We start from the raw sequence: 144,179 nt of genomic DNA, 5'->3' as shown, positions 1-144,179 counted from the left end.
CAATTGTGAGGGATGATGGGAACTGTAGTCCAGCAACATCTGGAGGACGCCGTGTTGGAGAATGCTACTCTAATTGCCTATGTTATGCTGGCTTTCACTAGTCTTATACAAAGTCAAAGAGGCTGGTGGGTTCCAGCGCTAAAGCTTATATTGCTTAACTTTTCTCCACTTCATCTTTTAAAAAATATTATTAAGTGAAGTCCGCATAATACTCAGCACCACTAGATCAATTCATCAGGAGCAGAGCCAAATCGGTTATTTGCAGCAAGTAATTTGCTTAACAAATTGAGTACTTCTTTTCCCCATTTCTAATGGAAGCATTCCATTTCATATAATTTATTCAACAAATTAACTTTTTCTGCAAGCTTCCAGCTTGATTAGTGTTTGCTATCTGCACTTGGCCACTAATCTTGAAATAGTACTTCCACCCTTCTCCCACACCATGCTTTTTTGTTGGAAATACAAATCTCATTGAGATGCCAATTGATTTAATAAAAGGGGGATTTAGTCTGACTAAGACATTAAGCAGCATTGCTATCAACCAGTTTGAGGGGCTGGGGGTCGAACAGATGCATTATCTAAATGCAGGGATGGGAAACCTCCATCCCATGAGACAATCATACCCCCAGCATGGTTCCAGATCAGAACCATGAGGCCATTTCCCCCAACCCCAGGAACACCTGCTGCACACCTGGTGCCATATGTGATTTTAGGTTAAGCTCCACCCTGTCCATCTTAGCTCCACCCTGTGCATGTAGCACCATTTCCACCCTGCTGCAGTTCATCTTCCACCAAAAGTGATGTTACTTGTCTTGCTGTCTTCTTGGACAAAATTACATAAGTTATGGTAAGTTGGGTTGTTAGTATGTTTTTCCACCCTTTGCATTTCTGTGCAAAGGAAACACAATGCAAACTGGTAGGGGATTTAATTAATTACATATCGTTTGTGGACCGACAACAGCAGCAGCAGCAGCAGCAATAACAAAGATGACAACAACAACGAAGAATACCTGTTGGTACTCCCACAACTGATTTCCCTCCAGACATGGGATAAACAAGCAAACATCAGCAACTTCTTCTCCTATTTTTGTTTTCATCAGAATTCTCTGACACATCTCCATCAGGTATGGGGCTGGCAGAGGCACAGCTGGACAGTCTGAGTGACTGAGTTGCCCTTGGGTGACTCAAATCATGCAACTGATCACCACAGAAAGTTCCCTGCTGGGAATGGGATTGTGGAGTCAATACCTTTGGTACCGAATGCAGCTTTGCCAGCCCTAGGCTTGGTGTGGGGGAAGTTTCATAAAAGCCTCCCCCTCACATACACACATCTCTTGCTTGCTCCTCTGCTGCATGTTTGTGGCCCTGGCACCAATAAGAAAAAACATTGTCCTCACTCTGGTTGGGCTTTGTGGTTTTGTGGCATTGAGAGCTGGAAAGCAAAGCTCACTCCATCAGCCCTGGTGTGAGAGTCTAGCTCTATCAAGCACCTCCTGCCTCTTAACTGGTCATTATAGGGACGAATGTTTAGAAACAAATGTCTGAGTTTTGCTTTTGCTTTTCCCTCCCCATCTATTTTTGCTTGTGTGTCATGTTTTCTTAGATTGTCAGCCTGAAGGTAGGGCCTATCTTGTTTTGATTGTATGTGAGCTGCCCTGGGAGCTTTTGGGGCTGAAGAGAGAGTTACAAATGCTCTAAATAACAATAATAAGTAATAATAAATGATTTCACCACATAATTTTACCTACCTAACTGCTTATGAGATTCAACATGCTTATCATATAAAATGTGCTCACTCAAGCATTTAAAGAGAGACAGAAAATGTTTTGGGCAGTGTTAGAAACCACCGTTGTTGCTGGGAATGCTGGGGAAATGGTTGGTCATTTCACAAGTGCACGCACACACACCTCATATAAAATAATCAATAATAAACCCTCTCCAGAGGGGGCTGGAGGGATTTAGGGTGTTTCAACTCAGCCTCAGTTAAATATTCTGGTTTTTGGAGGAAGTAGAGCAGGGCTTAGCAATGCCCTGACCCTTTAGCCACCCCGAAATAGCAGCTGTAGAAACATAGTTCTGCTTGAGGGCCATTTGCACAAAAACCAACAATAAGAATCCAAAATGTATTTGGAAAAGCTGGGGCAATATTTCCACCTGCTGGAGACATGGGATAATTAGCCAGCTAGTACAAATCAGCATACGTTTTCCTTTAAACAGAATCTAGGTATAACAAACAAACTCCTTGGCCCTGTCTCAACTCAGGATGGCCTCATTACCTCCCCCCCAAAAAACCCCTTTCCCAATAATTCTACCTGTTTACCTGCAATTTCCAGGTGTGTGAGAGAAGAACAGTTTTAATTTTAACTGGGAATGTATGTGTGAAAGGGGAGAGGGGAGTACCCAAACCACCAGAAAACACAGTAGCTCTGAACTGATAAAAGCTTCTGAGACAAAATAGACCTAGTCACTGTTGGAGACAAATTACTTGATTGAGGCAGACCACCCACTCAGCTGTAGCACAGCAGCTCTTGCAGTTTCATAGGAAACTGTGCAAAACTCTTTCCATCACTTTGGTACGTTGTTAAGGAAGTGAGAAATATCAAGGCCAGCACAGAGAAGGAAGGAGCAAAGCAACAAACAAACAGCAAGAGGCTCCTTTTGTACCCAGGAGAATGCTCAATATTTTCTCTTCCAAAATGAGCAATCAGGAACCTCAGTGCAAAACTGAAGGTAGCCTACAGGGCTCAGGTCACCCTTGATGCAATTTGGATTTCCAAGGTCACCTTTTGAAGTAATGAATTTGGATTGCAGCCAAACCATCTTCTCCAAAGACTGTAACTGGAAAAACTTGAGCATCTGTTCTCAACACATTCATTCATTCGTTCATTTGTTCATTCATTGCATACATAGCCCATTTTTTTCCTCCAAAGTTCTCCACCTCCTTTAATCCTCACAACAACCCTGTGTGGTAGGTTAGGCCGAGAGCGAGTGACCGGCCCATTGTCACCCAGTGAGCTTCATGGCCAAGTGTGGATTTGAACTCTGGTCTCCCAGGTCATAGTCCTAGTTACGCTGGGACGGGAAAGGAGGGAGGGATATTTCTCATAACATCCCTATGAGGAAGGTTGCAATATTTTTAGTTTTTGATTTTGTTTTTAAAGGCATGTAAGTGAGGGACATGACAGAGGTGCCTAGGATTATGCATGGTATGGAGAAAATGAATAGATCTCTCTCTCATACTACTAGAACTCAGAACCATCCAATGAAGTTGAATGATAGAAGATTCAGAGCAGACAGAGAAGAGTGTTTATTCCCACAAGAAGTGGTGATGGCTACCAACTTGAATGACTTGAAGATTAGACGAAGTCAATGGCTAGGAGCCATGATCGCTATGCTGTGCCTCCAGTCAAAGGCAGTGTGTTTCTGAATACCAGTTACCGTACTAGGAATCTCAAGCACTCACATCCTGCTTGCAAACTTCTCATTGGGACATCTGATTGACCAATGAGAGAACAGGAACAGGAAGATGGACTAGATGGGCCTTTGACCTGATACAGCAGACCTCTTCTTAAATTGTTAATAATTGCCTTCTTAACTTGTTATTTTGTTTGGTTCGACTAGCTCCCTGCACTGTTGCAGGTAGCGCTTACCCAGGGCACCAGCATAGGTCAGCCTAGGGTGAACACCTGGATAAGTGGAAAGCTGGGAATGAGCTATCTCTGCCACCCAAATGCCCCCCCCCGGACTCAGGCATGGGCACAACCCCCTCTCAGAGGTTGACCAAACCATCGAGTCCCTGGATTCCTTTAACGGAATACCCTTCACATAGAGATAGTGACAGCGTTCTCCCATCCCTATCACCTGAACCAGTGCCTATCCGCAACCTTACAAGTTGTGATGATTTGCTATGTGGCAGGCGAAACCCAAATGGCAACAGCCAATCAGCCAAGTGGGGGAAATTCCTGCCATGCCCCTGTCCCAACAACAGACGACACACAACGGCATAGCAAGGTCAAGCACACAAGCCCTAAAAGTAGGGAGAGGTGGGCGGGTGTTCCGAATGCATGCGCCGAAAGAGGAAGCTCTGGGTCACGTTAATGGGCATAAATAAATCGATCCATTTAGACTGCATCCCATTGGCCAGATTAAACCCAGCATCAAGAGACCTACCAATTGGGTGTTGTGGCTAACCAATAATCCCCACCCATAACACAGGGTTTGGTTGCCAGGTCTCACTGCAACACGTGCCCTCTTTAAGGGAGGACCCGATTTGCCAACATTTTCTTTTTTAAAAAATGCTACAGAGTAATGAACCTGCTCCCACACTGATATCTTACTGAACTACCTTGCTGTTGATAACTCCAAATCTGGAAGTTAATGAGCTCACGTATTGGAGGGGCTTTGGAGAAGGGGGTTTACTTCTGTGAGAGTAATTTAAATTGTGTAGATTTACAGTCTGATCTAATGCTCCACTGAACAGATGCAAATGGAAGTGTTATGCTGGAGATCCATAGCCTCTCCCACTTTTTTCCTAGGGTGACCAGACCCAATAGAGGACAGGGCTTCTTTGACTTCGCTCTCTTTTCAGAAGTGGGGACTTTGGCAGGGTTGGTCATATGTTACTGGAAGCCTCATGGAAACAACTATGGTACAGCAGCAAGCACTTCGCCATAGGTAATATACTCAGTCCAGCTAGGATTTGGCTACTAATAATAAATTTCTAACTGGTAGCCATGTGCATGTTGGAAATATGTATAGTTGGCCCAGTCCTGGTGAATCTGATTAGCCTGCTCTGATCTATCGTATTTTTATGCTGTTAGTTGTGGATTTTTCTAATGTTACCAGAGTTTTATTGCTTTATATCTTGTATGATTTTCTGCTGCTCTAATTTCTTTCCTTCTTTGCGGTAGGGGGAGATGAAAAAGCAGTCTCTAAATACGTAAAATAAATAAATATTTAAAATAAGCAGGTTTTTTAAATAAAAAACCCCTCAATGTGACACAACAAATAGTCCTAAAAACATACCCTCCAACATTCCTCAGATGAAAATAAGGACATTTCTCACTCCCTCAACTGAACCTTCTCGAGCCCCCATTTTTTGTTGTCCCTCCAGAGAGCCAAAGAGCATTTCCTATCAGAAAAAGGCAAGTGCTACCACTATGAAACCAACAGAACACAGCATACACACCCTCCGCCGTCCTGAGATAACAGCTTAATCCTGATTTCATTTTATTCTTTGGTAGATTCACAAAAAGAAAAACACACATCAATAAATAAATTTTAGAAAGGCGCAATATAAGATGTGGACGCAAATATCTAAATTTAAAAAAAGAAAATCAAGACCCCTTGTGCTTCACTTCCTCTTTCTTCCTGCCCAGAGTTGTCCTGCCCTCTGCCTGCACCTCAGAGCCTGCACATCATGCAGGGCTTGTCCTTGGTAGCATGCTCTTCCTTCCTCACATGCTCTCCAGAAGCTGCTATGGGCTACTCAATAGAAGCCAGCAGTGGCCGCCATGGAGAGGCCATGGAGAGGCAACAGGATGCTTTCTCACAGCCACTATTGCCTTTCTCTCAGGACAAGCACCAGCTCATTCTCCTCCCCAAGCTTGGTGGTGCTGGCAATGGTGGGGGAAATAGACACATTCCAGAATCAAATCAGAAGCTGGGACGGCTTTCATAATTCCTGGAAAATAGAGACACTTGGAGTGTATGTAAACATAGCCTCTGTCTGGTAGGAAGTCTCTGGCTATCTAGTTTGGCAAATGCTATTGCTGTCTGCAAAGAGGCTCCCTTCTAATCCTTTGGCAGCACAGACCCCTGCCTGCCTACCTGCTCTCTCATCTTCCACTACCACCTCACTTCTTCCCAGCAACAATGGCAGATATGGAAGTTGCTGCACTTGCATGTTTTAAAAATCTATTTGGAGGTGGTGCAGCCCAGGTGATGAGGTGGAGTGACTTCTTTAGCAGCAGCCATAGAAGCTGACTGAACCAATAGCTGCAACAATCACCCAGAGGCTTCTTACCATGGAGAGGCCCTGTTTACGATGCCAGTGTGAGCCAGGCCTAATAGTAGTATATATAAAACCAAACTTTCTCACAACACATAAAAATGTAAGGTAAAGGTGCCATCCAATACTTTCCATTGTTATTGAAGGAGAATCACATCAAGGACTTGATGGGTGATTGGAATGGCAGCAAGTCAGTGATAGTCACTGGATACTGCTTGGGACCGTGGAAAGGATTTGGCATGTGAATTCAAGGGGAACGTGAGGATGATGATAGCTCATTCTGCATCAAGTGTCATGTCATCTGCTGCATGGAATGGTGACTGTTGAATAAAGCAGAGGGGACCTTTCAAGTTATATGTGGCAATCACTCCACAGCTACCATTTTAGAAGCATGATCACATTTAAAAAAATGATTTGTGCTGTTTCTCAAATCAGATTCATGGACTGACTTCATGGTAACTAACTGAGAAGGTGGCTGAAGGTTGAAGGTTATACATGTGAAATTCATAGTGCTCTACAATCAAATGATCACGAGGATGGAGTGAGCCTCCATAATGAAAAGTTGCAGCATTGGTGTCTTTTTAATTTAGAGAAAATGTGAGTAAGAGGTGGCAGAATAGAAATTTATGAAATTATGCCTGGCGTGGAGAAAGTGGATAGAGAGAAGTCTTCCTTCCTCTGTTATTATAGTAGAACTTGTGGACATCCAAGGAAGCGGAATGTTGGAAGATTCAGAACAGATAAGATACTCATGTGTTGTTAGTGTAGATAGTCCACCTAGCGCAGCATCGCTTAGATAAGGATTGGAGACCCTGTGGTCCTCCAAGTGTTGGTGAACTACAACTCCCATCATTCCTGGAGGGAGGAAGCAAAAGAGGAAGTGAGAAAGAGTGTTACTCTTCCAACTTCCTCCTTCAGCCCTATGTACTTTGCGAGGAAGGAAAAGGTAACGTTCTTATGACCAAGAGGGAAATGAGTGTTGTGGGGGCTCAAAGCTTCATGGGTGCTAGAGAAAGACCTCATTGCTGCCATTGAATGCATGGGCACCATTCTGGCAACCCAGTGATGTGCAAGGTATTGCTTGTGGAAAGAAAAGCAGCCTACCATCATTACACTTAGCTGTTATTTATTACACTTACACAGCAACCTTCGTTTAGAGAGCTCACAGCAACTTATATATGATTTACTCAGAGAAATCTTTCATCTGGGCCGCTTAGAGGGCCAGAACCTGCTTAGTTTCATCATTAGAACTTCATTTTGTGCCTTCAGAGCATTTACTGGGCATTTGCTACTACTGACATTGTGTGAAATATAGCAGTCACCAACAGCAAGGCTTTTGCGCCATGCTAGGCATTACTGGAGGAGACTCTTGAGAGTCCCATGGACTGCAAGAAGATCAAACCTATCCATTCTGAAGGAAATCAGCCCTGAGTGCTCACTGGAAGGACAGATTGTGAAGCTGAGGCTCCAATACTTTGGCCACCTCATGAGAAGAGAAGACTCCCTGGAAAAGACCCTGATGTTGGGAAAGATGGAGGGCACAAGGAGGAGGGGACGACAGAGGACAAGATGGCTGGACAGTGTTCTCAAAGCTACCAGCATGAGTTTGACCAAACTGCGGGAGGCAGTGGAAGACAGGAGTGCCTGGCGTGCTCTGGTCCATGGGGTCACAAAGAGTCGGACACGACTAAACGACTAAACAACAACAACAAGGCATTCCTGTGCAACTCTAGCACCAGTGCATCAAAAGTCCCTTTCAGAGTGGGCAGAATTGAAATGTGTGTGTCATGTGCATTATCCCCCAGTCAATAGGGAGTTCTTCACATTCACCCAAAGGATCCTCCATTAAGCTAAGTGCACTGTACCTAGCAATCTTCACTCTCTTTTTTCCTGCACGTAATCTCATGAAAGGACCAAAGTGTGTGTATATGTGTGTGTGTGTGTGTCTTTCTCATCTTGCCTGAGTCACGGTGTGTGACTTTGATTTCAGTTCCGCTTGAAACAGAATGTACATAAGCTCTTGGCGGGGGCGGGAGGAGAAAGGAAGAATAATGTTGAAGGAACAACAACCAACAGTGGCAGCTCCAGTGACCCAAAGGACAGAAGTCAGAAATGTCATTTCTGAGGTTGAACTCAGCAAACGTTAGCTATTTCTCACCAGGAGCAGTGAAGCCAAATCTGGGAGCTATTTCTCCTACATAAAGACCTTACAGCAGGCCAGTTCACACATGTGTGTTCATCACTTAAGAATTGTAGTGAGGATCTGCATGTGTGAATATGAAATTGCTGGTTAAATCATTACGGTGAAGGATCAACTAGCTCCGCATGTTGTTTTGGGGGTGGATGGGATAGGACACAATGTCTTCAATGTGTTCTTCTGGACCCAATTCCCAGATTCACCCAAAGGGAGAGTACAAGGTAAGCAGAAGATACTGCTATAATCTCTTCCCTCCTGTCACTGCTAGCATGTTCAGAGAGAGACAATGGCACCAAGGAGGAGGAGAGCCAGGAGGCTCTAGGCCATTGGTCTTGGTGTCTGGGGCTGATTGGGACTTCTCCTTCTGGTCATAAAGTATGTATTGGTGCCACTATAGAAAAGACTCTGCTTTTTGTTTCTCTCAGCTAGAGGTAGTTTTCTTTGAGCCTCTACAATGCACACAGAGGCCAAATAAATTGCCTTAACTCTGATAACTAGCTGTGGGTCCCAATTATCCAATGATCTTTCCTGGTCCTGGACTAGAAAGGGTGAAAGATTGCCTGGCTATCAGTTTGGATCTTGACAGGTTCTTATGTTGTCCAGTGGTCTTTAGAAGTACACTGTCTCTGAACATGGAAATTCTATTCACCCACCATGATTAATGAGTGAAGCACAAATTTGTATATACTGGGATGCGGGCAGCAGAACCCAGTAGTAAAGCATGACTAGGCAGCCTGTAGCCTTCCAAATGCTGCTATGCTACAACTCAAACAATCCCTAACAATTGTGTAATGCTGACTGCAGCTGATGGGAATTGCAGTGCAACAGTACATGGGCTCCCCATCACTTCTCTAGGGATTGGCAGTGGGACCCCTGCTAGTGTGTGGGCCTCAACAGGTGCCCAATGAAACCAATCCTGGTAGCCAGGACCATTCCATATTACATTACATGCAAAGGGTTTGGTTACTTTTGTTACTTTTGGTGGACTTACTTTGGTTGCTTTGGGAGCAAGTGTGGTGTAGTGGTTAAGAGCGATAGACTCGTAATCTGGTGAACCGGGTTCGATTCCCTGCTCCTCCACATGCAGCTGCTGGGTGACCTTGGGCTAGTCACACTTCTCTGAAGTCTCTCAGCCCCACTCACCTCACAGAGTGTTTGTTGTGGGGGAGGAAGGGAAAGGAGATTGTTAACCACTTTGAGACTCCTTAGGGTAGAGATAAAGCGGGATATCAAATCCAAACTCTTCTTCTTCTTCATACATGGACATATACAGTATCTGTGATGACAGACAACCAAAAATTAGAGACAGCCTTTTGATACAACAGCAACATTATCCCCAAGCAGGAATGCAAGAAGGCATCATCTTCCCCTTCATCCTGTATTCATCTCATGCAGTACTGTTTCTATTTCACTGCATCTCGATGCCCATTGTGGCATGATTATGTAACTCAATTAATTAATTAATTGTGGAAATTACCTTGACAGCATGTTATCCCACTCCATTCATTTCAATGCAAAGGAAATGCAATGCAAATGAAAGGAAACACAATCAATTATGCATCATTTGTGGCCTGAGGCAGGGGGATGACAACAGTGAATACTGATCATCTTCAATAGATTGATTTTCATCCTGGACATGGTGCAAATAAGGAAACATTGGCAATTGCTGTTACCATTTCTGTTTTCATCTGAATTCTCCCAACATCCCTACCTGCAAGTGTTATCATTTTTACTTTTACACTTTTCTGTGTCCTTTCACCCTTAAGCCCTCGGTAAAAAGATTTCCTAAGATCTTTGTCTAGTGGCCTGGCCACGAATGGAAACTGTGGAATGATCAGCAGGAAGGAAATAGATTACAAAAGCTGATCTGGCTCTCCTTGGCAAAAGGCAAACATAACACATTCATGAATAGATGCCTCATTCACCCACCCACCCCCCCAAAAAAACCACTTCCACAGTAAGTACTCAAATGTCCTTTCCATATCAGAAGCCATTAATGCTGCTATTTTATTTTGAAAATGTAATACTTTGCTGACATTTGGGAGGAACGGCACCTGCATATTTGGAAGAATGGGTTCATCCATGGCTAACTCTGATTTTTTTTTTTCATCTTCATCCCAGTTGGCAAAGGGCTGCTCTCATGACTAAACCAGTTTCAGGGACCAGCCATCCCACTGCACTGCAATTAGTCACACGAGACCTTGCTCCAATAACAGGGCAATGAATACCTAGAGGTTTTGATGGGGAAAGGCATGTGGTTGTTGTTGTTTTATTATACCATTCAGAGCTTAAGTGATAAAATGCTACAGAGTGCTAAATTGCTAGATCTCATAAACGTGCGTCAGCACACCTGGGCAAATAATAATAATAATTTACACCCAGCATTGAAATTCCCACTTATATTTAATGGCACTCAGCAAAATAACGTTTTCAAGTGCTACCCATATTTCTGCACTTGGGGTGGGGGCAAATTGTTTATCCTTTCTTATTTCATGAAAATCATCACTACAAATACATTTCCTTTTGCATAGGAATTCCTGTCTTGAACCCCACAAGGGAAGATGTCAAGGGTGGGCTACACTGGGGGGCATCTCCTGTGCATTGTCTAAAATGGGGTGGCGAAACATTTTCCAGCCTAAGGGAAAACTTCTTAACCTCTCCAGTTGCATGAAATGTTGTTCGGCTGCATTAAAGTGTAATGAGTTAAATGAGCTTTAAGGCCAGAAAGTGGGAGGGGCTCCAAAGCCTTGAGGACTAGAATATCATGTAATACAGGGTAATAAGGGGGGGGGGAGGGATAAGTTCAAAGTTTCCCACAGATGCTGCATGGGTCAACCTGCCAAACCCAAATCTCTTCCGTCTTATCCAGGTGATTACAGTGGCTAGAAGAAGAAGCCAGCCCCCAATCTACTACAAATATGGAATTTATAGACCAAGACTAAACAAATTACACCTGCCCACAGACATTAATCAGACTCGTGTTTTTTGAGCTTGATCATTATTCAAAACTATTCCAAATATCCACTGCAAACATAACTCAACCTATGGTTCATTATAACTCTATCTAACTATTGACTGCTCAAGCTGCTCAGATTGTTCACCTAAAATATATTGCTTTCCCTCTCTTTTTTCCTGATGAGTTGACAAGTTTATTAAGAAGCACAAAGCTTTATAAATCAGCCCCACTTCCTGTGTTCGTCTAAATCTGGGTCTATATGAGGAATGATGAGGTTTTATTTCCATAACCAGAGTTGAGAACAGAGATGCATGGTGTGGCAGAAAACAGAGTTTATATCTAGTGCTGAAGTGACTTCACCCACCCACATGGTCTGTGCTCAACAGGATGGTACTGTATATAAAAGTATTCTTGCTTAGTCTGAGACTTTGGCTGCATACATACCACATATTAAAAGCATATTGCTTCCCTCAAAGAATGTCAGGAACCCCTCACAGAGCTACAATTCCCAGTGCCCTTAACAAACTACACTTCCCAGTAATCTTTTGGGATGTCATGTGAACTAAATGTCCTTTGAATTTGTATGCAGCCTTTGCCTAGGGAGATTTTTTGTCACTTAATAATAATAATAATAATAATTTATTATTTATACCCCACCCATCTGGCTGAGATTCACCAGCTACTCTGGGCGGCTTCCAATCGAGTGTTAAAAACAATACAGCATTAAATATTTAAAACTTCCCTAAACAGGGCTGCCTTCAGATGTCTTTTAAAGAGAAGATAGCTGCTTATTTACTCAATAATTTTCCTTCACTCTGGCTCTGTCCAGCAGCAAGAGGCTCCCAGTAGAAGAGTCGCTACCACTAACTGGAGTGGCGAAGGGATGTTCCATATTAAGAACATTAGAAAGGTCTGCCGGATCAGGCCAGGGGCCCTTTGCAGTCTGACATCTCATTCTCACAGCATCCAGCCAGATGCCTGTGGGAAGCCCACAAGAAGATGCTAAGAAACCTCGTTGCTATATCCTTGGCCTTCCTGTCCCTCTGCTGCACTCTACAGTCCCTGGCTGCACTCTGCTTAAGGACTGTGCAAAAGCTTAAAACCAAACCTTTAAAGTAGGGCTCCACAGAGTCCAGTGCCAGCATTTTTTCCAGATGGTCCTCGCAGGGTTCGCCTAAAGGTAATGGGACATGCCACCAGGCTGCACCCCCCATTTCACAAATGGGGCAAGAAAATTGTGTATGTGTGTGGGGGAAGGATTTGGGCTTAGATCTGAAGGATATTAATAATAAATCAATAATACATAGCAGCCAGAGCTAGCTCTGTTCTGCAGGTAGCATTCATAAATTCTACAGTATGCATTCTTTTATGAAAGCAAGCCTGGGGTTTTCTCCTTTACAATTTATATTTCCTAAGCTTTAGCACCCCGTAGGGTAAATTGAGTTGTTTGGAGGAGCTGCTTTTGCAAGTGTGAAATGTTTTCCAGCACCAGGGCAATGACATTTATTGGATGGGGCATTTTTTTCCCTTTTACAAAATGATCCAGGTGGGTAGACCTGACTGTGGGCAGCTCTCCTGGTCCCTCTGTCTGCTTTTCATTTTGCAACGAAGGTCATTTATTGATAGCTCTCCAAGAAACAAAAAGAAAAAAGGAATTGATTGGTAGCAGAGAAAGCTAGAAATCACCTCTGGGGTCATTTAGCTCAGCTTTTTCTGTTAGGGAAGGATTTTCTTTTTTTCTTTTTCTGATGTACAGCAATTCTACAAGGAGTCTTACAGAGCCTTTCCCCCCTGCACACACTTGGCAACGATGCTTCCCTCACTCCCTGCAGTGATTGATGACTGCATTGCTTTCTCAAACACTTAGCAGGAAGTACAACGGTTTGGGGAGGACCCTAATAAGTGCAAGATAAGAACAAAAATGCAACAAGAGGAACAGAGAGGGCTAAAGAAGCATTTTATCCTTCAATGAAGCACCATGCTGATGTTATCACGACACAGAATGCTTCAGTCCAAACTCTTACATGCACAGCTTTAGCCAATCAGAAGCTCATGGCAATCAACTCTTGAGTAGGGAGGTGACTTAGATGTGATAGGGATGCATCTAGACATGTACCACATGAAAGTGCAAAGAGAACCTAAGATAAAGGTAAAGGACCCCTGACAGTTAAGTCCAGTCACGACTAAGATACAGTCATACCTTGGGTTACAGACACTTCAGGTTGCATTTTTTCAGGTTACAGATGTGCCAAAACCCAGAAGTACCAGAACAGGTTACTTCTGGGTTTCAGCGGCCACACATGTGCAGAAGCACTATATTGCGCTTTGCGCATGCACAGAAGGGCCAAATTGCAATCCGCGCATGTGCAGACGCAGCTCTGCGGGTTGCGAACGCTGCGGGTTGTGAGCATGCCTCCCACACAGATCATGTTCTCAACCCAAGCGTCCACTGTACTTGAATGCAAATAAAAGCTAAAGAAACTGCTTTATACTGTGTCTGAATATTTGCCCACTCAATCCAGTCTTGTCAACTCTGTTATGGCAGCAGCACTTTAGTAACCCTATGGCCCTCTGGACTACAACCCTGAACACTGGCCAGGCTGGTTGGCCAGGCTGAACATCTGGAGGGCCACAGATTCCATATCGCTGCTTCAGGGGCTCAGACAAAGACTTCAATCATTTGGCATGTCTACTGTTCATCTGAAGTTGTTTCATGCTGCAACGTGCACAGAGGAGAGCATTCAAGATGCTAAAGGAAACTAAGCCCCGTGAGAAACAGTTGAAGAAGTTGGGTATGTTTAGTCTGGGAAAGCAGAGACTGAGAGGAGATATGATAGCCATCTTCAAATATCTAAGGGGTTGTCACATGGAAGAAATTAAATTTTGCTTCTTATGGTCATATTTTGTAATCAGGGCTGGCCCAAGCCTTGTTTTCTCTAGCACTGGAGACTAGGACCCAAAGCAATGGATCCAAGTTACAAGAAAGGAATTCTGACTAAACATCAGGAAGAACTTTCCAACAGTAAGAGCTGTTTGATGGTAGAAGGTCTAGGTTGTAGACTCTCCTTCACTGGAGGTTTTAAAGCAGAGGCTGAATTGAATCTGTCTTGGTTACTTTTGTTGAGACTCCAGCATTGCAGGGGGTTAGACTACATGACCCTCAGGGTCTCCGCCAACTCCACAATTCTATGGTTCTATTATTCCCACCTAGTGCGCGCCCTCTGCCCTCAGACTGGTGAGGTATTGTGAGAGGCCCTCAGTTCCTCAGCCCAAAGGCTATGGGCCCTGCTGCTATGAGATCTGGCTCAGAGGTTTTCCCCGACCACCAGGCTCAGAGCCAGGAATGCAGCTTGGCTTCTTAGTCAGTGAGACACTGTCTTGGTGTCTTGGTCACTGCTGGACTCTGGTGCTAACATGAGAGTACTGTGCCCATCCAAGGAAACTCAGAATTTTACTTTTACATAATGACATTTGTGTCTATATATGTTTTACTTCCTTTGTCTTTTGTTACATGTCTGTGGAAATTCCTCTTGACAATTTCTTGCTCTATAGTGGTCTGATAACCAGGAGACAAATCAATCTGCTCTGAGCTGAATACATACGGGATGGATCAATAAAATCAAAGTTATACAAATGTGATAAATGTGAGAAAACAGCAACTTAAAATGCAGTTGCAAGACAACTCTGTGCCTCACTTTTGAACTATCTTCTTCAGTGTAAGTATTGGAAACCAACATAGTTATACCAATCTTCCTAGAATCAGTTCCAATCTCCCCTCACCACCCCCCTTATCCTGAGTCACAACATTAGTCCATCTAGCTCAATACTGTCTGCACAGACTGGCAGTGGCTCCCAAGGATTTCAGACAGGGGTCTTTCCCGGCCTTACCTGGAAATGGTAGGGATTGAACCTGTGACCTTCTGTATGCAAGACAAATGCTGTACCACTGAGCTATGGCCCTGCTCTATATCTGTTAGCAGCTCTGCAGATAGAAATGAGGACTCCTTGGCCCACTGTCCTCCCTGCTTTAAACATTTATATCGACTTTTGAAATATTTATACATTTGTCATTTGGAATATTTATGTAACTATACAATTCATGCATTTTTAGAGATGACTGAAGGAGTTTTTGTAATGCAAAATAAATTATATATAGTGTATTTACCATAGACTGTAAATATTTTATTAAATTGTTACAGTTCATTCAGTGTGGATAGAGAACAGAGAGCGCAAAAACCTCAGCCTCAAAGAGGTTTAAAGTCTTATTCTCCAAAGCAAAGCAAAGCAAAGCTTTTTTTAAAAGGTCTTGTTGACCAGGTGGAACAACCTTCTGAATGATATTCTTGGATTGCTGAGTGAAACCAGCAAAAAACAAAGCCAGGTATGCTTGAGCATGGGGGAAGTAGGAAACTCACGTGGCTTGTGTTCCCTATTGCACAGCACACTTTAGAAGCTAGATAGCTCAGTGGTCTGACTCAAGACTCAGCTAGACAGCTGCAAATAAAACATTTTAAGTGCATTATATAAATGTGGCACTAGATGGCAATGGTGAGCTAATGGCAAATTCAATATATTATTTTTTAAAAAAAGATTAAGCATTTTCACAGCGTTTTTTTAAATGTGTGCAGATTTCACCTCAGTATAATGAGGCTACTTCCCATATTCCTATGAGATACTATTTCCAAGGAAACTCATCCCTACTCAACTTCCCCATCTGCAATGTGTATGTAAGCCACTCAACATTGTTGTTGTTTAGTCGTTTAGTCGTGTCTGACTCTTCATGACCACATTTGTTGTTGTTGTTTAGTCGTTTAGTCATGTCTGACTCTTCGTGACCCCATGGACCAGAGAACGCCAGGCACCTCTGTCCTCCACTGCCTCCCGCAGTTTGGTCAAACTCATGCTGGTAACCTCGAAAACACTATCCAACCATCTTGTCCTCTGTCGCCTCCTTCTCCTTGTGCCCTCCATCTTTCCCAACATAAGGGTCTTCTCCAGGGAGTCTTCTCTTCTCATGAGGTGGCCAAAGTACTGGAGCCTCAGCTTCACAATCTGTCCTTCCAGTGAGCACTCAGGGCTGATTTCCTTCAGAATGGAGAGGTTTGATCTTCTTGCAGTCCATGGGACTCTCAAGAGTCTCCTCCAGCACCATAATTCAAAAGCAATGACCACATTAGGGTTGCTATATTTCAAAAAGTAAAAACCAGAACAGCTTTTTTTAGGAAACCCAAAAAATTGTTGAGCTTCCCCCTGGACAGCAATTCCAGTAATTTTGGTAGTGCCTGGACATATGGTCAATATTACCTCCTTCTTTGAACAGACACATGTTCATCGGTAGTGTCCTGTCATTATTCATGATAGATTCTCACAATAATGAGAATGATGAACACATTGCTGTCTCTCTCGTGTACATTCTAGAAAATAAAAAAAATTAATAGATATTTTATTAGAAATAGATATTTTATTAGAAGAATTTCATTTATTAAAAAGTGGTGAAGGGGGGGGACATGAATGAAAAGGAAAAGAAAAATACTCAGTTACACTGCCAGACATTATTATACAAATGTGTATCGTCTTATTATCCAAATGCATTTTTTTTATCAATAACCTCATGTATTCTGTATAAGGTCATTCCAAATATCATTATATTATCGAAAGAAAGTCTGCATCTATACATGATCCATTTGTATGTTGCTAATATCGTCATGCTGTCAAGCCATTGATTAAGGGGAATCATATTTCTATTCTTCCAGTTCATCAGCATCAGTCTCTTAGCCACCATTATACTGGAAAATTAAATTGTGCTTCCTATGGTCATATTTTGCAGCCAAGTCCAGCCCAAGCGTTTTTTGCATGAATTAGCTTTGTGTGTGTAGACCTACACACGCACACACAAACATTGTTATAAGTTGCGGGTGACAGGGTTTATCAGTGCCAGGTTCCCCTAAATTTCTGGGTCTGATGGGTGTTAGAATTTAATCAATGCTTGAAGTGTTAAAATTGTCTGCCAGACACTGGATTTGTCAAAGTGTTAAAAGACAGGCCAAGCCAGTTTCTCACATCAGCAGATCACTTGAGAGACGGGCCATTAACAGAGAACAAAGACAGGGAGATGGGCTATCAGCAAAGCAAAGAATCTGTGCCAGCTGGTAAATGGATGGAGCCCCAACCCTGAGTTCTGAGATAGTTAGCAGAGACAAAAACAAAGTGTAAAGTTTAGAATTGCAGTTGTAGATGATGTGGACTAGAGGGAAATAGACCCCTTCATGGATCACTGCCTTGCCGTGGTGAAGGGGCTTGAATAACTCAGAGAAGCTATGAGCTATGCCATGCAGGGCCACCCAAGATGGACAGGTCATAGTGGAGAGTTTTGACCAAACGTGATCCACCTGGAGCAGGAACCGTCAAGCCACTCCAGTATCCCTGCCAAGAAAACTCCATGGACAAATGGTTGGACAGTGGTCTCGAAGCTACAAACATGAGTCTGACCAAACTGCGGGAGGCAGTGGAAGACAGGAATGCCTGGCGTGCTCTGGTCCATGGGGTCACGAAGAGTCGGACACGACTAAACGACTAAACAACAAAGAGGGAAATAGCTGCAGTCTGTTAAACAAAGCAAGTTGCAGAGTGTCGGAGGTATGGCTGGAGTCTGCTTGAACCTTTTGTCACGTTAATGCTTTGAACCCTTCCATCATAGCCTGGGTTGTATGTATGTGTAAATAAACTATATATATCATAAAGATACCACAGTCTCTGCTGTGCCTCATTTCCAAAGGAAATGCAAACCCTGAGTAACTCCTGGAATCTCACACCATTCAGAGATTGGACTGGCGTGCAACAATAGAAAGAGTGGAAGGTGCCAGATGGACAATGGGCCTTTTTCATGGCAGTTTTAATGAAGCTTAGATAATTGTGAAAGCCTTCCAGGTCTGAAGTCAGAGGTCTCTAAATTAGACAGCAAATTAATGACATGTCGTGAGCAATTATGCTGATAGCCCAAGGGTATACAAACTATGTATACAACCATTGCTGTAAACATGTTAATGACAAGTTAAGACTCTGATCCATATGGTTCTGCTGAAAGGACCCGAGTAACTAAAAGTCCTTGCAGCCTTGAACTTTACCCAGAGCATGACTGGATAACCTTTTCTTGATGCTGATTAGCAGTCAAAGTATATTCCAAATTTAGTTACACGCTCCCAGCATTCAAACGTATTAAAGCTACATAACATGTCAATTAGGCTTATGGGCTTAAAAGCTCTTCTGTTCTGAAAAACTCTCTTAAGCCTGCGGACAGATGCAAAAGTGAAACTCCTTAAGGAGCATCTCCACCCATATTTGGAAACAATAATCTTCATTTGCCTTACGGTAAAAGGAGCTGTCAGTCGGGTGCAGTGGGGAAAGTTAACGCACATCGCTTTTGAAAATGAAAACGGGCCTCAAGATACAATTCTAAATTTCCACCCAGCAAAACTGTCGGAAAAGTTTGTGTTCAACTTATTAAAGAATGTTCGTCACTGCACACTATTACTGGCTAGAAAGAGAGAAAAGATTAAAAAGTGTTAAGAAAATATTTACATCCTGATAATCATATCTTATATTCTATTTCCTATCTTTGGGAGCTGGGTATACACCAAGCCACCTGTAGAACAAAAATGTAGTTTTTCTCACTCTGGAATCATTCATGCTCACCCTCAACATGTTGTTTGCAATATAGATTGAATCTAGATTCTGCCATCCCCAAGAGTGGGTGTGGTTACTTGTTAAGCATTTTAAAACCTTCCCATTGATCCACAACTATTCCTCCCTGCACATACCCTAGATTAGGGTTTCCCAAACTTGGGTCTCCAGCTGTTGTTGGACTACGAATTCCATCACCCCTGACCACTGGCCCTGCTAGCTAGGGATGATGGGAATTGTAGTCCAAAAACAACTGGAGACCCAGTTTTGTGAAACCCTGCCCTAGATGAAGGAAGTGCTATAATATACAGTTCCTAAATCACACTTGCATGCATGAAAGGGTTAACCTGAGCCCTGAGTTCAAGTTCCCAGTGGGTGTAGCTTAACAGACTCCCAGCAGCCTTTGCTTCTTCACTCTCTTTCTCTCTGCTGCTGCTTTGTGGAACAAGGAGCCCTGTGGCTTTGGCTCCCAGCTCAGGAAATGCTACCTGTGATTGAGAAGACTCTTTAAATTGAATTTTTTACAGCCTGCATCTTGCCTCATGTAAAGATTGTGTGATTCTTTTGTTAGGGAATAATGTTATTATATTTTTAAGTCATTTGGAACCCTTTTTCATCTCAATTTTGCTGCCAATGGATGGAGACATATTTGCTATAATTTCTGGAACTCTGAGTAAAATATTAACTTATTTGCAAAGCTAAGTGTCTGTGATTTATTCTAATCTATGTATTTCCATGGGTCACATTTGTTTAAAGGTGAATGAGGGCAGAGGTAAATCTAACCAAGTTTTAATGTGGTTGAAGCGATTGCTATTGTGCTAACTCAGCTGCGAGAGAGTAAGGATCTTTCTTCCAAACATCTCTCCAACAAGAAGGACGTGGTGGTTGTGATCTTGGAATATACCCATCCACAAAGTCATTGGACAGGTAGGGATGCACACATACAACTGTTGCCAGGACTGCTTACATCTGCTTTCATGCTTTCAAATGGACACACTGCAAGCTAATGCAGAATCAATCTGAGATGTTCTTATTTTGGGAATGAAACCAATTTCTAAAAAAACACTTTTCAGCAGCAAAAAATAAATAAATAAAAAGAGCATGTAGAAAAAAACAAGTACTTAGTTTCTATTGATTCTAGAATAAAACGTGTGTACACAGCCAGGGGAAGTATGCTGATATAGTCAAACAGCAGCAACTGCACAAGAGAAAGTTATCAGCAGACTCAGGTGAACCCCACTGTCTGTAGAAGTACAAACCCCATGATTTACAGCACTCCCCATAACAGCTTACTGAAGACTGAATATGCTTAGTGCCCATGAGGCGGTTGGGGAGGCAAGACTGAAAACTGAGTGGGAAACAGAATGCAATGGAATGCTTGGGAAGAGAGGATGGAGGAACTGACACAGTTGTAGATTGTCTAAACTAGAGCAAATTCTCATTGTCTTGATAGGTCATTTCCTGATTTAACAGCTTGGCCCAATTGGCGCAGGACAGGTGAAATGTTAAATTTCCTATAATGCAATGCTGGAAACATCTGTAACAGGGGTTGCTACTGGCAGTGAATACGAAATCTAACATGGTGTTTGCCCTGCACCAATCAGAACTGAACAGATCCTTGGCTCTAGGGATGAGGTTCGCTATTCTGTACCTGTTTGTTTCTTTGTTTGTTTTTTACCCATGTACTTATGCAAACTTGGTCCATTGTGGCTCACATTTCATAAAGCCCATGTCACTTCACCCCAAGCTTTGAGTTTGCGATGATACTGACATTGTTTCTGATTCTCCTAATAGCATTGTGAATGCTGCTTGCATAATGTATGCAGTATTGCTATTTGCAGTACTGCTGCTGCTAATCATTGCCCACCATCAAATATTGATTTGCATGCCCCCGGAGATATTATAATTTGTGTCTTGCCTTGCAGTTTTTATCTTTCTTTGATCTCCATGAAAAGAGACTCTACATTTATATGATAAACTGTGATTGTCATGAATCTGATGATTCACTCACGTGTTCTTGAAAAAAGCCCAAAGAAAGTGGGATAGGAGGTGTGACAGAGTACTTTGCCCCTCCTCCTTTCTTGTTTGACTTCTTTTAAAGTTTACTCATTCAACAACCCACATTGCTTTTTATAATTTTTATTGGTTTTTTGAGCATGTTTTCCAAGCATAACATCTCATTTTAAACAACATAACAGACCTTTGGCTATCACAGCCTAGGATTTCCATCAACCTCGACTGATGGTTTTCTATCTTCCTTTCTAATTTTGCATTTTATTTTAATAGTTATTGCTGTAAAATCCAAATCCTAAATAAACTCCTTCTCAGTTCTCTTTTGCAATAATTCATATAGTTCTCCTTACAAAACTTCTTGTAACCCTACAAGTGATGTCAATTGATTACAATTATCTTTCAAATATATAGTTAATTTCTTCCAGTCCTTCAGGAAAGCCTGGTCTTGCTGGTTCAGAATTTATAATTCTGAATTTATAATGGACGGCATAATCCATCAATTTCATCTGCCACTCTTCTTTTGATAAAAACCCGCATTGTTGGTGTTATGTACTGAAGTTCTCACCCTGGGCCAGCAGGGGGATACTGTAGATAGTTTTCACTCAGGTCCACGTCAGTTATTTTAGGCGGGAAACCCTGGGTTGTTGTTGCTACAATGTTGATAGTTGGCTGCCTATAAAAGCAGGCCGGCTGAGCTGTTTGCTGTTCAGTTTCTATTCCAGCTTACAAAATAAAGAGCTGCTTTGGAGAAATCGCTGTGTCGTCTGCCATGTCTACCCACTATTTAACAGTTGGCCCCCACTAGGTTTTGTTTATTGTCTTGGTTTATGCTAACAAGTGTCACATGCCTGTATAGTTTGTATACTTCACTTTTCTGTATAATTTGCTTTAAGTCTTGGAGCTTGACCTCCAAGGAAAAGGTGTCAGCATTGCTTCATCTTCTGTATCTTCTGATTGAGAATGCCTGCCGGAAGGAGAAAACGAGGTGCAAAGAGCCAGAAGACCATTATTGAGACTCACAATTCCTCTAAAACAAAGAATCGGCAGAGAGCCAACGCCATCTGCCCTGACTCAGAAATAGAGCGGGTTGAGGAAACCGAGAAAACGGAGCAAATAGAACAAACAGTGAGTAACAACGTTGGGGGAACCTCACCCCCCCCTTAAGGAGGATGTCAATGACCCGACCCCCCTCCTCCCAGAAAAAGCTAATCCGTTCCAAGAGGGCAAGAGCAGGAGCAGGAGGGATTCCTCCCACTCCTAACGCTGACCCACCCATGCCTCTAGAACAAGATATCAGAGGAGCCTCTTTTCAACCAATTCAGGATACGCACCCCTACCAAGAGATTTGCATGTTGTCTGCAGAAACTATGGTTCTGGTTCTCCAAAGACTGGATGAAATCCTCACTAAAATAGTTAACATTGAGAAACAATTGGATACTAGTTCCTCCCCTTTAAATGCCCAAGGGCTTAAAAGGATGATAAGAAATGACTCTGTTAATAACTCACCAACTCAAACTATGGATGAAGTGAGGTCCTGTCAAGTCTTGCAAACGAACCAGATAATGCTTGAGATTCACCGATACACTCATAGGTGGATGAACCGCAGACAAATTACTATGTCCTTGTCTCAGCTCCTGAATTACCATTACCGAAATGTAGATCTAGAAAATTTCCACTTCCTGCCTACCTTGAGAAACACCATGCGCCTATTTATGACCTTTAGGTCATCAACCCTCCCATCTCGACTCATGGAGATAAAGGATACCCTATGGTGGTTCCATTCTCTCCGCCCAGCGAGGGTATTTAAGGACGAAACTAGGAGGCAATTGGTCCCTTGCATAGAGTCAAAGCTAATGCGGATAAAGGAAACCAAGCTCAACACTAGAAATACTAATTGCCCGAAGGAAGAAAAGAACTTTGTAAGCCTAGAATTACAAGACCTGAAGAAGAGGCTAATGAGTATAAAGACTGAGATTTCTACCCAAAATATAAGGACAGTAGAGCCTAGAGCACAATATTTAAAGACGCCCAACAGCTCTTTATCCCATAGAAAGACATCAGTGCAACTCTCTGTTCCCTTTTCAAACGACACCGAATTAGATGAGGAATTTGGCGCCTCCGACATTTCTATGGCAACAACACCTAAAGAACTCTATGTTGCTGACAATCTGGAGATATCCAGCACCAAATCTACATCTGGACCTTTGCCTAACGTTCCAAAAACTTATCAGAATGATCAGCCTTCTCTACTGTACTCCTGGCGAGACAGGATGGACAGATCTTTCGAATTTGAATCTGGCTCTTTGTTGGCCAGTGATCCACATTTTATAACACATACCTCATTAATACTTCCACAGCCACAGATAGAACCAACAATCCTCCAATTAACCCAGGAGGGAGAGGGGGATTGACAGTTAATGAAACACCATGGGACTGTCCCCCCTGCTTGGGGTGCGGTTGGTTGGGTTTTATCTTCTAGGGATACTTACCCTATCAGATCTCCACCTCTTTCTCATACCATTTTGACCCAGGAGTCCTGGCCCAAGGATGACTTGTTATTGAGGGGATGTTACCCATCTATTGGGGAGGCTAGTATGGGATCTGGGATTTCCACAATTGAAGGGCTAGGGAGGAATGGCGGTGGGGCTAGATATCTCTATCGGCAAAGGGTCTCGAGATACAGTGATCCTCGAACCCCTTCCAATCTACGCCCCATCCCAAGGGATGAGGGTAGGGAGAGCAAGGATTACACACCTCCGTCATTGGTGCTGTGCAATGCCAGGTCCATAGGCAACAAAACCGCCACCATGCGTGACTTTTTTGTCTCGCAGGGGATTGACCTGGCTTGCGTGACGGAGACCTGGGTACGGGAAGGTGAAGTAGTCTCCCTACATGAGATAACACCCCCAGGTTTCTCTGTCCTCCATCAATCGCGGACTGTGGGTCGGGGGGGAGGAGTAGCGTTGTTAATCCAGGAGGATTGCTCTTTCAGAGCTCTGCCAGCACCAGCAATCTCCGGCATTGAATGTGTTGGTCTTGTGTGGGGCACCAAGGAGAGCTTGGCTGTCTGGCTGGTGTAGCGACCACCCAGCACACCGGCAGCCACCCTGTCAGACCTGCTGGAGGTGGTGGTGGGCTGGGCCTTGGAGTTCCCAAACCTACTGGTTTTGGGAGACTTCAACGTCCATGCCGATGCCGCTCCCTCCTCACAGGCTCTGGACCTAGTGACTTCCATGGCAACACTAGGGCTCTCCCAGTTTGTTTTGCGCCCCACTCATCAAGCAAGCCACACGCTGGATCTGATCTTTGGGGCTGGCATAGATGTGATCATGCTCCCTGCTGTGGAGGTGCCATGGTCTGATCACTACTCTCTGAAAGCCAAGATTGACTTCCCGCTCCTCCCCGGCTCGGGTGGCGAACCTATTTGGGCTCGTCCGCGAAAACTGATGGATCCTGATAGATTCCGACAAGCCTTGAGGAAACCTGCTCCTCCGGGCAACTCATTAGATGACCTTGTTGAGGACTGGAATAACCGGCTCTTGGCAGCCATTGATGAGATCGCGCCTAAGCGCCCTCTGCGACCCCGTCGAAACCGGGCCCCTTGGTTTACTGAGGAGCTCCGGAAAATGAAGCGGGATCTCAGACGGCTAGAGCGAGTATGGCGACGGACTCGTGACGGAGCCTCAAGAACATCTTATAGGACGCTTATGAAAGCCTATGAGATGGCTATGAAAGCTGCTAAGAAATCTTACTTCACAGCTTCCATTGCATCCGCTAGCTCTCGCCCGGCACAACTTTTTAGAATAATTAGGTCAATAACATCCTTAGGAGGACAACCAAATTTAAGCACAAATTTGACCCACAGCTGTGAGGCATTCGCGAGCTTTTTTGCGGAGAAAGTCCTGTTGCTCCGCCTTGACCTCCCTGCCAATTTAGATACAGTGACTGAACTGGAGGCCCCTCGACTGACTTCAGGTCCAGTGTTGGACCATTTCGATCGGATACTCCCTACTGATGTGGATAGATTCCTCCAAGTTGGTAGACCCACCACCTGCCTCCTTGATCCGTGCCCGTCTTGGCTGATTAGGGAGTGTCCAGATGTTGTGCGGACCGCCCTGGTTGAAATTATCAATTTGTCCCTTGACACAGGGACATTCCCAGGGGAACTGAAGGAAGCAGTGGTGTGTTCGCTCTTAAAGAAAACTTCATTAGATCCCTTAGACCTATCCAATTACCGCCCAGTTTCAAATCTTCCATACGTAAGGTGATTGAGAGAGCGGTTGCTGAACAGCTTGGTAGGTTTCTGGAGGAAACATTGGCATTAGATCCATTTCAGTCCGGTTTCCGTCCTGATTTTGGGACGGAGACGGCTCTGGTTGCCCTAACAGATAATCTCCGTAGACAACTGGATCGAGGCGGGTCAGGACTGCTGATCCTTTTAGATTTGTCAGCAGCCTTTGACATGGTCGATCATGATCTTCTGGACCACCGCCTCGCAGACGTGGGGATACAGGGCATAGCCCGTAACTGGCTGTGCTCTTTTATCTCTGGTCGGGGACAGAGGGTGGCACTAGGGAGGAAAATGTCATCGCGCCACTCCTTGGTGTGTGGAGTGCCGCAGGGCGCAATTCTCTCCCCGATGCTTTTTAACATCTTTATGCGCCCCCTTGCCCAGATTATCCGGAGCTTTGGGCTGGGCTGTCACCAATATGCTGATGACACTCAGCTCTATCTGCTGATGAATGGCCACACCGACTCGGCCCCGAACACACTGACCAGATGCTTGGAAGCTGTGGCTGGATGGTTTCGTGGGAGCCGATTGAAACTAAATCCTTCGAAGACAGAGGTCCTATGGCTAGGTCGGGATGGCATGGGGATGAGGGACCAACTCCCTTCTCTTGTGGGGGCCCAATTAGTGCCATTGCCTTCCGTTAAGAGTTTGGGTGTAATCCTTGACGCCTCCCTTTCCATGGAGGCGCAAGTTACAGCAACAGCCAAGGCGACATTTTTCCACCTTCGCCGCATCAAGCAGTTGGTCCCTTACCTTTCTCGCCCCGACCTGGCCACAGTGATCCATGCGACGGTCATCTCCAGGCTTGACTACTGTAATTCGCTCTACGCGGGGCTGCCCTTGAAGCTGTCCCAGAAACTCCAGCGGGTACAGAATGCTGCAGCGAGGCTCCTCACAGGGTCTCTGCCATGGGAGCATATTCACCCAGTGCTTTTCAAGCTGCACTGGCTCCCGGTGGAGTACAGGGTCAGATTTAAGGTGCTGCTTTTGACCTTTAAAGCCCTTCACGGCCTAGGACCCTCGTACCTACGGGACCGCCTCTCCTGGTATGCCCCACGGAGAGCCTCAAGGTCCATAAATAACAACACCCTAGTGGTCCCAGGCCCTAAGGAAGTTAGATTGGCCTCAACCAGAGCCAGGGCCTTTTCAACTCTGGCTCCGGCTTGATGGAACGCTCTGCCTCATGAGACCAGGGCTCTGCAGGATCTGATTTCTTTCCTCAGGGCCTGTAAGACAGAGTTGTTCCGCCTGGCCTTTGGCTTGGAGCCAATTTGATTCCCTCCCTCTCTTTCTTTTTTCTTTTCCTTCTCCTCCTGCGATGAGGCTACATTTTAATATTTTAATGTTCCATTATTTTAATGTTGTATTTTATTTTTGTTTTTAAGTTGTAATCATTCATCTTGTTTTTATTATTGCTTGTAAGCCACTCTGAGCCCGGCCTTGGCTGGGGAGGGCGGGGTATAAATAAAAAATTATTATTATTATTATTATTATTATTATTATGACAAACAAATGAAAACTTGGTGTTAATGTATGAGGAATTGAGGATGAGAGATAAGACTAAATAAAACTTGTGCAGTTCAGAATGACCTCCATTTTCTTTGTACATCTCATAGTACTATTTAGCACCACACAAACAATCAGTTCAGGCAGTAGGGAAGAGAGCTATATAAATAGGCATGCATATTTCAGCAGCATAACAGATCTCACAATGAGCAAAGTAGCATATTATAATGGCCTGATTCAAAAATAAGGCATTAGGTTCTTTTTTTCCCCCCTGCTACAAAAATCTATACTGCTAAATATTGCTAGCAGTCGCACAAAACCTGATCAGCTTACGCAGCTTGTGAATGCTTTAAGGTTCAATTGTTGCAAGATTGGCTCTCTTTCAAGGAATATCAGCCTCATCCCGTAAACTCACTGGAGGGTGATAGGCAGGTCTGGCAGATGCAGCAGCACTAGCAGTGCCATGGGAGGCGGGAGGCGGGAATGTTGGGAGGACTGATATCCATTCTGGGATGCATTGGCTCCAGAAGGTGCCCAAGTATTGCGTGCCCAGCTGCAGAGTCCCCTGCCCAGCGTGCCAGACTGCTAGAGATGAATGAATGGACACGACAACCGTCGGGGATTTGAAATGGCCACAACTTTATTGATTTCAGATAGAGGAAGTATTGGGCATGTATCTCTCTCTCTCTCTCACACACACACACACAACTGGAGGGGGTCTGAGATACAACAGGGTCTATTTGGGGGTGGATCCATCACAAAACACAGGCTTATGCAGAGGGAAGCTCTGTGGCCCTCTATCCCTACACAACAGGCTCTTTGGTCAGAGACTTCCCTCCAAAGCCCTCTAATGGTACTGTTACCGCCACTTTGAAGAACAGGGGGTGGGTGAATCACCACTTCACTGCCACCCCAATGGGGTGGAAGATTATAGGATTCCGCCCAGGGCCTAAACCTCCAAAGTTGTGACTAGTGCTATGCGGAAGGAGAAACCTGCAGAGCCGGGGAGATTCCTTCCTGGCTCTGAATGCGGCAACCATCAAAAGACCACAGCAAAGCCTGGCTAGCTGAAAAGAAACGGTTAGAGCAGTAATTAGCTATTAATGAAGGGGTGGGAAGGGTGGGTGACGCCCACGGCTGACTGGGTGCTGCACTCGGGGGGGGGGTGGCCTGGTTAAATTGATGGTGGGCAGATCTGAGGGAAGACTGTCTCCCCCAGGTCTGCTTGCCATGCCCCGCGCCCCCCCCCACCGCACGGTTGCCATAGATTGGCCCATTTGAATTAACGGGTTTTGGCAGGAACCCATGGGCCTCCGTGGCAGCCAAAGGAGGCTGTCGGCAAACAAAGGTGGCACATTGTGTCCAAGAGGGGACGAAGTGCCACATCGGGACACAACTGCCACTCACCCTCAAAGACGGTAGGTGGCCTTTATGGGTGCCAACACCACACCTGGTGATATTTCTTGCACACCCAGCTCCATCTCCCATCAGCTGACATCAATGCTCTTGAGCAAGTGAACAACTACCCCAAGATCTGCTTTTATAACAACCAACCTGGCTGTATCATGAGTTATCCTCAGTGTCTCTGGCGATGGCAGGAAGTTTGAGGTGCTCTTTAAAGGAACTTCATCTTGCAAGCTGAAAAGTGTATGAATATTACTGACAGGTTCCCTACTCTTCAATGACAGCTTTATTCATCTCCTCATGCACCTCTGTTTTAAAATGAAAGGAAGATTAAGCAACCAGTGCAAGCATTGAGCGCAAAGTCACTCTCTCTGTGGATCAAGCACATCCTCCAACACAATAGCTGTCTAACAAAGCCGCTCCATTTTTCTGCTTAAAAATAGGGCAGGTGAGTGATGACCACATAAAGGGGGGGGGGGGGCTCAGCAAGAAGAAAGTCACCACTAAAGCCTTGCAAATATATATATATATTTCTTTAATTAACTTATGATGGCAGATGAAATAATGTTTCATGAAAACATTTGGTGCCATCATTTTTCAAGTAAATCTTCCACTCACTCAGAAATCCATTGTAAAATCAATCATGTTTTGAAACTATTATTTCCAGCTTAAGAGTATTATTCATCAGGCGATAGATTTGTGGAGAGACCATAGCGTGCAAGAAGTCTGAAGTCTCCAAAGTTCCAGGACACCAACTTTCAATTTTTGGGCATTCATGCGGAAGCAGCCAAATCAAGTGTGCAAAGAATACCAACAAGGGTTTAATGTCAGCCTAAAGGCCATTAACATCCAGAATGGGTTTACAGAGACAGAGTGACTATGCCCAGCTTTTTTTTTCACTGGAAAAGTAGAGTTACTATCAAATTGTGCCTAAAATGAATCTTTTGGATGCACTTTTGAAGGAATGTCTTTAAACAAAATATGCATGGGAACTAAGAGTATTAAACATGTTTCTAATGGGTTTTATATACGAAACATAAAAGTCAGATTATTGGCCTATCTAGATCCATATTGTCTCCACTGACTGGCAGTAGGTCTCTAGCCTTTCCTAGCCCCATCCACAGATGTGGGGATTCAACCTGGGATGCAAAGCAGGTCTCCTGAGCTGCAGTCCTACCCCAGTGCTTTTGGGGGGGGAGTACTTAAGGGGATGCAGCTCCAGCACCCTTTTTCTAGAAGAAAAGCACTGGTGTGGCACTTACTGTAACAACTTCATGGTGAGTACCAATACCCATTTTTTCTAGGATAAAAGCACTGTCCTACCCTATATATCTAAGCTGTCTCCAAATTTAATCTGCAAAGAAAGTTGGGAAATGTCTATTCAATAAAAAAAGGTTAGCAAAAATGCACCTGAGAACTTTCACACCTCTTACAGCAAAACTTTTGCAAGATATAGGGAGATGCACAGAAAGATTTTTATTGGTGGCCCATCCCCGAAAGGAAGCTGGTCAGTATATTGATGGCACAAGAGTTTGCAATGATTGTTCAACATTCCAGACAGTGGTTGCTTAACATTTGACAAAGTGAGTTGGCATTTTTCCACACCAAAAGCAAAGGCTCTTGGAAGTTTGCCAGCTGCAGAATTGACTTAGGAGTAACTCTAACATTTCTTAAATGATATTTTATTCTTTTCATTAAGCATTACAAACATTTGGTGTGGAAGATCGGAATGTATTTATGGGGGAGGGGGATTTGATAATGTGGAGGTGTGAATGACAACAAAGCCGTGGCAAGCCATGCTAACCTTGTGTTGGTGTACTCAACTAGAGCCTAACGACGCCCAGAGTAATCCAGGTAGTTCAGATTATGGAATAATTATTCATCGGCTGTGCTGTGTTACAAAAGGAGAACATTACTTTGACCTTCCACCCCTTGGGGCTTAATAAATCGCAATTCACAGCACACCACTTCCTGATTGAAATAGTTGGTAGACAAGATTCAGCTTTCTGCAGTTAATGAAAAAGGTTTATATGACATAAACCCAAACATTTTCCAGGGGGCAGGGTGTATTCAATCTATGAGTGGTTTTTTAAACACTCACAGGGCAGGAGATGACCTTGCTGTCCTACTCCCCAAGTGCCAAATTTGGGGTGTTTATCATAAAGGCCTCTCCAGTCATCTATAACTGGCAGTCCCCCTTCCCACTTGTCTAATTTTATTGCCAACTTGCAGCAAAGTGATTGCAATGAATGATATACGAGAGCAAAATCAATATGCCCGAAAGGAGAAGGGTACATGTTAATCTTTGGTCATGCAGGATGTGCATCTACCTTGTCATAGCGTTCTTGCGACCAACACCATTGCAGCTCCCACTGGGTGGTTGGAATCATCACTAATGTGGTTGCTTCAGTACAAAAGCCTCCTTTTTCTTGTACATATTCCTAAAAGCCAAATGACTCTTGTTCCAAGGTGTTCATGACCACTTAGGCTTTGGGCAAAAGGAAGGTTTTTATTTCCCTTGTTGTTGCTTCACAAAAAAACACTGAACAGGTTCGTTTTGCTCTCCCAGACAACGCTGAACTGGACAACTGGACATAGGAAGCTGGCTTATATTGAGTCAGACCATTGGTCCATCTACTTTTGTACTGCCTGCTGGCAGTGGCCCTCCAGGGTTTTTCGGAAACGAACATTCCCAGCCCTACCTGGAGATGTGGCAGATTGAATCTGGGACCTTCTGCCTACAATGTAGAGGCTTTACCACTGAGCTCTAGCCATTCTCTATCACAGTTAAGTGGTGTGAAATTCCCCTCACAGAGCTTCAATACTCAAGAGTTCCCTGGGAAAAGGGATTGATTGTTAAACCATGCTGGGGATTCTCATTGTGGACATCCTTCTGATTTGAGAGACAATGGAGTGTGCCTCCAGGGGTGAAGTCAAATGATTGCATTAGCAGAACTGAAGAGACCTTCCTGGGGCACAAGCCTGAGCAGTGTAAATGGAGGTCCTGGGCTGTCCAGACGACAAGACCTTGCCGTCTCAACATTTCTGATGTGAAGTTGCCAGAATGAGGTGTACAAGGTGCCATCCAACCATCTTAGGGATTCGAGTCTGGATTTTTGTTGGGTATGCTCCTTAGATTTTCTTTCTGGGAACTGTAGCTCTGTGAATAGGGGTCTTAACCATTTTCAACCCACAAGGCCATTTTGTCCAAGCCACTCTCACCTTCTGATCATCCCTTAAGTGAGAGACATGGAGAAGGATCTCTGCTGGACATGGTAAGGTCTGGGCTGCTTTGTGTGGAGAGAGCTAGTCCTTGAGGTACTGGGGTCTCGAGCCATATATGGCTGTATAAGTCGAAACCAACTGAATTGAGCCTGCGAACTAAAAGGTAGCCAGTGTAGTGAAGTCAGAATTGGTGCAATATGATTAGATCTTCTGGAAATCAATGCAGCAGTAAAAGAATCAGAATGAGATTAGATAGAGCCGTGTTCAGATCCCCACACACCTAGAAAAGCCACTGTGTGACCTTGGGTTACCTCACAGGGTTGTTGTTTTTTACAAGGATAAGGGAGACCAATATATGCTGGTCTGAACACTTTGGAGGAAAGGTGGAATGAAACGTAAGAAACAAAGCTTATAGTCCTCCTTTCACCAAAACTGGTGTCAGCTCTGCTAGGCTAAAAGTGTGGAAGGGACATGAGGGCTGCATCCAGGAGAGAATACAGGTGACAGTCCTCTTCCAACCCATGCACAGGAGAGCGCTTATCTGTGCCCCACGTATCATCTGGGCAGACTTAGTTCCAGCTGGCTGTTCTGTTACAGGAGTTCATGGACACAGCTGACAAAGCCAATGCCCCCTCCGGGCTTTCCCCTGGAAGAACCTGCCTACATCTGAACTGCTCCTGTCAGCCTGCCACACCACTTCTGCCAGTGGCCTGATGCTGCCTGGCATCTGGGCAAGGGCCTTGCCATATACACTCAACTTCTGTGTCACTTAGGAGACTTTGCTTCCAGTCATTCATGCATCTCTCTCTCTCCCGTCACCCCCCCCCCTTCTCTCTTGCTCTCTCCGTTTCCCACAGGCAAGTAGGGGGACACATAATCTCCATTCTTGTACTTGCATATTGACTGACTGAACACTGGGCCTCATCTCTTCTACGTTTTGCAGAGATTTGTTATCCTCAACTTCTTTTGCAACATTCCCACCCACCACCTCAATGCATTCAGGCTCCACAGTAGCCACTGTTTTCGACATGTCTCTCTGCTGGGCCTAGTCGGCTTTTAATTTTAAGATCCCCCATAGGAAGAATTAAACTGTGGTGGTTATTATTACTCACAAAATCTTCATCTTTAGAAACCAGGCTGTCCTGAGCCATGAAAGTCCAAGTTATGGGGCAGGGGAAGAGATGCATTGCCATGCATTGGTTAGGAAAGATGTTGCTGTGCCTTGGGCAGACTTTTTTAAAAGGAAGTAAAACAAAGGCCCTTCTCATCAACCAAACTGAAAAATATTGGGTTATATGAAATGAAGTTGTACCCAGAGTAGACCTATTGAAATTAATGGGTCCGATGTAGCCATGTCCATTGATTTCTACAATAGTCTACTCTGAGAAGGGTCACATTTACACAATACATTTAAAGCTACAATTCCCAGAGCAGTTTAACTACTACTATTTATTAAATTTGTAAACTGCCCTATACCTGCAGATCTCAGGGTGGTTCACAGGATAACTAACACTACTACTGCTATTAATTTATTTATACCCCACCTTTTTCCTCAAGAGGACTCAAGGTGGCTTATAAAAATGAGAACCATGAAAACATAGAGGGGGGAATCATTAAAAATCAATTAAAGATTGATAGAACAAAATGATACGCATATATAGATATATATTAAACCATACAAATAATTGCCATAAAAAGCATGGTATTAAAAGCCCTTTCATTAAAAGCAGTGAGTTCCCCCAAAGCCTGTTGGAAGAAGAAAGTCTTCATCTGCTGGATGAAGGATAAGATGGGAGCCAGTCTAGCTTCTCTAGGGAGGGAGTTCCAGAGTTGTCTGTGAGCAGCCTACTCCAAAGATCTCAAAACCTAGGCAGGTTTGTATGAGGGAATATATCATTTCAGAAAACTTGGACCTAAGCCGTGTATGGCTTTATAGGTGATAACTTGGAATTGTGCCCAGAAACAGACCAGTACCGAGAAGACCAGTGGAGCTGTTGAAACAAGGGAGTTGTCTACTCCCTATGACCAGACCTAGTCAGCAGTCTTGCTGCCGCTCTTTGAGTTGAATGAAGTTTCTGAGCACATTCCAAAGACAGCCCCACATAGAGCATGTTACAGTAATCCAAACAGGGCATAATTAAGTTGGTGTCACTGTGGCCAAATCAGGCATCTCAAGGAATGGCTGCAGCTAGCGCACTAGCTTTAACTCTGCAAATGCCACTACAGAAACTTGGACATCCATATGCCTTTATGGGAAGTATTACCCCATACAGCACATTGTGGAATCCCTGTTTTCCTGCTCTGCCTTCTGACTGACCAAGATCACCTATGTCTTGTCTAGATTAAGTTTCAATTTATTCACCCTCATCCAGTCCATTACTGATGACAAACCACAGTTTAAAACCAAGACAGCTTCCTTGGATTTCGGTGGAAAGGAGAAACAGAGCTGGGTGTCATCAGCATGTCAGTGACCCCAAAACTCAAGATAAACTCTCCCAGCTGTTTCATGTAAAAGTTGAATGCCATGAGAGCAGAATCCACAAGCCAATAACCATGGCATTGAACAGGAGTTCCCCAGCATCACCTTCTAGGCTTGCCCCTCGAGGAAGTAACAGAGCCACTGTAAAACAGTGTCTCCAAGTCCCATCCTATCAAGGCGGTCCAGAAAGATACCACATGATCAATGGTACTGAAAGCCTCCAAGAGGTTTAGCAGAATCAGCAGGGACGCACTCCCCCTGTCCAGTTCCTGGTGTAAGTCATCCACTAAGACAACCAAAGCTTTCTCTGTTCCATAACCAGGCCTGACCAGATTGAAATGGACCTAGATAAACCATCTCCTCCAAGAACCCTTGGAGCTGAGATGCCACCAAGTGCTCCAGTACCTTGCCCAGACATGGGATATTGGATTCCTCTTCACAGCGGTGGATCACTACGTGGAATAGGAAAGTTCCTCCTAAGAACTTTCAGCACCCTTAACAAACTACATCTCCCATAGTTCCTTGGGGGGAAGTCATGACTGTTTAATGGTGGTTTAATAGTGCTTCAAAAATATGCTGTGGATGTGGCTAGGAGTAGGGTTTTGCAGGGATAACTGAATAATTCTAATAGATTTGGAAAGATGAACCAATGACTTCCTCTCAGGAGGCAAAGTGAAGTTTTCCTTTCCAGCACCATTTAGCTGTCATGGTATCCATGTTGAGCCATAGGAATTTGAGGCTTAAAAAAAAAATTCCAGGAGCTCAGAACCAAGAGCTGAGGCAGAGCCAATAAATGAAGTGGAACCAGTAACATCTTTCTCACCAAGTCAAAGGCCCAGTTCCAATAGAAAACCCAAATGGCTAGCCTGAATGAGTGGGCCAAGTTCAGAGCCTGAGAATATTTCACTGTCATGGAGCTACAGTTCCAATAGCTCACCACAGGGGGCAGCCACATGAACAAAACTGACAGCCTCCATATTCAATTTACCCTGCACATTAGGTCAATATTCCGTAGACATTCAGCATACCTTTAATCAATATTTTGAGAGCTTCCCCCACCCCACTTCAGTGAGCATTTATTTTCAGGTGGCAGTTTCTATGTCTCTGCTGAGATGCAGAGCTGTGCAAGGCTAGGAAACTTGTTAATGAAATCCATCGGGATTTGCAGTTCTAAGGTTGACAAAAGCATTAATTTGGGGAATGCAAATGTGATGTTCTTCGAAGCAGAAGAGGGACAGTGTACCACAGTGTTGAAGTGATCTGTCTGCAGGTCATGTTTCAATAATCAAAGTCACTTTTCTCCAAAACGCTTTTCATAAATGAAAATATCTAGGAAATAAATCAACTCTTGCGGCATAATAAGAGTTGCTGACCTACTTCCTAAATAGGACACCAATGATTGCAAACACTTCTGGGAGAAGTATTTGCATATAAAGTTCTGCAATTAATGACAATTAAGGAGGAGGGTTTTCAAATATCATGCACTAACCTCGTTGCATTAATGAAGTTGGCTGCATTGTTAAAAGGAGACAGCAAAATGTAGGAGACAAAGCAGTCTGTGGTCATATCCTGAAGAACAGAGCTAATGGCTTTTAGAAGAAGATTTCAAAAGGCATTCCAATTAGGACTATAACATTTACAGAGCCATCCTCTGCCCAGATTATGACCAGGGGGGGACACCACGGCTAGACAGGCAGAATGTCTGCCTTTTCCTATTCATAAGAACATAAGAGGAGCCTGCTGTATCAGTATAATAACCCATCTTGTCCAGCATCCTGTTCTCACAGTGGCCAAGCAGATGTCTGTAGGAAACTAGCAAACAAGAACCAAAACACACTCCCTTCCTGTGGTTTCTAGCAACTGATTTTCAGCAGCATTACTGCCTCTAACTTTGGAGCTGAACATAGCTATCATGATAGTGTCCTCCATGAATTTATCCAATCCTCTTTTAAAGCCTTGCAGGTTGGTAGCAATTACAATGGAACCTCGGGTTGCGAACATGATCCGTGCAGGAGGCATGTTCACAACCCCCAGCGTTCGCAGCCCGCAGTGTCACGTGTGCACACGCGTGGGTCATGATTCGGCATTTCTGTGCATGCACAAAGCACGATTTAGTGCTTCTGCGCATGTGCGAGCGCCGAAACCCAGAAGCAACCCATTCCAGTACTTCCGGGTTCAGCAGGTGCACAACCCGAAAAATCGTAACCTGAAGCGTCTGTAACCCGAGGTACCACTGTACTGCCTCCTGGGGGCATGAATTCCATAATGTAACTATGCACTGTGTCAAGAAGTCATTTCTTCCCACATTCAGCTTCATTGGATGTCCATGATACATTTGGGGTAGCCTCCATATTTTGTGGACTACAACTTCCACCAGCCTATCCAGCATGGATGAGAGACAGTTTGCTTCAGGATGTCAGCTGCTGGAAGACAGCAATGGGAGAAGGATATTGTGCTCATGACCTGCTTGTGGGCTTCACAGAGAAACAGTGCTGGCCACTGTGTGAAACAGGATGCTGAACTTGCTTTGTTGACTGCACTGAGTGGAAATATGAACCTCAACTTGCCCAGTTGTCAGAAGTGATGGGAATTGTTGGCCAAAGCTCAGGTTGTGGGAGGGTGCTTTTACAGCACAAGTCTACACAGGTTTACTTGGAAGTAAATCCATCAGAATTTAATGGGTCATAGGCTGCCTTCACACTGCAGTTAATTTCAATTCCCTGTTTTTTCCTAACTGTTCGTTTCCACATTATATTTGTGCTTTCACACAATGTAAAAGCTACTTCTGGAAAACAAATGGAATATAGTGCATGCTTAATGCTTTAATTCCATTTTTTTTAAAAAAATATCAATTCATAGCCTCCTTAACCTAGAAAATCGCCAGAGTAAAATGATGAAATTTGGGGTGCCATACAGTTGTTTCCTGCTGTTTTCATGGCAGAATCATGAGGTAACAGAAGCACACATGTGGAAAGGGTGGCAGAGTAGTGACATTGTCCAACGATGCTTGTTGTTGTTGTGTCACATCACACACACTGGTGTGAATGAAATTTAGGGCAACACACTGGTATATCAGTAAAAATGCTGGAGTTCCAAAACAGGTACTGTAACGTGGAAGGAACATTGGAAAATGATACCGAAGTAGTAGCATTTCAATCAGGAAAACTAGTGCAACATTCTCCATTCTCTAGTAAGCGTGGTAAGGACAGCAGTCCTAGAAACACAGTGGCAACAAAAAGTATTCTTTGGCTTCGAAAACCGTCTCACAAACACAAGGGTGAAAATGCATTCAATAACAAGACACCCAGCATCTGGAAAACACTGCACATGGGCTGATGCGTTATGCGGCAATGCCACAATTCCTTCCCTTAACAAGGAACACTTGACATTTAGGACTTTGTACTGTCATGAAGCAAAATAGTTACCTTGAAAAAGCCTTTGCTATGGCAACAAATTGTCCCTTTCCTCTCTTGAAAGAAAGTTCCATTGATTTCCCCCCCACAACTTAGAGATATAGCTGTTTTAGAAATGATAAAGCTGCAAAGGGGAAAATGAACTACTTAAAATCTTTTAAGTCCTGCACTCTTGTTGTTGTTGTTATTTTAAAGAGCAGATTCCTAATTTACTTTTTCAATGTTTTCAATCTGTCACAGAGGTCTTCCACCCATGTCATTCCACCCTCTCATTCTAGCAACAGTCACTGAGAAGGTACCTGGGGCCCCCAAATCCTTGCCTCATGAGTAGAGAAGCAAGTTCCACTGAGGTCTCCTTAATTTTCTGGAAGACTTTTGGTATGTCAGGCCTGATACAAACATACCTCCTTTTATTTGGATGGTGCCTTTCCATAGTTAAAACTATGCTCAAGGTAGCTCACAATATGAAAACAATTTCCATGATTACAAACATAATGAAATAATCATAAACAATAAATAAAACACATCAAAAAGTACACAACCAAAGTGAATGATTTCCCCATTAAATCATTGTAAGATCTAAAAAGAAATATACAAAAAATAATATCAGTAACAGCAATAATAACCCCCAACCACAAACCCCTAAACAATTCCCCAACCCAAGAGTCTGTTCAGCAGCCTCAGCTTTTGTAGCTGAAGTCAGTCAGGGCCCAAGCCAGGTGGAAAAGTCCTGCCAGGGAGGGAACAGGTCTTCCAGGGCTCAAAGCCAAGATAGTCCCCTTCAGAGCAGCATAGGCCTTCTGAGTCTCAGCAGAGTCTAGCCTCCAGTTGTTAACTCCAGATCTCAGTAAGAAAAACAAACTCTTCTGGATTGACATTACAACAAGGGAAACACAAAGTAACTGATCCACAGAAACCAGCTTATAGAGGATTGGACAAATTCGTGGAGGATAAGCTATCAATGGCTGCTAGCCATGATGGCTACGCTCTGCCTCCATTGTTAGGGGGCAGTAATGCTTGGGCATGTCAGGTGCTAGGGAGCACATGGGTGCAGACGGATGCTGTTGCACTCAGGTCCTGCTTTTGGGCTTCCCACTTGGGCATTTGGCTGGCCACTGTGAGAACAGAGTGCTGGACTAGATGGGCCGCTGGCCTGATCTACCAGCTTTCCCCACAATCTTCAAACTGCAGCTGCTTCACACTGCAGCATGGTGTTAGATTGCTGGCAACCAAGGCAGCAGTCTCAGCGCAGCCCAGCAGGGACAGTAGGCCCATTTGGAACTGCTGTGGTGCCACTCAGAAGGCGGCTCTCATGGGGGTATGGCATAACACAAAATGACTCCTACATGATAGGATGAGTGAAGACAGACCAGAGATAGGTTTGCTTCCTAAAGTAGAGCCCAATAGCTACTCTCCACTGTTAGGGTTGATGCTGTAAAACATGGTTCTCCATTCTTCATCCCCAACATTACACTTTCCTTGCCCACTCCCTCAAAACTACAAAATTCCCTCTTCTACACGCACGCACATGCGCACTATAAAACAAATTATGCAACTATGCAAATAGCTAAAAGTTCCAATTAAGCTCCAATTTGCATAATTCATTTTAAAGCTCGGCAGTAGCAGAACAAAGACTGCAAAAGAAAATGTGAAGAAACCTCAAAATGCACAACAGCCGATAAACAGCAGGAGGAGGCCGTCATGCCCTCATCTTCCCTTTGCCATGGAGCTCTTCCTGACAGGAAGTGGGAAGGACAATGTGCCTATAACTGTTGGACCTCTGACCAAACATCCTTCTCCTTGACACTGCAGTCACCACACAACTTGAACTGACAGCTGGAGCAGTGTTCTTGCTAGGAGGGAAGGAGAAAATAGACTTTCTGCTGCTGCTTGTTCTGTAGCTGATGGTTTGGGCCATGCTGATCTTCCTCATCCTCCCTCTCTCTTGCTGACCCTCCCAAGTGTCCCTATTTTCCAGGGATAGTCCCGGATTTACAGAATCCATCCCAGTTTCTGAATGGATCCTGGAATGCCCCACTTTTCCTTAGGACACCCACATTTTCATCTAAGAAGTGTTGGAGGGTATGGAGTTGTGCAGCCCTCGAGCTAAGGAGTTAAGTACATATACAGCCTTTAGAAAACATCTGAAGCCCTGTATAGGAAAGGTTTTTTATATTTAATGTTTTATTATGTTTTTTATATATGATGGAAGCCATCCAGAGTAGCTGGGGCTACCCAGCCAGATAGGCAGGTTATAAATGAAACAACAATAACAATAGCAACAACTATTATTATTGAATAGGGTGTCCCTGTTTTCATCAGAGAAATGTTGGAGGGCATGCTCTTGGTATAATTTTTCTTGCAAGTGGTGGGGCGGGAGGTGTGGAGAGAGAGAGAGAGATATCACATAACAACTTTTGACAATATTGCAGTAAACCAGCTGGGGGGAAACTTTGGCCATCCAGGTGTTACTGAACTTCAGATCCCATCATCCCTTGCCATTGGCCCTGTTTGCAAAGTTTGGTGGGAGTTCTGGTTCAGCAACATTGATCAAGCACGCTTTAGTTTTAGGATTTGGTACAATATGGAATAAGATTCCATAAATAAGACCCACAATAAGACCCACAAATATGTTTGTAAAGTACTAAAAAAAGAAACATTAAAAAGTAAAATGCACAATTATACAGAAAGGGAAATGGACAATAATACTCTGGAACAACTACTTATAGAGCTGTTTCAACCACTAAGTGTTTTTCAAATATGTCCCAATTAGTCCTCAGTCCAGTCATTCAAAACTCTTAATTTTGATGCTTTCAAAAAGATGGTGTTAAAAGACATCTCTGAAGCAGGGGAAAAACACAAAAGGGTTTATTATAATTGCACTTTGAGAAAAAGATTGGTGCTGGAACAGTTAGGCGTAATTACAATATTGTTTTAAAACCTGCTGCTAAAGATAGAGCTATAGTTATTTTGAATAAAGGTGACTACTTATAATAAGTTTAGAGACAACCCAATGATTCTTCCTATTATGTATGCATTGATCATGATCCTACCAGAGATTTCAGATTTGTTAGTGGTTGTCTAGGTTCAAATCAGGTTTGAAACTGGCTTGAGTATTGGCTAAGGGGAAATCCAGCTTGTCCCCAGTTCTAACCAAAGGGAGAAACTGCTTATGTGTAAGATTCGTCAAGAGATTTTCATGGCCCCAGCTGGAGACAGAATGGGTGCACCCTTATCCTGATCCAGCAGGGCAATTCTTACCCTGCATATGTAATGATCTGCACTACAATCTCTGAGCAGTGAGAAGTTTCCAGATTTCCTGCATATACTCTGGGTTGGCTTCCTTGAAATGAGGACACTGGAGACTTCTTGTGTTTTTGCAATATATGAGTTTCTTTGCAAATATAGACAGACTGAGTGTAGGATTAATGCCAACAAATATCACTCCCAGTCAGAGTTCTAGGGGGGATCCCCCCCCCAATGTCATTGCACTGTGTCTTTTTTCAGACTTGGTTCTGGCTGTCCATCATTTTTCCCCACACGGCAGGCACCTCAGTGACATCACTTCCAGTTGGGGGTGGGGAGGAAAACTCTCTTCCAGAAGGACCTCCAAGCATTTGCTCTAACAACAACAACAACCTGTACAACAAAAGGGAATTTGCCAAGCTAAGCATCTCATAAATGCTTGACCTCTTTAGCCATCTATTTCACTGGGTGAAAACCTATCTCTTCCACTCTCTCTTTAGCCATCTCAGTCACAGGGCTTGAAGGTAGAGGAATTCTTGAAAGGTCATTCAGACCAACTTCCACACATATACCCAATCCACGTACCACCCCCCTAACTATTTTCTTTCAAGGGCCATTATGAAAATCACACACTTCATCTCTTGCCATGTAGCTCGATAGATGCCTTTTCTGTGCCCCTACTCCCAGTTTGCATCTCACAAGAACAATATTTTCTTCTTCCATTGCCTCTGAGCAAAGGGCAGAGTCCTAATCCTTAGTGACACATGCAGTGATCGCAACTGACTGCTTAGTCCCTTTCCAGCTCTTCATTTCTAGAGATGCTGCATTTAATTAGCTCGACAGGATTTAAAGCAGCCAACCGGGCACCTTTATGTCAGATCTCCAGTAGTCATCTTTTCTTTCTTTTTTCACATATTCCTTCAGTTTCCCCACCCATCCCTTCTCAACTTCTGTCCTGCCTTCTGCAAATAAGGTCATTAGGGTCAACTCTCTCTTGCGGGGCACACAGGCAGAGAACTGCTCTCTGGCACAGGCACAGAGAGAGAGAGAGAGAGAGAGAGAGAGAAATGAAGATAAGCGAAAAGCACACACAAGTAGGAAACAACAAACTTAGCTAAGATGTTCATAGTGCAGAAATGGGAGACTTTGCAGAGCCTGCAAGTATCTTTGTGGTGTATGGTGCATGGCTCACAGAAAAGATATCTCACAATATAAAGATTTCCGAAGACTTAGAAGATCTGGGACATTTTTGTACTATGTGATGGGAATTTTATCATTTATTCCAGGCATGTCCAACAACAGGTAGATCGCGATCTACTGGTAGATCGCAGGGTGTTCCTGGTAGATCCTGGCTGAACTCTGGTCCTGCAGTGATCTCCTTACAAAAAAGCAAAAGCAAAAAAGCACACAAAACCAACCAACAACCAACAAACAAACCAACTTTGGCTTCCTAAAAAAAAATCAGCAACTTTGGGTAGATCACTGCCAGACTTTTTATGACAATGGGTAGATCACTGCCAGTTTTTTTTATACTGTGAGTAGATCGCAGTCTATTGGGAGTTGGACGTCCCTGATTTATTCCAATACAATTAACCTTCAGGACTCTTTGGTGCTACCAGTGTGGGAGCTATGGACATCTTCATGTTTCTGCTGACAGATGTCTCCTCACATCTTCTGATTTTGATACAAGGTTGTCTCTACACATGTGAAACTGTTTCTGTGAAATAATGTACACCTGTCAGTTTGCCTATGTAGCAGCCAAAAATGGAAACCTACAAATAATCTTTATTTAATGCAATGGTTACAAAACGTATTTTCTGCAGCTTTAATTTAAAACAAAAACAAATGCAGAAACAAATTACAGAAAGAAAAACTTTGACAAGTTTGTAAACAACTGGTATTGCTTTGTTCAATACATAAAAAACAAATAACATTCAAAGAATCTTCCTCCCACTCACAGACACTTATGGAATGACCTTCTGAGAGAACCTGCAGAGTGAAAAATGAAATATGATGGTCAAGATAACTTCTTCAAGACAAGAGGAATGACTGTACTGTGTTAATAGAGCTATATGGGTTGCCTGAGATTTGTCATGGCAGGCTGGGAACAAGTTACTTGTTTAAAGGCCTTTTTAAAAAATATAATGACTGTAATTTCATTATGCAACGACTTTTATATGTGTTTTGTAACAATGCAAAACAATTATTTTACAAGAAATGTCAATGCAATGATAGCAAGCTCTTTAAACAAGAGAACATGGAGGGGTAGCTGGGAGTGCCCCCAAAAGGAGTGGGATTAGGAAAGAATCCCTGCCCATCTGACTGGGTTGCCCCTGCCACCAGTGAAATTCCTACCAATGATCTCAGTGATTGCCCTGGGACATAAGGGTTCAGGTGGTCCCTAACATATCCCGGGACTAAGTTGTTCAGAGCCTTGTACATTAATACAAAGACCTTGGACCCGGCTAAGTAGCAGATGGGCAGCCAATGCAGATGTTTTAACAATGGCGTCATATACGAGTTTACTACCGGTAGTTACTTATCTGGTGTTAATTTCTTCCAGTTTGTGCTTATCCCCTTTAGTTCTTATTAAAGAGGCAGAGGAGAATTTCTGCATAGTGTTGTGAGCTTTGAGGTGCCAGACCCCTCTAATCCCTGGATCCAGCAAGTGATAAAATCTAATCAAGCCAAGTTAGTTTCCTGTGTGGTGATGGCCTGGGTGATGAGCCATTAAGGGGGATTAAGGGGGATTCTGGGAGATGGCAAATGGGTGAGGGCCTTCCCACTCTCCCTCAACTAATAGCTGCGGCTGTGGGAGAAACAAGACCCTTTATGGTGTTAATGCTGTGAATCCCCCCATAGGTAGTATACAGTATATGTATAAAGAATCCACAGTCACCACTGTGCCTCATTCCCAAAAGAAAACATGAACCCTGGGTAAGCACCTGGAACCCCTGAAATCTCACGCCACTTGGAGCCTGGGGTGGCATATTAACTCTCTGGCCTTGGGACTGTCAATTTACTGTGAATGAGACAATTAAAAGTTGATAGTACAATGGAGCACTATATGCATTTCTGACACCATGGTTCCATTTTTCAGTGATTTTTCTCCTTCCAGTGATGTGTGTTGGTTATTAAGCAAGCAAACACGCCTGAGAGGAGGCTGGGGATGGGTGGAACCAAAAGGCTCTGTCCCTAATGATTGGTCTCTTCTAAAACTGAACCATTGCTCAGAGTATGAAGCTCTCCCTATCCACCACTTTAAAAGTGACATTTTGGATTGTATGTGAGCATGTCTGTGCTAATGAACCTAAGCGTTAGTTAACAAAAGCCTCTAAGCTGCCTTAACACTTTAGCTAGCAAGAGGGGGAATGGAGCAATGCAGTTATAATTTTCAAAAGGGACAGAAGGAACAATCTCTTACGTCATCCTCTTGCAAGTGGAAGGCAACCAGCCAAGCTTTGATGCGAGCATATTAAAGCAGATTGCAGGTTTTTTATTACCTATAAATCTGTGATTGTTATGGCCAAAAGAACCTTGCTGTCGAATGAGAATATTAAGTACAGCATCGCCTCAAGAAACTAATCCTGAATAGCTGGCTTCTCCACTCACTTTATACTCTAAAAATATAACGGGATAACTTGCCAGCAGCAATCAAGGGAGAGGCACTGATTCACAACAACTAGGAGCCTGGCTGGCATGCATTTGAGTCCAGAAACTGTAACAAGTAACAGTTTGGCTCAGATACACATTGAAAATGTCATGCAAATAGGTCTTTAATGGTAGAAAATCATAAATATATATATGTCAGGGCACTCCTGGCACTCCTGGGAAAGGCACAGTCTAGTTCATGGAGTACAAGGGTTACATCCAGAGACCATTAGAGCAGGGTGGGGGTCTTCTTCAATCTGAGGGCTTTGCCTCATTGCTTCATGTGCAACCTTCCAGCAGTGGGCATGGCCAGAGGCAAAACTGGACCAAGCAACAGGTATGAATCTTTCCTTTGTACAGTGAGCTACAAATGAGCCATGCCAGTATTAGAAGTTTCTATGCACATGGAAGGCACACCTTCACCCTCCATCCAGGCAAGCAAGAGGTGTTAGCACAGTGCACGGAAGCATTCCTGCCAGGCAAAAGCCCTTAAGGAAGGCACAGAGCAAAGCCGGTGAGAGGAGAGTCCTGATGGCCAGTTAACAGAGGCCCAGAGCTCAGCATTTGGTGCCCTAAACCAGAGTTTCAGCACCTCTGCTCTAGAGCTTTGTATTGTTACATGCATTGTGGAGCACCGTGCATTGTTGGGTAACAAGAAGGGAGTGCCAAAGGACTCTGTGGACTACATAACATCAGTTCTAAGATGCTACAACTGCAGTTACAATTATAACCGGCCTTGACCTCACTGGGTAAATTCTGCTAGTACTCCCCCCCCCAACTCTAGTTTCAAAATTGTGATATAAAAAACCCAAAAAACATAGCAGTTATACCATGTAGTTTCTGTTGTACCTTAATTCATTCTGGAGGTCCGTTCTTAACCTGAGGTACCTCTTTAGCTAAAGGGGCCTCGCGCTGCTGCTGCGCCGCCACCGCACAATTTCTGTTCTCATCCTGAAGCAAAGTTCTTAACCCGAGGTACTATTTCTGGGTTAGCGGAGTCTGTAACCTGAAGTGTTTGTAACCTGAGGAGACAGTAGAGCAGATGTTATTCAGATTGGCTGGGGGCAACCCAGCCAGATGGGCAGGATATACGGTAAATAATAAATGCTGCTGCTGCTTCTTCTTCTTCTTCTTCTTCTTCTTCTTCTTCTTCTTCTTCTTCTTCTTCTTCGTTGTTGTCATTTTATTGGCCATGCTGCTTTGGGCAGCCAGGGTGAAGCTGTGGTTAGAGTGTTGGACTAGGACCAGGGAGACCAAGACTCAAATCCTCATGCATCCATGCAGAAATCTCAATTAAAGCATCCATGACAGATGGCCTTCCAACCTCTGCTTAAAAACCTCCAATGATGGAGAGTCCACCACAGCCCCAAGGACTCTGTTCTACTGTTGAACTCTTCTACTATTGAACAACACTTACTGTCAGAAAGGTTTTCCTGTTCATCGGAATCTCCTTTCCTGTAACTTAAATCCGTTGGTTCGAGTCCTATCCTCTAGAGCAGGAGAAAACAAGCTTGCTCCATATTCCAGGACTGGACACAGGAAATTAGGATATTGCTGAACATTTTTCAGGAGGACTTCTTTATAAAAATCAAAGTGATGTGGACATGTGGAGAACTGAACTTAAGACTGGAAAAATGAGAAACTGTCAGAAACTGAAACTTGACAGGTTCACTTGTCCCTACCTTTGCCCCAGTGACATTCAGCCTCTCCAATCCTGTTTAAGCATCCTCTAAGATGATCTAGATATTTCTGAATTCCAGATGCATTGTGCTGGGAATCCTCCTACCAGTACTCTACATGCTTCTGATTTCCCCTGCTCCAGTAGTGAACCCACAGAACAATATCTGGAGGTGGGGGGGGGGAGGCGGCAGAATATTTTTGGAGCAGCATTTGAAGAGCCCTGTGTATTTGTCAGCTACAAGGTGAACTCTTAACTGTAAAGACAGGTGAGCAGCTCTTGCAAGAGGAAGAAGAAAAGGAACTTTTTTACACAAGGAAATGTAAAAAATAAACTGTTGTAAACAAAATCTGCCCTTTTTACCTAATAGGGTCTCCAAGAACCTGTATGGAGTCCTTAAGTGGGTTCCCTATTGGTAGGAGAAAATAACAGAGGCCAACCAGAGAATACTGAGAAGCAAAGCAGCTAGTAAGCCTGATCTTTATTAAAGTGTTGCAACAGGGTTCTCACTCACCACATGCAGGAGGGAGGAACCCAGAACAAAGGTGTGCAAGCCCTTATACAGTCATACCTTGGGTTAAATATGCTTCGAGTTGAGCACGTTCGAGTTGCACTCCTCAGCAACCTGGATGTAACGGAGCGCGTTACTTCCAGGTTTCGCCACTTGCGCATGCGGAGACGCTCAAATTGACGTCATGCGCATGCGCAGAAGCGGCAAAAAGTGACACGCGCATGCGCAGACGCGCCATCGCTAGTTAGGTTTACCTCTAGATGCGAACGGGGCTCCAGAATGAATCCTGTTCGTATCTAGAGGTACCACTGTATATACTTTTGAAATTCCCACTCTGTAGCTCAAGACAACTCCCCAATAAATCATACATACATCAAAGAAGGGGCAGTCTACAGCAGAATCCTGTCTGGCAGGAAACCTGTTAATGGTCACTGACTGGATTACCTGGGCAGCCTGACCATTCTTTTGTGATGGTTAATACTTTAGTTTCTGAGTCCAGGTCACAGGCTTACCCTATTCAGACTCAAATGTGCCCTTAAGGCAGGATTTGTGAGCACAGAGACAATTGGGAGGCTTTTCCCATTTCCTTCCTCCTTGCAGAGAAGCATTTGAGGTCAATTTGGGAGAGTCAAAATGGTTTCAGGACTGCTCTCCTGTGGCCTATATATCCATGTATGTGTTTATGTGTTTATGTGTTTATGTGTTTATGTGTTTATGTGTTTATTTATGTATGTGTTTATTTATGAACATTTATTTTATAACTTAGACCTTATAATTCTTATAACAAAACTATGAACAAATGTTTAGAAGAGCCTAAAGAAACAGCTTTCCTGGCAGAGATGTATAGTTAAAAGACTTCTGACAAAGTGAGAGGTTCTAGGCAAATAGGAAAATAATCGGATGCACTCTGCGTGTGAGTAAATCTGTATCATGCTGGCTTCAGATCACATCTATCTAACACTATCTATCTATGTTTCTTTCTATTAGTTGGCACTGATACTGAAATTGGTCTGAATATGTGCAGGGGCAGTAGGAATGAACGACTCAATTGCCCCTGGAAAGCAGAGGGAAATGTTGGGTTCTGTTAGTGTACCTGGAGCATTGATGGAATTCATTGCTGCTCCAATCGGCAGCAGTGGGTTCATTGGGGTGAGGTCACCACCAACACACGCACACTGTTAACATTAATAAAAAAATATACTAGAGTGGCAAATAGCATAAAAGCAGCAATAAAATTGTGTTCATAAAACATGTACAAAAAAGGTCACAAATCAGTAGATCATATTTAATATGCCAGCAGCCCCACTTTCCAAAACAATACGTGAACCAAAGCACAGCCAGACTTCAAAATTCACACTTCCCCGAATCTTAAAATGCAGTTGCCCTGAATCTTAAAATGCAGTTGCCCAGCCAAGAAATAGGTACAATAAATGGATACATTAGGATAAAGTGTGGATAGACATGCATATATTAGTGAAAACAACATGGGGAGAAATGCATTATATCATGGGCAATTGATATGGAAAAATTTGTTTGTTAGCCAAAATTTTCTATGAACATGCGTGTATTAGGAGATATTTGCACTAAAAGCTTATGAATTTTGGTGAGTGCTTTTTAAAATTAATTAATAAATAAATGCAAACCTATGTGAAGAATTTAAGATTGGAAAAACATAAAAATGAGAGCAACAGAAATTGAAAATTACCCCATGGGCATGTGCTTATTTATAGGAAACATTTAAAACTCCCTTTCTCCAGTGGAGTCAGTCTTCCTCTGCTCAATGGACTCCTGTTGGAGGAAGGAAAACTTCTGACCCAATTTTGTACATTTCCAAGCACATGTGTTGCTTTAGATGGGGGCAGGAGGAACTAGGGCACACGGTCGCCCAAATAAAGCACCTTTAAGTCTCATCCATCTCACCAAGAGAACGAAGCATGAATTTAACTCTCATTAAAATCTGCTAGACTAAACTACAAGAAGCTAGCATGATTTCCATTGTGCTGGTATAATGCATTAAGTATAATTGTGTAATGTACATTGACATGGAAAATAAATATATAATATGACTATATTGTGATGCATGGCTGGAAATTTCCATTGAAGCTGAAGAAGAGCCTAGCAGGTTAATCATTAGTGGGGCTGTATCATGGGACAAGAAGCTACAGTTAGAACTGGATATGGAACAACTGATTGGTTCAAAATTGGAAAAGGAGTACGACAAGGCTGTATATTGTCTCCCTGCTTATTTAACTTATATGCAGAATTCATCATGCGAAAGGCTGGGCTGGATGAATCCCTAGCCGGAATTAAGATTGCCGGAAGAAATATCAACAACCTCAGATATGCAGATAATACAACCTTGATGGCAGAAAGTGAGGAGGAATTAAAGAACCTTTTAATGAGGGTGAAAGAGGAGAGCGCAAAATATGGTCTGAAGCTCAACATCAAAAAAACGAAGATCATGGCCACTGGTCCCATCACCTCCTGGCAAATAGAAGGGGAAGAAATGGAGGCAGTGAGAGATTTTACTTTCTTAGGCTCCATGATCACTGCAGATGGTGACAGCAGCCACGAAATTAAAAGACGCCTGCTTCTTGGGAGAAGGGCAATGACAGGCCTAGGCAGCATCTTGAGAAGTAGAGACATCACCTTGCCAACAAAGGTTCGTATAGTTAAATCTATGGTTTTCCCAGTAGTGATGTACGGAAGTGAGAGCTGGACCATAAAGAAGGCTGATCGCCGAAGAATTGATGCTTTTGAATTATGGTGCTGGAGGAGACTCTTGAGAGTCCCATGGACTGCAAGAAGATCAAACGTATCCATTCTTAAGGAAATCAGCCCTGAGTGCTCACTGGAAGGACAGATCGTGAAGCTGAGGCTCCAATACTTTGGCCACCTCATGAGAAGAGAAGACTCCCTGGAAAAGACCCTGATGTTGGGAAAGATTGAGGGCACAAGGAGAAGGGGACGACAGAGGATGAGATGGTTGGATGGTGTTCTTGAAGCTACCAGCATGAGTTTGATCAAACTGCGGGAGGCAGTGGAGGACAGAGGTGCCTGGCGTTCTCTGGTCCATGGGGTCACGAAGAGTCGGACACGACTAAACGACTAAACAACAACAACATCATGGGACTGTATCTCTGGTGGTTCGGTCACATGAAAGAGATAGTATTACAGGTCTATATAGATGCTAATCTGTAGGCATCTACCTTGGGTAGGGTGCTCTTTTTGTTGCAAGCTATTGAAGAGAATGGACTGCGAATCTCTGTCTCCAGCAAACAGCCTGAGGCTATTGGAGGCTGCAATGGAGAAGAGGTGGAGGCTTGATTTTTAGCTGCAATATATTTGTAATCTAAGTTATTAAGCCTTATGCTGGTGTATGTTCCACTGGGTTGCTAGGCTGGGTGACTGAGCTGAACAGAATTTGGAGTAGGGTTATTCTCCCCATACCCCATTCCACCCATACCACAAATCTGGAACACCCCTTTTTCATGACTTATCCCAATCTCAGCTAAAATGGCCTTGTCTGAGGCCATTGTCTAAGGTTGAGGGACTTTAGCTGGTGTTCCAAACTTTCTCATCCCAGTGGCTGTTGAGTTTGGATTGCACTGTAATTCTGCCTCGATTGTGTGGCCTGGACCCAATGTTGAATCTGCCTTCACTTTTCAATTATTTAAAACTTTAAACACAAGGACGTCATTTAACTATTTCTCCTAATTGCTGAGTGTTTAAAATAATTGTTAACAGTACTTCATACATACTCCTGGGACAAGATGAGGGTTTTGTTGCCATTTTCTCAATGACATTCCAAAAGCAATTAAGAATTTATGCTGTCACTGTTTAAAATGATGTGGTTTTCATTAAAGATTCATGTCACAGGCAGAAAAGGGCAGAAAGACCAGTTCCCCAGTTCCTTCCCCAATACTGCATACTGCCTTTATTACTGCTGACAACTTTTGAAGTGTTGGGATTAAATCTTACCCCGGCATACGACTTTCACAAACGCACTTTAATACAAAGAGTTGTCAAAACTGTGTGCTTCCACTTGCAATTTGCTATTGAAGAAAACATTAGGTGAACTGGGCCTTCAGATATTTTGGGTGACTATATCTTTGAACTGTTCTCATAGCATGAAAGTTAGGTCCTTGGTGAATCTCCTGGCTATAATATATACAGTTTCTTTCTGATACTTTCTCTGCGTTTGTGTGTGTTTTGTGAGAGGCAGTATGCCGCTGAATTCCATTTGCTGAGAATCGCAAGTTGGGAGAGTTCTGTTGCACTCAGGTCCTACTTTTGGCCTTCACATAGGCTTCTGGCTGACCACTGTAAGAACATCAGAACATAAGAAGAGCCTGCTGGATCAGAACAATGGCCTATGTGGTCTGGCATCCTGTTCTCATAGTGGCCAACCAGATGCCCCAGTGGAAAACCTGCAAGCAGGATCTGAGCACAACAACACCCTCCCCACTTTCTGTAGTTTCCAAGCAACTGATATTCCTAATAAACACATTTTATGTCCAGTTTTGCAAATGTCCACATTTTTTAAAGCCGTTTCTCCTCATACAATGACTTTTTGTATGCTGTTTTCAATAATATCTTCATTTTTAAGCGGACTTTCCCCTGAAATGTGCATTTTTTTTGTAAACATTGTTTGGATGGAGAACTGCATCACAAAATTCGGATAAGTGTGAATTTCGAAGGCTGTGCTTCAGTTTGTTTCTGAGGTTCAGAAAGTGCAAATTTGATCATTTGGCTTTAAGTCCATACTGAATATAATTTCTCCTCCATCCCTAACAACTTAGTATTCTATCCAAGCAGTAAACTGAGATTGGTCTTAATTGTGGTTTGCTGAAAACACACCAACTTTGTAAACTGTGGCTTGAAGGTGACTTCTTGTTGTTTTCTTTAAAAAAACCCAAACTTAAATTCAATCACCATTTTGTCAGTTTTGGACAGCACAGAAGCTATGATTAATCAAAAACAGAGCTGAGAGCCTCCAAACTTCGCTCACACCTGCCCTGAAGCGGGAGGAACAGTACATGAAGCTAGGTTCAATAGGTTCATTTTCACAATTCCATGACATCTGAATGTAGCTATGGAATAAAGAATTGGAGGGTCCTATTTTACCTAAACAGTGGGGCTAGGTTTTAGCTTCTGTAACAAATGTGTCATTAGATTATAAACTATGTTTTATACAACAAAAATATTATTTAGAATTTTTTTGACTCCATTACGTTTGTATAGAAAGGGGCTATCTATGACAACATGCTCCTGGAGATTTAATAAAGAAAATTCTTCTTTGAAACATGTTTATGCAATATCCTACACTTAATTTTTTTTGGAGGAAAGTCCTAGGATGCGTAAATACCAATATGGCTGGAAAAATTAAAATTGTCGGATGATATTATTATTTTAATCTATATACCAACTATAATGGGTTTGACAACGTGTCAACATAGATGGAATCTCCACACCATTCTTTCAAAAGACTTATATTGATTAAGATAATACCATGGCCCCCTTCGAATAATGGACAGAATGTTAGTATTTTCATTCTCCATTGCTGTCAGATCTCGTGATCCACTGTTTACATTCCTTTGTGACAGGAGTGTGGGAATGAAACTAGACCCTGTACTTCCGTCCTATGTGCTTTTGATTTTTTTTTCTCTTTGTTCATTGCTTTTGGACAGAGCAGACGTGTGAAGCAGCTGCTCACACTAGCCATGTTTGTTGTTTTGATTTGTAAATAAAGGAAGCTTTCGCGATGCCAATGCCTCCACAACCTCGCTTCTTGCTGTTACTCTGCTGATGCATAGCGTGCGCACAGCTCCACCGGAGGTGGGTTGCTGGACACCTGTGTGCGCTCCCGGACCGGGCCGTGGCCAAGAGGGCTGTCACGTACACAGAAGACATGACCACTCTTGCAGCATACAAACAAATATGTAATGATATTTGGAATCCATTTATAAAAAGTATGATGACCTGCTAATAATATTACATTTGTTGGAATATATATACTCATATATCGTTTCACAATTTCAAGTATTTTATGTTTGTTTTTGTTTTCTTTCACATTGTTTCCTCACTGAAAACTTTTGATAAAATATACTTTTTTTAAAAAAAAGACATCTGAAGGCAGCCAAAGTGGTCCTTTGTTGTTTTGTTTTTTTAAAAGAAGAATCTGCAATGAGTTCCAAATATTTTGTTGATATCTTGTGAAATTGCATTGTTGTGAATAAATCTTTGCTGACTGCTCCTTCAAAATAAAACAAAAACAGGGCAGATACTTTCTTCTGTCAAATAACATTATAGTAAAGCAAGCACATTTTTCCACTCCATATTTAAACTATCATTCTCTGTGAAGATGAAGCACTGGAGTTGGGCCATTCTCAGCTCTGGGCCAGGCACTACATTTTGTGAAAGGGTCATTTACAGACACCTCAAAAAAGAATAAATCAGAGGCTGGAGTAAAATGAGACATTAAAGAACCCAATACAGCATCTTAAAATAATGTAATATTCAAAAATATTTCTTTTTCTGCAATCTCTACTTGTGATCAATAATCCAGAAAAGCCAATATAAAAAGAAACAAATGAAAGGCAATTTTAAAGTTAATTGTGCCAGGTACATCCAGCCCTTTGTCACCAGTATCTCCTAATTCTATATTTAACACGTAAAAGGTCTGGTGGTATTAAAAATGAACAATTTGACATCAACATTTCCTCCCCATTTTTAACTTGGTTCTGCACGGAATAGCAGTTCCCAGAAAGCATTTATGGTTGAATTATGTCTCAGAACATTGGCAAAGAAAACCAGCTGGTGCCCCTGTAATCCAAAGATGGAGGGGGGAAGATATCTAGAGCAGTAATGGAGCTGAGTAAGCTTTTTGAACTAAGATGGCAATCCTATGGCAAATTCCACCAGGGTGAACACTTTAGGATACGGTGGCTCCAGTGGCTAGTGTGGGGGGTGGGTGGGGATCCTAGCCCCAGGGGCACAATTTTCAGGGGGCACAAATGAGGCGCCCCTATGCAGGGATCCCCTTCGTGCCCTGCCTGCCCCGCTCACTGAATGGCTGCATGGTCAGCGCCAGGGAGGTTCACCCACCAAGGGCTGCATTAGCTGGCCAGGCTCCCCTCTGCACAGGCAGGCAAGCAGCACAACATGGCCCTATGAACCCTCCATGCCCCATGCCTGCCCGGCATCAATGGAGATGCTGTGCTGGCATGGCAGGTTTCATCCTCCACGCCCTGCCCCCACCTCCACCCTGGATGCATGTGCCCTGGGTGCTAACAGACAACACAAGCATGCCATAGGAACATAACATGAAGTTGATAGGTTAGGCCAACTTCCCATCTAGTCCAGCTCCCTGTTCTCACAGTGGCTAACCAGATGCCTGCAGAAAACTTGCCAGCAGGATTCAAGCACAAGAGTGCTTTGCCCTCCCATGATTTCCAGCAACTGGTGTTCAAAGCATTGCTGCCTCCCACTGTGGAGGCAGAGAATAGCCAGCACAGCTAGAAGCCATTGACAGCCCTTTCCTCCAAGAATTTGTCTAATCCTCTTCTAAAGCCATTTAGCTTGGTGGCCATCACTGTAGGAAAGAGTTCCATAGTTTATCTATGCGCTGCATGAATAATTTTTTTTATTATCTGTCCTGAATTTTCCAGCATTCAGCTTCACTGGATGTCTATGTGTTCTATCCACTTTTTGCAGTGCACCAGCCAAGCAGTGCATTCAAATTCATGCAGCATACCGTATTTTTTGCTCTATTGGACGCACCAGACCACAGGACGCACCTAGTTTTTAGAGGGGGAAATCAAGGAAAAAAATATTAACCCCCCCAGCCCCAAAGAGCAACGGACAGGCTGCGCGCAGCCTGTCCGCTTCTCCCAGAGCTTCTCGGGGCTGCGGGGGAAGCCCGGGTTCCCCCCCCCAGCCCCAAGGAGCAAAGAAGCCAAGACAGCGAGTGGGATCCATAGCCGCACAACCTCTCCAGCCAGGAGCTAAACCTCTCCAGCGCGGCTAAAGAAGACAAGGCAGTGAGCGCAATCCATCCCACTTGCTGCCTTGGATTCCTCTTTAGCCTTGTGCAGCATCTTTAGCCTTGCACAACGGGATGGATTGCGCCCACTGTCCACCGGGGCTGGACTAGATGACTCCTGGGGTTCCCTTCCAACCCTGCAATTCTATGACCTCAGAAGGTGTTGGGGGTCTCCACCACTGGAGGCTTTTAAGCAACGGTTGGGGGACCATCTGCCTGGCATTCTTTAGCTGTGATTCCTACATTGTGAGGGGGCTGGGCTAGATGACCCTCGGGTGGTCCTCCCAACTCTATACAGTCCTACAGTTCTGCGGCAGGAGATCCAAGCCACTTCACACAATGCCCACTCCCAATTTTCATCGGAGAGACATGTGGCTTCAGTGTCTAGGTAGGTACCCCCCTACCTGCCACACTTCCCCCACCCCACTTAAGCTGAGGGAATTCCTGCCCAGAGAAGCTCCCAGGTGAGGCAAGGGTTAAGATCTACATCTGGTGGATCGTGCTGGCTGCCCTGGCTTCCTCTTTAGCCTTGTGCAGCCTCCCGCAGCTGGAGAGGAGCGCAAGGCTAAAGAGGAAGCCAGGGCAGTGAACGGAACGGATCGCGCTCACTGCCCTGGCTTCCTCTTTAGCCTTGCGCAGCCTCCCCCCCCCCCCGCTGGAGAGGCGCACAAGGCTAAAGAGGAAGCCAAGGCAGCGAACGGGATGGATCGCGCTCGCTTCCCTGGCTTCCTCTTTATCCTTGCGCAGCCTCCCCCCCCCCCCGGCTGGAGAGGTTGCGCAAGGTTTTTCTAGAGGAGGGAGAAGGGACTGACTGGCGGTGTCAGTCCCTTCTCCCTCCTGGGGAAAAGCCCGCAAGAGCCATGCGAAGCTTGTGTGGGGCTCTTGGGGGCTTTTCATGCCTGCCTCCCCCCTGCATTCACTCCATAGGACGCACCGACTTTCCCCCCTAGTTTTTAAGACAGAAAAAGTGCGTCCTATGGTCCGAAAAGTACGGTATATTAGGGGAAAATGTGCATGAAACTACATATATGAGAGAAAATAATATATTAAAATGCATTATATTTGGGAAATTTTCTTTGGAAAAAAGGGAGCATACAAAAATATGAATATTAAGAGAAATATGCATTTAAAAATGCTCGTGAATATTCATGAGTGCTTTAAGAAAGAAATCTGCAAACTGGCGTGGGAAGGCATTAAGACTTCAAAAGAGAGAGAGAGAGAAACAGGAAGAAATGAAATTATCAAGTGGACCTGTCCCAATGCAATACCCATAATTACCAGTATTGTTCTTTCTTATTAGATCCAGATTTTATCACAACCTCCTGACATTCTGCACATGTAGGGATGATCGCGGAGTGGGGAGTGGGGTCCAGAGGGAGCACACTCCCCACCCGCAGGCAGCCACAGTTGCCTGCACATGTGGCCTTGGGGTGCGGGGCACACACCCTCACAGACAAAGCCACAGCTGTCTGAACATCGTACTCTCTGTCTAACCTTTTGCGGTCTCAGTAGTCTGCGGTGCCCTGTCTGTAACCTTTGTCTCTGAGACCTTTTGTCTCCTTCGTCATACACTGTGCAAGGGGAAAATGACACGGTGGAAACAGGTGCCAAAATAACTTTGTACCACCCCACTATCTCAGGACCGGAAGATGTGTAAAGGTCACAGCCCAAAATGTATCTGCCTGGTTTGCATATTTGTGTCAATAAAAGGAGGCTCCACAGGGCTGGCCGGCAGCTTGCATGCAGCTCACCTGTGCACAGCTCGCCTGCATTATCAACTCCTGCCTCATGTCCATCACTTCATGCACACTCAGTAAAATAAACATAAAATCCCAGAGCAGATCCAGAGCACCCCTGAAGTTGGTTTGCAACTTTTGTTTTACAGGAGGACACAGAGGAAAAGAATACTGGAGTGCTCTCTCTCTCTCTCTATATATATATATATACACCGTATCTCAACAGCTGATTAATAATTCAAATAGATGCTGACCTATTCTGCCCCCACATCCCATCATTTATTTGTTTTCTTTGGGTTTATCAAAAGTGCCCATCAAGCTTCTCTTGATGCACCTGTAAAAAAGATATGACTGCATGGCAACGTAAATCCACCTGACATAATGTCAAACCTGAAAAGTCCCCTTTGGGAAAATCCACCTTTTGAACTTGCTCCAGAAATAGAGCAGGTGTGCCTTCTAGCAAGTGCAACACAAAAAGAAACCTAAAAAACCACAGGCATTCATTATATTCTGGAATGGTCACTGCATTACAGCAAGCAAGCCAGGCCTGAAGAATCCCCCTCACCAAGTTAAAATGCCCACCAGTGGCTACATTATAGATTGTCACTTCAGTCACTGAAAGAGCCATAGCTCAGTGGTGGAGCAACTGCCCTGCATGCAGAAGATTCCCAGAGGTGGAATCAACACACATACAGTGGTACCTCGGGTTACATACGCTTCAGGTTACATGTTACAGACTCCGCTAACCCAGAAATATTACCTCGGGTTAAGAACTTTGCTTCAGGATGAGACCAGAAATCGTGCTCCGACGGTGCGGCGGCAGCAGGAGGCCCCATTAGCTAAAGTGGTGCTTCAGGTTAAGAACAGTTTCAGGTTAAGAACAGACCTCCAGAACGAATTAAGTTCTTAATCTGAGGTACCACTGTATTTAAAAAAACACTATGAAAATGCTTTTTAAAAAAAAGTTTTGAAAATTACAGTGGTACCTTGGGTTATGAACTTAATTCATTCCGGAGGTCCATTCTTAACCCAAAACCGCTCTTAACCTGAGGCGTGCTTTCACTAATGGGGCCTCCTGCTGCCTCTGTGCCACCAGTGCACGATTTCCATTCTCATCCTGTGGCAAAGTTCTCAGCCTGAGGTACTACTTCCAGGTTAGCGTAGTCTATAACCTGAAGTGTTTGTTACCTGAGGTACCACTGAATTTGGCATAGCTTACTGTCGCCATCCAGTGTCACATTTACATATTGCACTTTACAACGCATTTAAAAAGTTTTATTCGCAGCTGCATAGCTGAGTCCTGAGTTAGGCAGACCAATGGTCTGACTCAGTATAGCGCAGCTTTCTACGTTCCTGGCACCCTGAATTCAAGAGCTGAGGCAAAGCTCCATAGATGGAAGCAACTGTAGTCTGTCTTTTTGCAGCACCTCTAGAGGGTGCTGGAATGCAGCTAAGACTTCTTTCCTTTAAAAAACAACACGCCTTACCTACCTCATCAAAATGTAAGTCCACCCCCTACCTGAACATGCTGCGATCTTCACTGCAATCCTGTTGGTATTATTTATGTATTTATTTATTATTTAATTGCAGCATTTATTTGCTGCTTTTCAAGCTGACCTTGCAAAGCAGTTTACTTAAGATGGTTACAGCCATAAAAAAAATTTTTTTAAAAAATATATATGTTACAATAGAATGGAAGAGACAACTTGTTTGTTTAAGAAACACTTGCTACTGTCTCTTCTCCCTTCCCCTCTTGGGGCTAGATGGTTCTGCAGAACCCCCTGTAGTGGCTACTGGATGAGAGAAGAGCCACTTGTGTGTGTGTGTGTGTGTGTGTGTGTGTGTGTGTGTGTGTGCACGTGCGTGCGTGCGTGCACGTATGCGTGCATATGCACGCATGTATGCTATTTTCCACTAGCTTGGTGATGGATGAATCATCCTCCCCATAATCACGTGTTTATGGAGATTTCCCTCACTCCTTATGGAGACCTTCTCTAAGGCAGACTAGAGGTATACAACTGTGTTCCAAAACCCTCTGTAAGGTAATACCTTTATTAGGAACAAAGCATATGCCACAAAATAGTGGCCAAGCTTTTAAATGCTCCAGAACATTTCAACAGGCTGGATGTTAAGCGAAGTGTGTGAGAGAGAAACTCCCCACCCCACCCCCGTCTCTCCTATCAGACCCACCCAATTTCAGCATTGTCAACAACAATAAGTGCAGGATCTTACAGTTCCTAAGAAGCCTCTGAAGACTACCCAAGTGGACAGGTTCCTTACCCTCCAGGATTGTTCAGATCTTCCAAAGCTGCCTTGAATTTCACTCCAGGCAAAACCTGGTGGAAGCTCTAGCCCACTACCATCCACAGCTATTCTAAATTATGTATCTCTCTCTTCCTGGCCAGCTGTCTCAATACACTGCAAGAGTGCTTCATTTTTGGCTTGCTCATCTAACTGGTGATCTGCAAACAGATGTTCCGAGTGAAATGGGAAACCCGCTGCCTTTGACATGTATTATTCCCATGCCAGATGGCGGGCAAAGAATGACACTATCTGCTGAGAGAAGGGAATTGTGTTTGACATGTCCTTCATTTCGATGAGCAACATGGCACTGCTGGTCAAACTTATCATCCAGTCCATCAAATGCTACTTGACAGGCCTAGGCATCTGCTAGGATGGCGAGTGCCTGGGTATGTTTACATGTCATAATAAGAAGTATGGCTATGTGGAGCAAGCATTATTTCAATTATTTGCCAGGTTACTGAAGAACTGAAGAAGGTCCCGCTGGACCAGGCCAATGCCCTGTCTGGTACAGCATCCTGTCTCTGGGAATCCTGCAAGCAAGACCTTAGGGCAACAGTACACTCTCCACCTGCATTTTCCAGCAACTAGCATCCAGACATGATGGTGGAGGTGGAACATTGCCTCCATGGTCTGTGGAAGCAGAACATAGCCTCCATCATGATTAGCGGCCATTGATAGATTTATCTCCATGAATTTGTCAAACCCTCTTTTACAGCTGTCCTAGCTGGTGGTCATCATTGCCTCCTGTGGAAGAGAGTTCCCTGGTTTAAGGAGTACTTCTCTCTGTCCTGAATCTTTCAACATCAGGTTCGTTGGGTGTCCTACTGTTCTAAGAGATGGAGAAAATCTTTGCTCTATCCACGCTGTTCATAATTTTATAAACCACTATCTTACTTGCCTTTTCTCTAAACTAAAAGGGGGGGGACTGCACTTTGACTTCAAAAGGTCTAACAACCTTTTGAACAAAACAACAAAAGATTGGGCCAAGAGTTTATTTCATCGGATAAGGTAAAAAAAAAGAGGAGTAGTGATTTATGCAAAAGAGAGCCTATCACCGAAATTTATCTTTAAAGATGATCAAGGAAGATTTGTGGCAATTTAAATTCAAACACAAGGAGAGAAGTTTTTGATAGTAGGAGTTTACGCACCAAATGAGGGGAAATCTGAATTTTTTAAAAAGTTGCATGAGACATTGCTGGACTATTTGGACTACAATATCATCATGATGGGAGATATGAATGGAGTGGTATCTACAAATATGGACAAGGCACAGAGACAGGTAGTCACTAAGGACGGCAGACTACCAAAAACCTTTTTTGAAATGACTGACATTATGGACTTAATTGACATTTGGAGAACAAAGAATCCCTTGGGTAGAGAGGGAACTTTCTTCTCTGAAGCCAAAATGACATGGACAAGAATTGACCAAATTTGGATAACTAGAGGACTGGCTCCTAAGACTAGAAAAGTGGAAATTTGCCCTAAAACTTGTTCCGACCATAATGCTGTGAAAATGGAGATGAAGCTAACACCAATTGGCTCCTTCAGATGGAGGATGAATGACACCTTGTTTAGAGACAAAGAGGTTACCAAGAAGGCCCAAAAAACTTTGAGAGACTACTTTGAGATAAATATGAATACTACCATTGAAAAAAGAGTAAACTGGGACGCAAGCAAAGCGGTTATGAGGGGGTTTCTGATTCAACAGAATGCAATAAAGAAGAGAACTCAAAATGAGAAAAAAGACAAAATTCTGGAGAAAATAAAAGAGGGTGAGAAGAAATTGAGAGCAAAACCAAAGTCACAAGAGATTCTGAGAGAAATAAAGTTATATCAAGTCCAATATATGAAAATGATGAATCAGGAAATAGAATGGAAAATTAAACAGATGAGACAAAGGACATTTGAATCGGCTAATAAATGTGGGAAATTGTTAGCCTGGCAAATGAAAAAAAGACAAAAACTTAACACCATTACAAATTTGAAAGTGGAAAGAAAGAATATACAGAATCCAGTGGAAATGAGAAAATGTTTCCAGAGGTACTTTAAACAGTTATATACACAAGGGCCACAGAAAGAGATTGATATAGATCAATTTTTAAAAACAAATGGATTACAAAAAATCTCTCAAGAAAACAAGTTAACGTTGAACTACAAAATAATGGAACAGGAGGTAGAAGGTGCCATCCAGAATATGCAGCTGGGCAAATCTCCAGGGCCGGATGGATTAACTTCAAAATACTATAGATCTTTGAAAGACTGGATAATTCAACCACTAAAGGAAGTTTGTAATGAAATTTTGGAGTGGGGAAAAGCACCAGAGTCGTGGAAGGAAGCCTACATTACACTTATACCGAAAACTGAGTCTGAAAAGACACAACTTAAGAACTACCACCCCATATCCCTGCTTAACGTGGATTACAAAATTTTTGCAGATATTTTGGCCAAAAGGTTAAAAAAAGTATTAGTGGAAGAGATACATAAAGACCAAGCTGGCTTTCTCCCGGGTAGACACTTGTCTGACAATACGAGAAATATAATTAACATTTTGGAAAAACTGCAAGTGAACATTAATACTAAAGCAGTTTTAATATTCGTAGATGCAGAGAAAGCTTTTGACAATATTTCTTGGAGTTTTATGAAGAAAAACCTTCAGGGGATGGGGGTTGGTCAAGGTTTTGAAAATGGTATAGGTGCAATTTATTCAGAACAAAAAGCTAAACTAATTGTTAACAATGTGGTGACAGAGGAATTTAAGATAGAGAAAGGGACATGACAAGGTTGCCCAATTTCTCCATTACTTTTTATTTCGGTCCTGGAGGTTTTGCTAAATATGATCAGAAGGGACCAACTGGTTAAAGGTATACAGGTCGGAGCCAAACAGTACAAATTGAAAGCTTTTGCAGATGACTTAGTACTGACATTGCAGGAGCCAGAATCTAGTACTAAAAGAGTATTGGAACTGATTCAAGAATTTGGTCAAGTGGCAGGATTTAAGCTGAACAAGTTAAAAACTAAGGTTCTTGAGAAAAATCTAACACCAATTGAGAAAAAGAGGTTTCAGAAGGAGACAGGCTTAACATTGGTTAAGAAAGTAAAATACCTGGGGGTTAATATGACCGCTAATAACTTAAATTTATTTAAAGATAATTATGAAAAATGTTGGTCAGAAGTGAAAAAGGATCTAGATATATGGTAAAATTTGAAGCTTTCCTTGCTAGGCCGTATTGCTGCTATAAAGATGAATGTATTGCCAAGAATGTTGTTTTTGTTTCAATCATTGCAAATTTTGGACAAAATGGACTGCTTCAAGAAGTGGCAGAGAGATATTTCTAGATTTGTCTGGCAGGGCAAGAAGCCTAGAATAAAATTTAAAATATTAACCGATGCAAAGGAAAGAGGTGGATTTGCCCTGCCAGACCTTAAACTTTATTATGAATCAGCAGCATTTTGCTGGCTGAAAGAATGGCTGCTTCTTGAGAACACAGACATTTTGGATTTAGAAGGTTTCAATAATGTTTTTGGGTGGCATGCATATCTGTGGTATGACAAGGCACATAAAGCATTTAAAACCATATTGTCAGGAAAGCATTGTTTAATGTCTGGATAAGATATAAAGACTTACTTGAAAATAAAAACCCAAGGTGGTTATCACCGATGGAAGCGAAGGCTCAGAAAAAGCTCAATATGGAGGCCAAATGGCCAAAATATTGGGAGATTTTGGAACAGGAGGGTGACAAACTGAAATTGCAGAGTTTTGAGAAACTAAAAGATAAAGTGTGAGATCGGCTTCACTATTATCAAATAAGGGAGGCTTACAATCTGGACAAGAAAATTGGCTTCCAGGTGGAAAAATCAAAATTGGAAACAGAACTGTTAGATCCCAAAACTAAGATACTATCAAGAATGTATAACTTGCTGTTGAAATGGAATACTCAGGATGAAACGGTAAAATCTGCTATGATAAAATGGGCACAAGATGTTGGACATAACATTATGCTTGCTGACTGGAAACAGTTGTGGACCACAGGTATGAAATTTACGGCATGTAATGCCTTAAGAGAGAATATTATGAAAATGATATACAGGTGGTACATGACACCAGTCAAGCTTGCAAAAATTTATCATTTGCCCGATAATAAATGTTGGAAATGTAAAGAAAATGAAGGTACATTCTTTCACCTTTGGTGGACGTGCCCAAGGATTAAGACTTTCTGGGAGATGATCTATAATGAAATGAAGAAGGTATTTAAATATACCTTCCTGAAGAAACCAGAGGCCTTTCTCCTGGGCATGGTCGGCCAATTGGTGTTAAAGAAGGATAGAACTTTCTTTATGTATGCTACAACGGCAGCAAAAATACTCATTGCAAAGTATTGGAAGACACAAGATCTACCCACCCTGGAAGAATGGCAGATGAAGGTGATAGACTATATGGAATTGGCGGAAATGACTGGCAGAATCCGAGACCAGGGAGAAGAGTCGGTGGAAGAAGATTGGAAGAAATTTAAAGATTATCTACAGAAACATTGTAAAATTAAGGAATGCTAAAATGATGTCAGAATGAAATGAAGTGGTTTTAGCAACAATGTTAAAAAGGAGTATGTAAAAATGGATTGTTAATAGATGAAAATATAAAGTTATAATCTGTTAAGATAAAGAATTAGGATAAAAACAAAAAGGGAAAGGATTTGCTGAATTAACTATTTGAACTGGAATACAAAAAAGGGAGGTGTGAGGAGGTCAGGGAAATAAGTAAATGAAAGGCAAGACATGGAAAGATGGATTTATTTTTAATTGTTTCTATTTTTTCTGTATTTTGTATTTTCTGTTTCTTTTTTCTATTTCTTTTTTACTTTTGTAACTCTTTCTGAAATTGTAATAAATATCATTTTAAAAATAATAATAATAATGTAGTGTTTTGGGGGCAGAGGGTGAACTGCAGCGGAAGGGAGACATGCTGCATGTGATGAACACAGGGAGGAAAGGAAAGCGATGTCTTCTTATACCCCTACATAATACGGCTGAAATGTGCCCCTGGAACCCGAAAACTTGCATTTGTTGCTACACCCACTTTTGCCCTGATCTCCTTTTTGGAGGAAGAGTGATTAATAAATATTCTAAAAAAATTCCCCAGCAATTCCTGCCCCCCCATGGTTAATTCCTCTGTTCCCCTCTCATCCTAGAAGAAACCTGGTGCTGTCAGTTAGCTAGCAAGTCAGAAAGCAGTCGCTGCAGGGCTGTAGTATTGTGAGAGACAGGCTGCAAGTCACCAGAGAGATTCTGGGCACATTGCAGCTGGTTCACAGGTTGCTTTGTGAACAAACCACAGAAGTTTGCCTTTTTGTGAAAGAGAAGAGCCGGGGAAGGGAAGAGAAATAAGTTTTTCAACCAGAGTCCCCCCCCCTGTTTGTTTGGGTTTTTTTTGCTGGCATCACCTCTTAGGTGCTGACCAAGGGCAGTTGCTATAGGCTGGGCAGAAGCAAGCACAGTTTCAGAAATAACTCCAGGAACTGGAGATTTGATTCACAATGTGCATTCGCTATTCCCCAAACTGCAAACTCTGGCACCTTCTGTTATTGTCCCAGAGCTATTGCCATCTCTCACAGGAGAGCTCCACAAAAAGTTGGAGCGTTGGCATTTCTTAGCTTTGGGTCCTTACGTAAAAGAGTTTACGGGGATGCTCCAAGCATTTGGGGAGATGAAAGGTGGAGCTGCAATCTGAGTATCTAGACAGAGGAATGTAGGAGTTTGCCCTAAGAACTTAAGAAGAGCCCTGCTGGAGCAACCAATGGACCCTGTATTCCAGAATCCTGTTCTCAAAGTGGCCACCCAGATACCTCTGGGAAACCCACAAGCAGGACTTGAGCACAAAGGCACTGTTCTTTCTACAGTTTCCAGCAACTCGTATTCAAAAGCACTGCTGCCTCCAGCCATGGCTAGTAGCTTTTTCCGGTTCAGCATTGTATACCGTTGTCATAGCAATCTTCAGGTGTCTGTCTCAAACACAGTTTCCATGTGTGGGCAGTATAAGGTTTGCTTGCTTGAAATTAAACACAAAGAGAATGTTTTGTTTCAGAAAAAGAAGTGTGTGAGAAGGAAAGCGGAATGGACACAGCAGCTCCTATAGGAAATAAGGGGAAGGAGATTATCTGTCCTTGTTGTAAGCCTCTTTGATGAAGAAAATAATCACAAGGCTTAATATAAAGTGAGACAGCACCCCCTTATGGCTCAGTGAAGAAATGATAACAGATATTGCTGGGGGGGGGGAGCGGGTGGACCCAGTAGCAAGATATTGGATACGAGGATAATTATTTAGGTCTGGTAATTTTAACATTTGATCTCTTTATGCACTTTCTTTTTGCAACAGCTAGAACTCTGAAAGTGCCTGAGTGAAATTGAATTGTTAGTGGTGAGAGGGTATTTTATAATTTTAATTGATTTTTAAACATATTTGCAATTGTTCTTAAATGTTTAAAATTTTGGTTTTGATGCCCTAGGTTCCTTAGAGAGGAAGGGCAGGGTATAAATTTAATAAATGATGCAATAAATGAATGACTGAATAATGAAATAAACAATATGTAACAAAACAACAACAACAACAACACTCATTGTTTATACCGTGCCCATCTAACTGTGTTGCCCCACCCACTCAGGGCAGCTTATTAGATTTATTGTGCAAGCAAAGTTGTTTTGGGAACGGTGCTGTACTAAACTATTAAAAACACAGAACATTAATTTAGGCAAAGTTCAGATACCCAGCTAGTTCTCCACCTTATTGATTCCCTTATTGCAAATGTTAGTGCTGCAGTGAAAACATTGTGAAGTTTCAGTGCTGATTCATTCAAAATAGTTGTATATAAATGGCCTTGCATAGCCATTTTCAAACCCAGTGTTAAGCACCTAAGCTATGAATGAAGCAGACATATGTGAGTTCACAGTGTATGTGTTTCTTGATTATTGGAGGATGATGGGAAGAGCCATAATTCATAGCTAGAGATGCATCATGGGCCAGGAATCAGCTTCGCCTGCTGACCTTGCTGTTTCTTGCTTCTTGTGATCTTGGACCCTTGGTTTTCTTGACCCCTGGGCCGTCTGACTACGTGACCTGAGATACTCCTGACCTTAGGACTAAACCTTGTGTACGGACTCTGCTCCAGGCAGGTATCCCTTTGAGACTTGGTTGGTTGGCTGGCCTCTCCTGCTACTGAACTCTGCTGTGGCTGGGCAGCAAGAGACTATGGCAGGATGGGGGAGAAATTATTTTTAGTTTGTATTTAAAGGTGAGCCTGTTTAATTCAAATTTTCCAAAACAGCACCAAAACCATAGCACAACCATACTTCAAAGTCTGCATGTCTCCAAATTTCACAAAGCATTTCTCCAACCAAGTAACAGCTACAAAAATGCATGTATTAAAGTGTGCCTAAAGATGGTTATTTCTGTGAAAACATACAAAACTGTATTGCATTGTGGTAAAATTACTTGCAATGACATGTACATTATACAAAGTTGCATGCCATTTTCGGCTTCTGCATGCAATATTTGTGTTCTACAAACAGGAATGGGTTATTCTTTGGATATCTCTGTTTCTTATTTCTCTGGTCTTAAGTTCATTAATCCACATTTCCACATCAGCTTGGGATTTGGTTTTTGTTTGTTTGTTTAAACTCCTTGTGAAAATTCATCAGCATTTTAGTGTTTACTAAAATATACACATTTTTGTATTTGACATTGCTCATACAAAATAGGAACATTGTATTCTATTATTATTATTATTAGTTATATTTTTATCCCACCCATCTGACTGGGTTGCCCACTCTGGGCAGCTTCTAACATATATAAAAACATAATTAAACATTAAGCTTCCCTATACAGGGCTGCCTTCAGATGTCTTTTAAAGGTTGTATAGTTACTTATCTCCTTGGCTCGGGGTTGCCTAACTCCATCCCCTCCAACATTTCTCTGATGAAAATAGGGATGTCCTAAGGAATAGCAGGGCATTCTGGAATCAAATCAGAAACTGGGATGGCTTCTGTAGATCCAGGACTGTCCCTGTAAAAGACACTTGGAGAGTCTGATATGAGCCATGCATGCGATCCATAAGTGACCACTAACAGAGACTCCCCCAAAGACCCTAGTGATCTGGGAGGCCTATAAGGGATTAGATGGTTCTTGGGGTATCCTGGCACCATGTTATGGAGAGCCTTGTGAATTAATACAAGAACCTTGAACCTGGCCGAGTAGCCTATGGCAGCCAGTGCCGGTTTTCGAGCACTGGAGTTATGAGCTGGCAATGCATGGATAACTCAGTTGGTTACAGCATAGTGCTGATAATGTCAAGGTTGCAGGTTTGATCCTCTTATGGGGCAGCTGCATATTCCTGCCTTGCAGAGGGTTGGACTAGAATCCTCTACAGTTCCATTATTCTAATTGTCTGTCCCTATCAGCAGTCTAGCTGCAGCATTTTGCACAAAGCTGTAGCCTCTGGACCAGATCCAAGCGTAGCCCCACACACACGTCTGGCATACACTGCTTCAAGCCAAGCCAATAATCCAATAAATATCAGTTCAGTAAAGTACGGGGGGTGGGGGGCATTGGAACTGAGACTCTTATTGAGAAAAATGAGCATGAGCTTAAGCTCTAAAGAGAAATTCATGCTGATTTTGTTTCTTTTTACAAGTTTCTACCTTGGCAATAAAGACAGATGTCTACCATAATACCATTAATGTTACTGCCATCTTTATTAGTATATTTTTACCACGGGAGACAAGATGTTATTCTTTCTAATCTCAAATATGATGTTTAATACGATCATTCCAGACACATCTCCTCTGGTAGTTATTTTATTACATTTGCTGCAGATGATGCAATACTCAATTATCTGCCTTGTTATTGCTACTACAGCCTTTGGTTTAGAAGCCAAAACCACCATTTACTGGAATAAGCTGGTTTTATGAGTCATATAATCTGCAGCATGGCTTAAGAGATATTCATGACCATATCCCTTACCACCACAGCTCACTGGTGTAGCATGGAAAAAAGAGTCTTCCGGCCCTTTAAAAAAACGTGGCAGCATGGCATGTAAATAGTTCAGAAATGCATGAGCACCTTCCATGATTCAAAACCTACACATCTGTTTGCAGGCATGGTTGTTGTAGGTGGTGATCGGCATTCTAAATCACCATAATTCGCTTATCAGCTGCAGGTAACCTATATAGATCAGTATGTGATGCACAGCTACTGCTATGCTAAAAACAGCAATGGTAGCTTACAAATCTTGAACTGGTAAATGCATTAAAGTACTTCCTGTTGTTCTTGAACTAGACCACTATTATTGCTTACATAGAAATCTGGAGGTTTGCACTGGATTTTCCAGTGTCCATAATGATTGGGGCTCTGTGGAGAGATTGAGCAACAGCAGGATGATGGCAGGTCAGGCGATCTCCAGGAAGTTTCAGAATGCAAATCAACATTGGTAGAATCATGTCAACCACGATGTCAGGGATGGCCAGCAACACCAGTTTACAAATGTATGCTTGCATCAATGGTTTGTTGTTGTTTATTTACTGCTTTGTGTTCCAAATGGAAGCTTTGGAATAATCAGGCTCTATGGACGCGGGTGGCGCTGTGGTCTAAACCACAGAGCCTAGGGCTTGCCAATCAGAAGGTCAGCGGTTCAAATCCCTGCGACGGGGTGAGCTCCCGTTGCTTGGTCCCAGCTCCTGCACACCTAGCAGTTCGAAAGCACATCAAAGTGCAAGTAGATAAATAGGTACCGCTCCAGCGGGAAGGTAAACGGCATTTCCGTGCACTGCTCTGGTTCATGCTTAGTCATGCTGGCCACATGACCCGGAAGCTGTACGCTGGCTCCCTCGGCCAGTAAAGCGAGATGAGAGCCGCAACCCCAGAGTCGGCCACGACTGGACCTAAAGGTCAGGGATCCCTTTACCTTTACCTTTACTATGGACCACCTGGGATGCGGGTGGCGCTGTGGGTTAAACCACAGAGCCTAGGACTTGCCGATCAGAAGGTCAGCGGTTCGAATCCCCGCGACAGGGGGAGCTCCTGTTGCTCGGTCACTGCTCCTGCCAACCTAGCAGTTCGAAAGCACATCAAAGTGCAAGTAGATAAATAGGTACCGCTCCAGCGGGAAGGTAAATGGCATTTCCGTGCGGTGCTCTGGTTCGCCAGAAGCGGCTTTGTCATGCTGGCCACATGACCCGGAAGCTGTCTGCCGACAAACGCTGGCTCCCTCGGCCTATAGAGTGAGAAGAGCGCACAACCCCAGAGTCGGTCACGACTGGACCTAATGGTCAGGGGTACCTTTACCTTTACCTATGGACCACCTAGCCCTTGACTTTTTATGTACACAGCTTAGAAACCACTTTGCTTTCAAGCCATGCTCAGTACATGTGCACTGCCTAGAGAACATAGGCTATGGGCCAATTTTTAAAGTACACTAAATAAATAGATGTAAGTTAGGGGGTGTCAAGGGACTGGAAGGGCTCTGACAGAGGCAAAGGGGCTGGAGACTGGCCCAAGAGAGGGGGGTAGCAATTTATGGGGTTTTGCGCCACCCGAGAAGCAGGAGCAAAGGCAGGGGGGAAAGGAAAGCTCAGAGCAGTCAGAGATGGAGGTGGGGGCACAGGACCTATTGGAAGCAAAGGAAGAGGCTTTCAGGCAAGGCGTGAGGCAGTCAAATACATGCCATCCCTGCCCACTGTCTCCTAAAACCAGGAGGGGTTTGAAGAGGGAAAGGTAGTGGTAACTTCCATGCAGGAGAAGTCTCAGGTTGTGTTTGTGATTAGTCTGCTGGCAGGGGAGGCAAGCCACTGGGTGGTCCCTGTTCTCATTGCTCAGCATGCCCTCCTGCTAAATTATTATGCTTTCATCACAGACATAAACAAGATGTTCCAAGAATCCCAGAGTCCAGCATACACTGGCTGCAGAGACTGAGACAAGGGAGAGATCCAGTAGTGATCTACCATACCAATTTCTGTTTGTTGGCCCAAGACATGGGGTGGAATGATGTAGCGCTGATGGCTCAGTACCACTCAGACTGAAAAAGGAGATAATGGATGAGCTGATCTGGACCAGGCTGCCCAGCACCTTAGCATTTGATTCAATTGTGTGTGCAAATCGATGGGTGACGGGAGAGTTGCTGCCTGACTTGAAGGTCAGTTCCTAACAAGCCTGGTCCTCTGCACCTGACCTCCCAACTATAAGCCCAAGCCAGCTGGTGGTTTCGCATTTCCTAGAGAGTGGCACTCCAGGAACTCATCAAGGAACTCCCTGGACTTCATTGACAAGGCCCAAATTCAGCGCTTCCTTTGCAGTATTAGATATATATGCAAGTTGCCCTGACAGTACTTTACATTTAGTCTCCAACGGCTGCAATGCTGCTGACAAGTCTGGTGCCAAAGCTGTTTGGATTTTATCCATGTATTCATCAGATTCCCCCATCTCATCAGCTAGAGTACTAGAACCTCCTTGCACCATGTCAGTGTCAGAGGCCTCTTCTGATAGCTCAGAGCAGCCCATGTCAATTTCAGCCCTCAGATCGTACTTTCCAATTTTACTATAAGGTCCCCTCAAACCTCACAGCATTATCCTTCTGAAGACAGCTTTAAGCACTGGAGAGCATTTATTAGCAGGAGACTTAATTTCAAGATTTCAAGATTTCCAGCAAGCCACACCCCACCTTCTAATGAATTTTCATTAGCAAATCTGTGGAGGGCATGTGATTTGGACCCAGGGCTTCCAGCCTCATGCTATGTCACTATTGTTGACATGGCAGTTAAATTGAGCTGTCTCTTTACTAGAAGTCTTACACCACAGTTTCTTGCCTTTAGTGGTAAGTGATTTCATTTCCCTTAAGTGCTTCTTGTTCACTCTTCTGTTTTCCTCACTCACACTCTGTCAATACCTTTCACCACGTTTGATGTCAGCAAGACCTCCTGACCTTGCTAATGCTCTTCCTACTTCCAGGTGATGTGGTTCCTAATCAAGTGATCCTCTGCGATTGATTCTCAAGCCATTCCAACTCTGCCTGTGTGCTACAGATTCAATAAAGGATGGCTGCCTACAATCTTCCTGCTGCAGGAAGGGCCCTCTTAAGTTTAAATGAAAAACTGTGTAAGGACTTCCTTTTTGATCCCTTAGACAGAGGAGAGCACCTGAAGATGCAGCTATGCTGAGTACAGCCAAAGATGACATGCAGTCACACTCTGGGACAGAGCTCTGGTAGCAACAGCTGCGCTCAGGTGGGAGCCCTTAAAGAGATGCTTTGGAGGACTGTAGATGGAGTATATGGAGTGTTAGAGGATAGGTAGTACCTCTGTTGGGGAGCATGTTGCATGATAGGTTGTCCACCTTTGGTCCCCACCCTTCACTCAGCTCTCCCCTGTGGCTCCTAGAAGCTGTCAGCATGTGACAGCTGCCACATGCCGGGAATGGCTTTGACTGACTGGCTAAAGCAGGTGAGGATAGTTGATGAGTCTCAAACCCTTGGTGAGTTAGGGACTTCCCCTGTATGGAAAGACAGGCTATGGAGGATTGGTGTATTGTCAAACCAAATAAATGGCAGCCAACATTCCCACAAAGCTATCTGGAAGCTGTAGTTTGTTACAGGTGCAGAGAATTATTAGGAGACCATTATTTCCGTAATGAGTTACAATTCCTAGAGTGGTTAAGGAATTGATCTGTCTTTGAAGAAAATTCTAGGAATCATACCCATGGGGAAAACAGGGGTCTCATGACCACTCGAAAAGCCCTTAACAGACAACAGCTCCCATAATTACTTGGGAAAAGCTATGAATGTTGGAAGTGGTATCGTAGTGCTCTAATGATGTGAATGTGGTCTGTGACTGAGAGCCATGGAACACTGACGGTGTTGGCTTGGGAGGTGGGAATGGAAGATCTGGTGAGAGGGAATGTATTATAGTACACTGAAGGTTAGCATTAGTGTTGAGGGATGTGTACCATGAGTTTAAGGCACTCCTCTCCACATAGTCACTTCTTCCACATCCCAGCTCTTAACAATAAAAAACTCAGCTTTAGAGGTTTGCAGACAACCTCAAACTTGTGCCCTTTAGCACCGTAAGAGGTCAGAAGGAAGTTGTCAGTTGGGAAGGGAAGGACCTTCCCCACCCCACCCAATTTCCTCTCCCTGAAACCTTCCTTTCCATCTGCAAATGCCAAATACCACATGGATAGGCTCAACTGGTTAGAGCATGGTGCTGACAATACCAAGGTCACAGGTTTGATCCCGATCTGAGACAGCAGCATATTCCTGTATTGCAGGGGGTTGGACTAGATGATCCTCAGGGTCCCTTCCAACTCTACAGTTCTATGATTCTAAATACACCTGCTCTAGGCTGGCTGCAGCTCAGAACAGGTGTATTCAGTTCTCCTTCTCAGGCTCTGGGTTCCACTTTTGTTATTAGGAGCTGATGTGTAGCTTATAAAAGCCCTGAGACACAGTTGATTTGCATGCGTTACTCAGGGAGAACCCCAGAGATGTTATGGGGTGGGGGGTAGAATTAGAGATCCATTCAATTATTTTCTCTCAACTATAATCAGCAGCTATTCGTTATGGAGATCATTCTAAATTACTGAAAATTGTGTTAGCTATTTTAGACTATAATAAAAGGATGTGGAGAAATATTAGCATTCTGAAGCCAAATTTATATTGACTCATCTTTCCATTTTTCATTTTAATAATGTTCGTACCAACGAGAAAGTGTTAAAGAGACAGCTTGTCATGTGGTGCCATCTTGTGGCCAATCTCAGCTAATGCTGTAGCATGGCACAGAGGTGGTCCCATTTTTTATGTTCAAGCATGAGTGCTGGTGGTTTTGCAGACCAAATGGCACTACCCGTGCACAAGAGGTGTTGCAGAAGTACCAAAAAATCTAGTTAAAACATACTGAGCTCCCAGCCCCTCCCAAATAGCCCAATGATGGAAGTTCATGCTCAGTGGCAACAGAGTGCTGGGTGGAAGAAGAAGAACAGAAAACTAGGTGTGGGAGGAATATTCTGTACTTCATGCCTGCCAGCACAATAGGTGTGCACCACATGGAGAAGATTTGTTGCTGACCCCACTTGCCTTTATGATTCCTGTTAGAAAGAGGGAAAATCCACCAGTGTGTGAGGCAAGAGCATAACATCGACATGGAAGGATGTCACTCTACAGCCTGCACTGTACAGAAGGGTTACAAACATGATGCCCTCTACATGTTCTTGGACTACAACTCCCATCAGCTCCAACCAGCATGTTTAAGCATAATAATAATAATAATAATAATAATAATAATAATAATAATAATTTCTTAGAATCATAGAATCATAGAATCATAGAGTTGGAAGAGACCACAAGGGCCATCGAGTCCAACCCCCTGCCAAGCAGGAAACACCATCAGAGCACTCCTGACATATGGTTGTCAAGCCTCTGCTTAAAGACCTCCAAAGAAGGAGACTCCACCACACTCCTTGGCAGCAAATTCCACTGTCAAACAGCTCTTACTGTCAGGAAGTTCTTCCTAATGTTTAGGTGGAATCTTCTTTCCTGCAGTTTGGATCCATTGCTCCGTGTCCGCTTCTCTGGAGCAGCAGAAAACAACCTTTCTCCCTCCTCTATGTGACATCCTTTTATATATTTGAACATGGCTATCATATCACCCCTTAACCTCCTCTTCTCCAGGCTAAACATGCCCAGCTCCCTTAGCCGTTCCTCATAAGGCATCGTTTCCAGGCCTTTGACCATTTTGGTTGCCCTCCTCTGGACACGTTCCAGTTTGTCAGTGTCCTTCTTGAACTGTGGCGCCCAGAACTGGACACAGTACTCCAGGTGAGGTCTGACCAGAGCAGAATACAGTGGCACTATTACTTCCCTTGATCTAGATGCTATACTCCTATTGATGCAGCCCAGAATTGCATTGGCTTTTTTAGCTGCCGCGTCACACTGTTGACTCATGTCAAGTTTGTGGTCAACCAAGACTCCTAGATCCTTTTCACATGTACTGCTCTCAAGCCAGGTGTCACCCATCTTGTATTTGTGCCTCTCATTTTTTTTGCCCAAGTGCAATACTTTACATTTCTTCCTGTTAAAATTCATCTTGTTTGTTTTGGCCCAGTTCTCCAATCTGTCAAGGTTGTTTTGAAGTGTGATCCTGTCCTCTGGGGTGTTAGCCACCCCTCCCAGTTTGGTGTCATCTGCAAATTTGATCAGGATGCCCTTGAGTCCATCATCCAAGTCGTTGATAAAGATGTTGAATAAGACCGGGCCCAAGACAGAACCCTGTGGCACCCCACTAGTCACTCTTCTCCAGGATAAAGAGGAACCATTGATGAGCACCCTTTGGGTTCGGTCAGTCAGCCAGTTACAAATCCACTGAGTGGTAGCATAGTCAAGACCGCATTTTACCAGCTTCTTTACAAGAATATCATGGGGCACCTTGTCAAATGCCTTGCTGAAATCAAGGTAGGCTACATCCACTGCGTTCCCTTCATCTACCAGGCTTGTAATTCTGTCAAAAAACGAGATCAGGTTAGTCTGACATGACTTATTTTTCAGAAATCCATGCTGACTATTTTTGATCACAGCATTCCTTTCTAGGTGCTCACAGACTGTTTGCTTAATGATCTGCTCCAGAATCTTCCCTGGTATTGATGTCAGACTGACTGGGCGGTAATTATTTGGGTCCTCTCTTTTCCTCTTTTTGAAAATAGGGACAACATTTGCCCTCCTCCAGTCTGCCGGGACTTCGCCTGTTCTCCAGGAATTCTCAAAGATGACTGCCAGTGGTTCTGAGATCACATCTGCCAGTTCTTTTAATACTCTTGGATGCAGTTCATCTGGCCCTGGAGACTTAAATACATCTAAACTAGCCAAGTATTCTTGTACTATCTCCTTAGTTATTCTGGGCTGTGTTTCCTCTGCTGAATCATTTGCTCCAAATTCTTCAGGTCGGGCATTGTTTTCTTTATCGGAGAAGACTGAGGCAAAGAAGGCATTGAGGAGTTCAGCCCTTTCTGTGTCCCCTGTTTGCATTTCACCATCTTCTCCTCTGAGTGACCCCACTGTTTCTTTGTTCTTCCTTTTGCTACGAACCCATAAAAGCCTTTTTTGTTGCTTTTAACCTCTCTAGCAAGCCTGAGTTCATTCTGTGCTTTAGCTTTTCTGACTTTGTGTCTACACATGCTGGCTATTTGTTTGAATTCCTCTTTGGTGGTTTCCCCCCTTTTCCATTTTTTGTACACATCCTTTTTTAATCTTAACTCAGTTAAAAGTTCTTTAGATAGCCACCCTGGCTTCTTTAGGCACCTTCCATGTTTCCGCCTCATTGGTATTGCCTGAAGTTGTGCTTTTACTATCTCCCTCTTAACAAACTCCCAGCCATCATGAACTCCCTTTCCTTTTAGTATTACTGTCCATGGGATCTCACCCAGCACTTCCCTAAGTTTTATGAAGTCGGCTTTCTTAAAGTCAAGAAATTGAGTCCTAGTATGCTTGGCTGCTCCTTTCCGCTGTATAGTAAACTTCAGAAGAGCATGATCACTCGCGCCTAATGATCCTTCCACTTCTACTCCACTAACCAGGTCATCAACATTGGTTAGGACCAGATATAAAATGGCTCTTCCTCTTGTTGCTTCTCCCACTTTCTGGACAATGAAGTTGTCTGCAACTTCTTATTTATACCCTGCCCATCTGGCTGGGCTTCCCCAGCCACTCTGGGCGGCTTCCCAAAAAAATATTAAAATACTGTAATCAAACATTAAAAGCTTCCCTAGACAGGGCTGCCTTCAGATGTCTTCTAAAAGTCTGATAGTTGTTGTTCTCTTTGACATCTGGTGGGAGGGCATTCCACAGGGAGGGTGCCACTACCGAGAAGGCCCTCTGCCTGGTTCCCTGTAACTCGGCTTCTCGCAATGAGGGAACCGCCAGAAGGCCCTCGGTGCTGGACCTCAGTGTCCAAGTAGAACGATGGGGTGGAGACGCTCCTTCAGATATACTGGACCGAGGCCGTTTAGGGCTTTAAAGGTCAACACCAACACTTTGAATTGTGCTCGGAAATGTACTGGGAGCCAATGAAGATCTTTCAAGACTGGTGTTATATGGTCTCGGCGGCCGCTCCCAGTCACCAGTCTAGCTGCCGCATTCTGGATTAGTTGTAGTTTTCGGGTCACCTTCAAAGGTAGCCCCACGTAGAGCACATTGCCGTAATCCAAGCGGGAGATAACCAGAGCATGCACCACTCTGGCGAGGCAGTCCGCAGGCAGATAGGGTCTCAGCCTACGTACCAGATGGAGCTGGTAAACAGCTGCCTTGGACACATCATTTTCTTCTGCTACACAGATCAATCAATCACAACACATATGCTTTGGAAGCCTCTGTTCTATACCCTATGGTTCTCAGTTTATTACTAGCTATTGACATCCATTTGTATAATGCTCCCAGGAATCTTGAATAATTCTGTAGGACATGAAAACAGGAGTGGAAATTCCTGCATGTTTGTTAGATGTTAAGTGGTACAATCATGCCAGCAAATACAAGTGGTGTTTGCTTATCATTGTTTAGTCCACAAACATTCTGTAAATACTGATGCCATTTACTGCATCATTTTTTGACATTTTCTTTCCACTGAAGTTACCTATTTAAATACCGAGGATTGGGAACAGCACCAGCTGTTATGAACCCAGATTGGGAAAGAAATCGCTGCCTTTCGGAATTTAGATAAATCCCAGTAAGGGCATGACAAAACACAAAATGGCTGCCATATCCAAGACTGAACCACATTATGGTGTGGGATATCCCTCTTCAGCGATGTGCAAGGAGAAAACCTCTTTGCACCTTTTCTGTATTCGGAATAGAGAAGAGCATGGGTGGTAAATTCTGGAATCCAATGCAACGTGGACCTGCTTAAGAGGGCTGCTCAGTGAAAGGGAAACTGAGCTGGTATAAATAGGAGTTGCCCAGTGTTATGGGTGGAGGGGGGCTGCCTTAATTTTGTGCTCACAAATAGCAGCAGCCTGACCTGAGTGCGGGTCCACACAGCCTGACAGTGGCCATGGCACTCAGCAAGGGCTACGCTGCACAGTTTAAACAAGAATACATGCCATACATACATTTTCCCTGCCATAAAACAGCCAGAATTGGGACTCCAGCACCATTTCAGGCAAGGGATCTCACTTGACCCCATTTTACTTCATTAGAACTCAACTGCCTTATCAGGAACATCTTCATTTCATAGCTAGCCAATCACAGAGGAGATCCACCTTACACAACAGTGGAGTCTACAGAGGAAAATTATTATTAACAGGCTCTGCAAAGCATGGCATCTGCAAAATCTGAGCTAAAATCTCTGCACACCTCAGCTATTTGACTCCCTGTGGAAGTGGTAATGGAGGCCACAAGCCTTAAGTAAACTAAGAGAAAGTATCAATCAACAATATTGTCCAATATTGCCACAATATTAGCCTATGGGGAAACTTAATAAATTCGCTAAAAATCAGCCATTTAATCAATTCTCTTTGCTCCAGTGGTGCTTTGCTCCTCTTGGGAAGGGGAAGGGGAGGGAACAGGAACTATGATGTGGGTGGCTGTCAGTCCACCATGGTCCATATATATGTGTGTGTGTAATTATTAAATGTTCTGTTTTACAATTTTGAATACTCATTTAAACATCCTTAAAGTATCAATGACTTCCCTTCTTCTCTTTCCATGGTTCATTTTGCATACCATCTCTGCATATTTTACATAAACTAAACCATTAAGTATTCCATTATTACATCCGGCAAACTTATTTACACTGTTGAATTTATCTTAATGCTGCCAGCATTTTCAAGTGTACACAATTTCCCCCGTATATTCAATAAACATTTTCCAATCTTCTTTAAACGTATGTTCTTCTTGTTCTCTTATTCTATGTGGTTTTTTAAAAAATATAATTTTTATTAGTTTTTGCACAAATTTTCCAACATAACAACTCACATTTTTTTGAGGGGGGAAAATTATTGCCTCACATTCATGGACACATATTCTCCTTCACCCAGAGGATACATGGGTATAACCTCAGGTAGTGTATGGGCAGCTTGCAAGGGTGCAAGAATGGGAGTGCTGTGAGTGGGTGTGCGGAGGACTGTCATAAGGGTTGGGAAACATTGTGTACAGCAGCACAAGAAGATAAAGAAGACAATTAGGGAAACGAATATAAATAGAATGCCTCTTGCTAATTTGTGGAGCCAAGAGGTTTGAGGCAGCCATGACCAAGGATCCCAGTCAGAAAGACCTTCTTGAGGGATCTTTCGAAGGGAATCAGCTAGGGTGTCTATGGAATCGAGGTGTCCAGTAATGTTGAGGGTCTGATCTGATACAAAAGAACAACACTAGGTCCCTATTAATTTGCATACGCCTCCTTGAGACGATAATAAATAGTCTAGAGAAAGATGATTTTGAATCATCATCTGACGCACCTTTGTGAGCTCAGTTAGGATGGAATATGTGGTATTCCGATTCCTTCATAAATTGTAAAAGGACATCGGCGAGTCTGAGGAGGTCTAAATGATTTAAGAAAGCTCCGTAAGCCAGGAGGAGGGCTCAAAACCACATCTCCCCATTTGGTTTAGGTCGTGGGTGTGTCGTGGGTGTGGGGGATTGCCTGTTTCCCAAGCAGCCATCTGGTGGTGAAAGGGTTACTCGAAACCCTGAATGAATGTGACCGAGGAAACAGAACCCCTGCATGTGGATTCTAATCCACGTAAGGCCTCTCTGCCCACAGACCCAAAACAAGCCACCAGGGGTTTTTCTATGCCTCCTGTGCGGAAGGCATTTATGAGACCTGGCAAGGGTGGCTCTTCTGTGAAGGGAGTCAGTACTGCAGTCAAGGTGGAGGTGAGGGAATGAGCAGGTGTGAAAGTGGCTGCAAACCAGTGTGGTGAGTCCCTCAGAGTCGGTGCAAATGGTGACAGTACAGGTGGATCCTATGTGGTCTCCAGTTCCCGAGAACTCCTTGCACACAGGTCTAATAGTCCGACCACTCAGGTAGATGTATTGGGCACTGGGTTTCAGGAAAGTAAGATTGAGCTGTAAAAGGTAAGTGGATCTGTATTGATCTAACGTGAAGGGCGTGCTTATGAAAGGCACCCCTTCTTCAATATGTGACAGAGTGTGGGCACAAATCCAGCACTGGGAAAGGTTGGTGGTTTGCACAACCTTCTGTAGAAGTTGTACTTATGCATTTCCTTGCCATGCTGATAGTCTGCGAGACTGGGGCGGAGGGGTTATCTCTGGGAGTTTGACATGTCTCGGGGCTGTTTCTATGGGGTGGAGAGGATCCTGAGATTTGAGGAGTTTAAAATCATTTGCTATACCTCCACACTGCTGCAGACCCTCTGGATCCCACTCCAAAACCTTCCCTCCACCCACAGGATGTAACCAGCCCTCGAGGTATGCCTTTCCCACCCAGTCACGGTTTGTGCACAAATCCCATACACAACAGAATCTCCGGACACAGATACCTTGAATAATGGAGGTAGTTGTCAGGTCACTGCAATAAAATCCATAAGTCCAGTGTTCATGGTACATGGAATCTGTGTAGCTTTCCCAGAGTCCCTTTCCGATTTTGGATGGTTCATATTGTCTGATAACTTTTCCCCATTGGGTTTGGATGTAAGTTCCATTATGACAGATCAGGTGGTTCCATGAGTCCTCGAGGGTGTAGAAGGCTCATCCCAAGATGGCATAAGAGGCAGTTCTGACAGTTCCCAGGCTTGGGTGTTCTTCAGTTGTGGTCGGAAAGCATGGGGGAGTAGAGTCCTGGTGCCTGGCAGACAGAAGTGGAAATCTCCGAGGGTGTTGAGGTCCATGGTGTCAGCAAGATCCCGGTCAAGGTAGAAGTGTTCAATAGGAGTGTCCTCACACTGGAGCCCTGGTGGAATACGGGTGGCAACTGGAACTAGGATAGAGATTCGATGCAGGGATGCCAGGCAGGCAGCTCTCAAGGAATGTATAGTGATTTACCTGAAAAAGAAAAAGACAGACAACACAAAAGGGAGGGGGCGACAAGAGGGAGAGAGAGGGGGGGATTATCCTGAGTCGGAGTGGGTTTTTTTCTCCTTCCGGAACTGCATTCTGATGGGAGGGTGGTCGGGGTCTTCTGGGTAGAATCGATAAGTATCCTCGAAAGCCACTTTACTTCAGGTCCCTCTCCAGTTGCTAGGGGACTACAATTACCCCCTGCTGTCATCATTAGGGAGGTTTTCATTGTTGGTTGCAGTCGTATCCGATGGTGGGTCAGGGTTTGTGTCAAGGGAAGTCGGAGGATTGGACATCTTGCAGAAAGTATAATGGATCCACACATTCCTTTCTGACACCTTAATTGCAGTGGGTATCATAAGAAGAACCTGAAAGGGACCCTCCCATGACAGTTCAAGGGTGTCCTTCCTGACGGACTTGACAAGGACCCAATTTCCCGGTTGAAAAGCAAGGGCATCTACATCCAGAGGAACATTTTGACCTGCCTCGCCTCGGCATACTGGTGCAATTCTTTGAGATGCCTCTGCAGCTGTGTGACATAAGTAGTTAGCTCATTCTCTCCCACATCAAGTTCAAAAATTGGGAGTTGGGTAGTGTGAGTAGGGATGGGCCCCCAAACAAAAGTTCATAAGGGGAAAGTTTCAAGGATCCCCTTGGCTGATTCCTGATGTTGTGTAACACAAGGGGAAGGGCATTAATACACTTGAGTCCCGTTGCTGCACACATTTTCCCCAATTTATTTTTTATGAGTCCATTCATACGTTCAGTTTGTCCTGAGGATGGGGGATGATATGGCGTGTGCAGTTGCCATTTGATACTGAATGCCCTTAGAATCATAGAATCATAGAGTTGGAAGAGACCACAAGGGCCATGGAGTCCAACCCCCTGCCAAGCAGGAAACACCATCAGAGCACTCCTGACATATGGTTGTCAAGCCTCTGCTTAAAGACCTCCAAAGAAGGAGACTCCACCACACTCCTTGGCAGCAAATTCCACTGTCAAACAGCTCTTACTGTCAGGAAGTTCTTCCTAATGTTTAGGTGGAATCTTCTTTCCTGCAGTTTGGATCCATTGCTCCGTATCCGCTTCTCTGGAGCAGCAGAAAACAACCTTTCTCCCTCCTCTATGTGACATCCTTTTATATATTTGAACATGGCTATCATATCACCCCTTAACCTCCTTTTCTCCAGGCTAAACATGCCCAGCTCCCTTAGCCGTTCCTCATAAGGCATCGTTTCCAGGCCTTTGACCATTTTGGTTGCCCTCCTCTGGACACGTTCCAGTTTGTCAGTGTCCTTCTTGAACTGTGGCGCCCAGAACTGGACACAGTACTCCAGGTGAGGTCTGACCAGAGCAGAATACAGTGGCACTATTACTTCCCTTGATCTAGATGCTATACTCCTATTGATGCAGCCCAGAATTGCATTGGCTTTTTTAGCTGCCGCGTCACACTGTTGGCTCATGTCAAGTTTGTGGTCAACCAAGACTCCTAGATCCTTTTCACATGTACTGCTTGCCACAGCCTGTATTACTTCTGCAGTAAAATGAGAACCAAGATCGCTATCCAAGGGTCTAGGCACCCCATACCTTGGGATAATTTCTTGCATTAGGAGGCATGCCACAGTTTGTGCAGTTGCATGTTTATAAGGGTACGCCTCCGGCCAAAAAGTCAGCTGATCTGTGATGACAAGTATATGTTTGTAACCCAAACATTTAGGCAGTTCTGCAAAGTCCAACTGTAGACTCTCAAAGGGAAGGAAAGCACATGGTCTGGAGCCGGGGGGGGGGGGGGGGTTCAGGGTTCCCTTTTTGAGTTGTAGCTGGCGCAAATAGTACAGTTCTTTGAAACAGCCTTGATATATTGGTGAGCGCCTGGGGCATACCAGTGTCTGAGAAGGCTATCAGCCAGCCTATTTGCCCCCCAGTGTGTGCATTGGTGTAGAACACATAAATGTTTGGGAACCCATGCTTTTGGCATTATGAGGTGGTCGTCAGGAAGGGTCCTAACCTGGCCATTTTTGTGCCCCCATAGGTCCTGCCATTTTTTAATTTCTTCACCCTGGGCAGTGTTATACATTCGTGTGAAATCAATGTCTGAAGGGGCTATGATAGCTTGAAATTCATTCTGGGCTGCAGGGAAACTGCGGCTTGTTGAGCCGCTGAGTCGGCAAGGCGGTTTCCGACAGAAATAAAATCAGTTCCATTAGTGTGAGTCTTGCAATGAATCACGGAAATGGCTTTAGGGAGGTGCATTGCATCCATGAGTCATTTCACAAGAGGGGCATGAGAGATCTGGGTTCCTACGGCTGTCAGAAATCCCCTTTGTTTCCATAATATCCCAGTGGCATGGACCAAACCAAAACAGTATTTGGAGTCTGTATATATATTAATGTGTTTCCCCTCACTCAGTTCACATGCTCTTATTAGGGTGATTAATTCAGCCGCTTGTGCACTGTACCTGGGATTTATGGGTGCTGCTTCCAACACATGCTTGTGGGTGACTACAGAATATCCTGTTTTGCATACTCCTAAATTGGTTTTTGAACTCCCATCTGTGAATATGGTGAGATCAAGGTCCTTTAAAGGAAGGTAGTCTAAGTCCTCCCAGGGGTTTTCAGCCAATCTGACGGCTTGGGTACAGTCGTGATGGGGGCTGCCATCTTCAGGAAGTGGAAGAAGGGTGGTGGGATTGAGGGTATTAACCCTTTTGATATGGACATTTGAGGGGGTCAGCAGGGCAGCTTCGTATTGGCTGAGTCTAACATTGCTGAAATGTTGGCAGCCGTGTAAATTTAGCAAGGTGGCTATCGAATGGGGGACATTTAGGATGAGTTCTTGGTTCTGTACGATTTCTAGAGCTCTCTCCACCAATTCGGCTGCTGCTGCTATTGCTCTCAGACAGCCTACTGTCCCTTTTACAACGCTTTCTAGCTGGATAATATAGTAGGCAACTGGTCTCTCCCATCCCCGGAAGGTTTAAGTTAGAACACCTGAAACTACCCCTCTCTGTTCATGGACAAACAGGGAAAAGGGGAGGAGGTAGTCAGAGAGTCCCAGAGCAGGCACTGATCTCAGTTCACCTTTTATGGTCTCAAAGTTTGTGAGGCACTCTTTATTCCATCTAAGGGGTTCTGGTTCATCTTTATTTGTCATTTGTACCAGCGGTTTTGTTAGTTCACCTTACATAGCGCTGGCTTTTACCTTTAAACCGCAGTTGGGGTTTTATCCCCTCTTTTCCAGGAAACACAATAAATATCCCACAGTAGACTCAGTGTGGACAACTCTGAGGATTAGTACTGTGACACACCACCGTTTGTCTCGCCTTGACTTACTAGGCTGGCACAGTTGTTGGCCTTCCTGGCTACCAAGCTAACAGTGTGGTCAATGAGCTCAACCCCCCCCCCAGTCATTAAATCAGCCGGGGAGCCCACAGCAACCTCCTGCCTCTTACAATCTAAACTCTAAATTTGGAGAAGTTCCCTACTGGACACTCACACAGTGCAGTGCCAGATTGGGATTCAGGAACAACAGAAAGGAAAGGAATCAGACGCCCTTGCATTCTCTGGCTCATAGGTCATCTCTAACAAAGATCGCCATGGCAGAGGTGTGCCTGTGCCTGGGAGTTATAATTTTGGAATTATAGTTTGGTTCAGAAGTAAGTGCGCGACCTTTTCTGGACAACCTCCGAGAGACTAGGTGGGCAAATAGAATTAAAGGGGAAGAGACACATACCTTTTCATTTCCATACAGATCAATGTACAGAAAAATTACAGAAATGGCGCGAAGAGAGGAATAACATAAGGTAAGTGGGATGTTGTAAGATCTTGGGTGGTGTTAATGCAGATGTTGTCCACTTTGAGGTTGGGAACAAAAGGTGTTGAATGGTTTTTCCTCTTCAGCGGATCTAGACTAACAGCTCTGTTTTTGCTTAATTTTCAAGAAGGAATTCCGGAGTTTTTGGGGTGATCAGTATGCAGATTAAATGGCTGGATATGTGGGAAACGGTTATCAGTGTTGGTGTGAAATCCTGTTTCTGCATGATTATCAGTGCTGGTGTGGAGTTCCGCTCTGCATACTTTTATTAATTAAACTGATTTTATGTTGCATTTTGCGTGTAGACCCAGTAGGTGGCGCTGTGGTCCTTGAAGGTATTTTGACAGTTTGTGAACGCCAGAATATTGACAGATCAAGTATTCGGCAATGGAGAGTCAGCCAGAATATAAAATCTTTTGGCTACATTCTCCCAGTTACATTTTTCTATTCTAGTTACATTTTCTAGTGTAAGAAATCACTTTTTTGAAAGATATAAAAAGGTGATACATTTGATAAGTCAACAGTTGCATTCCTCAGCTACATTCTTTAGTGGCGTTACAGCGATACATCCATACAGATGTGCAAGATACAAGCAAAAAGATACATTATTTTGTTAGCATAGAAATACGTAACACTGAGAGGTTCATTTATTAACTCCCCTCTCTGATCATGGCTTCTCTTATGACACATTGGAAGACTCAGGAGAGGCCCAATGGAAGTCCTTCTTCCCACAGCACACAGTTAACCTGTGGCGGTGATGGCCACCAACTAGGATGGCTTTCAAAGAGGATCCGTCAAATTCACGGATGGTTAACATTGGCATAAGACTGCCAACGGCTACTAGCCACAATGGCAACCGGTGCTGGAAGCCACGCGTGAAGCCAGGGCTCTTGCGCCTGGGTCCTGCTTTGTGGGCTCCCCACAAGCATGACTGGAAGGTCTCTGTTGGGACAGGATGGGGGACTAGATGGGATACAGGCTCTTTTTGTGTATTTGTGAATGTCACACTTTGGAAAAACACACACACAGTACAAAAACCAAAGCCTCATATATGGTTTTGACTGCGTGTTTATTTCAATTATAATTATATATATAATTATATATATAATTATATATATATTTATAATTATATATTCTGGTACTTTTCTTCCTCTGAAAACAAAATGCATTCCCTTCCTTCTATTATCCTATTGTTAAAAGAAAGAGTCCAACAACAAAAACCCTCGCCTCACATTTCCTCCCTCAGCCCGCCATTAACGTTTCCACGCGCTTTTTGAAACCTAGGAGCGCCCTCCCGTTCGGCGCCGACTTCCACGATTTGAGGGGGCAGCTTTCTCTCCCTAACATTTCATTGGGCGGCGCTGCCGTCACTCTTTATAGAGTATATTATGAAGAGGCGGGATTGGCGGAGGAGGCGTCGGCGTCGCTAAGCAGCCGTTCCGCGCTCACGACTCGCGCGCGCGCGCGCCCCCGCTTGGTCTCAGCCTCTCTTGACCCGCCATGTTCTTCTCGCTTTGTTGCGCGAGATCGCGCTCCATCCGCCCACCCGCCCCGCTGCCGTTGGCCGGCGCGTGAGGGAGCTCAGCCTCTCGGCGTTCGGAGGAGGTCTCGCGAGAGGGCGCGCGAGGTTAGCCCCTTACTCGCGAGCGCGAGCGCGCGCGCTCCGCCTCCGCGCAGGCGCAGTCGCGAGGCCTTTTAAACCCCCTCTCCCCTGCTGCTGCCGCCGCCCCCTACCCCCCCTCCGCCTCCGCCGCACGCACTAACTACTGCTGCCTCTCCCGCCGCCGCCTACTTGGGGCCCCGCCGCGTCACGTGACGGCGCCAGGTTTTTAATGTTTACATTCGAAGCGGGCGGCCCGCGGCGGCGCCCCTCCCCCGCTCCCCGCCTCATTCTCCTCAGTCGCCTCAGCAGCAGCAGCAGCTCCGGCTTCAGTCTCCTCGGAGGCGTCCTCCCCTCAGCGACCGTTTCGCTTTCATTTCCGGGCAGCAGCGGCGGCGGCGGCGACTCTCGGCAGCCCCAGCCCCCAGCACCACGACAACGGCGGCGGCGGCGGCGACGGTGGTGGTGGCGAGCCGCGTCGAGGAGGAGGCGAAGGAGGAGCAGCAGCAGCAGCAGCCGCTCGCCGGCCTAAGCCGCCGCCGCCTCTTGCTCCACGCGCCCGCCAGGGACACGGAGCCCGGAGGCCACAAGAAAGGAGGAGCGGGCGGCCGCGGCGCCGCCGGCTGCCTCAGCCGAGGAGGGCCTTCCAGCGCCGCCAGCCCAGCCTCCTGCCCGGCCGCAGACATGGAGGAGCTGGTGGTGGAGGTGCGCGGCTCCAACGGGGCCTTCTACAAGGTAACGGGCGGAGGAGGGACGGCCTGACGGGGAAGCGGAGGTTTAATGGGGGGGGGCTCGCGAAAGGGGCTCCGGGATTGCAGGTAGGGACCTCCGGCGACCTGGTCACCTGCGCCCTCGCCCCACGGTCGCCCTTTGGCGATGGGCAACAGCCCCCTGTGGCTGAAGGGCTGCGGGGTTTTTTTGGGGGGAGCCCTGGCCCCTCTCAGTTTGGCGGCGGGGGTACGAGTTGATTAGGGTGAGTTGGGGTGGGTCCACCTTGCGCGTTCCTCTTGCCTTGGGCTGACTGGTGTCCTGTTGCCTTGGGGGGGGCGAGTTAATGGTTTGCTTTGTGTCTGTGCTTTAGTTATTATAATTACGCGTTTTGTGTTTCCACCTTGCATTACTATTCCTTAAGTTTGTACGCCGCCTTTTTGCGCTGCGAGCCGCCCCGCGGTCTGCAAAGGGAAGGTGGGCGTACGAATTTAAAGCGTGATTTAAAAACGTGCATCGGACTCAACCGCTCCTTCTCCCGCAGCTCGGTCCTGCCGCGAGCCGGGCAGAGGCGCCCCAAATGGGAAGCGGCAAAGACCCCGAGCAAGAGAACGGGGCTCCCTCCTTGTGGCTTCCAGCAACTGGAATCTTTTAACGCCTCGCAGGCAGCGGGGAGGGTGTGTGCGCGCACTTTGTCCGTGGTTTTTGTCGTCGTCAATTGTACTTTTTAGTTGCTTTATTCAGCGCACGGCAACCCAAAACTGCAGACAGACAGACGACACACCCACCTGCCTGACATAGATAGGATAACTAATATGGAAAAAAGAAATGCATGAAAAACATCCCACCTGCTTCCAAATGGCCAATATTGGTGGTATATGCAGTTCATTTTGGGTGTCTGTATATTATATGCGTATGCTCATGGGGTCGTTTTGGTAAAGGGTAGGTGTCTGAGTTGGGCAGTAGTTAACCCAGCTGAGTTGGGGATACCTAGTTTTGATGAAGGGGGTTAAGGAGTTGAGAGGGTAGGAGGCTAGTGATGCAGTGGTTTCTTTCCCTGGGTGATTGAGGCATGCATCCCAGAAGCCTTAAAGGTGTATTTGGGGACCCGGTGGGGGAAAGTGTAGGTTTTGAGGAAGAGTTGCAGGAGACATTTAACTTGGATGAGGGGATTCTAGTAGGTGAAGTTGAAAGAGTGTGGCCATACATGATGAGATGTCCAGTCTTCGTTGCTCCAAGTGCACCAAAAATTTGTAAAAGTTCTTTAAAATTGAATCCTCATGAGCGCCTTTTTGCATAGTGTTAACTAACACTATTCCTTGCTTCAGGTAGGTAGCCGTGTTGGTCTGAGACAGTTAAAATATATTAAAAAATTGTCCAGTAGCACCTTAGAAACCAACTAAGTTTGTTCTTGGTTTAAGCTTTTGTGTATATTTCGACTAATTCTTGCACCTGTGGTTCAAACTTGCATTGGTCTTAGGTTGGCTTCTGCAACAAATTAATAGTTAACTTCAAACTGTTAATACATTTGTATCAGTTGGCTGAAGGTTCTTTTTATTTTTCCTTTCACAAAATATTCTCAACCAAATTATTCAGGCATCCTCTGCCCTGTTTCAGCCCTATTGAAATCAAAATCACAATTATTGTGATTCATCTGCTAGCATATTAGAGTATTAGACATATTCCATTTGATAGTGGAGAAATTGGCTTAATGGCAACATTCGGAACATGAAGTATCATTTATTGTGGATTTAATTCAAGTATCTGTAATTTCCAAAGGATTCAGTGGTATCAACTTTTGAACCTTAGTTTTCCTAAGAACAATACCTAGGGCATACCTAGTCCTCTAGGCATTGCGGTTGGTACAGAAATTGAACTAAAAATCCTAACTTGAGCAGCTAGGATCGGCCTAGATTCTTAGAAGACATTTGTGCTTAAAATAGTTTATCACTGTTAACTTTCACTTTTTATATAAACACTAGAAGGTAGCTCTTAATGCTTAACACTAGTAGATATTTGGGCATTGTTTCTTCCCTCTGTTCTTTTTGCAGCAACTTTGACCAAAAGAGTTAATACTTAGCCTCTTAAATGACCACATGGTTTAAGACTATAAAACCGATCAAACGGGCTAGACCTAACCAGTAGTTCAGGTGGAATTTTCTGTCTAAATGATGCAAAAGAAGCAAGAATGAACTTGGGAATTTGTTTCTGCAAAAGTTACCTACTTGTTATTTCCAAACAAGACAGTTAATTTCAATGTATCAAGATAGTTGTATCCAAACAAGACCACTGGTAGTTATTAGTGGGGGTTTCTGATACTATTTCTTTCATTCCATTGAAATAGGTGTGTTTTTACTTTCTAAATGTACAGGTTTATTAATGCTGCTCTTCAGCTGCAATATGTACAGTTAAATTAATTTGAATCCAGCTACAATCAGCAAGTTACTTAAATAGAACTAAATAAAAGCATCTGCCTATAATACTATGGAAGCATGCAGTGGTTCTTAAAAGTTTTCTATTTCAGGACCTCTGTGGAGGGTTGCTTTTTCTGAATCGGTGGACTTGTGAAAAGATTCCAGATTAAAATTTAGAAGTTACATTTGTCCCCTCTGAGCCTAATCTTGCAATGCTAGTGCTCAAATAGTGGCAACTACTTATTCACTGTGTGTGTGATACTATACTTTCTAAACATTTGAGTAAAGATGTTTTGGGGTGACTGGATAGTAATTCTGCAACTTTAAATACTAACTTTAAACAAATTTTTTGCTGTAACATATTAGTAATTACATTATGCATGCCATACATATATTTTGGTACCCTTTTGCATTTGTCATTTTTCTCTTCCATGCATGTAACGTGCATAAATTCTTAGCATAGCCAACCAACTGCTATATTGTGCCAGTTTGTTGCATTTAGAATAAGGATTCAGAGTTTCCATATTATACCATTAAGAATAATTTGTATTTAAATGATATCTTAATAGTAATACCTGTAAATTCTCACTTCTCTTTTGCAGGCTTTTGTGAAGGATGTGCATGAAGATTCAATAACGGTTGCATTTGAAAATAAGTACGTATGGTCCTGGTACTGACTTGAATAGTTTTAGGAGATGCACTTATGAATTTTATATAATCCAGAAATGTAGTGGCATTGAGGTAGTGGATAAACTTAAATAAGTTAATATTTTGATATTTCTCTTGCAGCATTGCAACCAGTTTTTGAAACTCCCATTGTTCTAGGTGCATTGTTCGACAGGGAATTTCATTAGCATGAGCAGTTTCTGAGCTCTGGGCCAAATATTTCCGATTAAAACTGCAGAGTGGAAGGAAAGGAGGACCTTTTTCTGCCTCCTCACTTCCAGCTACTCTCTGAAGACTGGAGAAGAAACCTTCTTAAGTATATTAGGGGTGGGTGGGCAGGGGAAGGACTAGACCATGTGAAAAATGAAAATAATATTTCAGCTGCAATTCATTCATTTTCAGCTTTGTATTCTTGTTATTAAAAAGCACGCCTAGACATTCTATTCTTGCACCCATAACCTAGGTTTAAGGTGCCATTTAGCTCCTAGCTTTTATATCTCAGTTTCTAACACTGCTTGCAACTACTTCCAGAAGCGGTTGCCTGCCATTGCTGGCATTTGGAACTCGAAGGCACTTGGTCAAATGTTCGGGGCAAATGCATGCTATTATTTCTCACAAGAATATCCTCACCATTAAACACATGGGAAAAAATGAGTTGCTGTACACTTAAATAACTCCTCCCCTTTATACCCATAGCTGAAGAGTTCTGTGCATAGAGATGACTATGTAGGTTGGCACTGGGATATTTTTTCCATGTGGGGGAGACGTTTCCCTAATGCTGTAGAATAGTTTATAACCTGAAGAATTGTTGAGAAGTTTTATATAAGGAGATGAATTAAAACAAACAGCATGTCTGATAAAGATTAATCCATTTCAGTATTTAACATTATTGAACACTAAAATTGGTTTTCTTGAATGATTAACACACTAATCCAGTTGTCTTTGGTGAACGAAGTACATGTATAAATATTATTGTTTACACTGCTTAGATAGTTTTATGATTAAGTAGTCTTAATCTTAAGAAAATAATATCAATTGCAGGTTCAGTTGCTCCTTTGAAAGCTACCTTCAAATGCTAACCTTCTGCATTTCTTTCTTGCTCCAAGATACGAAGTTGCATACCTGAACTCAGGAAGCCATAGTTTATGGTTTTTCATGAACATTCCTTTCTTGGCTGATTGTCTCTTCCCTGCCAGGCTATGTAGGAAACAAGTCACAATCCATGGTTCAGACCTTAATGTTAAGCCAGGGATTGTGTTTTCCTTTCTCCATGCACTTGCATGTAGGGGACAAATATACCAGAAAGAAGCTGTCAGGGTAAACCGTTAATTCTGGTTTACTGTGACTTACAAATGAGACCTGTGAAAATGTTCTGTCTTGACCTCTTGTATGACAAAGTGATAAACCCTAACCCAAGTGTGCTTTATTGAAATCAGTGAAATGTTCATGTGATGCATTTCACTCATGGCACTCATCTTTTGCTGCCAACTCACATTACTTTTGGTGATATGCTGCAATGCTTCTCTGCGATATCTCTTAAAATGAGAGGTTAACTGTTTAACAGTCTAACACTTTGTTTCGTGTAACAATGCAAACCTGAAAGTCTTATGAGCACCTAAATCAGGACTTTTTTTTTGGCTAAGGGTTAAGTTACTGTGATTAATAATGGAAAATATAAATATTATTAAACCTGTCTTCCCCCCCCTTTTTGATGTCTTTTGTTAGGGTTTGTGATTTTGTGTTGACTTAAAATAGTGCTTCAACTGTCAATATACTGTTCCAAGGTTGATTCCTCCTCCTTTGGAGTTAGTTCAAGAAGCTGTTGTGCTATGACTATTACTCCTATACAATGAAAGTGAGGATTGGAGAGAGCATTTATACAGTTTGGGGCATTTTAAATTGGAGGTGCACAACTCAAATTAATAATAATAATTGAGTTGTGCACCTCCAATATACACATTTGTGCACGAGCCTTCAAAACATTCTATAACATTAGGCATAATGCAAATAGAAAAGCATGTGTCTAGAAGTTCTTCCTCTGCCTCGGTTTCAAAGGTTTTTCCAGCTCTTATCAGAGACTGATGAGAAATAAACTTTGTGATATCTTTGCCTGCCAATCTGCACCATGTAGGATCCCTCATTAAACTTTTTTCAGACATGTTTTTTGTTCCACCACTGTAACGACTTTTCAACAACCTTATTACAGTACTTCACTTTTTTTCTCAGCAAACCGTAGCATGATATTTTCACTAATCTCAAAATTTAGATGAAGGAGAAGCTGTGCAGTCAAAATGATGCAACCATAATCTATTTTTGATATTACTGAGTGCATTAAACAAAGATTAGAAAATTAGTGTTTTACATTCTTGGTGGGGGACTACAAGCTGTCAGGAAATAAGTTACAGTTAGTCCATAGGCCTTCCTTCGTGCTGGTTTACCTTAAACTTTGTCAAATAAGTCAAAAGAAATTTATCTGCGGCAATGAGTAAAACAGCTTTTGGTTACACTTTTAAAAGGCTATTTTTTAATATTTCAGAATTACGAAGATAAAAATCCATCTCTTTCCCTCATTTAACACTCTTTCCAAGTTAGTTAGCTTATATAATCAGCTCATTGCAGACTCCTAATAATTTTGAATTTGTTCAGATTATTCCAGCTCACAGGGTTAGGGTCCAGGTAAGTAATCACTGGCCACTGTTCTTTATTGATGTTGTGTACTTTCTGCTTCACCTGCTTCAGTTACTATTTAATAGCCTTTGCTTTTATTTTGTATTTCAGTTGGCAGCCAGAGAGACAGATTCCTTTCCATGATGTCAGGTTTCCTCCACCTGTGGGTTACAATAAAGATATAAGTGAGAGTGATGAAGTTGAGGTAATAACTGTTTTAATTGAAGTTTTTAGGTCAGGGGAGAACATAGATAAAGTTGTAGGTTTTTTTAGAGGAACATAATTGCAGTCTGTGTTAAAACTTCTTTAGGCTACTTTTTCAAGCAGTGTGCATCAGAAGCAATTCACACCCATTAAAAATCCATTTGAAAGAAACAATCACACAAAAGATCTAAACCAAAACAAACCGTACAGGCATAAGAAATCCAGGAAAACAGTAGATGTTAGTGTGTGGACACAAAGGTACATGCAGTCAAAAATAGAACATTTTTCTGTTTACACTTAGATTTTCACATTGAGAATCTTACATTATTACTAGTTGAGAGCTGATGGTGTATGCAGGATGAATAATATTACACGCAGACTCCAGAAGTGTCAAGGAGATCATTTTTAGCAAAAAATGCAATTCTGCTGGCTAGGTCTTCAAAAGAACCCCAAAGTGCCATACTTTCATCATTCTGGGTTTAATTTTTAAATCGCTTTTTTAAAAGAAAAATAGCTTGCCAGTTTGAGGTAATCTAGAAATAAGACTAAGTAGAAAAAGAAATATTAACAGAATAAATCTGATTATTTTCCACAACTTCACTAATTCAGTGGAAACAGGACTATAAACTATCTTTTCTATACCCAGCAGAGATAATTTACTGTTGCATGTCTCTCCTTAATTGTAGCCTCAATCCCACATGCTACATGCATCGAGAGCTTCTCATAGAGATCTGTCTTAACCCAGCCTGATGCCAGGCTGCTGCTGACTTGCACTTCAGCACAAACCCTATGTTGGGCAATTAGTTCATGTCCAGCAGAGATTCTTTTGCATCTCAACTTGGAACATACAGCAACCTGTTACTCAGTCTCTAGCCCTTGGCTCTAATCGTCAAGCAGCTTGCATGCATAGGATTTGAAGCAATGCTGCGGGTTTTCCAGAAAAATTTGAGGATTGAAAATTTTTCATTGACCCCAATTGATATAGTTCTAACTGATAGTGTGCTTATTTGCCTGGTTTTTATTAAACTAAAAGCATGCACTGTTTTACTTGATCTACAAATATTTCAGACCTTTTCCAATAACCCAAAATCATTTGAACTGCAGTGTTTGTTTAAAAGCTTTACTTGGAAATTCCTAACTGCACAATCCTCTACATGTCTCCTTAGGAGTTAGTCCAGCTGAGTAACAACAGGCTTACTTCTGGGTACTTGGTTACAGATTTTCAGCAATTACATATCTTCCCCATATGTTTAATGAATTTGTTGAGGGTAAGATTGTGCCCACTGGTGCTGTCCCATAATTTGCACGCATTCAGCTGTTTACACCATGCACAACTGGATTGCCTGGTACAAACTGTATATGCATATAGTTGTACAGAACCTGCTCAGAGCCATTCTCAACTTTCTCACACTGGCTGAGGCAAAGCCTGATGCTACAATCCAGTTCCACTTCCATGCATTCATTGAACATGTATGAAGAACCAAAGTATAACTGTGAAACTGCCCAAACTGACAGTTTTGTTTTTTTGAAACACTGTATTTTTTAGAAATAGAAAACTTGCTATTGAAAGAGAGTAGAAAATATCCATTACAGATTCTTTCCCCACCACACTCGCCTTGAAAAAACTAGCTTCCAGATCACGCCCAGATGAGGTGCAGGATGGCTTTGAATATGGCTAGACCATGTACATTTAATACAGCAGAATGGTTATGGTGCTGCAACTCAGTGGTATGTAGTGGAGTATGAATAATAATCTCTTTTCAACTACTAATTTCCAGTATAGGGGGGAGCATTATTAGTTTGGTGTCCTATTTTTCCACTAGATCATAGAATTGTAGAGTTGGAAGGGTCCAAGAGGGTCATCTAGTTCAACCGCTGCAATGCAGGAATCATTTGCTCAATGTGAGACTTGAACCCATGACCCTGAGATTAGGAGTCATATTCTGTGACTGTGTCTACTGCATAATAATATGATATTCTACACTGTGATTTTATTTAGGTTTATTCCAGGGCTAATGAAAAGGAACCATGTTGCTGGTGGCTGGCTAAAGTGAGAATGATAAAGGGTGAGGTAGGAATATATATATTTTAATATTCTGGCATTGACATGTTAAGTGTAGCTTTTGGATTTCAAGTTCTTGTGGGTCTCTTTTCAAGTACTTCCAATTTATTGGAAATTTCCTCCTAGAACCCAAGTTTAAATATGTGTCGAAGGAACGCAGATGGTGCTGTGGTCTAAACCACCAAGCCTCTTGGACTTGCCGATCATAAGGTTGGCAATTCAAATCTGTGTGACAGAGTGAGCTCCCATTGCTTTTTCCCAGCTCCTGCCAACCTTGCAGTTTGAAAGCATACCATTGTGAGTAGATAAATGGGTACCACTGCGGCAGGAAGGTAAATGGTGTTTCTGTGCGCTCTGGCACTCATCACGGTGTTGCGTTGCTCCAGAAGCAGTTTAGTCATGCTGGCCACGCAACCCAGGAAAGGTGTCTGTGGAAAAACGCAGACTCTCAGCCTGAAAGTGGAGATGAGTGCTGTACCCCGAAGTCAAATTTGACAGGACTTAACCATCCAGGGGTCCTTTACCTTTTACCTTAAATATATGTTAAAGCAAAAAAATGTAGTTTCTCTCAGACGTAGTGAGACCCCTTTGAAGTACAGTTGTAGCACACATCACTTCTCAGTTAAACATTCTCTTAGACCATTTTGTTCTTTTGAATTAGTTTTATGTAATAGAATATGCAGCCTGTGATGCTACCTACAATGAAATTGTCACAATTGAGCGTCTACGATCTGTGAATCCCAACAAACCTGCAACAAAGGATACGTTTCATAAAATCAGACTTGATGTACCAGAAGATTTAAGGCAAATGTGAGTATAAAGATCTTTTATAAAGAGTTTTAATTCATTTTTTAAAGTTTGTAATACCATCTCATTATAGTTTTTGTTCTACTCCAATAACAACAAATGCTTGACTTTTACAAAGATGTTTACAAATACATTGCAGTTTAGATAGTTCTGAAAGCCCTGAAAGGCATTGTGTACAGCAACATAACATTTAATTAAAATATTGTATTTATTGCAATATATACATGAATATGAATGATTAGGATCCCAAATCTCACCTGTCACTATTTAATTGCCTGTACATGTATGGGGCAGATAACCTAACTAGTTGAAACCAAATGAAAATGTGTAAGTATAAATTTAGCTACCGTTGGAGGCTTGTGAATTATTTCACTTTTAGTCACTTAAATATCATACATGACTCAGGTCTTTTTCCTAGACTGTGGCATTTCATTGTTATATTGGCATTGTTGTGATAAGGGCAGGTCAGCTGAGAAACACAGTGGAGCCCTTGGGCAGCTCTTCTCTTACCTCACACTCTGGTGCAGAGCATACTAGGTTATACTGTTCTTCATGCAATCCTGTGATTGCTTTACGATATGATGGTTCCATTAAATGAACATTCTGAATTTTTTAAGTACTTTGTGTTTTAGGTGTGCTAAGGAATCCGCACACAAGGACTTCAAGAAGGCAGTTGGGGCATTCTCAGTCACATATGATTCTGAAGCCCATCAGCTTATAATTTTGGTATGTGTTTCTGCTTTTGATGTATTCAAACTGTTTTACATTGGATGTGATACTGATCAAAGATCTCTTTTCCTCCTGTCCCCAAATTCTTTAGTCTATTGATGAGGTAACAACAAAACGCGCAAATATGCTCATTGATATGCACTTCCGAAGTCTTCGCACCAAGTTATCATTGATTATGAGAAACGAAGAAGCAAGCAAACAATTAGAGGTACTGTATCTGTTTGTATTTGAAAAAAACTGCACTGAAACTCCACTAAAGTTGTATATGCTCTACTGATACCTCTGTGGAGAGTTTTCAGGTGGTATACACTTCCGGGTTTGCTGTGTTCGCAACCTGAAGTTTACATATCCAGAGGGATATGTAAGCAGAAGTATGACTGTGTTGGCCCACTGTCCCAAAGAGGTAGATAACACTTCGATATTTAATTCATTGCCAGCAGTAGCCCTTGATATAGTCCACTGTAGTTTCCATTTTACAGGCTTGCCTACCAGTAACTATTGAGACCATATAATTTGAACCTAGCTGAACTTTTGGAATGGTGAATACCATAGATTCTAGTGTATTAGGCGCCAATTTGAGGGGGTTGTTTTATACGCTTCGGCAGCTTCGCTGGGCAGTGGCAGTGGGTGGCAGGCTCCGTGCCGAAAGGAAGCCACCCAGCAATGCTAAGCCGGCTTTGCTGAGCGGCTTCCTCCTGGCAAGGAGCCCACTGCTGTTTTGGAAGCTGCCGTCGCAGCAGTAGTGGGCGGTGCGCTCCGCTCCGCACCGGAGTGGAGCCCGCCGCCCACGGCAGCCATACCCGGCGTATAAGACGACCCCCAACTTTTAAACCTCTTTTCCGGGGTTAAAAAGTCGTCTTATATGCCGGAATCTACGGTACTTTAAAATGCTAACAGATTTTCCACACGTAATTGCTTTGCTAGCTTAACTGATTGTATTTGGTACTTTTTAAGGTGTCTCAAAGAGAGCATGAGGAACTTTGCTGATTTTGCACTCCTCTAAAGTTTCATTTCTAACCAAGAATGCATCTTTTCACAGAGTTCAAGGCAGCTTGCTTCACGATTTCATGAGCAATTCATTGTACGTGAAGATCTAATGGGTCTGGCCATTGGCACTCATGGTGCTAATATTCAACAAGCCAGGAAAGTACCAGGTGTGACAGCTATAGATCTTGATGAAGACACTTGTACATTCCATATTTATGGAGAGGTGAGTTGCATCTGTTTATCTCTTTCTCTCTCTCTCTCACACATACAAACACAGCTCTGATTCTAAGACACTGCAGCTTTTTAACATCCATTTTATTTGTATTTCCTATAGGACCAAGATGCAGTAAAGAGGGCAAGAAGTTACCTTGAATTTGCTGAAGATGTCATCCAAGTCCCCAGAAACTTAGTAGGTATGTTGATTTGAACTATGATTTTGAAGCTGTTTGGAATCTAAGGCTCAAAGCAGGGAGTAGTTGAGTGCTGCTATACCAAAGAAGGATGTCAAAAATGCCATAACGTTTTCAAAAATGCCAAAGTTCTAGTGCTTTATTAAAGAAAAGTGCATGCTTACGAGCTTGTCAGGTTTCCTAGACTTTACAGAAACCGCAGCAAGGAGATGGCTTGTTCATATCCAAGCAAACATTCACACACTCTAGATACAAAGCAGCATACACCACTTTGACCTGATTTCCCATCACTTCACCTGACTGAATGAGGGCATAGATGGCAAATACCCAAATCTCACAGATAGCTTCCCATTTCCGTTCTCAGAGCCCAGCAGCCAAACCCCACAGATAAGGATAACATCAAAGCTAGCCAATTAGTCGATATCAAAGCAAGTGAATGTGAACATATATGAGCTCATGATTACATCAACTACCAATTAATTGTGGCATTTTCAGAAAAAGAAAAAGTTCATGAAAAGTTCACTGTTGGTTCAAAAGCTAAGTCAGTGCTCTTTTCCTTGGAAAGATCAGAAGACTATTTGAAACATGGCTATGCTATTCTTTAAGCTTCAGTTGTGATACATGTGTTGTGGTTTAACATCCTAACAATACACACCATAAAAAGTCCACACATAGCTTCTCAAAACCATGCATTAGACAGCTTTGAGTTAAAAGATGCTTTTCTGTATTAACACTGAAGGCATTTACCTGGCTTTTGGAATAGGCATTTTAAGTAATAGAACAAGTGATATATTTTATCTATTAATTGTGTCTCTTACTGGATCCAGCGTCTAGCAATTGATCACATGCACTAGAGCCAGGAGATGCCATCCTGCATATTACAAATATCTAGGAAGCCCATATGGATAACTTTTTGCTCCTCTTTTGTGCCTTTCCACTATCTGAGCATTTCAGTTCTCAAATTATGAATACTTGACTTGCTAACTAAAAAGCATAATATTTACTTTTCCTCATTGAGAGACATTATTTTGTCCACTGAATCAGCACTTGCTTACTTAACATTCTGCACCCCAAAAGCTGGAAGAGCCACTTTGTTTAATTGAAATAAGTGTTAACGTATTTCAATTTGATTTCAGTTTCATAATTAATTAGTTTATTTATAAATGTTATAAGTTTATTTTGTTTATAAAAATATATCATAGAAATAACAAAGCAGTTTACAATAATGACCATATCTAATAAAACACACCCAAAAATCCAAGACCCTCTGCCAACTGTTATGGAGAGATGTAGTTTTAATTATCCTATTTTTATATTCTTATAAGTTTAGAGTCAAACAGAAATCTGCCTCTTGCATTTAAGTAGGTATAATCCTGCAGTGCATGAGGATCAGATAACTGCAAGTTACAGGGTTGTATGAAGACTAGTTACAGTAACCAGGTAGCATGCTTGCATTTTAAGGAGATAAACTGATTAAAAATGGGGATATGCGATTGAAGTTACTGTTTTTAAAATTGTGGTTTTTTAAATTTTTCATTATGCTAATCATGATCTATAACATCTAGAGCACCTGATTTGGATTAGGATGAATGTACATTGCTGTTTTGTGATAATGTGGGGTTTTTTTGTTGAATTAGTCCAATTTTTAAAGCCATAGGCTAGGAGAAAAGCGTAAATACGATAATCAATGGAGATGGAGCATGTGTGTGTGCATGGTTCTCAATCTCACAGGGAAGCTTCTATGTGCACTCAACCAAATTCACTTACAAGCCCCATGGAAGGGAGTGGTTGGTATGCAAACTTACTGTAGCAACACATGGTTGAAACTTTCAGATAGTTGCTGAAATATCTTTTGTGCTAATATTTCTATTTGTCTGATCAAAACCCTAAATTTTCCCTGTTGTGTATGTTTTTATAATAGGAAAAGTTATAGGAAAAAATGGAAAACTCATTCAAGAGATCGTGGATAAATCAGGTGTTGTAAGAGTGAGAATTGAGGCTGAAAATGATAAAAATATTCCACAGGAAGAGGTATGTGAAGTGAAATAAAGTGGACTTGGTTTATATGCTGTTTCATATTTAGCAAGGGTGGGGGGACAGATGCAATTTCCTAAGCACTGTCCATTTCTGTTATAAAACTTATGCATATAGGTTCTAAGTTAACAACCCTGCCTAATTATGATTGATCTGTTTAAATAAACCTGTTTTAAGAATAATACTTGATTGTACAGTGGTACCTCTGGATGCGAACGGGATCCGTTCCAGAGCCCTGTTCACATCCTGAAGCAAATGCAAGCTGTGCATGCACGGGTCGCAATTCGCCGCTTCCACGCATGCACGTGACATCATTTTGAGTGCGCATGCACAAACGGCGAAACCCGGAAGTAACGCGCTCCGCTACTTCCGGGTCGCCACGGAGCGCAACCCGAAAATGCTTAACCTGAAGCTACTTCAACCCGAGGTATGACTGTAATTAAAAGTGCCATTAAAGGTAAAGATAAAGGTACCCCTGCCCGTACGGGCCAGTCGTGTCCGACTCTGGGGTTGTGCGCCCATCTCGCTTAAGAGGCCGGGGGCCAGTGATGTCCAAATACACTTCTGGGTCACGTGGCCAGCGTGACAAGCTGCATCTGGCAAGCCAGCACAGCACACGGAAACGCCGTTTACCTTCCTGCTAGCAAGCGGTCCCTATTTATCTACTTGCACCCGGGGGTGCTTTCAAACTGCTAGGTTGGCAGGCGCTGGGACCGAGCAACGGGAGGTTTTACCCACAGCGCCACCCGCGTCCCTAAAAGTGCCATTAGTTATCCTTATTTTTAGTCTGGTGAAATAGGTCGCTATTTCCATTTTAGAAATTAAGACCTTGAATTAGGAGAGAGGGGAACTTTCCCCATGAATACACAGCAGGTCCATGGCAGAGGTGAAATTTAAACCAGGATGCAAGCTTATCTGATAACATTAGCTTGATATTGTTGAAAACTGAAGGTTTTCCTTTATTATGTTTGGATAATTCGTACCAGGGTGGATTTGATTTAAATCAAATTGATTTAATCAAATTGATTTAAATCATTTTTAATTTTTTTATACAGAAAGACTCATTCTTGCTGGTATAATCTTAATATTTACAACCAGAGGAAGGTTTCATTTTTGGAATAATAAATTTTCAGAGTAGTTTTTACAGTTATATCAAAAATTACTGATTTGGTTATACTATTAGAAATACATAAGCAGATAATTATGAAATCATTGTGAGGTTTAACTTTATATTTGGACAACTTTTCTGCTGTACTTTATTGGAAGGAGAAAAATTATCATTTCCTTAATAACAATTTAAGCAATTTATTTAACTAAAGCAATAACATTGTAGCATATGTATCCATGTTTGTTAACTGGTGTGGTTAAATGTTTTTGTTTAAAAAACAACAACTTAGTTTTAGCACACATGAAAAACTTAAAACAAATCCTCATTTCCTGATGCATAGCCTTTGGACTATAATGTAATTTAAATAGAAGACTATACTTAGAAAGATTTTTACTCCAGAAGCATTTTATATTTAAAAATCTGATTTAAATCAAAGAAATCCTATTTAAATACAAAAAATACGATTTTTTTTAAAATTAAAAAATCATTTATTTTTATCCACCCTGTCCTGTACATTAATAACAAACCATTTCCCATGTATAAATTCTTGTGTAGTAAAATGTCACCATGCACATATAAGTCAGTATCATTAGACTTGTGTGAATCCCAAGGTTTTCAAAGGTATAATGAGGATTGCTCAATGGACATAAAAAATTAGTTGACTGGGGGGGGCGGTATGAAATGGAGAACTGTGAAAGAGACTGGCTTAGAACCCAGGCATCTTAAAGGGTCATAATACAGACTTCCTTTTTTTAGGTTCTGAAAGAGCAACAGATTCATGTATGGGAACATCGAGAGTTGTATTTCCATTTCAGAATTTAAGTATATCTCACAGCTTAGGTTTTGGTGATGGTCTTTATATCCTGCTGTATCTTATGGGCTCAGAACTTTAATAGATTGAGTCCAAAGTTTGGTGGTGGTATTTAGCCAAAAAAATTGTGTTGTAATTTTTTTGTACAGTTTTGTACAATTGTACAGTTTTGTACAATTGTATATTTTTATTGTACAGTTAGTTCCAGTAGTATATTTGTCACTTGCCTTTGGTTTTTTTATCAAACACATGTGTTAATAAATATTTAAAGCACAAATCTGTTGCATTGGCCCGTTGCATAATTTCTCTGGAACTATAAAGTGCTTGTATGGTGACCATGTCTCAAAAAGCAGAAAGTAACTACTGCAGAGAGATACTTGCACACTTATGGTTCTACCAATGTATACTGTAAATTAGGCATATATCTATTTGCAGTTTTCAAATGCTTCTTTAAAAGGTGGGTTGCAGTGTTTATATCCTGTCAAGTTTTGAGTTGAAGGTTCTGTGTTAACTCCTATGTATTTAATGACATCACTAATACTTGCATTCCTTACACTGCAGGCGTTAGTTGTGTCATCAACTGTGGGAGGGAGAAAGCAAAAACCTGAACTCAAAACTTGGCAGGTAAGTAACATTGAACCTCCCCTCCCCTCGTTTTTTCCCTCTTCTTTTGCAAGTTGATTTAACACTTAACGTAAGTGATAACTGAAGGATCATCTTTTAACGGATAAATGTACATTTAACATGTGACAATGGAAGGGGAAGGCATGGTTTGCTGGGGAGAGGATACTGTTGAAGAGGTGGGGGACCCAGATTTCTACTGGCAATCTGCTCCCAATCTCTTGCCCATTCTCTATTTTTAACACTCAATTGGGAGCCACCCAGAGTGGCTGGGGAAACTCAGTGAGATGGGCGGGGTATAAATAATAAATTATTATTATTATTATTATTATTATTATTATTATTATTATTATTATTATGTTCATGCCTATACCCTTGGAGGCGTAGGGGAATTAGAGGTGTCACTGAACTGTCTTTTTCCTCTTGGGAAGGCTGCAAATCCTTCTGGACTTTGCTCCCTAACTTTACAAAATGTAATGTGTCATTTAAGTGGGGTAACCACTCCCCTAGGACTATTGTGCCCTCTGATCGGCTGGTCCTGTTGATGAACACCAGGCCAGTACTTAACAAAATCTCAGCTCTGATTCTGGATAAGGGAACAGACCTGCCACATATTACCAGGACCTGAATGAATCAGCTGGTTAAAATCTATCTGACCCAGCTTTGCCCACCTAGGTACTCAGTGCATCACCAATCCAAATTAGATGGTCTGAAGGGGAGTCATTGTCCACAAGTGTAATTATGTTCAACATAATATTAATATAATAATTTATTATTTATACCCCAGCCATTTGGCTGGGTTTCCCCAGCCACTCTAGGGCAGCACCCATCAGAATATTAAAAACCTGATAAAACATAAAATATTAAAAACTCCACTAAACAGGGTTGCCTTCAGATGTCTTCTAAAAGTAAAATAGTTGTTTATTTCCTTGACATCTGATGGGAGGATGTTCCACATGGAGGGCACCACTACTGAGAAGGCCCTCTGCCTGGTTCCCTGTAACTTCACATCTTGCAGTGAGGGAATCGCCAGAACATGAAACACCCTCTCTTCTTTCCTGGGCGATGAGAGTTGTACCTGGTGTTTGGTCAGAGAAATTGATTGGGGCTGCTATGGGTGTCCTGTCAACCTCAGAAGCCCACTGTTGAAATTCTGCAAGGCAATCTGAGGAGATAATTGCCTGCCTCCATGTGAAGCTAAGTGTTGCCATTGATAAAGTTTCTGAAGTGTTCAGCGTATCATCCTGTCCATTTTTATGGAATCTGTTGCAGTTACTCATGCCTGAAGATGTACACAAGATGTATGCAGCTTGCTATATGCTCTCTGCCCATGCTCATCTCATCTGGTTTGCATCTAAGAGTTGGGAACATTGTTTTTGGATTGTTTCATTCCTGTACAGGTTCTCTCACACCTTGTGCTGGACGACTCTGCCTGGGTCCCTTTCATCATTCCCATTGCTATTTAATACCTATATGAAGCTGTTGGGTGCATTCATTTGGAGGTTTGGGTCAAGATGTCACTAGTATGCTGAAGATACCCAAACAGCTACTAAATTCTTACAATGTGTAGACACTGTGGATGGGCAGTTTCCAGGCCGAGCAATTGAGTTGTATACCTGCTCTGGATGAAGTTTTACTCTCTCTAAAGGAGCTGGTGCATAGTTTGCCTCTGCTGCTCAACCAATTGCTACCTCTAGAAACCCAGCTGGCCTCATTGTCTTGGAGCGTTTATTGCCAATTTCAGTTGGTGTGCTAACTTTGACGGTTCCTGGACAGGGATACCCTTGCCATGATGGTCCACGCAATGATAAACTCATGATTAGACACTTTTAGTGCTCTGCACATGGGGCTACTCTTATGCCTGGTTCAGAAGTTGCAACTTCAGATGCGTTCATGGCACACTCAGCATTGAGATCAGCATCTGCTGCCTACTTACTTGTGAGCCAAATTCAATGTTTTGTTGATTTTATCCTGGGATGAGGATATCTAGCAGACCACCTCCCACAGTACAGATCAAGCTAATTTGTAAGATCTTCTGAGGAAACACCACTGGTCAGTTCAGGACCAGCATGTTGTCACTTTAGGACAATGCAAAAGTGGGCCTTTTCAGTGATAGCACCCACTTTCTGGAATCCCCTTCTTCAAGTAATTCATGAGGAAGAGATAGTACTGACTGCCAAAGAATTCTTTAAACCTTTGTTGGCTTACACCTTCCTCAACTGACTTGTTTTTTTCTTTTTCTTTTGTACACTGCTTGGCTTTAATTGAGATATACAGGTGGCTCACAACTGCTTGCATGTGAGATTTCAACTTTGCACAGTAGAAATAACACAGATTAAATACACGAAAGGCAGAGTGGTTTTTTGGTGCAGTTACCCCGCTCAGAAAGAGCTTTTAAGCTCTTCCTTGCTTGCGGGTTGGAGGGTAGGCCTATTCAATGCAACAGCTCCAGAAGATAAGGTTGCTCCCCCAGGGGCAGTTCCAAAGCGTGGTTTTTTGTATATATGCACCATCTCCAGAATGTAACCCTCATGTAAGTTGTGAGTTATCTTTATTATGAATAAATATAATTTTATAGAATTGTATCCAAAGTTCTACTCAGAGAAGACCCATTGAAATTAATGGACATGACTAACCTAGGTCCATTAATTTCAGTGAATCTACTCTGAGTAGAACTTAGTTGGAAAGAACCCACAGTCTTTATGTAAACCACCTGGAGACTGATACTTTATTATTTGCTTGTAGTATTTTATGTTGCTTAACAAAATTCACATAGATTTTAAATGCCATCTGGAAAGTTATGAGTATCGATAGAGCTAGGAATGTTCATTCTTTTCCTAAAGAAATTGCAATTGCTGTGGCTTTGCACCTGAAGATCTCTGATTCACCAATTTCTTTCTAGGGAATGGTTCCTTTTGTCTTTGTGGGAACCAAGGACAGCATTACGAATGCCACAGTTCTTTTGGATTATCACCTCAACTATTTAAAGGTAAGGAAAATGAACATACTTCGTGGGGAGTGGAAAAGTTAGCTTAGAACAGCAATGTCCAACAGGTCGATCGTGATCTACTGGTAGATCCCTGTGAGGTTTTGATAGATCGCGGTCGATCTCTGGCTCCCTTTCCTTAGTGCCCCCAAACTGACTCCTGCCCCCCTCGCCCCCCCCTCCATAGCTGTATGATCTCTGGGAGGGAAGATGGAGCTTTCTGGAGCTTTCTCTGCTGCTGTTTTGATCCATAGTGATCTTTTTGTGAGTGACTTTACCCCTTTGTCCCTAGCCTTTCCCCCCAAAAAAGCTTTTTTTAACCCCTAATAAAAGCTCAACAGATTCGAGCTGACCCCCCCCCAAAAACCGGGGCTTTCCTCCTCCCCCAAAAAAGCTCCACAACTTTGAGCTGAACCCCAGAAAAACAGGGGTATATCATTGCCAGTTTTTAATTCTGAAAGTAGATCTCTGTCTCTTGAGAGTTGGCCACCCCTGGCTTAGAACAATGGTTTGTGATATTTTTCTGAGTTTCTAAGCTGATTCAAATTCTGATGTTAAATAGCTATGTAGGAAACAGAATTCTTAACAATGCTGAGTAACTGGTTTAAATCCTGACATTATAATATATTTCTTAAGCCAGTTGTGGAAGAAGCCAAACCTCTGACCAAGACACTTAATAAGATTGGTTAAAATGGCAGCAACTTTCTGTAACTTATTTCTCTATTTATAGGAAGTGGATCAACTGCGTCTAGAGAGATTGCAAATAGATGAACAGCTTCGACAGATTGGGGCCACTTCCAGACCACCACCAAACCGCACAGATAAAGAAAAAGGATACATGACTGATGATGGCCCAAGCCTTGGAAGAGGTAGCCGACCCTACAGAAACAGAGGGCATGGGAGACGTGGACCAGGCTATGCTTCAGGTAGGTAACTTGGATTGTTCAGACTTGTACCCTCTGATTTGTTATGTGCCTTTATTTGTTATGTGGTTGAGTATGTCTAAAAATGTGAATGAGTTGCAGATATGGAAATAAATGTGACTTCTACATAATAGTTGTGACACCTACTATGTTCATTGTCAGGTTCATTTGGTTATGTCTTAATGTCCATTCTGAAATACTATACAGATTGAACATCTATAAATTTAGCTTTATTAACGTACTAATGTACCTTAAGTTGAAAGTAATGTATTGAGTTCAAAGATCCTAATTTCTTACCCAGAAGGAAAAATTACCTCTTCCATTATCCATAATTGGATAGTGAGGTTCTCATTTGTTTCTGGGTGCTGTATAACAAATTACAAAAACACCATGAAAAGCTTTTATTTTTACTGAAATTTTGACATTGTCATGTGAACTGTATTGGTCAGTGTCTACAAACTGTTGTGAATATAAGTCAGTCTACACATTGTTCTTGTCACTACTTGCAGTAGTCTTAACAAGCCGTTCTGTACAATTTCTTCACACATGCTACATGTAATCAGGACTCTTATTGCAGCTATGTCAAAGCAAATTTTAAACAGCAGCTTATATAATAAATTCCTCTTCATTCTTAGCACTAGTGAATTGAGCTGAGATCCCTTTTCTGAAACAGATAAGCTGCTTAAATTAATCTAGACTAGAACTTTACTTTTACATTGCCCTTGCTGAGAAATATTACAGAAACTATATGAAACTAATATTTTAGAAAGAGGCTAGTTTTAACCGGTGGGTCATTCAGTTGGTTGGATTTTTCTAAAATATTGTGAAAATAGACTGTGGTATGTCTTGGTTTTTTTAAACTTTGATAGGAGCTAATTCTGAAGCATCAAATGCTTCTGAAACAGAGTCTGATCACAGAGATGAGCTTATTGACTGGTCATTAGCCCCAGCAGAAGAAGAGCGTGACAGCTACCTTCGTAGAGGAGATGGGCGAAGACGTGGTGGAGGTGCACGTGGTCAAGGAGGAAGGGGTCGGGGAGGTTTCAAAGGTGAGTAAATGATTATGATACTACATGGCAGATGAGCTATTAGAGCTCTTGATCACGTCCTGTACAGCTGGTGTGTGTCTGAAATGAAGAAATGAAGCTAGTAGATTTGCTGAACAACATTGTAGCAGTAACAAAAAAAACAAAAAACCAACCCGTTTAAAACTGAATCGGGCCAAACAATATTCCATGCAAACTGAGGAATGGTAGAGGCAAAATAGCAACTGGAATTTCCAGAAAGCAAGGAGTGAGAGAATACAGAGGAGAATACATATCATTAAATACTGTTGTCCACTCACAAGAAGGACACCAAATCTGCCCAATTAACAAGCTGTTTTGTTCCTACACAATATATGTCCCTAAAGTTGCACAGCTTGGGGCTTATCAAGGCAGGTTTGCTATAGGTCCCACCCTAAGCTACTGATTAGAGGTTTTTCTGTGACTCATTTCCCTAAAATGTTTTATGATTTTTATCTATCTTAATCTGTGAACATCTAATTTCCACCAGAAATGTAAAGCATTCCAATGAAGTTATGTGGTTTTAGCAATAATGTTACAAAGGGGTATGTAAAAATGGATTGTTAACAGGTAAAAATGTAAAGTTACAATATATTAAGATAAAATATCAAGATAAAAGCAAAAATGGCAAGGACTTGCTGAAACAACTATTGAACTAGAATACAAAAAAGGGAGGTGTGAGGAGGTCAGGGAAACAAGCAAATGAAAGACAAGACATGGAAAGATTGATTTGTTTTTAATTGCTTTTATTTTTCTGTATTTTGTATTTTTTGTTTCTTTTTTTTTCTTTTCATTTTTGTAACTTCTTTGAAACTTTAATAAACATTACTTTTAAAAAAAACAAAAACAGAAATGTAAAGCATTCCTTTTTTTTACATTTATATATCACTTTCCTACCAGTATACTCAGTGCAGTTTACTATTTAAAAAGTACCGTATTTTTCCATGCATAAGACACCCCCCCATGTATCAAGACGAATCTTTTTTTTAATCAAAGCACCAGTATATTTAGTACCATATATTTAAACAGCAGCGATCAGGTTGGACAAAGTTGTTGAGCTTTTCTTCAGCAATCACAAGCTTGCCCAGTCCACCACTAAGCCTGCACTGAACACAAACCCCTGTGCATTCACCATCTGTGTATAAAACAACCCCCAATTTTTGACTAATTTTTTAAAGCAAAATATTGTCTTATACTCAGAAAATACGATAAGATCCAAAGAACAACAATAACAGGGAAGACTTTTCTAAAATCCATTTTTGATGTGCAGGAAATGATGAACAGTTGCGAACAGATAACCGTCAACGTAATTCAAGAGATACTAAAGGGAGAACAGCAGATGGGTCACTTCAGGTAAAAAAATCATTTGTTTATTTATTTTTTTATTACCTATGCACTCATCAGCATCTGCATAAATGGAGTTGCTCTTGATAGTCATGGAGTGATGTATCCATGCACACCTATCCCTGTCTGCATAAGAGTCCCCACCCCCCCACCCCCCTGGCAATTCTGCAACTTTACATTTGGTCATTGGAAGTTGCCTCAGTAATGGTATATTACTACCAATGACTGAAGATGTTCATTAGCCCAAGGGGGAGGGCTAATTTTTAGCAATTCCTCCTTCATTCCCTTGTGTGCCCCTAAATCTGACTGGGTAAAATGAACACTTTGAGCTGGTGTAGGAGGGGTGGGAATTACCTAAAACTGTCGTCGCCTCCCCCAATTCCGCTGGTGGTTACCGTCCATCAGTGAACAGGCACCATTTGGTACCACCCAAAATAATTTTATTTAGGTTTTTAATCTCCATCATTCCCAAAGTATCAAGTAGAGTAATACTTTTGAACAGTTGACTTAATAAAAGCTCTGAAATGCATTTTTAGAAATTAGAAATCCTGTTTCTAAAAATATACAAAAATAAACCACTGCTTAGCTTTAACTACTAAATGCTTACCTGTAGAAGATCAACTTCCATCTTATTTGGAAGGTAAATTCCAGGTTTTATTGGGATTGCCTAGGAAACCAGTCCTGCAAAATTACTAATAGCTATGATACATGCAGTGAAGTGTTGCAGAAAGTTCTGACCTTTGTACAAGCCTAAATGCCTGAACAGTATTAAAAATAAATTTTGTTTCTTTTAACGGCACACTTCTAGAATATATTTTATTTGAAGAAGGGGGAGAACTTCTTAGAAAAAGTGCTCTCCAACGAGTCTTGATAAATGTTCCTTTTTAAATTATCAAAGGGGTATGCTTTATATAACTCTAATTTGTTTCAGATCAGAATTGACTGCAATAATGAAAGGAGTGTCCACACTAAAACATCACAGAATACCTCCAATGAAGGTAGCCGGTTGCGCACGGGTAAAGATCGTAACCAGAAGAAAGAGAAGTCGGACAGCGGGGATGGTCAGCAACCGTTGGTGAATGGAGTACCCTAAACTGCATAGTTTGAGAAGTTATATTTCCTAAACTGTTTCAGTAAAACTTATTCCACATTAGATAAACTTATTAGGCCAAAGACAAATAGTAGGCAAGATGGCGCAGGGCATGAAATGAATATAAAAAGTTCTTTTCGCCTTTTTTAAACATCAGTATGCAGTTTTTTCAAAATAAGATGTTTTACTTGCATTAAAAATACCTTGAACTTCTGGAAAAAAATTGCTTTTAAGTACATATTGCACTTCAAACGATGAAATAATCCATTTGTTTGTTTATAAAATAATGAAACTGTGCATAGGTATTTCTGTTCAGTTGTACCATTTCAATGAATTGGTCAAAATCACTGCTAAATTTCAATTTTTAGAATAAATAGTGTTTGCAGTAATCAGATTGGGCTTCTGTTTTCAATCTTTTAGGAGTTACTCACCTTAAACATTAAAAGGTTCTGTTTTATGTCCTGTGTCAGTTCACATTTTGGTTCACTTTTTCAGTATTTTAGTGAACCTCTCGATATATGTGTAATGTAACTAAATTGTCATTTTCATTAGCAAAAAGTTGTATGATCTGTGCCTTTTTTATATCTTGGCAGGTAGGAATACTATATTTGGATGCAGAAATCAGGGAAGCTGAGTTGGAAACACTAAATGTACAATATATGTAGCAAAACTTCTCCAACAATTAGTACTTTATTAGAAGAATGCATGCTTTCCATATTTTTTTCCTTGCATAAACATCCAGTTAGGCAATTTTAAGAATAGAAAATTTATTTTGCACTGAAATAATGGCAGATTATGTTACTGAGATGGTGTGTTTTGTTTCTGTTTCCTTTTCAGACAGGACAAGAGAAGTTTTTTGTTTTGTTTTTGTTTTGTTTTTTTAAACCTATTTCCATTTGTGATAAACTAAAACAATTCATGGTTACTGAGGGAACAAATTGTAACTTGTTCATAAGCTAGTAGTTTGTGCCTGCTGTTGGCCAGAGGACCAATTTTAAAGAATAGCTTTCTTTTTAGTTCCCCTACATTTTTGTTTGAAATTTGGAATCTGTCTCAGATGAGAAAGGAAGTTGATTTCTATATGTGAAACTTAGAAAAATTCAGGGATAGTGTAGTTCAACAGCCTTGGAAACAGAACAGTCTTACAAGGTCTCGTGTACAAGTAGATTCAAAACATGTTACTGAAGTTGGCATTAAGTTTAGTTGCCCATAATAGGGGTGGGGGATGCTTTTTATTTCTGATCATGAATGAAATTGTACTTGCAAAAAAAAAAAAGTGTAATAGGACTTCCATTTTAAGCTATTCTGTTTTTCTTAAATTACTCCAGTAGGAGTTTGGGTGATTATGTACAGAATTGTACAAACCTGGCCCTTGTATCTGCATGTTGTGCATTTTTGTTTCTCTGCTGCTTTTTCTCCGCCCATCCACCCCCTTGCATACAAGCAAGCATATAAAAATGGCAACAAACTGCACAGAACTTAACAAATATTAAAAAGTCTTAAATATTGCCAAACTTTAAATGTTGATTTCTAGTTATTTATTTTGGGGGAATGTATAGTATTTGAAAAAACTGAAATTGGTACCTTGCACACATCATCTGTAAGCTGTTTGGTTTAAAATACTGTAGATAATTAACCAAGGTAGAATGACCTTGTAATGTAACTGCTCTTGGGCAATATTCTCTGTACATATTAGCTACAACAGATTGGATTTTATGTTGACATTTGTTTGGTTATAGTGCAATATATTTTGTATGCAAGCAGTTTCAATAAAGTTGGATCTTCCTCTGCTAATGGATGTTGATGCAATCTTTATAAATGATTGCTTTTCAAAAAATCAACTTAAAAAGAAGCAAGAACCTATTTTATTTCTGTGTTAAATTGGAAACATTGTTTACTCCAGATGTGTGAAAGCTGAAACTTTTTCAGTTTCAAGGATTTGGCTGGTAATGTGCCATTACTGGTTGAACAGTACATATTTAGCAATTATATGCACTAATTTTACACTCAAGGCTGACTTCAGTAAGGTGCTAACTAGATTTGACTTACTAAAACTGTAATAGGTTAATCACATTTTCAAATGACATTTTTGCAGTATTTTTGTGCTTTAGATGTGTATCCCTTTCCAAGTCAAAAAAATCCACTGTTTATAAGTATTCGTACAATTTAAAAAATTGTAAAATCAAAATGTAAAACTCATTTTGAAAATCATGCGTGTTACAAAAGGTTGAAAGTGTAGCAAATGTCTGATGTTTGGGTTCACTTCCTTATTGGTAACTTCACATACAGTCTAATGAATTACAATTATTTTGAAAAATAAAGTTTTTTTAAAGAGTGAAAGGTATCTGTGAATGACCACAAAATTCAAGTACAATATAAGATAGCCCTCCCCAAGAACTTGAAACACAAAACCAAATTTGTTCACTCTCACACTATTGTATCAAGGATGAAGAGAAAATGTTGACTTGTTTCCATAAACAAGGTTGTTTCTGATACTAGTAAATGTCTTCCACAAAATAATCCAGTTTCATGCCTTGGACCAAATTATTTATTTTATTTAAACAATATATACTGCAACCTATAAAATCAACCTTAATTTGAAATGCCTGCTGGTATTACAAAGTCTTCTTGGAAGTTAAGTAGGGAGGGGCCCGTCTTTGGCATTGGCCTTGACAAATAAATAACTCAGGCATTTTTAGGGGTAAGTTATTTCTATTGACCCATGACACTAGCTTTTTCAAATGTGGCTTGACTATTGCCCATTGCTGGCTGGGGCTTATGGGAGTTGTAGTTCAGCAACATCTGGGAGGCCAAATATTCCCCACACTAGCTCATTTGTTGTAGAATAGAGAGGACATTATTCCTAAAAACACTTGTCTTGGGCATGGGAGAGAGACTAAGATACAAAATGCTCAGGCTCCTTGTGAATTTTCATCTAGAACACAACAAGGTATCAACCTAAGCTTTCTGACAGTTCATCTGAATTCAGTATGGATGCTCCTGCATTTCATTAATACTCCTGTTTCTCTGAAAGGGGTGATTTATTATAAAGTTTTTTGTTTAAATAATCATCACTGTAGATGATATAGGCTATAACAAGCTCCAAACTTGCTTTCTCCCTAACCTTGTCTTCATTATGTTGACCAATTGAAGAGTGCTAAGTATTACCTCCATCATTTATAGGCCCATTTGGAGAGGGCTGTTGCATGTTCCACTTCCCAAAAATAGGAATCTCAGATGGTTTTGTAAAAACCAGAATGTAAACTAGGAAGAGCTGGGGAAGCACAATTCACTCTGCAGATAGCAGCTATGAAGGAGAGATCATTTTAAGTCCATGGTCACTGTTTTTTTTTAAAAAAACTTTGTATTTATATGAAGTCTAGGCACTCTACCTTTTCTAGCTGGGTATGCGTTTTGCAAAAAAAAATATTAGAGGACAACTGGAAAGCAGGCCAAGGGTTCCTGTCCTGGCACATTGTGACCTCTTATATTACCAGCACCACTACAACAGCAACAAGTTATTATATGCAGAGCATGTTTATGTGAACTGGCAAAAAGTTTCATTACAAAAGGGTTAATATTCTTGATGCAAAATTGCTTTCCCACAAAATCATGGCTTAGAAGCTGGTAAGTCTTTAGGTTCCTTAAAAAAAAAAAGATTTAATGAGATAAATTGAGACAACAGGCCCCCATCCATGCCATATTTGAAACTTCTTGAAAATTATTCAAAACGGCATCCACCACAACATGGAAGGTGACTTCAAATGAACTTGAAAACCAATTTGTCATAAGGCTTTGGTGGGTAGAAGGCTGCTCAGAGTTGGGTCGCTTTTGTTAATAAGCACATTCTGATGAAGCAACAGTTGTATCTTTTTGGCCTCTAAACTTGTCAGGAGTAGGAGATAAAACAGCTGACTGGAGAAGTAGGAGAGCATTTTATATTTGCTAGTTGTAGACCTTTCTGTAGTTGGCCTGCACAGTTGCCATGCTGTGACTGCAGAAAGCCAATCAATAAACAGTTATGTGTAGACCTGTTTTTTATTCTTATAACGAAATTGCTGAATGGGTGAAAAGTATGCAAAAGGCCCAACAACATAAGTTGCACCAAGGATTCTGTAGATTTGTTTCTATTTCCTATGTTTTGTGTCTATTCACAAGAATTTCAGTTAATAATAATAATAATAATAATAATAATAATAATAATAATAATAAATTATTTATACCCCGCCCATCTGGCTGGGTTTCCCCAGCCACTCTGGGCAGCTTCCAACAAAGTATTAAAATACAGTGGTCTGTTAAACATTAAAAGCTTCCCTAAACAGGGCTGCCTTCAGATGACTTCTAAAAGTCTGGTGGTTGTTCTTCTCATTGACATCTGGTGGGAGGGTGTTGCACAGGGCGGGTTCCCTACTGAGAAGGCCCTCTGCCTGGTTCCCTGTAACTTGGCTTCTCGCAGCAAGGGAACTGCCAGAAGGCCCTTGGCGCTGGACCTCAGTGTACAGGCTGAACAATGGAGGTGGAGACGCTCCTTCAGGTATACTGGACCGAGGCCGTTTAGGGCTTTAAAGGTCGCCACCAACACTTTTAACTGTGCTTGGAAATATACTGGGAGCCAATGTAGATCTTTCAAGACCAGTGTTATGTGGTCTCGGTGGCCGTTCCCAGTCACCAGTCTAGCTGCCGCATTCTGGATTAGTTGTAGTTTCTGGGTCACCTTCAAAGGTAGCCCCACATAGAGCGCATTGCAGTAATCCAAGCGAGATAACTAGAGCATGTACCCTATCCGCGGGCAGATAGGGTCTCAGCCTGCGTACCAGATGGAGCTGGTAAACAGCTGCCCTGGACACAGAATTGACCTGCACCTCCATGGACAGCTGTGAGCCCAAAATGACTCCCAGGCTGCGCACCTGGTCCTTCAGGGGCACAGTTACCCCATTCAGGATCAGTGAGTCCTCCACACCTGCCCGCCTCCTGTCCCCACAAAACAGTACTTCTGTCTTGTCAGGATTCAACCTCAATCCGTTAGCCGCCGTTCATCCTCCAACCGCCTTCAGACACCCACACAGGACCTTCACCACCTTCACTGGTTCTGATTTGAAAGAGAGGTAGAGCTGGGTATCATCTGCATATTGATGAGTACCCACCCCAAACCCCCTGATGATCTCTCCCAGCGGCTGCATGTAAATGTTGAAAAGCATGGGAGAACCCTGAGGCACTCCACAAGTGAGAGCCCAGGGGTCTGAACACTCATCCTCTACCACCACTTTCTGAACATGGCCCAGGAGAAAGAAGCGGAACCACTGTATAACAGTGCCCCCAGCTCCCAGCCCCTCTAGATGGTCCAGAAGGATGTTATGGTCAATGGTATCAAAAGCCGCTTGAGAGATCCAGCAGAACTAGGAAACAGCTCTCACCTTTGTCCCTAGCCCACCGGAGATCATCGACCAGTGCGACCAAGGCAGTTTCAGTCCCATAATGAGGCCTGAATCCCGAATGGATAGGATCCAAATGGTCTGCTTCTTCCAGGCGTGCCTGGAGTTGTTCAGCAACCACTCGCTCAATCACCTTGCCCAAGAATGGAAGATTTGAGACTGGGTGATAGTTGGCCATATTGGCCAGGTCTAGAGGTGTTTTTTTGAGAAGTGGTTTAATGACTGCCTCTTTCAGCAGGTCTAGGAACGCTCCCTCACAGAGAGAAGATTCACCACCCTGCAAAGCCCATCGCCTAGCCCTTTCTGGCTAGCTTTTATAAGCCAGAATGGGCAAGGATCAAGGAGACAGGTGGTTGGTTTCACGCGTCCAAGCAGCCTGTCCACATCCTCGGAGGTAACAGATTGGAATTGATCCCATTCAACTTGACTAGACAGGACTCTAGCACTCTCCCGCCTCGGCCCTGCTCTCATGGTGGAGTCTACCTCTTTCTGAATCTGAGCAACTTTATCTGCAAAAAACTTTGCAAAATCATTGCAGGAGATCATGTGGCCCATATTGGGTCCCGATGGAGCAGGTGGTTCTGCTAAATTGTGCACCATCCAAAAGAGTCTCTTGCTGCTGTTTTCTGCAGATGCAATAGAGGCAGTGAAGAAAGTCTTCTTCGCCGTCGCTATTGCCACTTGGTAGGCTTGACATTGAGCTCTAACCCGTGTCCGGTCAGATTCAGAATGAGTTACCGTATTTTTCGCTCCATAGGATGCACTTTTTCCCTCCTAAAAAGTAAGGGAAAATGTCTGTGCGTCTTACGGAGCGAATGTGTGGTCCCTGGAGCCAAATCATTGTTGCCTTGCGCTCCTGGCGTGCTCTTTTGGGGGGGGGAGCCACGGTGCTCTGCCGGCAGCCTCCGCTTTCCCCTGAAGCCCTGGCAACGTTGCAAGCAGAGGAAAGGCTGGGCTGCTCTCTGGGGGTGGAGGGGGAGGAGCCACACTGCTCTGCCTACAGCCTTTGCTTTCCCCTGAAGCCCCGGCAAGGTTTGCAAGCAGAGGGAAGGCTGTGTGCTCCTGGGGTGGAGGGTGGGGGTGGGGAGCAGCAAATTGCCATCTCTCACTGCCTCCTAATTCAACTGCAAAGGATTGCCTAACTGGATTCTGAGTTCCATTTGAAGTTTAAAAACATTAAGTTTGGGGATTTCTTCAAGTAGCATTTTTGCGGAAATAGTCATATATGCATGCAAAGCATCTCCACAAACCAGTAATAGTGAGCTCAGCTAAAACGGAGCAGGCATCTGGCTCAGGAACAGTTTAAACTGCACAACTATAACCAGACATCCTGTGTGTTTGTGTGTGGACCATGTTCCTAGCAGCTAATCTTTATTGCTGAAAAGAGGCACTGATATTCCACTCCAAATCTATAATTTATTATACAAATTCTTACAAGTACAGTCCACCTATACCAACTCAAAAACATTGTGTTCTCTTGTTATTGGATGGAAGCTATTTATCTGCCCTCTTTTACTCCTCTGTTCTTTGCTCAGTCACTCCATTCTGAATCTTCCTTTCAAAACAACCCATGCCTGTTTCGAGAAAACTTCAGAGATTTAGGAACTGGAGCGCAATCATTTGATCTCTTTGCTGTTCCTCCATACTCCAAGCACTTCTCATTTGCACAGCCCTGGTTTCTCTCCCTGACTATTAATATTCTTGATTAATAACAGTAAAATGCTCAAATTTTAGTTTTCGTGACTGCTGCCAATACTGACTTCCCAGTGATAATGAAAACAGCTACATTATAATGGAATGTCTGTCCCTTTTCCATTCTCTTCATTATATACCGTGGCTCGCTTTAAAGCAGCAAAAGTGGACAGGAGTACAACATTTGAGTCAGATTTTTTCTCTCCTTGTTTTCCTTCTCTAAAAACTTGGTGCGTCTTTTGGTCAGGTGCGTCCTATGGAGCGAAAAATACGGTGTCCGCCACTGGCGCTCTAGCTGTCTCAGCAATTGTTTCATTGCCCTCAGATCTGTGGAAAACCATGGGGCTGTTCGGGCTCCATGCAATCGGAGAGGGCGCTTTGGAGCCAAACAGTTAATAGCCCTGCTTAATCCCCAGGATGAAGTTTTTCATCTTGTCTCTTTCCCTACCATTCCTTATGTTGTGATGAAAAGAAACCACTTTTTATCCTTTAAATTATCTTCATAATTGCTTTAAGTGGTGTGGCCTGTCCCAAAATGAGAGGCTGCAAAACAAGAAAGGAATGAAGTCTTGTGGCCAATAGTGCTTCTGAAACTCAAGGTGTCTGTCTTTTATCTGCGCAAAGATCACACCTATACCAGTGTCACTAGCAGAGTAACACAGCAGAGCTTCAGAATCTTTGCCCTTTTCTGTTTTCAGATGTTTTAGAGTTGACAGTGGAAAAATCTTTTTGCTCACACAGTTCAGAGTAAATTGTTTTATTGCCTCAAGTCAACCTGACAATTATTCACACTATACGCATGTAGTTAAGAGATCCTGGTACATCATAAAGAGGTTGTAGTCAAATTAGTAAAGAGACTCAAAACTGGAGAAAGCTCCTTACTTCTGAAATCCAAGGCCACAATTTGCTGGCTACTGAATGCAGCCTTGGCCTTATACCCGCCAACGCATGTACGCATTATCTGGAGGATTTAGGGTTGGATTAGTTGTGCCAGAAGCCTATAGCCTTGAGCTGTTTCAAGAGGCCTATCACACAGCTGGTATCCTAATCTTGAACAGAAATCAGATACGGAAGAATGGTAAATTGAGACACAACCCAAGGACATATCCCCAAATTACACATAAGCAAAAGTGCCACGTTAATATTCCTGATTCTGAGCTTCGGATGTCCGGGGGGGGGGGAGGTGGCGGCAGAAGAGAAGCTTCAGCCACTTAACATCTTGAGTTCTTCTCAATCTCTTGGTTGTAAGAGGTTCTTCCACCTTTTCCCAGTGAAAGTAACACAACCTTAGGCACTTTTTGCCCCTTCCTAGCTAGCGATCACTAGGAGCTTGTTCTGTTTCATTTCTCTCATATCCCTGGCTATGTAATGTTACATTTTCTTGATCCCAAGTCACAGTGGTGCATGACAAATGCCTAGGATTTATATTTTAAGTGTTGTAGATTTATTAGTAGGGAATGAATGTTGTGTGATTGGTTCAACGACACAAGACACATCATATGGGGACTTCTGGTGAGGCAAAATGGCGGGTGCCACGGCAGCGAGCAGCTCCTGAAGCCAGCCAGAGCCAATTGCACTACCAGGCTGGTTCTGGGCTGCTGAAACTGCTGCTGCTCCACCACTGCTGAGGTGGAACCAGAGACGCTTGGCACGTCAACTGGGGGAACCGTTGAAACCCCCCCCTGACCCAAATTGAGCCAGGAGCAAGAGCACCCAGCCACCCGGCTGACTGCCCAGCGGTGCTCTGGGGCCACAGAAACCCTGGAGCCGACGCAGGGAGAAGGAGGAGAGGAGAAGGAAGAGAGAGAAAGAGGAAGGAGAAAAAAGGGGAGAGCCCTGACCTGGCTGCACCGCTGCCGCTGCTAAGGAGGAGAGCCCTGGGAGGGCAAGGATACGTGGCTGAGCCCAGGCCTGACTGGAGCCTACTCCATGGCGGCTAGTGCTCCAAGAGAGCAGGCCAGGGCCCAGAGGAAGGCCACGTGACAGAGGAGATCACAGAAGAGATTACTTCTTTTTTAAAAAAAACAACAACTTTTTAAATAACTTTTTTTTTCTTTTTGGATTCTTTGAAAAAATCTGGTAACCTTTTAAGAGTTATTTGAGACCTTAAAGACTTGTGGCATCATTTCATTCAACAACAAATCCATGATCTTTAAAATATCCAAACTGGTTAAAATAGCCACCTCTCTGGAAGTCATTACCAAGCGTGTAAGTCATAATAGAGATCCCCATAGCTACAGCACTGAACCATTTCCTTAAAGAGTCTGCAAGTTGACAAGTGTGCAGTGACCTCAAAATACAGAAATGTATGTAACTTCAGTTGAGCCATAGGACAATTGATTCTTTTCTAAAAGCTAGAAAGGGTGGCTGGAGATCTCTCAGTAGCTAAGGTTAAATGAATCTACTTTAACCTTACTGTGAGTTTTAGTTATCCGTTTTATCATAACCCTGTATTAGGTTAGGTGATTTGTTTCTTCTCCATCCATGTCTCTGCAGTTAGTATGAATTAGGATGCCCTTAGTTTGCTTAGTAATATTAAGGTCCTGCACCCCAGTTTAAAGTAAGCAATATTTGCACTGTTCTCTGGAAAGTTAAGATCTGCACTAAAGGTTTCTACCATTGGGAATGTCCCATTTCTGGCTAAAAGTCAATCAGGGTTTGCTGGTTAAACCCAGAGCTGATCTGATGCATCAATTTAATTTGATTAAAATATTACTAACATTGAAGTGAGAGGCTACTAGGGCAGCAGATTAAACATTTTTTTAAAAAAAATATAAACTTTCAGAAACTACAGGTGGTGAGCATTATCAGACCTACCTCCCTAACACCTGGAGGTAGTGGGCACCATCCTGACACATGAGGTAATGAATTTTGGGTATCTGCTGGGACGTGTTATTTATTTAAAGACAAAATTATGGGGAGAGTCTGCTTGTTTTACTTAGGTGAGAATCTATGCAAATTCAATCTAGCTACTTGAGTAAAGTTCAATCAGCTAAGGTTTCTCCAATCAGGTGGCAGCATGATTTTTGTTATTCACCTTTGTTGCCTATTTTATTCCATTGAGCTCAGACCACTGTACTTAGATGCACCCCGATACATTCTCAAAACCCCCCTGTTAAGTGCAATGCCTGAGAGAGGAAGGCTGGGCCAAGGCCACCCACTGTAAACTTGGTTATCTTCCCCAGCTAAGTCTAAACTAAAGATGTGGAGCCTGGGGCACTCCAGGTGTTGTTGGGCTCCAGTTGTTGCATTGCAGAGGGTTGGACTAGATGATTCTTGTGGTCCCTTCCAACTCTACGATTCTAAGTTCCCACCAGCCCCAAGCCACCATGGCAAATGGTCATGAATGATGGGAGTTCAAGAGCAACTGGAGGGCCACAGGTTCCTCAAACCTGGTCTTAACTCATAACTGCCACACTAACTCACCCTCATCCAACCTTCATCCAATGACCCTTTCATGGTCTGAAATGAAATTTATGGAGTTGAGAGATTTGCTGGACTCTGTAGCATCAACTGAGTTGGCAAGTGCCTGGAGTGAGTCAGCAGTAAAGCACACGAAGCAAGTGGAGTTAACTCTTTATCAGCAAAAACACGATCTGCAAAGGAGTGCCGGGCCTAATGAGCACAACAACTCCTTTTCAGTACGGCTTGCCCCCATGAAGCAGTTGCAGAGACTGAAGGTCCCCACCTTCCCACAGCTGCCTAAGTCCCCACGTCTCCAGGATTTCCCCCAAGGAATCCAAGACTGAAACTGTGTGATGCTAACCTTGTCCACACTCCACATGCCTCTCTTGGTTCTGCGGTACAAGGAGGGAGGGGAGCTTGTTGCAGCAGGAAGGGGAAACACCTGTGACTCTTCACCAGCCAGACTCATCTCTGCTCCTTGGTCTCCCTCCTCTCCTACTCCAACTTCCGGTTCTGATTCTGGACTTCTCTCTGCCACAGACTCTCCCTGCTTACAATACCTTATTATCTCTTCAGCTTTTGCCCCTCCTCTTCCCAGTCTAATCCCTCTTCTCCCTCTGACCACTCCATCGTCCCTCCACCAATCCCTGAGCTCTCAGCCTTCTTCCCTTGGGGGTTCCCCAGCTAGTTCCTCCCACCAATCCTCTGCACCCAACCAGTCCCTGACATCAAGTGTGATTCTACAAAGTGTTTTTTTTACATGTGGAATTGATCTGGGGTTCCCATGCAAAATGATTGTGTTGCCCCATGCAAAAGTAATTCAAGTAAGACAAGACTTTTGAGTCTTCTTCCCTCAATAAGCAGGTGAAGGTTTGCAGGAGTTTACATTATTTGTTTTTCATTGCAGAAGTAATACTGATGATGATCTCTGTGACCCAGATTTTAGCAAAATGCTTGTATGTATTGTATCATGCTGTTGGCCCAAGTGAGTATTATAAAGAATGGTTCTTAAACATAAGGTAGCTTGCAATGTTTGACAATAGAGGAATTGCTTGGGGAAACTTATAAGGCCACCAGCTTTTAAAATTCAAGGTGTTGTGTGTGGGGTTTTTTTTAACAGAATGGCTAGGCACTAGTTGACCATATCCAATCTGTACTCTAGTTGTGTGTATCTGTTGATCTAAATGGCATGTGGGCAAATTGGTAGCCTGGATTAGTTCTTATCCCCCAATCAATTTCTTCCTCTCCCTCTCCCTACTACTCCCATCACTGCTTTGAAAAGTGTCATAACTCAGTGGTGAAGTATACATGCTTTGAATACAGTAGGTATCAATTCAATCCATAGCGCAGGGAACTTATTGCCTATATGCTTAAATAGGACCACTAGACTTCAAAGGTTGGCCTACTGGGTCATTTTCAGCTAACAATACCCAACTTTCCTAAGCCGAGAAATGATTTGAGAGTGCCCTAGCACTTGTCTGAAGCTGTAGACAGCTGCTGCAAGTCCTGAGCTAGCTCAAAAGTAGCCAGCATGTTTCATTCTGGCAGTTGTTGGATTCCAGCTTCCATTAGTCCAATGCAATTTTGCAAATAGTCATGATTATTTGCTGTCATCCAGCTCACAAATGCATCCAGGCACCAGTTTAGGACCTCCTGATTTGAGATGTTACAGAGAAATGGAACTGAGTGACATCTTGCCAGAAACCTTCTAATGACCTCCACAGCAGCTTCATGTAGATATTAAATAGTGTTGGAAACAAAATTGTGGTACCCAACAACTCCTAGGGGTCCAAGGCACCATCAGTCAATACTTTTCAATGGAACAGACCCTGTAAGCAGTAGTGAAGCCACCGCAAAACAAACTACGAACTCACTGAGAGCAGACACACACTGTGGTCTGTGGTATCTCAACCCACTGAGTCATCTAGGGGAATCAACAGGTTCATGGTGCTTCTGTCTTTCACCTGAATGTCACCCATCAGAGTGATCAAGGCTGATTCTATGCCCAAACTGGCCCTGAACCTGAACTGGAGTATATCAAGATAACCAGTTTCAACCAAGAGCGGAAGCACCACCTCCTGGGTCCAGGCCCCAGGGTGGTTTTCCCCCCAGGGCTGGCTACATCACTGAAGACACACCACTTTACCCTCAACAGCCAGCAAGAGCAGCACTCTAGTCCATATGAAGCAGATAATTTTGTCCTTGCAGATTTTCCTTTATGGCCTAGGACCATCATACCTACGGGACCGCCTCTCCCGGTATGCCCCATGGAGGACCTTAAGGTCCATAAATAGCAACACCCTAGAGGTCCCAGGCCCTAAGGAAGTTAGATTAGCAGCAGCCAGAGCCAGGGTCTTTCCAACACTGGCTCCGGCCTGGTGGAATGCTCTGTCTCATGAGACCAGGGCCCTGCGGGATCTGATTTCTTTCCGCAGGGCCTGTAAGACAGAGTTGTTCCACCTGGCCTTTGGCTTGGAATCAATTTGATTCCCTCCCCCTCTTTCTTTTTTCCTTTCTCCTCCTGTGATGAGGCTGCATTTTAATGTTATATTTTAATCTTGTTTTTTAAGTTGTATTTCAATCAACTTGTTTTTATTATTGTTTGTTAGCTGCCCTGAGCCCGGTCTTGTCTGGGGAGGGTGGGGTATAAATAATAATAATAATAATAATAATAATAATAATAATTTTCCACTGTAGCCATCTGATGGCTCCAAGACTGGGTTAATGAGGGTAAATGATTGCCACTTCCATTGCATAATAGCTTTTCTAAGTGGTACATGGGTTGCCAAGTAGGCTGTTTTCTCCACGTTAACCACCACACAGGCACGATTATGTGCTCTTCCATGTGTACAGTCTCCTTCAGAGCAAAACTTACACACCTTGTACTGCAATTGTCTCCAGCTGCCTGGAACTCCTCAGTAAATCGGGTGGTTGCCTAACTTCCGCAGCACCAGAGAGGACATTTGGGTGCAGTTGTGTCTATGGCCCTCCATGCCTCACTATTCCACAGGGAGACTAGGACCTTGGCAGAATTGCCTTCTGAGGCTTCTGGAAAATCTCTTGCAGCATTCAGGAATCCATCAGCTTCCACACATCTCTGGAAGTGTGGTTTCTGATCCTGGTGAGATAGCAGCAATTACTATCCCAAAACCAGTGCTACCTTTGTGGAGCACTGAGTATCTGGGAAGACATAGGTGGGTCAGGTTGATTGTTCCCATCTAACCTATTCAGGACATGACAATACAGTGGTACCTTGGTTGTCAAACTTGGCTCCCGAACAAATCGGCTCCTGAACGCCAGAAACCCAGAAGTAGTGTTCTGGTTTGCAGACGTTTCTTGGAAGCTGAACATTTGATGTGGCTTCCGCTTGAGTGCAGGAAGCTCCTACAGCCAATCAAAAGCCACACCTTGGTTTTCGAACAGTTCTGGGAGTCGAATGGACTCCCAGAATGGATTAAGTTTGACAACCAAGGTACCACTGTATGCGCCAGATTGGCTCCTTCATATACTTACAAAGCATGGGTGAGTGAGATTTTATTTTGAACTGACCTAATATTCTCCAACCACCACTAAGACAGAGGGCATAGTACTCAGTCCATCAGTTACCTGAAGAACAGGGGATCAGAGGCTGAGAGGGGGAAAGTGTTTTGATTGGGGAGGGGGGGGGAGAGAGTTTAAGTGGGAAAACTGTATTATGGTACTTAAATGAGTTTTCCCCTTGAGTTGCCGTGCAGGAGTTTGAATCGTTCTGTGTTTTTCAGGTTCTGCATTTCCGACCTTGGATGATTTAAATGAAACTGAAGTTGCTCCCCCTGAGCCAAGGACGAAAGTACAGATCGTATCTGAACAGCTGGTGACCTTTTTCAACCCAGTGAGTAAGTGCTTTTGTAGCATCATTTTTCATTGCCCCCTCTTCAAGTCCTTGAGAGGATTAGAAATGTTTGTTACTGTGGTCCTTCAATGAAAGGTCTCTTTGTTGAGCTACATTGAGGGGTGTTATTCTATGTAGAGTGCCACGTTTCATGTTTGGAAAAGGAAATAAAAAGGGGTTGTCTGAAGAAAGGAACCCTCCATTTTCTCTCATGTTGCAGCTGCACATGGATCACCCATACTGGTTTGTAAGCATCTTAGAATAATAGAATTGTAGAGTTGGAAGGGACCATGAGGGTCGACTTATTTGAGAAGCCCTCAAAGCCCTCCTGATGCATAGGACTAGTTTGAGCAGTTCTTTGGATGGGTTGAGATGCTCCCAATGCAGAATTAATGATAGGTATAAAATGTTTGCATAGTGCTGTATCTAGTAACCCAACAATGCATTGACAGCAAAAGAAAAAAGTCAAGGCAGCAGTAGCTGCTGTTGTTGTTTGTTACCCACCCTTCACCCTAAGATCCCAGAGAATGTTACAACAATTGAAAACACAACATAAAAACAGTTTGTTTTCAACTTGCAAAGAGAGAAGAGGGGATCATCTTAAAAATAGACATCTCAAATGTCAGGGTAAAAAGGGGCATCTTTAGCATTCACTAAAAGCTTCAAAGTGAAGAATCCAGGCACACTTCTGGCGGGAGGGGATTCCACAACTTAAGGGCTGCCACAGAGAATAAGCTTTCCTAGACTACTGCCACCAGAGGGTAGTGGAACAACCAAAAGGGCTTAGAGATACGTGTGGATATTCACGGACATGTACATAATTATCCAATGGTTGTCCTGCTCAGAGTATACCCATTGAAATTAAAGGACTTAGTCTCTTTCTGTTTGATGGTTTTACACTTAGTAGGACTTGTATACAATCCATAAATCCAGTGCTGGGCAGACCAATAAAGCAGGGTTTTCCTTTCTCTCCCATTCTTGCCATACTCCAAGAGCATAGGGGTTGGGCCAAACAGGCCAATGGAGCACAAGCCTTGCTCCTCCTCCTGCTGAGCTGTGGTGCATGGGTCCCCAGCATGCTGCACATGTGCTCGCAGGTGTTCACAGCAGACGTCCCTGGTGCCCTCAGGCCCCCACCCCCACCCTCTAAAATGAATCTTGCAACATTCTTTAGCCAATGGAATGCTTTTCACCCACCCCAGTTCGATTGTGGCAAGGAGGCAATTTTAAGTGAGTAACAGCTGGGGGCTGGGTAGGGGAGCAGCTGCACATGTGTTGTGCCCATGACCATTTCTCTTTGCTTACAAATGTGCCCACAGACTCCTGAAAGGTCAGCAACACTTGCTGCAGTGGCTGGATGCTGAAGAAGTTGAAGGAGAAGAAGGGCGACCCTGCTTTCGGTTCCCTCTTTTTCTTCCACTAGTGGATTTCAGAATCAGTTTGCTGTGTGTTGTAGGGGCTGCTTTTTACAAACGAAGCAATTGCAAAGCCCCATTAAGTACTTTTGCAAACCGCTTAGAGACTATTGTAGTTAAGTGGTATATAAATTGTTTAAATAAATGAAAGAAGGGCCTTGCACGGATCTTGCTGCATGGCTCTTTTGCTTTTTGGCAGTAGTGTTGCTGTTTCCACCAAAAGGAGAAGCAGACTTCAAAGTGGCACTTGGAAATAATCAGCTCATTAGTGTGTGGAGATTGCCCAGTTCATTCCAACCTTCAAAGGAAAAAGGCCCTCCTGAATCTTATTCAGATACTCCAAAGCAAAGGGCTCAATCAAAAACATACTTTCAAAACCACCACGTTGATGCCTGACCCCTCCGTGTGTTTCTCTGTGCTTTTTTTCTCTGCTACTGTTCCTTTTCTCCCTTGCATGGAGTTGATGCATAAGTGAAAAGGAATTCTCAGCAAATTTCCAATAAAACATGTTGTTGTTTAGTCGTTTAGTCGTGTCCGACTCTTTGTGACCCCATGGACCAGAGCACGTCAGGTACTTCTGTCTTCCACTGCCTCCCGCAGTTTGGTCAGACTCATGTTTGTAGCTTCGAGAACACTGTCCAAAACATAAAACATAGTATCATCCATTTGCATATCCCCCCCGGAAAAAGGAAACGTCTCATAGAAAGAGGACACTGAGCTAATTTGTATGCATAGATCAGGGCTGGGAAACCTCTAGTCCTCTGGACATTGCTAAACTACATATCCCATTAGTCCCACCCAGCATAGTCTAGGCTGCTCAGAGTTGTAGTCCAGCAACATCTGGGGTGTGTGTGAAAGGTTCTTCACTCCTGATATAGATACAAAAATGGATTCAGAACCATCTTTCCCATAGGGCTTAGTGGTGCGTCACGCCAGGGCGCCAGCCTCTCAGGGGCGCCCTAGCAAGTGGGGGAGCTGTGTGGCTTTGCCGATGACCTCTCCTTTCCCTGCATGCCCGCCAGCTGGCGGGTGTGCAGCTTCCCTGCCAAGCCTCCTCAGGAGGAGAGCAATCCCCACAGAGGCTTAGGATGGAAGCTGTGCCCCACCAACCATATGGCTGGCGGGCACGCAGCTAGCCTCCCAAGCCTCTGCAGGGATTGCTCTCCTCCCGAGGAGGCTTGTGAGGGGTGCAACTTCACTCCCAAGCCTCTGTGGGGTTTGCTCTTCTGCAGCAGCATGGGGGAGAGTTGTGCTCCCCCCCCCCGATGGCTGGCAGTGAGCAGCTCTGGCCACCCCAACACTATCCGTGGTAATTTGGCGGTGCTGGGCAGATATTTGCACCCCAGTGTCACATCTGCTAAAGACAGCCCTGCATGGATTCAAGCCATAGTAATTCTAATGTTGGACCCACTGAAATGAATGCACATGGCTAATTTAGGTCCACTCATTTCAATAGGTCTGCTCTGTATAGAATGCTCTTGGATACCCTGTAATTGGGGAAGATGGTGACCAGGTGAAACTTCATGCCTGCTCAGTCACCTGCCCAGATGTTGTCACTCACTGTTGACGGGAGACTCTAAGAACCCTCTTGCTCTCTCTTCTTAGGATCTTTTGTCTTTAAACCAGACTTGGAGTGGAGAGACCTAAAGGACTGTTCTCTTTAAAGTGGAACACATGGCCACCCTAAATGGAAGCAGCGGTCTGGAATAACTTTGCCTCGTGCCTCAGTGTGTACATGTTTAAACTGGGCTTGGAACTGAAATCTTGCATTTCTGCTTCATTTCCCAAAGCGTGTCGACCCAAAACAAATCAGGCAGTGGTGCCTTGCCAAGCTGGGGAAAAGAGCAACAAGTCGTTGTGTCTGGAACACAAGTGCTGCTTCTCGTCTAAAAAGCATGTTCAGTTGGACTGCTACACTCCACTCAAAGACCGTAAGTGGCATTCTGCCTCCAGGGCTCTTTCACTTGTTCTGCAAAGCTGGACACATATAGTTTCTTATGCCTGCACTGCCACCTTCAGCCAAGACCTTGTTGCTGCTTTTCCCAGGTGGCACAGCAGAGTAGTATAGATACAGGGTCAGGTTTGTAAGCAGTAGTGGCTGGTGGTGACCCTTGGGATTAGTTGGGGCAGAAGCCAGCAGTAGATGAAGGCAGAGCCAATGACAGGCAGAGCCAACTCGCTCTGATTCCCCCACCCCACCTTCCTCCATTCAAGGGATAACACTGAAACTAGTGGGGAGGAAGATGACAATGCATTGCCAGCCCCTGGATTGGTTATAGTCAAGGAGGCAGGCAGGTGGGGGATGGCTGAGAGCAGCTCAGCTTCATGGGGCAGTTCCCCACTTGCCCTCCTTAATGGACTAGCCTCCACTGCTTGCAGGTCTGTGTTGAGGACTTACATAATGCACCAGGAAGCTCTCAAATGAGCATGAGGGGCCATAGCTTGGAACATAGGATTTTCACACAGTAGGTCCCAGGTTATATCTCTCTCCTTGCCAGTTAAGTAAAAATCTCAGTTATCAGATCTGGGAAGTATTTCTGTCTGAGAAGTCATACCAGTCTGAGCAAACAGTGTTGGACTAGACCAGGTTATGTGTTGTGCTGTACCACTTCAGTTGTTGCTGGGCTTACAATTCTCTCATTCCATCATCCCTAACAACATCTAGAAGGCGACAGGTCCTGCACCCTTTGACTTCACAGAGTAGTCATCTGTTTCATTTTACATCAGTGCACACAGATATTGTGGCTCCCATTGTGTTTTGGAGTGCATCTTAAAATGTTTCTTCAAAATTCAATGTGCTTCTCCTGTAGAGTTTATTTTCCATCCAGTTTGTCTGTTTGTAGAGCGGTTTTGGTACTTGAATGCTTCAGGGTGTGCAGCATATGTCAATAAACAACACGTGCTTATAGTCCACAAAGCACACGCTGTGTGCATTCTAACAATCTGTTGACAAAACAGAAACCCTTCACAGGCCTCTTAGACTGCAGCATCTCACAAATTATTGGGTTACCTCCTGCAATGGGTAATTGGCAATTTTATTGCCCTGTTCAATCGTCTGATTCTTCACTTCACTGAACATATTTGCTATTTTCCCCTGCCAGTTTTGAGAACAGTGGGAGGCAAGGCCTGTTGCTTTCATGTGGTCTTCCTGGAGGCTTCTGGGTGGCCTCTTGGAAAGAAGGCTGCCAGGCTAGGTGGACCTTAGGGCTGATCCAGCAGGATTTCCATCACAGTTATATTTACAACAAATGTAGATCAGGAGCCAACAAAAACCCCTCTGCAGCTAGTTTCACATGTTTGGAGTCTTTGAGTTTGTTTGTTTTCTCAGACAGGCAGCCTCTCTTCTTCTGATGCCACATGACAAACTGCTTTTGTAACTTAAAAGGGAGGAATTCTTATTTTACTTATTTGCAATGTTTATATGCCAGCAACATTATAGGGAAAAATATTATGGCAGTGAACTGCATAAAATCAACAATACAGCCATTCCTGTACCATAGTTGTCAACTTTCAGATTGGAAATAAGGGATCAGCAGCCTCAAAAATAAGGGAACAGCAGCCTCACTTGTCCCGGGTACAGTCTACGGGATATCTAACAATCTGGGATAGCAGTGGAAAGCAGCGGGAAACAGCGCTGGAATAAGGGAATTTCCCACAAAAAAAGGGAAGGTTGACAGCTATGTCCTATACAGGGATAGCCTTACCATTGTAGTCCAGGCATTGGTAACCTCAAGGCTGGATTACTGCAGTGCACACTATATGGGGCTGCTTTTGGGCCTGATTAGGGAGCTACAGTCAGTGCAGAATGTGACAGCCAGACTGCTGATGGGAGAATGTGGCCAACATGTGAGACCATTGTTGGCTGTCCATCTGCTCCCAAAACAGATTCAAGTATATACAGTTTTACCGTACATACTCAAGTATAAGCCGACTTTTTCAGCACATTTTTTATGCTGAAAAAGCCCCCATCGGCTTATACTCAAGTGAGGGTCCTTTCAGGCTGCTCCTTCCTCCTCCTCCGCCTTTGGCGCAGTTGGCGTTGGCGGAGGAGGAACAAGCAGCCCAAAAGCAGCCCTTTTGGGCTGCTTGTTCTTCCTTTGCCGCTGCCGCCACCACCAGGTTTGTGGTGAACTTATTGACTCAAGTTTTCCCAGTTTTTTGTGGTAAAATTGGGTGCATTGGCTTATATTCGGGTTGGCTTATACTCGAGTATATATGGTAATTCACAAAGCACTGAAAATTTTAGGGACCTTAGGGAACACCTGAACCTTTCTATCCCAGGACAATCACTGAGATCATCTGCAATCAAGTTGGTGGTGCTTCTCCAAGTTGGCAAGGCTTATTTGTCAACAACAAGACCAAAGCCCTGAGTGTCATTGGTCCAGCATTATGGAATAGTCTGCCAACAGGCACCTTCTGTTTCCAGTTTTAAATGCCTGCTGAAAACTTTCCTATTCCAATAGGCTTATGCAGGCAATTAAGGCTGCATCTCTCCATAATAGCTAGCTGATTTCTGATTTCAGAATTTTAATGTGGTTTTTATTGTACGGTTTTACGTATAACCACTCTGATACTTTGTATGAAATAAAATTGCATTCATAAAGCAAGTCCCAAACTCGTTGCAAATCAGTAGAGCAGATTAATGCATCAACATAGCTTGATCGCCCAAGGGAAGCCTGAGTAAACAGGTGCATGTTAAGCAGGTGTCTAAACAGTGGGTGCTTATTGGAATTGCATTGCAAAGAGAAGGCACTTGCTTTATTCTATTTAAATTATTTTTACTCAGACAAATTATATACCACTTAAGCACAATTGTCTCTAAGTAGCATACGTCAAACTCAACAGTGCAATAAATATATAAAGCCAGTTTAAAACTATAAAATCAGATCTGACTGTTAAAAGGCCTGCTGGAATAAAAAGTGATCATAAGATGAACCTCAGGAGCATATGGCAATGCTAACAGCATTGAAATATCTCAGCAGAGGTGCAGAATGTAAAGCATTCCCAGAGATAACCTGGTCTTCAAGTTGTTCCATAGAAAGACCTTAAACTTGGCCCGGTATCATATTTGCAGCCTCTGCAACTCCTTCAGCACAGATGTTTTGCCCTGTGAATGAGGTACCTCCTTCAACAACCTGGCAGCAGCCTTCTCCAGCTCAACTTTAATGGATGCCCCACAAATAATGCAATGCTGTGATACATTCTGGAGGTTACAGATGCCTGGACTTCTGCAGTTAAACAAGCCCAATCCAGAGCTGCCAGGAAGGGCTGCAGTTCAGTGTAGGACATCTGCTTTGCATGCAGGATGTCCCTGGTTTGATATCCATGTAAGGCTGGGAAAGATTCCCTGGAGTGCCTCTGCCAGTCAGTGCAGACAATACTGAGCTAGATGGACCAATTCAGTACAAAGGCAGCTTCCTATATTCCTTAACAGCCATACGCAGTCGTAGCCAATGTAGTCACTTGTGTGTTCAATGACAAAGATTCAGCCTGGAGTGCACCCCAAAATGTTCAAATTCATATTGTGATAAGGCAACCTTCCCCAACTGGGTGACCTCAAAATGTTGCTAGGCTCTAACCCTAACCCTAACCCTAACCCTAACCCTTAACCCTAACCCCTAAACCTAAACCTAAACCTAAACCCTAACCCTAACCCTAACCCTAACCCTCTAACCCTAACCCTAACCCTCTAACCCTAACCCTAAACCCTAACCCTAACCCTAACCCTAACCCTAACCCTAACCCTGACCCTAAACCCTAAACCCTAAACCCTAACCCCTGACCCTAAACCCTGACCTTGACCCTAGCCCTAACCCTAACCCTAACTCTACTCCTAACCCTAACTCTACTCCTAACCCTGACCCTGACCCAGACCCTAACCCTAACCCCTAACCCTAAACCCTAACCCTGACCCCTAACCCTACCCCTGGCCCTGGCCCTAACCCTACCCCTGATCCGGACCCTAACCCTAACCCTAACCCCTAACCCTAAACCCGGACCCTAACCCTAACCCTAACCCTAACCCCTGACCCTAATCCCTAAACCCTAACCCTAACCCTGACCCTGACCCTACCCCTGACCCTAACCCTTAACCCTAACCCTAAATCCTAAACCCTGACCTTGACCCTAACCCTACTCCTAACCCTGACCTTAACCCTAACCCCTGACCCTAACCCTAACCCCTGACCCTAACCCTAAACCCTAACCCTGACCCTAACGTTAACCCTTACCCTAACCTTACTCCTGACCCTGACACTGACCCTAACCCTAAACCCTGACCCTAACCCCTGACCCTAACCCTAAACCCTAACCCTAAACCCTAACCCCTAACCCCTAACCCTAAACCCTAAACCCTAAACCCTAACCCTCTAACCCTCTAACCCTAACCCTCTAACCCTAAACCCTAACCCTAACCCTGACCCTGACCCTAAACCCTAACCCCTGACCCTAAACCCTGACCTTGACCCTAACCCTAACTCTACTCCTAACCCTGACCCTGACCCTAACCCTAACCCCTAACCCCTGACCCTAACGCTAAACCCTAACCCTTAACCCTTAACCCTAACCCTAAACCCTAACCCTAACCCTAACCCTAACCCTAACCCTAACCCTGACCCTACCCCTGACCCTAACCCTGACCCTGACCCTAAACCTAAACCTAACCCTAAACCCTAACCTTAACCCTCTAACCCTAACCCTCTAACCCTAACCCTGACCCTAAACCTAAACCCTAACCCTAAACCCTGACCATGACCCTAACCCTACTCCTAACCCTGACCCTAACCCCTAACCCCTGACCCTAACCCTAACCCTAAACCCTAACCCTAACTCTAACCCTAAACCCTGACCCTACCCCTACCCCTGACCCCAAACCTAACCCTAACCCTAACCCCTGACCCTAACCCTAAACCCTGACCCTAACCCTAACGTTAACCCTAACCCTAACGTTAACCCTAACCCTAACCTTACCCCTGACCCTGACCCTAACCCTAAACCCTAAACCCTAAACCCTGACCCTAACCCCTGACCCTAACCCTAAACCCTAAACCCTAACCCTACCCCTGACCCTAACCCTAACCCTAACCCCTGACCCTAACCCTAACCCTAAACCCTAACCCTACTACCCTAACATACCTCACAGGGTAGTTATGAGGGCCAACTGGGTGTTTATGCCACCTTGCAGGGCTGCAAACTTGAATAAAATATTGTGGGGGCCCAGGTAAGCACCACCCTGCATAATCGATCACATGACACGGTGCACACACACCATTTGAATGGCAATGCCCATCAACTTTGCAGGAGACCAGCCCAGGGGCGGAGCTTCATGCTCCAGCACCAGGGGGTGGAGAGCAGGCAGGGGCGGGGCTGGCATGCGTCACGGGGTGGGGCGCGTCACCTGCAGGGGCGGGCTGCGCATCTTGGGGGCATGGCGCGCCATCCACAGAGGCATGGCATGCATCCTGGGGGTGTGGCACACTGCCTGAAGGGGCGTGGTGCACATCCTGGGGGTGGGGCACACTGCCTGCCGGGGCATGGCACCCAGTGCAGGGGGGCAGGCAGCTGCGATGGCTCCCTTCTGGGATCACGCTGCCGGGGGCAGTGCACTCCCCCCGCACTCCTCTTCCTCCGCCAGTGGACAAGCACCTGAAATATTTTATTGCGGGGGCTGGAGCACCCACGGCCCCTAGGAGTTGGCTCCTATGCCACCTTGACCGCCTCTGAAAAAATGTAATAATGAAAAATACTGGCATAAAAGGACATATTAATAATAAAAAAAGACCTACCCACATGATGCTGACACGATACCCTGCATGAATGCTGTGCAATAGAATGTACTTTCACCCAATTATTTGTTTGCTTGTGTTGCAACACAAAAAAATCTCTAATAAAACTAATTTTTTAAAGGGATATTAACTGTAAAGTAATTGTTCATTCCCCTCCTATAGGGAATACTCCCCCCAAGACACTTCCCTATCTAACACTCAATTTAAAACGAATGTCTTATCACAGCTTCCCCTGGCCTGCTGCCCTCCAATAGCTCTAACTCCCATCAGTTTTGACCCCAGGCCAGGCATTTGGGGGCTGATAGGAATGAGAGCACTTTAGCTGTTACACCACAATGGTTCTCCTATGTTTCTGTGATAGCACAGGAGTGTTGGTTTACATCAGAGCAGTTTGAACTCAGGGTTGCATCCCAGAAATAAACTTTCCCCACTAACCATGTAACTGCAGTACAAAACTTAACATCCTCTATACAGGTGCAGCGGAATGAAGTGGTAGAAGTCCAGAGGAAGGAGTGTGGACATTACCATGTCAGACTGCCTGTGAAGGAACATATATTTGTTTTAAATCTAACCCACATTAAAAACAAAACAAAACAGAGAGGTAGAGATTCTATCTCACTCCTGTGCTAGCTTTCTAGCTGCAGAGACTTGACTGCAACAAGAAAGGAGTTGGGAAAGATCATGGCACCCAAAACATCACCATTCTGTAGTGATTTAAAAAAAGGGTATGTGTGTCCCAGGACACTTGCAGGATATACTTCATAACTTGGGTAGAAGGTGAACAAAGTGTGTAGTAGTTGCAGTATGTAGGAGGAGGAGATGCAAGACATTACCATGGAGTGGTTTATGTGCAAGAGGGGTTGCACAAAAGGAGGGGAAAGGAGGCATGGGAGTGAAGGCATGTACAAAGGGGTATAAAGCAGAGCTACAGAGTAGAAAAGGGAAGTGGCTTCAGAAATCAGGTTGAGCTTAAGTAGTTGCATGGGGTGGGAAGTGGAAGCTCCAGGGGGTTAATGTGGGGAAAATGGCAGGGGTGGTGGTGGAGCAAACAGGAGCACAGCTCCTAGTGTACTATAGACATCCACGTGCTTTGGAGATTATTTATTGCAGATGCGGCCATGAAGCAAAGCTGACTCATTACTAGGTTGTAGGACAGTTACAAGCCAAGCTGATGTTGATTGAACTGTAACAGGCCCTCAACAGATCCTGCGGATGCTTGGTGCTGGGATAGGAGGACTGACCCTTCTTGCGTGTCTTCCATGTTGCTGTTTTATTCTGGAGAGGAGGTAAGAGATACTTCCTCCAGCTGCGTTATGGGGCACTTCAGCACTCTCACAGTAAAATGCAGTGGAGTGGAGGGAGCAGAGGCGCCGGCTCCTAGGGGCCAAACCCTTTTGGATCCCCTCAACATTTGCTTGTGAGGGACACCCCCCCATGTTAAAAAAAAGGTCATGTCAGTTTGGAGGAGCCAGGAACACAATGGCAATGTGGCCTTAGTGGCTGGGTCATCCTCCTTCTTCTCCTGGTGGCAGTAGCAGCAGCAGCCGCCAACCATTGAAGCCACCACATTCCTGGCTTCTCCAAGCTGGTGTGATGTCCTGACATGATGTCGTCACACGTGGGATGTTGGGCCCCCCACCACACTTGCAAGTTGGTGTCTCTAAGATGGAGGGACTCTAACTCAGCGGCAGAGCACATCCAAAAGTCCAGTCTCTGACATCTCCTTTAAAAGGACCAGGAAGCAGGAGATGAGAGGACACATTTCCACCCCATATCTAGAAGATCCACCTTGATCACTGTGACCTCCTGATGAGGCATTTCTGGAGGTTCCCCATGCCCCTGAGATTAGATTGGCCTTCACTTTAGTGTGGCAGGCCCTGCCCTGTGGAATTTCCTCACAGAGCTACAATTCCTAGCAACCTGAACGAAATACAATTTCCAGAATTTTTTTTGGGGGGGAGTGGGCAACCATTTGCTTTATATGATTGCTGAATGCGCTTTAAACATATGGTATGGGTGTGGCCACTGTCCAGGGCAGACAATCCTGAACTAGGCAGGCCGACAGTCTGATCTGGGGTAACGTAGCTTCCCTATGTTCTCACACAAATTTTTAGCATAAAGTTGCTCAGCTATCAAATTATTTACCATGAAAAATAAATTGCCCTGCCTGTGCATATGGAACCACACACACTCAGGCATTATTCCTCTCCCCTCGCCAGATGGTTATTTGTTGAAAGTTTCCACACATGGACCTCCTGCATAGAATCTTTGCATTTACAATTTCCTCTGCTCTCAGCACCCAATGCTGAAACTGCAGATAGCCAAGCAGAGCCACTGGCACATCTCCAAACAAGAGACTAGAATTAGCAAAGAATGGTCTGCTAAGATAAGCCCTGGGAAATGAATGTGTGAGAGATGGGATTCATATCAATGCTGAAGTGATTTGCCCAGGAAGGGCTGTGTGGAGTGGATGGACTGTTGCTATTGCTAGGAATATTATTGGATGTTGCTTAAAAAGGCCTTTTTAAAAAAGAAGAACAAAGCAAGCAAAAAAGGCCATAATTAACTAGATGTTGAACCATTTTAATTTCTAGCACACCCTCATTGAAATGTTTGAATACATCAAAAGAAGCAAAACTGTAAGGAAGAATTATCTTTTCTAGTTTCAAGATGGCACCTCTTTTGGCATAGGGTTCCAGTGAGTTCTTTCAACACATCTGCAAGAGTGTAACATATACTGGGAAACTACCAAAGCTGTATGTGGGTCTTTCATCTGCAGGTGCATTGCACAAGTAAAGAATTTCTCACCTGTTGCTGCTGCATTTGGCTTTTGAAAGCTAAATTGGACATGACGGATTGGCGTGCCTTCCTTGTTCGTATATAAAGGAGAGGATTTAGGGGGATAGGGCTTACTGCAGCATTCGGGGACTTGTAGCCTTCCAGAGGCTGTTGGACCGCAGCATCCCTGACCATTGGCCATGCTAACTGGGGCTGATGGGGGGGTTGATGTACAACATCTGGAAGTCCACATGCTACCCACTCCTGGTTTACTGGAACTGAGCTGGGGGTGGAGAAAAATGGACAGAGCAAATAGACTAGGGTGGAAGGAAGCAGCAAAACCCCTCTCTCACACCTTCCTATAACTGTTGCAATCAACTGAATTTCTCTTGCTTTGAGTGAGATTAAAAAAGGTAAAGGGACCCCTGACCATTAGGTCCAGTCGTGGCTGACTCTGGGGTTGTGGCACTCATCTCACTTTACTGGCCGAGGGAGCCGGCGTACAGCTTCCAGGTCATGTGGCCAGCATGACTAAGCCGCTTCTGGCGAACCAAAGCAGCACACGGAAACACCGTTTACCTTCCTGCTGGAGCGGTACCTATTTATCTACTTGCACTTTGACGTGCTTTTGAACTGCTAGGTGGGCAGGAGCTGGGACTGAGCAACGGGAGCTCACCCCGTTGTGGGGATTCGAGCCGCCGACCTTCTGATCGGCAAGTCCTAGGCTCAGTGGTTTAACCCACAGCGCCACCCACGTCCCTTTTGAGTGAGATTACTGGTTCTTAAATTCAGTGCTTCTACTCTGACCTACAGTAGCTCAGGTCTCAGGCAGGGATCCTTCCCTTCACTTGCTACCATGAATGCATAACGTCCCAGGTTTGATCCCTGATATCACCCTGTTAAAAGATCAGATAGGAAGGGAAGGGAAAGATGCCTGCCTGAGCCCTGTCCAGTTATCGCCAGTCAGTGCTGAAACTGGAAAATACTCTTACCTGGTATCAGACCAGGGGCAGATCTATACTCATGGTTTTTAATGTTAAGGAAGAGTTAAGGAATGGTTTTGATAACATAAATGGACACATGACTTCCTACTTTTTACGTTAATAATGCGTTATTACCTTGTCTTTTTATAGCTTAATTTTTAATCGTTTTATGCTCCTACATTGGTGAAACACTGCTCACATGTCCCCCCAGAGGGAGTAGCAGAGCAACCAGTGACCAGCAGCATGGAAAGAAAGAGCATTTTGGAAAATGGTGTGGCTGGGTATTACTTACATTTGACCGGGCGGGAGGGGGGGCATGATAAAAATGTTAAATAGCAAGTGACATTTTAGAACGACATATCTAATATCGTTCTGATATGGGGAAATAACATTGGACAGGTCAGTATAGCTGCAGCCCTGGTTTACTACCCTTGCCACCATTAAGTGTATCTGGAATCTGCCAGGAAATGCACAATATTCTCATTGAAGGTTTTTTTTGGTGGCATTTCAGCCCATGTTTTAATGCATTACGAAGAGGCCCCAAAGGAGATGATTTTGAAGAAGACAGTGATGATGAGAGTGATGAAAGCAGTGATAGTGATTCTTCATCATCCGTCCAAGATGATGTTGAGAAACAAACGAGCAAGAAGGAAAAGGGCAAATAAACCACTCACCACTATTTGACCAACTTTTGTATGTGTGTTTTGTATTCATATCCTCAACCTTTCCATTTTTTCAGTGCTCACGACAGCTTATATAAAATCACAACACACACACACATATAACGCAAAGAATTAAAAAAGATTATAACACAATCCAGCACCAAAAGTAAAGAAAAAAGCAAAACAATAATTGGGCAGGCTCCCTCAAGGAGGACAAGTGCAAGAGAAAATATAAGTTTGAGTCTTGAAAACTAAAAGGAAACAGGAGTAAAGTTAACCAAATTCTCGGGGCCAGAGTGGGTCATGGTCGAAAAGGCCCTGCTCATGTAACTTAATGTTACCGGACGTCCCCGTTTCCCAGGGACAGTCCCCAGATTTACAAATCAGTCCCTGGACAAAATCCATTGAAGTTGAAAAGTGTCCCCGGATTCATGGAAAAAAACCTGGTAACCTTAATGTAACTACCAGCCTCCCACCTATAGGAGAGGATATATGGAGCCAAGCCTGTAATGATGGACTCAGTGAATGGGCAAGTTCATATGAGAGAAGACAGTCCTTTGGATAAACTGGTCCCACACCATTTTAGGGCAGCTCCCTCTAAACAGTCCTCCCCTAAAACAGCTCCCATCAGCCCCAGCCAAGGGCCGCAGTCAAATTACCCAAATGCTGGTTGTCAAGCCGTGTATTAGTTGAGCAAAGCAGGTGCCATGGGAGCATGGACTCTGCATGCCGAAGGGTCCCAAGTTCAAGCCAGTTCAAAAGGAACTCAGTGGAGATGGGAAAAGATGATTACTAAAGATTCCAGAGAGATTACTGCCAGTCAGAGAAGGCAGTATTGTATTGGATGGGAGGCATAGTCTGACTCAGTTGAAGGCAGCTTCCTATGATCAACAGCAGACATTGAGGTGTCCCAGGAGCAAGAACGTAAGAAGAGCCTTAGTGGATGAGGCCTCCAGCATCTTGTTCCCACACTGGTCACCCAGGTGCATGTGTTTCTGATGGTGTTTTGTACTTTAATCAGAGATGAGGACCTTTTACAAGAATGCTTTAGACAGTCTTTTAAACAAGCAGCCACAAGATGGTGGTATAAGCAAACAATTTTCCATTGCTTTCCCTTTTCCTCTGGAAGTTGCTATGCATGTGAAGATCCCATTTAAAATGAAGAAGCTTCTTAGAAACATGAACTGGTTTTTGTTTCATTCTTTTAAAATTAGCATGGTTTATCACTTCCTAAGAAGGCAGATACTAGGATGCAAAGCCACTCAAACCACTCAGTAATAAAGGCTCTGTATAAGATGAGGGTATGGTGGCAAGGCTTACTCAGTTTTGCAAGGGCACATGTTCCTGGACTCGAACTCCCATCAATCCCAGCCAGGATGGCCAAGGGTCCAGCATTTTTGGAGCCGTAGTCGAACAACACCTGGGAGCAGAGCTGGATTTAGGTTTGATGAGGCCCTAAGCTACTGAAGGTAATGGGGCCCTTTATATGTCCAGCTGTCCTTTGTCAACAACAAATTGTCGCGTTTTTTTGTGTTGGATGTATGCTATATGGTAATTTATGGACCTAATAGGTATCGAAAGCCATTTGCACATAACAAATAGGAGCCTACACAACACAAAACACTGTTGCTGTATGTAGGTTTTTTTATTTGTTTTTTTTTTAACTTATATTTTGGAAATGTACATCCAGTTCCCCCCCCTTTAAATTTTTTTGAGGACCCCAAGAGAGTGGACCCCAAAGCTATAGCTTGTTTAGCTTATACATAAATCAGGCACTGCCTGGGAGGCTCCATGTTCATTGCCTCTACTATTTAGCATTATTCCTTGGATAGCTCAGTTGGCTAGAGCATGGTGATGACTATGCCAAGGTTCCAGGTTTGATCCTTGTATGGGACAGCTGCATATTCCTGCACTGCAGGGGGTTGGAATAGATGACCCTCAGGGGTCCCTTTGAAATCTACAATTCTAAGAAACTATGGAAGTATAGACCTGGATTTGTGGCTTAGGTAGGACATATTTTATTGGTTGGTTTTATTGGAGAATTTCTATACTGCCTGTCTTCTAAAGTGGTCCCTAGGCTGCATTATAATATGTGCACTACTAAGTGAAGATGATGTAAAGTCCCTAAAAATAAGGGGGCATCATCCCACCAATGTTGAGCATAATGGAGTCCAGTTTAACACAGCAGAAAAGTTAAAACATGTCCTTAAAGCTACCCTGTTGAATTCCAAGAGGCATTTCTCGAATCTCTGGAGAGTGCTCAGTCAATGCTGGTTATGTAGTTAACCAGCTAACCGAGTGTGAGCTTCATCTTTCTGACCTCTTTACAGTGCCATAGTGAGAACATACCACTCAACTGTCCCGAACTGAGCGGGACATCATGGATTCACAGAAACCGCAAATGCTTCTGTTTGAATTCCGGAGTGTCCTGTTTCTGCCGCCTTGCCTCTGCCTCCGCCATGGCCTCCACCACTGCTGCCACGGCCTCTGCGGCAGCACACCCAGAAGTGGGTGCAGCACATCCAGAAGCACAATTCCAGAAGCGGACACACCACTGCACCTAGGAAGAAAAGGCTATGAGAAGGCCATGGGCAAGGCCTAGCCACAGCGGCAAAGGAGGAGAGACAGCTGGCAAAGGCAAGGTAGCTGCAGCATGAAGATCGGGTGGGTGGAGACAAGAAATAGTGTGACTATGGATGGAGTGGGATGGTGGGAGAAAGAGTGAGGAGTTCAGGGGTGGGGGGTGTTTGTGTGCAGGGTGTGTTTGTCCTGCTTTCCCATCCAGAAAGGTTGGATGATAGATGAGAATGGTTGGTGTGATTTAAAACTATATGAGGTTTCAGGTTTGAGAACAAAGGAACACAGGAAGTTGCCTTATACTGTGTTAGGGCATCAAACCATCTAGTTCAGTACTGCCTACACTGACTGGCAGTGGCTCTCCAGGGTTTTGGGCAGGCTTTGCTCCCAGCTCTACTTGGAGATGCAAGGAAGTAAGTTTGGGAACCTCTGCATGCAAGGTAGATGGTCTGCCACTGAGCTATGGCATTTCCCCAAGACATACACTCAATGGTGAAGGGCAAGGCCATGATGTCCTGGTGGAATGGAACATTTCCTGGAATGCTCTTATCTTTTGGGAACCCACTTCATATCAAGACCCCTCCCTATGAGGTCAGAGAAGGTCCTTGTTTTCTCAACCAAGCTCCCAGATTAAAACAGTCAAGGAATAACGGGAAGATTTTGAATTTTTCAAAACAGTATTTCATGATATGTAAATATCAGCAGCAAATGCAGAGAACCATAAAAGACTATGGCAATAGAGGGTGGTCCATTAGGGCAAATGGGACACTGGTCCTCATCCAGTTCAGGTGCTGGCACCGGCTACCTGCTCTCCCCTCTTTAATCATAGTGTCTTCCATAGAACTCAACAGGGAGGGTAATGGGGCAAAATCAGAATTGGTTAGATCTGCCTATCATTGTTTCTGGCTCTCCCAACTGTTGCCTCTTCTGCCTTCCGCCCTAGTAGGCACCAGCTATCACTGTACTAGGGGTTATAAACAATGTTAGTAATACCTAGATTGGGCCCATTGGAATTAATGGACATCACCAAGTTAGATCAGTTTCAGTGCAACTACTCTGAGTTGAAAGTAGTCGCATATAACCACTTATGGTTTGCACATACATAAGAAAGAGTCTAAATAGATCAATTGGTAGATAGGGTTGGAGCCATACATTCTCTTCTTCTTGAAGTTATTCCATGATAGTTCCTGAGATCAATGAGCAGGCTTTTGGTTTGTTGTTGTCTTCTGTGTTATTGTGATTGCAGCTGTATTTAGCAAGACAGCTCTCTGCTATTTAAATATGTTTCTCAAGTTCATAAATTTGAGGCCTACAACCACAATGAATACTGTTAATTTTAGCATGCAAGACCCACGATTACTAGTACAGCAGCATCTTCAAGAATAACTCTTTGACTTAATAACTGTGTAGTATTCTTGTCTTATGTCTGGTTTCTTGTATCTGTCTCTCTCTCTCTCTCTCCATAGGAGAGCTTTCAGCAAGCTGCGTTTTAGGTCAAGAGTTCATTTTGTAATGAACTGAGGAAATGTTATACATGCATTTCACTTTTTTTGGTATGCATTTGGGGGGGGGGATACACAGGAAACTGCCTTATATTAGGGCATAGTATTTGACCACTTCACACAGTATTTCCTACTCTGACAGACAGCAGCTCTTTCTAGCAAAAGTCCCCTCACCATCATCTGCTACCTGTTCCCCTTTTTTTGTTTCAGTTGAGGAGGCATTTGCTGTGAAGCAAAAATCAATCCCCATTAAACCTGTCTAGTTTACAGCGGCAGGAGGGTTAGATGTTGTAACATTTGGGACTTTTTAGTTTTTTGGGGGGAAAGGTGAGTAAGAAGTGACAGAAGTTTATAACGTTAGGGAGAAAGTGGGTGGCTAAAAGTTTGTCTCCCTCTCTCATAACACTAGAACCCACAGACAATCCAATGAAGCTGAATGTTGGAAGATTCAGGATGGATTAAAGGACAGACTTCTATTCGCGCACCACAGAGTTAAACTATGAACCTCACTCTCAAAGGAAGCAGTGATGGCCACCAACTTGGATGGCTTGAAAAGAGCTCTGGCTACAATGGCTATGTTCTGCCTTCCACAGTCAGGGGCAGTAATACTTCTGAATACCTGCTGGTATTCCACCTGCTGGTGGAAACCACAGGAGGGGACAGCGCTCTTGCACTCAGGTCCTGCTGGAAGGCTTTCCACAGGCACCTGGGTAGCCACGTTGAGCACAGGATGCAGAACTAAGTTCATAAAGTGCAAAAATATTTTGTTTAAGGTGTGCAGGTGCAAGTGTGCAAAACACAATAATGCCCCATATCCACGTTCTTGTTGTGCTGTCCATTGCTGGCTCAAGCAATCTCTTTGCTTATGCGGGGACTGGGGAACGATAGCTCACTGGCAGAGTGAAGGGGTTGTTGTATTCAATGTTCACCGTAGTTAAGAGTTGACCCATTGAAATTGATGGACATAACTAACCTGGGCACCTTGTCTTCAATAGGTTTGCCTGCAGAAGATCCCGGGTTCAATCCCCAGCCATTGCCAGTCAGTGTGGACAATATTGAACTTGATGGACCAGTGGTCTGATTCTGTATAAGGCAGCCTTCTATATTCTAATGAAAATAAAACTAAGAAAACAAAAGGGCATCCCACTTTCTTATTGCTCACTAACAGCGGGGGGTGGGGGGCTTGCTCACTAATAGAGATGGAAGAATATATCATTTTCAGTTGGGGAAAATGCAGCCAGTTGCTGTCTCAGTTTCTCATTTTTCCAATCTAAAGTTTAGTTCTCCACATTTATGCAGTAATTAGCAAATTTTCTTTTTTAAAAATCATCACGGCATTTTGTAAGCATTTGAGTGGGAATTCCTCCTAATAAAAACATTTTTGTATGCAGTTTTGAATAATGTATATATTTTTGCTAGTAACTTTCCCTGATATAATGGCATTTTTGTATGCCATTTTCACTAATATGTTCATTTTTATGCACACTTTCCCCTAATATACAAATTTTAGTTGGTTGAACCACTGCATTACAAAATTCAAATAAGTGCGAATTTTGACAGATGGCTATGGTTTGGTTTTCAAATTGTTTAAGAAGGTGCAAATTTAATTAAATTTGGCTTTAAATGTGAACTGGGTCCAAATTCTCCCTTGCCTTTATTCACTATGACTTGGTAAGAGGGCTTTAACAAACCTTTATCTTATTCCTCCCCAAGTGGAGAGCTGAAAGTTCGTAAGGATGGCACTGTGACCTCTTGAAGAATCTGAAAAGGGAGAATTCTTAAGCTGTTTCGTAACTGCAGTATGAAAGTTAATTGAGCATTTTGAACTAGCTTGGTGCTTTCATGAAACTGAGGAAGCAGGAATGATTCCAAATGATGTGCCTTACAATCTAAAGCAAACATGATAAATGAAGGATGGGGCCTACTACCCAATTAACAGCAGCTAAAAAAAGAGCTATGTAAGTCATAAGTCATAGGTGGACATAGTGTTTGCCTGTCATCTGGCTGTTCGCCTTTCACAACTCCATTCAGAGGAATTGTATCACAATTAGTCAGCAAGGTCTCTTTTTGCAGAATGATCACTATGTCCTTGTTTTTAAATACCTGCAGCAGCATTCTTTCTTATCATAGCAATAACATACTGTAAAATGCAAGCTATGAAATATGTTGTACTCATTGCTATTTTTCTAGGAAAAGACATGACAGAATGCACAATGAATGCCTACCCTTGTTCTCTTGTGATGGCAATGGCGCCCACCTCAGAGGTGCCGGAATTCAGTTCCATTGAGTTCTAGCTGGAAAAAAGTCCTGGTTGTAGTGATATGTGTTTGTGGTTGGGAGGGGGAACAGCCACAGGGCAGACACAGCTTTGGCACAAAAGACAATCTAAATTGTTCATTTAAAACACACCAATATAACCAACTTATACCCTTCAAAAAACAAAAACCCTCTTTAAAATATAAAATAAAACCAGTGATTTCAATATCGTTGTACTTATTAAATCATAAGTGGCTTGCCTGGGTAGGCTTGCTAAGACAAAGAAAAGGTGCGTGCCTAATATAAATAGGGAGCTCCAAAGAGTGCGTGCTGCCCAGGGCCAGCCCAACCAGGAGGCGAGTTGTGGCAATCGCCTCAGGTGGCAGGATATGCAGGGGCAGCAGATCCAGCCTCAAAAAAATGCTTTACCCACTAACTGCCACAGCCACAGCTGCAACATGGTCCTTGGAGGCTGGTTTCTACAGTGGCTTCTTGGCAAACAGGAGGCGCTGCTGATCTCCTTCCACCCTTGTTCCCATTGCAGATCTTTACTCACCCCTTCCCTGGCAGGGAGTACACTTTCTTGTTCACTTCAGGTGCCAAAACGTGTGGGGTTGGCCCTGGTGCTGCCACACCAAGGGATTGATTTCTTGCAAGTGCGGAATGAACTTCCATTCATTTGCAAGGTGCCAGAAGGTGTGAACTGTTGGAAATCTGCCACTGTCGTCGTGCTGGAGGGCAAGCAGCCAAAGTCTGGGGAAAGCCCTTAAACAACTTCAGATGATCCTCTTCCAATTTTATTGGCTGACAATCCCACAGAGATAGTGCATGAGAGAGAAGCAGCTGAGCTGGAGAGAGGGGAGGGTGCAGCTGAGGCGACAAGGATTCCAGTTACCTCCTGGGAGGTGAGGGGAGGGGCTTCACAGTGGCTGTGGAGACACAGTGGTGTGATCCTTGCATCCAACAGGCTAGAGGCCAAGGAGGATTGCCCTCTACTCTCTTGGCTACCCAGAGAGACTAAGGACAAGTATGGATGGCATAGCTTCAGTGGTGACTGCGTCCCAGTATCTGTTGCCTAAGGTCACTTTACCTAATGGTAGGGCCAGCCCTGGGAAGAGAAGAGGAAGCTTCATAAGAGCTTGATGAAATTTGCAGGTCATTGCTCAGGAATTCTAAAACAACCGCAAAAGCCAGCACAGTTTTAAAATTGGGTTAAAATCACAGTTCTGTGATTCTAAGTCTAAAAGATTCTGTTTGCCATCTTGATTCAAAATGGCCTCCAATTGTGTCCAAACATAGACCAAAAACTGCTTCTTTATTTCATGAACCCTCAAGCAAATATGGCTACCTCTCTAAAAGGAACATGGGCAGATCCACACCATATATTTATAGCAC

The 144,179-nt window shown here is 43.3% G+C and overlaps 2 protein-coding genes across 6 annotated transcripts; both read left to right on the top strand.

Annotated features, from left to right (window-relative positions):
- The first annotated feature begins 85,010 nt into the window (after nucleotides 1–85,010).
- On the top strand, nucleotides 85,011–110,221 carry FMR1 (fragile X messenger ribonucleoprotein 1). Of its 3 annotated transcripts, none has more exons than XM_053373370.1 (16): nucleotides 85,011–85,527; nucleotides 88,517–88,569; nucleotides 91,359–91,452; nucleotides 93,451–93,522; nucleotides 94,175–94,323; nucleotides 94,953–95,046; nucleotides 95,141–95,257; nucleotides 96,089–96,259; nucleotides 96,371–96,449; nucleotides 98,368–98,477; nucleotides 100,961–101,023; nucleotides 103,923–104,009; nucleotides 104,737–104,932; nucleotides 105,799–105,978; nucleotides 107,264–107,346; nucleotides 108,269–110,221. In XM_053373370.1, exons 1-16 carry the CDS (start codon nucleotides 85,477–85,479, stop codon nucleotides 108,428–108,430), a joined length of 1,761 nt encoding a protein of 586 aa, XP_053229345.1. In that variant the 5' UTR covers nucleotides 85,011–85,476; the 3' UTR covers nucleotides 108,431–110,221. The 3 variants fall into 3 exon arrangements, with proteins under 3 accessions (XP_053229345.1, XP_053229346.1, XP_053229344.1); XM_053373371.1 differs by having other exon boundaries at nucleotides 85,365–85,527; nucleotides 108,274–108,378; XM_053373369.1 differs by lacking the exon at nucleotides 100,961–101,023 and having other exon boundaries at nucleotides 85,365–85,527.
- Nucleotides 110,222–117,805: 7,584 nt separating this feature from the next.
- FMR1NB (FMR1 neighbor) lies at nucleotides 117,806–136,471 on the top strand. 3 transcript variants are annotated; one of them, XM_053373372.1, is made up of 7 exons: nucleotides 117,867–117,968; nucleotides 118,337–118,385; nucleotides 119,864–119,941; nucleotides 122,718–122,831; nucleotides 126,033–126,173; nucleotides 133,219–133,312; nucleotides 136,299–136,471. In XM_053373372.1, exons 3-7 carry the CDS (start codon nucleotides 119,875–119,877, stop codon nucleotides 136,450–136,452), a joined length of 570 nt encoding a protein of 189 aa, XP_053229347.1. In that variant the 5' UTR covers nucleotides 117,867–117,968; nucleotides 118,337–118,385; nucleotides 119,864–119,874; the 3' UTR covers nucleotides 136,453–136,471. The 3 variants fall into 3 exon arrangements, with proteins under 3 accessions (XP_053229349.1, XP_053229347.1, XP_053229348.1); XM_053373374.1 differs by lacking the exons at nucleotides 117,867–117,968; nucleotides 118,337–118,385 and adding an exon at nucleotides 117,806–117,857; XM_053373373.1 differs by lacking the exon at nucleotides 118,337–118,385.
- Nucleotides 136,472–144,179: the final 7,708 nt, after the last annotated feature.

This window comes from Podarcis raffonei, chromosome Z, assembly GCF_027172205.1.
Source record: "Podarcis raffonei isolate rPodRaf1 chromosome Z, rPodRaf1.pri, whole genome shotgun sequence".
Lineage (NCBI taxonomy): Eukaryota > Metazoa > Chordata > Lepidosauria > Squamata > Lacertidae > Podarcis > Podarcis raffonei.
This window is presented reverse-complemented; position numbering and strand designations above follow the sequence as displayed.

Coding starts and splice junctions, on each gene's coding strand:
- FMR1 (XM_053373370.1), top strand. CDS start 85,477: ATGGAGGAGCTGGTGGTGGAGGTGCGCGGCTCCAACGGGGCCTTCTAC. Junction 88,570..91,358: donor ACGGTTGCATTTGAAAATAA/GTACGTATGGTC, acceptor TTTGTATTTCAG/TTGGCAGCCAGAGAGACAGA. Junction 104,010..104,736: donor ATCACCTCAACTATTTAAAG/GTAAGGAAAATG, acceptor CTCTATTTATAG/GAAGTGGATCAACTGCGTCT.
- FMR1NB (XM_053373374.1), top strand. CDS start 119,875: ATGATGATCTCTGTGACCCAGATTTTAGCAAAATGCTTGTATGTATTG. Junction 126,174..133,218: donor CTACACTCCACTCAAAGACC/GTAAGTGGCATT, acceptor GAACTGTAACAG/GCCCTCAACAGATCCTGCGG. Junction 133,313..136,298: donor TGTTTTATTCTGGAGAGGAG/GTAAGAGATACT, acceptor GTGGCATTTCAG/CCCATGTTTTAATGCATTAC.